The sequence below is a fragment of the Trachemys scripta genome, chromosome 2 (assembly GCF_013100865.1).
Source record: "Trachemys scripta elegans isolate TJP31775 chromosome 2, CAS_Tse_1.0, whole genome shotgun sequence".
Lineage (NCBI taxonomy): Eukaryota > Metazoa > Chordata > Testudines > Emydidae > Trachemys > Trachemys scripta.
Genome location: NC_048299.1, coordinates 17955196 through 18099374, shown reverse-complemented (window position 1 = coordinate 18099374; position 144179 = coordinate 17955196). Strand labels below are relative to the sequence as shown.

At 43.5% G+C, this 144179-nt stretch overlaps 1 protein-coding gene across 4 annotated transcripts; it reads left to right on the top strand.

The window, feature by feature from the left end:
* Positions 1–48851: 48851 nt before the first annotated feature.
* On the top strand, positions 48852–116572 carry CNPY1 (canopy FGF signaling regulator 1). 4 transcript variants are annotated; one of them, XM_034759355.1, is made up of 6 exons: positions 48852–48914; positions 51960–52065; positions 68663–68778; positions 109205–109408; positions 111129–111225; positions 116192–116572. In XM_034759355.1, the coding sequence occupies exons 2-6, from the start codon at positions 51969–51971 to the stop codon at positions 116227–116229; spliced, it is 552 nt and encodes a 183-aa protein (XP_034615246.1). In that variant the 5' UTR covers positions 48852–48914; positions 51960–51968; the 3' UTR covers positions 116230–116572. The 4 variants fall into 4 exon arrangements, with proteins under 4 accessions (XP_034615246.1, XP_034615249.1, XP_034615248.1 ...); XM_034759358.1 differs by lacking the exons at positions 48852–48914; positions 51960–52065; positions 68663–68778 and adding an exon at positions 108377–108550; XM_034759357.1 differs by lacking the exons at positions 48852–48914; positions 51960–52065; positions 68663–68778 and adding an exon at positions 108377–108681.
* The last annotated feature ends 27607 nt before the right edge of the window (positions 116573–144179 follow it).

Below are 144179 nucleotides of genomic sequence, written 5' to 3'. Positions count from 1 at the left end.
CTCTGTGCTTCAGTTTCCCATTTTGTAAAACGGAGGTAATCATACTGACTTCTTTTTGTAAAGCAATTTAGACCTACTGATGAAGAGTGCTATATAAGATCTAGGGAGGTATTAAAGTCACTACCCCAACAATAACCTGTATTGTTTTTCTGGTGTCATAGTTTTGGGGTTAAGGGTTTTACCACAGCTTCCCTCCTCAGAAACTTGTATTCAAGTACCCATCTAGTCTGCCAGAACAAATACATATGGCTTTGGTCTCTTATCTCTCCCGGCTGAGGTAGATGGATGCCCCATCCTTAGACCCAGCCTGTCAGCCCTTAAATCGTGAGCCTGGACACGTCATTTCCTTTCAAAATGGTGTCTGAGCTCTTGGCAACCTTCTTCTAAGCAAGGTTAGTTCCAGCCCCAGCCTGCCTCTTCCAGTGCAGAAAGTAAACCACAAGATGCATTCTGTATGTGCATCCTTGGCTGTCATGACAGTGCCATGTGGCCAAGTAAACATTCTGTTGCACCTGCTGCAGTTAAGCCCACAATCATCACACTGTACCAACATGTACCCGGTGAGAAATGCTGGATTCAATACACACCTGACAAGGTGTGCAAGGTTGTTCTTTTTATAGGTGTCTATTGGTCTGATCCAATGCCAACTGAAATCAATCAGGCCTTGTATACTGGTAGTGGGGGAGACTGGACTTGTTAAAAATCTTCTTTCGCTATCCCTCAATGCAAGGATGATGTCTGCTAAGGGGGTTCATTGATGGGTTTTTAAGTAGCAAGGAAGCCCATTTTGTGCCTTGCAGATTTTCTCACAGAAGCGACAGGTGTAATCTTGGAGGAGACATAGTTGTTGGCTGGACTGTTGTGCCTTTTCTTTCCTCTTTTGTTGCTTCTCTGTCTCATGAGCACATCTGCTCGCCTCAAAATGAGCTGTGGCTTGGTGTATGGTGTGACACTGCTGTGTTCTGTTCTGCACTGAGTCCTCCCAGTTTGTTGGGTTGACGCCTTCCTTTTTAAGGTGTACTTTCAGTATGTCTTTGAAGCACTTCCGCTACCCTCTGCGAGCCCTTCTTCCCAGACTTAATTGAGAGAAGAGTACTTGCTTCGGGAGGCGAGTGTTAGGCATACTTACACAGTGGCCAGCCCAGCGGAGTTGGTGTTTCATGACATGCACTTCTATAATGCTGATGTTAGTGTGTCTGTCTTCCCAGCTGATCCTGAGAATCCTCCTGAGGTAGCACTGTTATCAGTTAAGCCAATTCTCGTGATCTTAGATTTTTTGTCGGCAATTGAGGAGTTGACCATCCATACCCTGATTCCATCAGGAAGGCAGTCATGGATGAGAAGCAGGATCATGGTGAGGTAAATAGAGAAGAGTGTTGGAGCAATGACACAGCCCTGCTTGACACCAATGCAAATGATGAATGGTTCAGTCTCTGAGCCGTTGCACAGAATGGTGGCAGCCATCCCATGGAGTAGTCTGATGATGGAAATGAATTTCTGTGGACAGCCAAACCTACACAGCACCTTCCATAGGGCATCATGATTGATAGAATCAGAGGCCTTGGTTAAATGGATGAATGCCATGAGCAGTTCCTGGTGTTGCTCTCTGCACTTCTCCTGAATGTGTCGTGCCATGAAGATCATGTCAGTTGTGCCTTGGGATGACCTGAAGTTGCACTGTGATTCAGGGAGGAGTCCCTTGGCAAGGGGGAGAAGGCAGTTTAGTAGGATCTGGCCAAGGATCTTCCCTCTGATGGAGAGGAGGGCAATACCTCTGTAGTTCCTGCACAAAGATTTGTCCCCTTTGATGAATATTGTAACAATGTTGGCGTTCTTAGGTGGAATTTCTTCGCAGGTCCAAATTTTGTCGAGGAGTTGGCAAAGTTTGTGCTGGAGCATTGTTCCACCAGCTTTAAAAACCTCAGCTGGGATGCCATCTGGGCCTGGTGCCTTGTGATTTTTTGTCTCGGTGATGACATGCTGGACTTCCTCAGAAGATGGGGGATCAGCAAGGTGTTTCATTGCTGAGCGTTGTGGAATAGGCTCGATGGTGTCTTCAGAGACCATGGATTCACGGTTTAGTAGGCTCTCAAAGTGCTCCTTCCAGCATTGTTTAGTGGCCGCATTGTCCTTGAACAGGGTGGAACCATCCTGTGAACGTAAGGGGGTTGGGCCTTTGGAGCTTGATCCATATATAGCTTTTGTTGCTTGAAAGAAGCTTCTCATGTCATCCTGGTCTACGAAACCCTGTATCTCAGAGGCCTTCTTTTGCCGCCACTTATTTTTGATGTCACATAGCCTCCTTTGGACTTCGGCTTTGAGTAGGTGATAAGCCTCATGTTTTAATTGGTTAGAGGAATCATTTTGCCAGTTACAGAATGCATTTCTTTTCTGTTGAATTAATTCTAGGATTTCTTTGTTGTTTTTCTTAAACCAGTCTTGGTGCCGATCAGTGGAATATCCTATAGTTTCAGCACATGCACTGTGAATGGTATTTTTAAGTTGATCCCAGTGCTCTTGAATGTCAGTGATTTTATCAGGCAATTTAGAGAGTTTCTCAGACAAGTGTTGCTGGAATGTCTCGCTGCTGGCTTCGTCTTGAAGTGCTTTGACATTGTACCGCTTTCGCTTAGTCTTTGGGTGTTTGCGGTGTGGTGGAGTGACCTGCAGGTACATGATTGATCTTACTAATGAATGGTCTGTCCAACAGTGATCTGTATCTCTCATGGCTCGTGTTATACTGGTATTGGCATAATCTCAGGCTCTGACAATAACATAGTCAAGGAAGTGCCAGTGTTTGGACCGAGGATGTTCCAGGTGGTCTTAAATTTGTTACTCTGCCTAAAGATGGTATTTGTGATGAGCAGGTCATGCTCCACACATTTGCTGAGGAGGAGAATACCATTGGAGTTTACATTTCCCACCCCTTCTTTGCCTATTGTGCCACTCCAGGGTTGGGAGTCCCATCCGACTCTGGCATTGAAATCTCCCAGGAGGATGAGTTTGTCGGCCTTAGGTGTGGCTGTGAGAACTGCATCAAGAGCGCTATAAAACTTCTCCTTGTTGTCTTCCTCATCATCAAATGTTGGGGCGTGTGCACTGATGACCATGGCATATTGGTTGTTGCTGACCTTGAGCCGAAGAGTTAAAAGAGAGATACACATATAAGACAGCCATTATCTTTAATTACATTTCCCAGAGTGACAAGTGCAGAAAAGGGAACAGAAAGAAGATTAAAGGAAATAGGCAGAGGATTTAACATAAATATGAAAAACAAAACAATTCTGCAATGAAATCTGAAATAACCATGTTGTGCAGTAGCTAAACTGTATGTCTGCTTGTTTTATCACTGTAGTCTTCATCCTGTTTGCCACCCCATTATTGTTGGTTGTTAACCCACTTGTTGCATCTCATTTCAGTGTTAAGCTCTTCAGGGCAACAACTTTCTAATGTGACCCAGATCCACCAACTCATACGGGTGAGCGGAGCCCTGCTCCCACATGGAGCCCCACTGAATTCAATGGAGTTTTGCACAGGCATAGAGAGATCTTCCCCCACATATAAGCTTGTGGTTCAGCACCTGGTACAAAGGGGCTGCAGTCCCAATGGGGCCCGTAAACACTACTGCAATGCAAATAATAAATAGCAATTATTAATTTTGCTTTAATTTATGCTGTGTATTCCTTAAATGTCAATAAAATAAATACTAGGCCAAATGCTTCCCTAATGGAACTCTATTGGCTTCACTAGAATTACATCAGGGAGTAATTTGGCCCATTGTGGTTTTTTGGCATAAATTACCAACTGTTGATGTTCTGCCCTTTAAAATTTGGAAGGCATATAGAGAAAAGCTTGCCAAATATGCAGGAGTTGGGGATGCACAGGTCCTACAGGGACCAGAGAATGCATACATAGCAGTGTAATTTACTAGGAAGATCTAGCATTGAAATCCAAGGGCTAGACCTTTGGCCCTAGGTTAGCCCCCTTTGCACCACACTAGCAACACAAAGTATACTTATAACTATCCTAAATTGAGTGCTGGGGTTTCCCAGGCTTTATGCTACTCACTCCCCTGTTCTGTGCAGGGGTCATGTGAGGGTGGGCCTGAAGTGTGGTGTGGAAATGATGATGGCCCTATCATCTGAGCTCCAGAGAATTCAGGCCTACAGAATGTTCCCTAGGGGGACCGTTCTAGCTGACACAAGTTGGAGCCGCCATGTGACTGCTCTAACTACACTATTGGCCAATTTTGGTCCTTGGGCAGATGGAAAGGTGGCTTACAGCTTGACACTGTTGAGAATGTAGCTCCAACATCTAACTGCTATGTGATAATCTGTCTATTGTGGGCCCTGATCCTTCTTCCATTGACGTTAGTTGTGGTCAGGGATTGTCTTAATCTGCTTTTAATGTACCATTCTAACCCCATTGTCAGCACTAATCACATACATTTTAAAGCTCCCATCGCCTTCTGTGGGAATGAGATCCAAAACACAGTGCTTATACTACACTGATCATCCTGGTAACAAGCACTAAGTATGTTGATGTCCTACTTCTAGCAGACAGAGGTCTGTGTTACAGAACCACTCCAGCAGGTAGTCTCAGGGACTCTCTAACAGTCTACATTTTCACACTGCGGGGTGAAACTGCAGGCATTACAGGGCCTCTACTTTGTATTTTGCTTCACCCACTGCTAGAACAGAATCTAGATTTATTGGCCTAAAGAGCACACAGCAGGATCTGTCCATTTGGTCAGGCTTCTGCCTGCTGGGATGGATTGGGAGGACATGAGTTCAGAATTAGTATGGGGTAGGGTTTGATCCTGATCTTGTATCCTGCTTGAATTTAGTGACTGAATGGATGTAAGGAGCTGTGGGACTAGAACCTGGGATGCCTAATATTCCCACATTGCCACTGGAAGGCTAGGCAGAGCTACTGCCAGGGAACACTGTGGAGACTGGGTGCCACAGGCAGTACCATCCAAAAGGTCCAGAGTGACAATATGTGGCACTGGTAAGCTAAGTGCCAGCTCTCGCCAAGGCCATAGGCATAAGCTAAGAACTGACAAGCATAGCAGGAAACCAAACCAGCTCACGTGTATGTTAGTTTTGTGAAAAACAGATATTAGTCTGATAAGAATGTATTTAGTGTTTAGACTCTATGGAATGCTTGTAAGTTGCTACATGCATTAATCTCACTTGTAATGTCAGTATTCCAGGCTATAAGGAAATACGTAAGTTTTGCTCTACAACTCTGAAAATGTTTGCTCTGAACTTGTGAACCCAGGCATGGCCATTAAGAAATGTCACAATACAAAGGATTGGTGAATGGCCTTATCTCACTTTGGAAATGCTATGTGCAAGGGAGCTCGTCTCATGGACTGGGAGGCCAAAAGTAAAAGATAAAACAGGGTCACAGGAAAATTGATCCTCTCGTTGCTGTTTGAACTGTCACAGGGCCAGAGACATTAAACAAAGGCAGAGCTCACCACAGGAGCCCCCTGGGTCCACCCTGAAAGATATTTTGAAAGGACAGTTTACCACATCTCTGTCATCTTTAGGAATCATAGATGGTAACTCATTTGTGTGTGTATATGTTTGCTTGCTTTAACCTGTAAATAATTCTTTTATTTCTTTTTCCTAGTTAATGAACCTTTAGATAGTTTATTACAGGACTGGTTACAGCTATTGTCTTTGTAAGATTTAAAGTACCAGTTGATTTGGGGTAAGTGACTGGACTCTTGGGACTGGAAGCAACCTGAATGTTTTGTGATTTTTGGTGTGACTGACCATTTATCACTAAGTCCAGCTTGCCAGGGTGGCAAGATAGACTGGAGAGTCTAAGGGGACTGACTGTCTATGACTCTATGGTATGACTGGTATAGTGATCCAGAGTTGGCATTTTTCAGAGTAGCAGTGTGTTAGTCTGTATCCGCAAAAAGAACAGGAGTACTTGTGGTGCCTTAGAGACTAACAAATTTATTTGAGCATAAGCTTTTGTGGGCTACAGCCCACTTAATCGGATGCATAGAATGGAACATATAGTGAGGAGATATATATATATACATACAGAGAACATGAAAAGGTGGGAGTTGCCCAACCAACTCTAAGAGGCCAATTAATTAAGATGAACTATTGTCAACAGGAGATATTTGTAACTGGCTTGGTGAAATCTAATTATAGAACATGCCATCAGTTTGGGGTGTCTGCTCTGTTTTTGACAGTCTGCCCTGAAGTGGGCACTCACAGTTGCATGCTGCTCCAGACAGTGTGACGCAGAACCCAGCAGCCCTCTGATTGGTCAAGCGCACTATTTAACCCTGGGCAATCCACATAGACTTCAGGCCTGCTGCAACTCCCAACCACATCCAGTTTTCCAATCTCTGGTCTCTGACTCCAGCTTTACTCTGACCCTGACTCTTGCCTTCTGATTTCAGCCTGGTACTACCTCTGATCTCTGGTCTCCAATTTCAGCCTGAGTGTGACCCTGACTCTTATTTACTGAACCTGACTCTAGCCATTCCTATGAACACTGCTCATGGACTACTTTTTTATGGCTGTCCTTGATGTGTGGACACCAGCCAGCTGTGACCACTAGGCCAAACCACCTATGCGCCGTCCCACTTTTGTTCAGGTACACAGTAGTCTTGACTGTTATAGACCAACTGACCAAAATGGCACACTTCATCCCCTGTGACTGCCTGCCCTTTGCTGAAACAATGGCTCGACTCCTAGTGGTGCATGTGATCCATCTTCATGGGCTTCGGGACAATATCAATTCAAACTGGGGCCCACAGTTTGTCTCATGCTTTTGGCATGAAATGTTCTGGTTAATGGACCTTCAGCCTTTTACCTCTTCTGCATCACACCCCCCAGCCAGATGGGCAGACAGAGGGGGTGAATCAAGTATTAGCACAATGCCGACGGTGCTTTGTCAACTACCATCAAGATAACTGGTTCTCCCTCCATCCTTATGCCGAGTTCTCATACAACACTACCAACCACTTCTCCATGGGGCAGATCCCCTTTTTTTTCAAATTACAGGTTCCATCCTCACTTCCACCCAGCCTTTCCAGCAGTCTTCCCAAATCCAGCAGCTGCCAGCTGGATCCAATGAATTCATCAAATCCAGGAGGAGCTCAAGGACCACCTCAAAGATGCGAAAAGGGACTACCAGCATTATACAGACCATCAACACCAGGAAGGCCCAGCTCTCACTGTGAGTCAGAAGGTCTGGCTTGCAGCAAAATATCTCTGTACAAACAGGACATCCCCTAGACCTTGGACTGTTCCAGATTTGTCAGCAAATCAATCCAGTCACCTTCAAATTGCAGGTCCCTCGATCCTTAAAATACACCCTATTTTCCATGTATCCCTCCTGAAGCCTTACATATAGGACCTCCCTCCTGACTGGTCCCAACAGCCACCCCCACCAGTCCAGGTCCAAAGGAATGAGAGAGGCTGGCCTCAACTCTAAACTGCAGAGGGGGAGACTGTACTACTTAGTTGATTGGGAGGGCTAAGGTCCTGAAGATCACTCCTGGAAACCTGGTGTCCATGTCCATCCTCTGACCTGGTCAAAAGTTTTCATCAAGATCACCTGGACAAACCAGGCCCAACAGTGGGGCACCCCTGAAGAAAGGTAATGTAAGGATCTGTGGGACTAGAACCAGGTCTGTAGAGTCTGCGACAGCTAGCTGACATTCCTACTAGGACAGCAGGCAGAGCCAGATCCAGGCAACACTGTAGAAGTTGAGTGCTGCAGGAAGTACCGCCCAAAGGGTCCAGAATGACAGTAGCCTATGTAGTTAGTCATTGGTTGCATGTGTGTTCTCTTTGTGTGCTGCACTGGTTCTGGCCAGAGAGCCCATACAGCAGGCTCCCATTGAACTGCCCAATAAGACCACAAGACGTGGTTTAGTAGCGAAGGCACCCAGCCAGGTTTACTGTCGACGAAGCACGTTAATAGCACCCGACAGACGCTACAGGGATACTAAGAGATGTATGCCCGTGACTATGGACTCAGCTCAGTGAATGGCAGGACTTTCCATTCCGCCCTTAGCTGGCCAAAGACACTCCCTCTGAGCCTCTCCTTTATACATTGATACAAACAAGTTACATATTGCCTCCTAACATAACTAGTTACAACCCTTTACCTTATACAGGTTGGTTCGATCAAAACATCTCTATTCATCACCCTGTCAACCTAACCTTATCTTTACGAGGGGGTCAGTGTGTCCTTGTATCATCTTCGAGGAGTGCGTTTACACCATAACCCTGTAGTGGGGTGTTCTGGTACCACTCTTCCGCATGGGCGGCCTGGGTTAGCGGAGGCTTGGTCTCCCTTGGCCTATTATACCGCCCATTCCCTTCTTTAATGTGTTTGCATGAGTGTCCTGTGCCTAGCACTTCTTAGGAATGTGTGTGTTCTTGCAATACCAGGCCTGTTCTTGCTAGTTTCTGTGAACTTGCAAGTAGGCACATTTTATAGCAGGGCCTGACTTCTACTCTCAGCCTGATTTTTGCTAACTTTGCTTTATATTAGCAGGGCTTGACTACTACTTTAGTTCAGGCCTCAGGCTCATACCGGGCCTCTTATACCAGGCCTCGTGTCTCAGGGTTTTTCTTTCTACTACAGCCTGTGGCCCTCTGATTGGTCAAGTACATTATTCAACCCTGGAGGGTGCCCCAGGAAGTTGTCTTGGCAACCACACTGCTTTCTGGCCTGTTGTGACTCCTGACCACATCTTGTCTTCTGACCTCCGACTCTGACCCTTGCCTTCTGATTCCAACCTCGTACTACTTCTGGTTTCTGACCCAGGCCTGACTCTAACCCTGACTCTTGCTTATTGAACCTGGCTCTAGTGATTCTTCCAACCCCTGCTCATGGACTACTGTCTTATGGCAAAAACAACAAGGAGTCTGGTGGCACCTTAAAGACTAACAGATTTATTTGGGCATAAGCTTTCATGGGTAAAAACCTCACTTCTTCGGATGCATAGCTGATACTTGTCTTATGGCAGTCGTCAGCATTTGGACACCAGCACATCTGTGATCACTGGGCCAGACTGTCTAGGCCTTGGTCCCTTACAATGGATGTTATTTGATGTTGTGCATGTGCATTTGATACTATGAAAGATCTTGCCAGTGCTTTATTTTAATAATGGGTTTATTTGTAAAGAATTGCAAGTATTAAACAGTTTTCTAAAAATACACTTGGAACTAGCAAACAAGATAACTTTGGGTTGGCTTTGATGTTCATGGAAGACTGATTTTAAAAAAGGAATCTTGATACTAGGGCAGTGGTTTTCAACCTTTTTTTGTTTGCTGACCCCTAGAAAATTTCAAATGGAGATGCAGACCCCTCTGGAATACTTAGACATAGTCCGTGGACCACCAGGCATCCACAGACCACAGGTTGAAAACCACTGTACTATGGTATTTGTTGCTGTGTAAACACTACTGATATGTTATTGGGTTAATTCTCCTCTCACACTGGTGTACGTAGACATCAATGTTACACTGATGTGAACTATAGTTCTATTACTTACTATTAGGACTCACCCCTGGGTGTTTGTTCCCATTCACTGTGTTTGTTTAATTGATTTCACAATGTTTTAAAAATGATTTAGGGATATATTCACTTTTACATTGTGCTGCTGAGCTGCCTTTTGGCTGGGCCAGATCCTATAAATGTTCTATATGCAGAACCTCCATTGATGTCCATCCACACATGAAGGGCTGGCAGGATCAGGCCCTTAATATGTCAAATCAGTTTCTTCCTGGGCTCTTTCATTTATCTGGTCAGTCCAGCAGATTTATTTATCTCAGGCTATCCACGTTAAGCTTTGTTTATAATCAGTTCCTTCCTGCCCAGGAACAGGTTACAAAACATGACCCATTACAGCATCCACAATACAGAGAGCCAATAGAGATGCTTTGTCCAATACAGACACAATTTGAAGTGCTCTCTTGTATAACAAATTATTGACTTCATTGTTCATAGTATTACGATTTAATTAAGCGATAAGGCCCATCATGATAGTGGTCCTTTATCTGTCAGATAAGGATTTGCCAAGCTTAGCCCAAGAGGTCTTTATCTGAGAGATAAGACAAAGATGCGTTGGTGCCTTCTTGCTGTTTTAAACCTTTAATTAAAAGGACCTTTATATTTTTAAGTTCTAGGTTGTTGCCTTTTCTTCCAACACCTGATGGTTTAGTGTTCAGTAAAGATTGTGATGGGTTTTTATAGGAAGATTATAATGAGAAGGAATGTTGCCATTGTCCTTCATTAGGTGAAAGTGATGGGGCCTGTAGATTTTATTTCCAATGTATCAAGACATCCATTCAGATGGAGATTGAGGGCCTGGTCTGATGTTTGAGTTCAAAAAGATTCTTACCATTGTCTTAAAGGGGCTAAGCCAGGGGTGGGCAAACTTTTTGGCCCGAGGGCCACATCTGGGTATAAAAATTGTACGGTGGGCCATGAATGCTCACGAAATTGGGGGTTGGGATGTGGGAGGACATGAGGGCTCCATGCTGGGGGTGCGGGATCTGGGGTGGGGCCAGAAATGAACTGTTCAGGGTGTGGGAGGGAACTCCGGGATGGGGTGGGGGGGGATTAGGGTTCTGGCTGGGGGTGCAAATTCTGGGGTGGGGCTGGGGATGAGGGGTTTGAGGTGCAGGAGGGGGTACTCTGGGCTGAGACTGAGGGGTTCAGAGAGCGGGAGGGGGATCGGGGCTGGGACGGTGTTGGGTGGGACGGGGCTTGGGTGCAGGCTCCGGGTGGCGCTTACCTCAAGCAGCTCCCGGAAGCAGCAGCATGTCCCCCCTCTGGTTCCTATGCAGAGGCGCAGCCAGGTAGCTATGTGCGCTGCCCTGTCCGCAGGCACCACCCCTGCAGCTCCCAGAAGCAGTGGAATACCCCCCAATGGCTCCTACGTGGAGGCGTGGTACCAGCTATGCAGCTCTGCGCGTTGCCCCGTCTGCAGGTGCCGCCCCTGCAGCTCCCATTGGCTGCAGTTCCCAGCCAATGGGAGCTGCTTGGGGCGGGGGCAGCATGCGGAGAGCCCCCCTGCTGCTTCTGGGAGCCACGCAGCAAGCCCTCGACCCGCTCTCCGGCTGGAATGCCAGAGCGGGACAAGCCCTTGATCCCGGTCCCCGGCAGGAGCTTGATGGATAGATTAAAAGGCCTGATGGGCCGGATGCAGCCCATGGGCCGTAGTTTGCCCACCCCTGGGCTAGGCCCTTAAGTGAGCCAAATTCATTGCTGATCTTGGGGTGTAGTGGTTACTCCTGGAATGAATTTGTCCCACTGTGTCAGGAAGCTCAGAAGAAGTAGTGTTAAATGGTTCTAACAGAGCCTTTTACTTTGAAGGCAACAGTTTAAAATTATTGGGTATGATCCTCAGTTTGTGAGCTGAATCTCATTGAAGTCAATGAAGCTAAGACAATTTATACTAGCTGAAGATCTGGCCCATTAATTTTAGTATTACACAACAGTTGTGTAATATCCTGAATTTACCCTTCACTTCACAAATGCAAAGACATCCCTGCCCTGACAAGCTTACAGTCTAAATAAGAAAAACACAAGATCACACTTCAGATGGAGGTTGAAGGCATTATTAATGCTGAGGGAGGAGTGAGGTTTGGGGAGGAATCTGAAGGAGAGGACACTTGGTAAATGAGGATCCAGACAGCATTGCAGGCAGCATAGGGGGCAGCATGACAAATGGCACAAAGCCATAAGCAAAGAAAAGAGACTAAGGGCTAGTTTGTGGTTGAAGTCACAGGCTGTGGAAGGGTCACACTGCAATGGAAGCCGCTGGAGGAATTGTTCCTGACACCTTCTCACCATGAGGTGTGCACCTCCAGGTAACACTAGCGGTAAATTGACTGGTAAGCTTGCACATGCTGTTTGGCGTCTGTTCAGTAACCAAAGGATTTCATTTCCAGTGTTGACAATCCGACACCTTTTATGGGCAATTGATTCATTTTTTTAAAAATATGCACGCATAAGTGGCTGGAAAGGTGTGAATTAAAATGAATACAAAGCTAACAACGATTACTCACATATTTACTTAGACTAGGAGCTGCAGCAGCCGAGCTTGGATTATTCTCTCTTGGTCCAGCTACTCTTCAGCAACTGCCTTGTGAGCAATTTTTATTAATTTTTTTTTTCAACTTTGAAAAATGATTCTGTGACTTGAGTTTGTTGCCTCAGAGGAAGTTCTAATCACAAACTCGCCTTTTCTTATAATTAATGGAGATATCCCATCTCCTAGAACTGGAAGGGACCTTGAAATGTCATTGAGTCCAGCCCCCTGCCTTCACTAGCAGGACCAAGTACTGATTTTGCCCCAGATCCCCAAGTGGCCCCCTCAAGGAGTGAACTCATAACCCTGGGTTTAGCAGGCCAATGCTCAAACCACTGAGGCTAGGTCTACACTACCCGCCTGAATCGGCGGGTAGAAATCGACCTCTCGGGGATCGATTTATCGCGTCCCGTTGGGATGCGACAATCGATCCCCTAATCGACGCTCTTACTCCACCAGCGGAGGTGGGAGTAAGCGCCGTCGACAGGAAGCCGCGGAGGTCGATTTTGCCACGGTCCTCACAGCGAGGTAAGTCGGCTGCGATATGTCGAATTCAGCTACGCTATTCACGTAGCTGAATTTGCGTATCTTAAATCGACTCCCCCCCGTAGTGTAGATGTAGCCTGAGCTATCCCTCCCCCCATCCCATTCTGTAACTCCTGCTGATGAGGAGACAATGGGACAGATCTCTGCTGGTGAAAACTGGCACAGTTCCACTAAAGTCAATCAAGCTATGTCGATTTACTCTAGATGACGATCTGACCCAACAGGTTTCTGGAATTCCAATTTTTATTCCAGAAAAAAAATATTGTCTGACTGCTTCTGTAGGCATTCTGCTGATCTGTTCATTCTTAACAACCTGTAAACAAGATCAGAACCCTTTAATTAGATTAGTTTCAACACAGAGTTACTTGGTACATGAATTTGATATAAAAAGAGGGCTTTCTTTGGTCAAACCACTCTGTGACGGGACCTTCCCAAATCAAAAATGTTCCCTCTCACACTACACAGTTGCTCAATTCAAGAAAGTAGTGGTGGAAGCTCCATCTGTGTGTCCACTGTCATTCTGTATTATAATTCAATGGCAAACTAATGATATGCAAGCTTGATCCTTCTGTAATACTTTTCCTTGGAAGTACGGCTCTGCCTTTTCTGCTGTCAACCTTCATTTAGAGTGCAGAGAATGCTGCATGACTTGAAAGCAGCAGTAGGCAATTCCCAGTCTAAGCTTCAGACATTTACATATTTATGCTTGCATCCGTGGAGTAAATATACTATGAATAAATCCTATTATGTCTGAGACTGTACTTACAGTATAATAGAAATATACAGTATGGTTATGCAATCTCAGGTATGCCTTCAGCATCAATATGGACATAAATTTACTAAAGTATGTATTGTTAACATGGTATTCCGTTTCCAGGCCCTGTTAGAATACTTTGTATAATATGAGACAATAATGAGGAATAAGTCGTTTAGTCTTAAAGCAAAAATTCAAGGAAGACAGCTGCTGCAAGTGTAATAATTTTGCAGGAAATAACAATCCTATTACGTTCTATTACACTATGGTTAAATTTTGTTACTGCAGTTTTAAAAGTTTTGTGCATCCAAATGTGCAATGTAGTACAGCCATTCATCGAAGGCAACAGATTTTGAAAGGACACTGTCAGGTATTAATACAGTCCCATAAATATGCATATTTTATTGCCAATTTTTAGCGCAGTTTTCTGAGAAGAAGAATGTTTTACAAAACTGAATATTAATGCAAAGGGTGTTTTAGGAATTTAATAAATGCAAACTAATGAAAACTGCCTATTGTTTGGATTTAAACATCTCCCTGCAATCAGAGCACAGCAGCATTATTAACAGAGTGCAAGAGAAGGGAGAGTGGTTAGAAGAGAGGCAGTGTGTTCACTGGGCACTGGCTTGGAAGACAGGAAATGCGGGTTGTAGTTCTGGTTCTGCCACTGACCTGTTCTGAGATCTTAGGCAAGACACCTTCTGGTGCCTCTGTTTCTCTTCCCACCTTTGTCTATCTAGACTGTAAACTCTTCAGAGCAGGGACCATCTTGTACTCTGCCTCTGGCCAGTGTCTAGTGCAATGAGGTCCAGATCTCTGTTGGGACCTCTAGGTGCCATCATACTATAAATAATAATAGAAGCAGAAGTGGAACTGACTAGTCTGTTGTCATTCCACTAACTGGATACACAGCGTTAGGGATTATAACATTTTTTTTGTTTGTTTAATTCTTTCCATTTTAACAAGCTCTGGGGCCTGCTCCTGCAAATACGTATTGCCAGACAGCATATTACTAAACATAGTCCCATGGAAGCCAGTGGGACTATTCACAATAGTACGCTCTATGCCTATTGGTATTTGTAGGACTATGACTGGGTGGACTAGGCCCAGAGGCCCATTGCTGGAGGCCTCAGTGTCCTGCAACACCTGTCCCAGGAAAGGAGCAGTAGAGGAGTCCATCAAGCAGCCTAGAGTGGCTGCAGGGGAAGCAGCCAATCAGGGCCCAGGAGGGCTGTATAAAAGTCGCTGCAGAGCTAGAGATAGTCAGTTCCTTCCTGTAGCTAGAGGAGTGTAAATGGTGCTCCTGGTTGGCTAAAGGGAACTGTAGCCCCATGGATAGCTCAGTGCTGGCAGGGACTGGGGCAGTGAGGAAGAGCTTTGGCTGGCTGTGGGCCTGAGCTTAGATGGTCTCTGAGGTAAGGGTGAAGCTTTGGCAAAGGCTGGGGCTGCGGGGAAGTGGCCCAGGGAACTGAAAGCAGTGTAGTTAAAAGGACATAGGGGCATGTGGTTGCTATTCTTAGGGTCCCTGGGCTGGGACCAGGAGTAATGGGTGGGCCTGTTATTGTCCAATTGTAGGGAAATGGCCTACAACTGGACAATAATAAACCCTCAGAAGGGGATCTGAACTACTCAGCTGGGGCTAGAATAGACCAAAAGGGTGAAACCATTGCACCCAAGCAGGACTGCAATGATTTAAAGACCACAGGCCCACCTGATCAGAAGGAATGCTCGTGAGAGGTAGGTGCCAAGTCATTGCTAGGACTGAGCCCTAGGATAGTAAGGACTTTTGTTCTCATCTAGAGCTCAATTCTGTATCCACTGGTGCCAAAGGGAATGTTGCCATTGGTTCAGTGGGTGCAGGATCAGGGTCCTAATGATCCTCGTTAGGAGAGGTTAACTGTCAGGGTAACAAAGAACAAGCCTTGCTCATTGCTTTGTTTTAGACGGTGTGATCTTTAAATAACACACACATGCAGCGACTCATACTCACTGTAATTAGACAACTTGTCTGTGGACTTCCCTATACCATCCTCTCAAAGTGAGGCCTTGATTTTCTTGGGCTCAATCCAGCTCCCCCCCACCACCTATAATAAGGCCCTCTCTTCTCCCCCTATCTCCATCCCTGCCTGCTTGCTACATACCTCAGGCTCTGGCAACCTCCTCAATCATGTGTGAGGCTCAGTCTTCCACTGGTGTCCTGCTACATGGATCAGAAATGAAACTGAAAAGCAACCCTCAGAGCAGAGGAGAGTGGTTAGGGATTCGAGCCTCTGGTGCCAGAGTCTGGCAGGACTGTGGCTGGATGGCAGGTCAGGGGAGTGAGAGCATGTATGTGGCAAGGAATGAGGCTCTGCAGTTCATATGCAGCTAAGGCTGCAACTGGGTAGGCTACAGCTGTCCCTTCCCCCCCCCCCCCGCCCCTTCTCATCCCAGCATCAAGTTCTGAAAACCATGCACCTTTCCATTCTGGCCAGTAATGGTATCTCAGAGGGTTGTCCAAGCTTCCCTTTCTACTTTATGAAATACATTAGTGCTCTGCTCCCAACTAAGTTTTGAGAGAAGTAATTTTCTTTCCAGTATGAGGGAGTATCTAAAGGACACTGTCAATCCCACTCTATTTGGGATGTCTCTCGGAGGGTGAAACAGCAGCTCTCAGACTTCTTGAAGACACAAACCATGGAAGTTCTGAGACACCCCTTTTCTGCCTCTGGTGGTGTGAGGTACCTTCCACCTGTGAGTCACCAAAACAGCCATAAAAAAAAATCGACCAGGGACCCTTTACGTCTAAGGCACTGGTTAAATTCTGGCCCAAGCTGCTAGTGGCAGTTTGATGGCCTGTAGGAAATCAGTGGAAAGTCTCAGACACATTTCTTGTAGGCAGGTGTCCACATCACAACTTAAAGACTAACAGATTTATTTGGGCATAAGCTTTCGTGCTATGCATCCGAAGAAGTGAGGTTTTTACCCACGAAAGCTTATGCCCAAATAAATCTGTTAGTCTTTAAGGTGCCACCAGACTCCTTGTTTTTGTAGATACGGACTAACACGGCTACCCCCTGATACTTGACACATCACAACTGATGCCCTTCTTCACAGTTTCACCAGAGAGACCAAGGATGGACAGTTGCCTGGTGTAGGGACTGAACTATCCTGAACTATCCTCTGGCAGTTAGAACTAAAAGCTGACTCTTGAGCCACGTTAGTGGCACAGTGCAGGAAAGGCTGTGCTATAAGTTACCAGTACTTTCTCTAGATAGAGCAAATTGTACTCTCCAGTGTTGTTGGACTGGCACTATATTTATGCTGGGGGGAGAGAGGGAAATTAGTTGATCAAATGTTAAGTTACAGTAACTCCTTGCTTAATGTTGTAGTTATGTTCCTGAAAAATGCAATTTTAAGCGAAACAATGTTAAGCGAATCCAATTTCCCCATAAGAATTAATGTAAATGGGGGGTTAGGTTCCAGGGACTTCTTTTTTTCACCAGACAAAATACTATATATTGTATAGATATACACACAGTATACATTTTAAACAAACAATTTAATACTGTTCACAGCTATGATGATTGTGAAGCTTGGTTGAGGTGGTGAAGTTAGAGGGTGGAAGAGGGAGGGATATGTCCCAGGGAATGCCTAGCTGCTAAGTGATGAACTAGCACTCAGCTGAGCCCTCAAGGCTTAACACATTGTTGTTAATGTATCCTCTCACACAAGGCAGCACGAACATGAGGGAAGGGAGACAGCATAGCAGACAGAGTCAGACACACACCTTGTGTGTGGGAGAGAGAGAGAGAGATGCACACTGCCCCTTTAAATAAGCTGACCTACTCTTAAGTGCATTGTCTTTTTAAGTGGATCAGGAAGTTGAGACAGCAGCTGCTGCCCCAGGCTCTCTCTGTCTCTCTCTGTCCGTGTCCCCTCCCTGCTCTATATGGAGAAGAGGTAAGTGGGGTGAGGAGCAGGGGGGAAGGGGACACCCTGACATTAGGCTCCCCTTTCCCTGCTGCACAGCAAGCAGGAGTCTCTGGAAGCAGCTGCAAGACAGAGGGCAGGAGCAGCACATGGCAGTGGGGGGAGAGACAGCTGACCTGCCCAGTAATTGATAGCCTGCTGGACAGCTGCAGCACAGGGAACTTAGGGGGGCTGCCAGTCCACCCTGTTTACAAGCCCCCACCCCCAACTAGCTGCAATGGGCTGCTCTTCCTGCAAGCAGTGGACAAAGCAGGCGGCCGCCAAACGACGTTGGAAGGGAGCATTACACAACTTTAAATGAGCATGTTCTCTAATTGATCAGCAACGTAACAACAAAACAACGTTAACCACGACGACTTTAAGTGAGGAGTTACTGTATTTTACTTGATGTTTGGAAGGAAAAAAAATTCCCAACGGCAAAGCATGGCTTATCCGTGTAGGCAATGAATTCTGAATCAGTTCACTTCTCCCTCCTCACTTTTCATTTACATCCCTATAAAAAAGGCACAACTCCCAAAGTTATGACATTACAAAGGGACAGGGTGATGACATTACAAAGGGACAGGGCTCCCTCTGACGTGTACAAATGGTTAGGACCCAATTGTACCATGTCCTGGGCAGGTGTGTGAGAGAGTGAGGAGGAGTGGCAGCAGGCGGCATTCCCCACAGAGTACAATCCTGTTGGGGAGTGAAGGTCCCACTCTTTGATAGTTCTCTGGAGAACCCACTTACAGGTACTGGAACCGGAACAGGAAGGAATAAAGTAAAGGTGAGACCACGGCCTCTTTTCTCTACTCCGTGGCCAACAGCGCTGCCTGGGTGCGGAGAGGCACACATGTAAGGGTGGAAGAGATGCTATTTTTGTCATGTGCTCCTTGGAAGCCTTTCTGAGGCCTGGTCTACACTACGAATTTAGATCGACTTTAGCAGTGTTAAACCGAATTAAGCCTGGACACGTCCACACGACGAAGCCCTTTTTTTCGACTTAAAGGGCCCTTTAAACCGGTTTCTTTACTCCACCTCCGATGAGGGGATTAGCGCTAAAATCGGCCTTTGCGGGTCAGATTTGGGGTAGTGTGGATGGAATTCGATGTTATTGCCCTCCGGGAGCTATCCCACAGTGCTTCATTGTGACCGCTCTGGACAGCGCTCTCAACTCAGATGCACTGACCAGGTAGACAGGAAAAGCCTCGCAAACTTTTGAATTTCATTTCCTGTTTGCCCAGCATGGAGAGCACAGGTGACCATGATGGAGTCCTAGGATCGCAAAAGAGCTCCAGCATGGACCGAACGGGAGGTACGGGATCTGCTCGCCATATGGGGAGACGAATCAGTGCTAGCTGAACTCCGTAGCAGTAAACAAAATGGCAAAATATTAGAAAAAGTCTCAAAGGCCATGAAGGACAGAGGCCATAACAGGGACGCACAGCAGTACCATGTGAAAATTAAGGAGCTAAGGCAAGCCTAACACAAAGCCAGAGAGGCAAACGGAAGGTCTGGGGCAGAGCCGCAAACATGCAGCTTCTACACGGAGCTGCATGCCATTCTAGGGGGTGCAGCCACCACCACCAACCATGTGCTTTGACTCCATCAATGGAGAATCCCGCAACAGGGAAGCGGGTTCGGGGTACGCGGAAGATGATGATGAAGACAATGAAGATAGCTCACGGCAAGGAAGCGGAGAAACTGGTTTCCCCAACAGCCAGGATATGTTTATCATCCTGGACCTGGAACCAGTAACCCCCGAACTCACCCAAGGCGTGCTCCCAGACCCAGAGGGCACACAAGGGACCTCTGGTGAGTGTACCTTTGTAAATATTACACATGGTTTAAAAGCAAGCATGTTTAATGATTAATTTGCCCTGGCAATCGCGGCCAGTACAGCTGCTGGAAAAGTCTGTTAACATGTGTGGGGATGGAGCGGAAATCCTCCAGGGACATCTCCAGAAAGTTCTCCTTCATGTACTCCCAAAGCCTTTGCAAAAGGTTTCTGGGGAGGGCTGCCTTATCCCGTCTGCCATGGTAGGACCCTTTACCACGCAAGGCCAGTAGCACATAGTCTGGAATCATTGCATAACAAAGCATGGCAGTGTATGATCCCGGTGTTTGCTGGCATGCAGACAACATCCATTCCTTCTCTCTCTTCGTTATCCTCAGGAGAGTGATATCATTCACGGTCACCTGGTTGAAATGGGGTGATTTTATTAAGGGGACATTCAGAGGTGCCCATTCCTGCTCCGCTGAACAAAATGTTCCCTGCTGTTAGCCACGCAGTGGGGGGGGAGGGGTGAAGTGATCATCCCAGAGAATTGAGTGTGTGTGTGGGGGGGGTAGTTGGGTTTGTGCTGCATGTTAACCCGGAAACCGCAGCCCCTCCTTTTACATTGCAAACCCATTTTAAATGGCCAACCCAACGGGTCCTTGGTATGGGAAATGAGGGCGCTGCTGTTTGAAACCATTCCCACATGTTATGAAGGTTAAAAAAGCCAAAAGACTGTGGCTTACCATGGCTGCCTGCAAGCCGAATTCTGTTGCCTGGCACTGCGTGAGTGATCTCTCACACCAAACTGGCAGGCCCTCAATATAAGAGGAAAAATGCGACCTTGTAACGAAAGCACATGTGCTGTGTAATGTGAACAGCAAAATTTAACGTGAAAGAGGGTACCCATTGTTCTCTAAAATGTGTCTTTTTTAACCACCTCTCCCTTCTCCTGCACCAGCTGCAAATGTTTCTCCTTCGCAGAGGCTAGTGAAGATTAGAAGGAGAAAACGGCGGACTCAGGATGATATGTTCTCGGAGCTCCAGATGTCCCCCCACGCTGACAGAGCACAGCAGAATGCGTGGAGGCAGTCAATGTCAGAGTGCAAAAAAGCATAATGTGAATGAGAGGAGAGGTGGCGGGCTGAAGAGAGCAAGTGGCAGGCTGAAGAGGATAGGTGGCGTCAGCTTGCTGACAGAAGGCAAGAGTCGATGCTCCGGCTGCTGGAGCATCAAACTGAAATGCTCCAGCGTATGGTTGAGCTGCAGGAAAGGCAGCAGGAGCAGAGACCGTCGCTACAGCCACTGTGTAACCAACAGCCCTCCTCCCCAAGTTCCATAGCCTCCTCACTCAGACGCCCAAGAACATGGTGGGGGGGGGGCCTCTGGCCACCCAGCCACTCCACCCCAGATGATTGCCCAAGCATCAGAAGGCTGTCCTTCAATAAGAGTTAGTTTTAAAGTTTTAAACTGCAGTGTGTCCTTCTCCTTCCCTTCTCCCCCACCCCACCCGGCGCTTCCCTCCTCCCCCACCCCTCCCGGGCTACCTTGGCAGTTATCCCCCTAGTCATGTGATGAATTAATAAAGAATGCATGAATGTGAAGTAACAATGACTTTATTGCCTCTGCAAGCGGTGCTGGAAGCGGGGAGGGGAGGGTGGTTAGCTTACAGGGAAGTAGAGTGAACTGGGCGCGGGGGGGGGGAGGTTCATCAAGGAGAAACAAACAGAAGTTTCACACCGTAGCCTGGCCAGTCACAAAACTGATTTTCAGAGCTTCTCTGATGCACACCGTGCCCTGCTGTACTCTTCTAACCGCCCTGGTGTCTGGCTAAGAGTAATCAGCGGCCAGGCGATTTGCCTCAACCTCCCACCCCACCATAAATGTCTCCCCCTTACTCTCACAGATATTGTGGAGTGCACAGCAAGCAGCAATAACAATTGGAATATTGGCTTCACTGAGGTCTATCCGAGTCAGTAAACTGCGCCAGCGTGCTTTTAAATGTTCAAATGCACATTCCATCCCCATTCGGCACTTGCTCAGCCTATAGTTGAACAGGTCCTGACTCCTGTCCAGGCTGCCTGTGTACGGCTTCATGAGCCATGGCATTAAGGGGTAGGCTGGGTCCCCAAGGATAACAATAGGCATTTCAACATCCCCAATGGTTATTTTCTGGTCTGGGAAGAAAGTCCCTTCCTCCAGCTTTTGAAACAGACCAGAGTTCCTGAAGACGTGAGCATCATGTACCTTTCCCGGCCATCCCACGTTGATGTTAGTGAAACGTCCCTTGTGATCCACCAGGGCTTGCAGCAGCATTGAAAAGTACCCCTTGCGGTTTATGTACTCGGTGGCTTAGTGCTCCAATGACAGGGATATGGGTTCCGTCTATCGCCCCACCACAGTTTGGGAATCCCATTGCAGCAAAGCCATCCACTATGACCTGCACATTTCCCAGAGTCACTACCCTTGATATCAGCAGGCCTTTGCGTTGGCTATTTGTATCACAGCAGTCCCCACAGTAGATTTGCCCATTCCAAATTGATTCCCGACTGATCGGTAGCTGTCTGGCGTTGCAAGCTTCCACAGGGCTATCGCCACTCGCTTCTCAACTGTGAGGGCTGCTCTCATCCTGGTATTCTGGTGCTTCAGGGCAGGGGAAAGCAAGTCACAAAGTTCCATGAAAGTGCCCTTATGCATGCGAAAGTTTCGCAGCCACTGGGAATCATCCCACACCTGCAACACGATGTGGTCCCACCAGTCTGTGCTTGTTTCCCGGGCCCAGAATCGGCGTTCCACGCCATGAACCTCCCCCAGTAACACCATGATTTGCACATTGCTGGGGCCTCTGTTTTGTCAGAGGTCTATGTCCATGTCAATTTCCTCATCACTCTCGTCGCTGCGATGCAATCACTGCAATCGCCTCCTCACCTGGTTTTGCTTTGGAATGTTCTGGCTCTGCATATACTCCAGGACAATGCGCGTGGTGTTCATAGTGCTCATAATTGCCGTGGTGATCTGAGCGGGCTTCATGATCCCAGTGCTATAGCGTCTGGGCTGAAAAAAGGCGCAAAACTATTGTCTGACAGAGGGAGGGAGGGGCGAGTGACGACATGGCTTACAGGTACAGGGAATTAAAATCAACAAAGGTGGCTGTGCATCAGGGAGAAACACAAACAACTGTCACACAGAATGCCCCCCCCCCCTCAAAGATTGAACTCAAAACCCTGGGTTTAGCAGGCCGTTGATTTCACTGAAGGAGGGGGAAGCAAATTCATACAGAACAAATCTGGTCCATCTGTTTTTTACATCTTAAGCTGGCAGCAGAAGGTGCAGCATGACCGATAGCTATCGGCATCTTCTGGGTGCTTGGCAGAAAATGATGTACTACGACTGCTAGCCATCATCGTCAAGACGGTTCAATAGGCCAGGAGACAAAACATGTCTGCCCAGGTGCCTCTGAACTCACTGAGGAATACGACGATGACGGATACCAGTCGTAATACACCATCCACTGCCAAAAGGCAAGAAGCTGCTGCTGTGTAGCAATGCAGTACCACGTCTGCCGGCACCCAGATGACATATGGTGACGCTGAGCTGAGCTGAGCGGGCTCCATGCTTGCCGTGGTATGTTGTCTGCACAGGTAACGCAGGTAAAAAGGCGAGAATCGATTGTCTGCCGTTGCTCTGACAGAGGGGGAGGGGCCTGACGACATGTACCCAGAACCCCCCCGCGACACTGTTTTTGCATCATCAGGCATTGGGAGCTCAACCCAGAATTCCAATGGGTGTCGGAGATTGCGGGAACTGTGGGATAGCTACCCACAGTGGAACACTCTGGAAGTCGACGCTAGCCTCGGTACTGTGGATGCGGTCCGCCGACTTAATGCACTTAGAGCATTTTATGTGGGGACACCACAATCGACTGTATAAAACCGATTTCTATAAAACCGGCTTCTATAAATTCGACCTAATTTCATAGTGTAGACGTACCCTGAGTCTGACAGTTTCTCCTGGGGCTTTCATCCTTCAGCATGGCTGCTCTGCACCCTCTCCAGGCCATGGTTTAAAAGCCACAATCTGGCCACTAGTGCTTGTGAAGTGCAGTTGGTGAGTTAATGATACAATGGACTGACGGGCTGCAGGGCAACTATTGGCCTCCCCCTTCAAAGATTTCAAATATGCAAGCACCTGTTACTGTTTAATACATTTTGGTCCAGCTCCTCTCCATGTTGTTGTTCTACCTTACACCTCTAGTGGTGACACCAGTTGGTAGTATTTGGCATGCCACCTCTCTCAGGGGCTCCTGTGGCACCTGACCAGAAGTTAAAGCTGCTCCCTTAGGGGAGGGGAACATAGGAACTGCTACCTGGCCTCCCCAGAATACATCCCACCTCAGGTAAAGCTGTCCCTTTGGGAAGATGGAGGTGTAATTCACACCGCCCTCCGTAAATCCAACCTCTTGAGGTTAACATACACAGTATCTTGTGATAATGCCTAAATGGCTAGGCTCCTTTTTACAAAAGAGAGGGGCTTGGTCTTTAATGAAGCTGGGGTGCTGTGACTACTACTTATTACACTTATGCTAACTGACTCACTGTAACCTTATGCTCCCAGTGACTATTGGATCTATCTGTTGTGTTTCAGATCGTAAGCAATTTGAGGGCAAGGACTGTCTTTTTTGCAGAACATTGTACAGTGCCTAGCACCAGGGGTTCCAATCTTCGATTAAGGCCACTAGGTGCTGCTGCAATACGATTACTAAACAACAACAATTGCTACATGCTTCACCTACTGGGACCAGAACTAGATGAAGAATATGAATCAGCTTGAAATGTAGTTCTGCTCTGAGCTGTGACTCAGTAAACTGGTACTGGGGAGGGAAGGGTTTCATAGCTGTTGTCTCTTTGCAGTCTGGAATAAATTTGCTTCGGTCATAAATAAAGACTCAGCTTGTTTCAGTGCATTGCAATGTAGAAATAGAAAAACCTGTCTATTGAGTAATTTATACTGTGTTCATCAACATGGTAGGTGATTGCACTGGTTATAGTTCAGTTAGCTGGTAAGTAAAGTATAGTTCCATTGCTCTGCCTTTCCAATATACCATGGCAAAAATTGAAGGATAGCCTCCTACCAAGGGAAGTGCCACCAGGAGAGCAGGGAGTTCTGCTCATCTCTGTTTACTGTCCAAGTGGAAGTTAAAGCTACCAAGGGACTCTTCCAAATGAGTAGGAAAGCAACCTCAGCATCCTAACCAACGTGCCCCCTGATACCAGACACCTCTGTGTTTTTGGGGAACCAGGATGTAGTATTCAGCCTGACTCATGAAAGACACCCTCTCCCCGGCCTCTGCTTAAACCAAAACCTATCAGAGGGGAAAAAAACTTGCAGAGAGCAGTGAAGGGTGTTGGGAGACACACCTAAACAAGGGTGACAAAATTAAGACATCTCCATTAGCATATAGAATGGAGAGCAAAGACAACTCCCCTAGCCTCATATGCATGAAAGATGGGACAGGGAGACATCTTAATTTCCATACAGAATGGAGAACATAGAACTGCACTGAATTCTGGGACCAGAAAAAGCAGGGAAGCACTGCATCCTGGGAATCTCTGCTCCAGATGCTAATGAACCTATCCCTGCACACACCCAGCTCAGCAGTTATCAGACCAATTCTAGTAATGAATCCTTAATTGATATCCAAATACTGAAGCAGCCTAGTTGCATTGTGAGCTCCCTGGAAGAAAACACCACCCATAGCCAAGAGTGATCAGCTCCTATTGTCTAGCCTAAAGAAAACCCTTGAGTCATCAGCTTACCTATAAACAAATCTAGTGTTCTCCCTTGAACAATTGTATTTTCTCTACAAAAATCCCTACTCACCCTCTAGTCAGGGTTCTGATGCTTAGATCCAAACTATGCATCAGTTCCACTGGAAATCCATCTTCTCCTGACTGATCGTGCTGGGGGCTCTGCCTGTCTCCCAGCACTCAGGACCCTCCGCTACCACCATCACCTGGGAACCCCAACCAGTTCAAGCCTCATGGAGTAGGTGAGATCCCCCCTCTTTCTCTCTGTTTTCCTTTCTACCTTAGGTATTAACCTTTAATAATGAATGTTATGTTGGTTTAGCCCTCCTTGTGTAGTTATCACTATTATTCAATAAATAACTTTTATGGTTAACTTGGTTGCTTCTCTCTCTCTTGCTGAACTTTATTCTTTTGTGTTTTTAGGTTCCCCCATTCACTCTACAGCAACGCTTCTTTTACCTAAGCTAAAGATTCCTGCAGCTCCCAAAATACTGTGGGGTTTGCTCATCAAGTAGGTTACTGCAAGTACAATTGTGATGTGAGAGTGGGTATAGGGACGTGCTGAATCTGGGACGCATAAAGGTAACAGCTTGAAAGTGCTGCTTGACCCAGTCCATGAAGCCCAAGGACATATAAGGAGAGGCAGCTTGAATGTGCTGCTTCATCCAGCCCAGTGAGTCCAGAGACATATAAGGGGTCAGCTTGACAGTGCTGATTGACCTGGTCCGCTCAGACTTGCTCTGTTAATATATGTGTGGGTGTGGGTGTGTTCATCCGGTTCTGGGGATGGAGTAACCCAGCCCTAGGGAACCTAGGTCCTGCAGGATAGCTCCACTGGGAGGGGACTTGCAGGGAGCAGAGCTCCATATGAAAACACAAGTGACACAAGCAGTACATTGAGAGGATTACAGAATCCCCTTCCCCAGAAGAGTAACCCTAATAAATGAGCAACAGAGGGTCATAGAATCATAGAATATCAGGGTTGGAAGGGACCTCAAGAGGTCATCTAGTCCAACCCCCTGCTCAAGTCCTGCATCTGAAGAAGTGAGGTTCTTACCCACGAAAGCTTATGCTCCCAATACTTCTGTTAGTCTTAAAGGTGCCACAGGACCCTCTGTTGCTTTTTACAGATTCAGACTAACATGGCTACCCCTCTGATACCAAATAAATGAGCATACCCCAAAGTAATGGGCAAATCTGGTAATACCCCTCTCTTAAAAGCAAAACAAAGCCAGGCTTTCACTGAGCTCTTGCTCCTCAATTATAACTGAGTATTCATCCCTCTGTTTCAACCAAGGTGATATGCTAGGAGAGCACAGGGCTGATGGCTTATAGCACTGGGGTGGTTTTGTTTGCTTTTCAAACTTTGATATTATTAAAGAGATCTTTCATAATTGTGTTCTCAAAATATCACCATTAAGGCTAGCAACACCACTTCATGCCAACCTCAGGTTTTTGTGTAATTTAAATGATGAAACCTCACTGCCACTTAAGTTATGTGAAATTAGTATTCTGCACTGTGCATTTGAGGGCACCTTTCTGCTAAGGAAGGTGCCTCCTTTTAAGGAGGTGGGGGCACTCTACAGGAAGTGCTAGCTCCAAAGCAGAAGTCAGAGGTTTTCCCCGTTAATTAGTGAGTACTTTTGAAAAAGTAAAAATGTGCCTAAATGTACAGATCCTGAGCAGCTTCAAGGGGAGCCTGGCAAACCCAACCTTCCCCCATCACCTCGCTCTTAAGTGCCATTTATGCCATCACCCATGGTCCCATCTCATACCATTTACATAGGGTCACTGTTCATGTTCATAGGTGCAGTCCGTGCACAAGGTTTACCTTGTACTTTAATAATAAATAATCAAAATAATATTGTGCATGTGTGGGGGCAGATTGTAGCCCCAGGATTCCCGCACTGAGCTCTTTCCTTACCTGCACACAAGATGGGTGGGTAGCAGCCACTTCTCTACCTTCCCTCAGCCTATCGTCTCCCCACCATCCAATGCCCCCTGCCTGCTATTGTAGAGAGGGCACTGCTCTGCACTATGCTAGGGCCACAGAGATGCCCTGTATGGCTTTTCCCCAGCTTGTCCCCTGCCATGCAGTGGTTTTACTTCTTCTCTGAGGGCCCTTCCAGCCTGCTAGAGGCAGGATTTTGCTACCAAGATCTATACGCATTATGTAGTAACAGCACACTTGCTAAGTGCTGACAGAACCTACATTGCACTCCTTTTTTATGGACCACAGGCATCAACCTTTAAAGTGGTTGCCTAAGGGAATCTCTGTTGGCCTTCCAGCATGCTCAGTGTTCAAATTTCCCCCTCTCTCTGGTGCAGTTTTACAGAGGGCAGAGTGAGAGCTGGTTTTAGTGGCTTAGGGCTTGTCTGCACGAGAAAGTTTTGCTCCTTTAACCATACCGGTATAGTTGAAGTGTGTTTGTCGGGGGGAAACTAGTGTGGCAGTTATACCAATATATAGGTGGTCATACCAGTGTAGCTCATTCTGGCTTGGGAAGTAGAATAAACTCTTTTCATCCAAAGATCTCAAAGCACTTTACAAGGGCAGGTGTTATTCCTTATCTACAGAGAGTGAAATTGAGTCACATGGGAGATAGAGGGCCAGTTAGTCAGAAGTAGCTTCTAATTTTACATGCCTCAATTTTTGGGTGCCTTCAATGAGTGCTTAACACCCACAGTGTCATTGTAAATGAGGCCCTAGCCTTCTAATGTGAGCATGAAAGAGACCATTTGTGGGGTCTAATCTCTCTACAGTACTATGGCCCCATGACCATAGTTTCTGAGCACCTCACATTCTTTACTGTATTTATCCTCACAACATCCCAGGAGTGCTATTATCCCCATTTTGCAGATGGGAGACCGAGGCCCAGAGGAAGGCTGTATGGAACTGAACACAGATGTCTCAAATCCAAGACTAGCATCCTAACCACTTGCCCATCTTTCCTTGTGCTATATAGCAGGGCCACAATTAAACAGCAAGTCTGTAACACAGCCTGGACTAGAACATGGGTCTACTTTTCCTGAAGTCACTGGAACTTGGTATTGTAGGTAAGTGTATGCAGACCAGCCCCCCTGAACCCTGCATAAATTATGCAGCTACACATTGAAAGAGCACAATAAATTACACTTAGCCTCGGAGAAAACACACTTTGGGCCTGATGCTGCTCACACTGTAGTCATTGTGGATTTTGCAATTGATTTCAATAGGTGTAGTACTTTAAAATACGAAGAAAGGTATGACATGAGCCAAGTAGAGTAAAAAGAATTGCTATAAATATTAAGCAACTTTAATTTTAGAAAGAGGAGAATTGGTATTCATGGAAAACTTCCATGTAAACTACAATAATTTGAAAGTCTCCTGTTGAGGATAGAAAGCACCATAGCAAACCAATATGTCTTAATTAGTACTCTTGCCTGCTCAATATGATTGCAGAAATGTTAATCACTTAATGAGAAACTATACTGGAGTCTTGGCTGGAAACAAATGGATTTATTTTTAGAATTCCATGTGATTTATTCTTTCAGAATCAAATTATTTCAGTGTTTTGAAGACAAATAAAAATTGTCAATGAATATGTATATGTTTCCTGAAGCAGAATATGCCTGTGAATATTTTAGAATAGTTTTGTAGTCTACAATTTACATGTTTTCTTTGAAGATCTCACTGATATGAAATACAATAATTATCCTTGGGTCACACACCAGTTTATTTATTTGGTTAGACAAAGGAACAAAGCATAGACAAAATTTACCCAGACAAGCATACTTTTCAGCCTCAAAGAGTAAAGCATCTTGAAAGTCCTACTAAATAGCTTTGAGACAGGTAAAACATTCATTGACATAAGTAAATCAAGCTAGTTTCATTATTTATTTTTAAACACACCTATGGGAGAAAAAGTGAGCTTTCTCTTGTACGTTTAAGCGAGGAACAATTAACCTGTTTCTTAAGAGAAAATGGGGGGTTATAAATTTCATATCTCAGCATAAGAGCAGAAATGAGTGGGGAAAATGACTAAGATGCAAAAATTAAAAGGGGTGGGAGCATTGCTGCTCTCGTGCACTGCGTTTGGTAATGGTCCCTATAATTAGGCTAAGTGTAAAAATAAAAGCAATTGTCACTTTAAACAGTGATACACCTGCAACTTCAAATATGCCTAATAAGGCTGTAATCCCATCAAGAGATTTTGGCATCTCATTGTCCATGAAAACAAACCCTCCATAGTGCTGACTTTATGGTTTTCCATACACAGAGAGCAACCATGCTTCCAGCTGGTGGATCTGCAAGGCTAAACCCTTGCACCTGTGTGGAGACCTACTGACTTCAGTGGGACTCTATACAGGTGTGGGGGCCTGCCCTCATGGATCTGATTGCAGGATCAAGGCCCTACTGACACGGGATTACTTGACTTCAATTCAGTGGGATACTCATAGTTGGAAAGCTTTAAGCACTGGAATTGGCTACCACAGTCTGCTCTACTCCGTGCTGTTAAGACCTCAGCGGGAGTATTGTGTCCAGTTCTGGAGGGCCACATTTCAGGAAAGATGTGGCCAAATTGGAGAAAGTCCAGAGAAGAGCAACAAAAATGATTAAATGTCTAGAAAATGTGACCTATGAGAAGATTTAAAAATTTTGATTTTCTTTTTTTGGTCTGAAGAAGAGAAGACTGAGAGGGGACATAACAGTTTTCAAGTACATAAAAGGTTGTTACAAGGAAGAGGCTGAAAAATTGTTCTCTTTAACCTCTGAGAATAGGACAAGAAGCAATGGATTTAAATTGCAGCAAGGGAGGTTTAGTTGGACATTAGGAAAAACGTCCTGTCTTTATTTTAAATTCTTTTTGCTTTGATTTACAGTTTGTTGGTTTTCAGTTAATAAGCCATGGAGAGGGTTAATAGTTACAAACCCAAGTGTAGTAAGGGTAACACGCCCACATGTTTGTTAAATCTCCTTGAACATGAGAGGAAATAATTGCCAGTTTTCACCTGACAATATACAATAGTGGCACAAACAAGTTTCAGACATCTGAGCCCCACCATGGGAATTGTGTTCAAAAGAGGATTATGAGGTGAGGGTGGCAGCAGGAACTTAGCAAATACTCTCATACAAGGTCCCCACTGCTATGTGTCAGTCCTGAAAAACATTGCAAAATAAACATATCCACATATAAACATGATCATGGACTTAACATTGTTCCTTGGATTCATGTTAACAGTCATCAGGCACATTGCATGGCCAGCACTTGCCCAGGAAGCCAATCCTCTGTAAGCCAAAAGAAGAAAAAAAATCAGACCATACTAACCCTACATTTTGTGTACTGTATGGGGATGAGGAAAATCCCACATACAATGAAACAGCCACAAGCATTTGGGAAAAGTCAGAATGGAACATACTGGTAATTTAAATACTCGGCTTATACTTAGGTGGACTACATTTAAAAGTTTTATACTGACAATCCTGATAGTATAGATGCAGCTTATACCAGCAAAAAAGTGAGCTAAATAAACTAGACTGGCAAAAATACTTTTATGCCAATATAACTGCATTTACACCAGGGCTTTTCTCAGCATAGCAATGTTGGGGGGTGGGGCAGGGGAAGAGAATCAAATCACACATCTAACCAACAATATTTGCTGGCAAAAGATTTTAATGTAGACTTGGCCGTAGGCATTATAAAGTCTGTAGCCAACAGTATCAGAAGCAGAAATACCTTAATTTAGCTCTCTTAGAACCTAGAACAAACAAGTTGAACTATTCAGATCCCTTCAGGAGAATCTTCAGTCATCAATATAGTCTCCCTAATCATCTCTGCTTCAGGAAACAACTGGCACCCTGAAAAAGAAAACAAAAATGTAGATCGGGCTTTATACCTGATCCTAAGCACCACTGGAAAAAACAGGACATAGCCCCATCCCATATCTGAGTTGTTGTTTAGTCTCCATAAATGTATATGACTTCCTCTTCTTTAGTCAATTTGGAGTAAAAAATTAGCTTTGACTCCTATGCATGGCTCTTAGATACCATTGTGATTGGTGCTGTAGAAACACTTAGGCCTAGTACATTAGACAGATGAAAGCTCTCCAGTTTCCCTTGCAGCTCTCAAAATTGTTTTGAGCATCCACTGTACAGGGAAAAGCAAATGATTTAAACTGTATTGCTGATTTGTGCCTCGCTTTTCTTGACAGGGAGCAATTGCACTGTATCAGACTCTAAAGGAGAGCGTTGGTGCCATGCGTGTTGCTGAGTAAGATTGGCTGGAAAACAAGAATTCTGTTTTGTGAAAAATTTCAAGATTTCAGAATTTGTTTTCTTTCTGTATTGGAATGAAGCCAAGACTTGTTTCTGATTTTAGTGAAAAATGAAACTCCACCCTAGAATAACCAGTAGCCTCATGGTTAGAACCCCCACCTGGAATGTCAGTGCTCTAGATTTAAATCTGTACTTTGCCTGATTCAAGAGGGACTTGCACATCTATCCTCTATATTCTAGATGAGTGCCCTAACCACTGGGCTATAAAGCCAATCTTTCCTCTAGGAGCTGTTCTGCTTTATATAACTAATTAAAATTAATTGGGCCATAGATAGAAGCAGAGATTGAGTCTACAGCCTGTGATGAGGTCAGTCACCTTGGCTGTGGGAAACTCAGCTTCAAATTACATGTTGCCTCATTTGGAGGAGGGATTTGAAGCTGGTTCTCCAGCCCTGCAGGCCAGATGAGTACCCTAAACAGTCGGTTGTCCTGGGGTCTCACTTGCTCACTTTGATCAGAGGTTCCATTCTGGACTTGAGAAACTTTCCCAAAACTTCCTCAGCAGACACATTTTCATGAAAAAAATTGGTTTTAATTAATTGGTGTTTTCCAAGAAAAACATTTTCAATGAAAAATTCCTGACCAGCTCTAGAAACCAAACCACCCATTTAAATCACTAGCAGATTTTAGGTCTGGTCCTGCTCCTGTTGAAATCAGTGGGTGTTTTACCATTGAGCTGAATAGGAGCAGGAGTGGGTGTTGAATGACATGTGCTTTCAAAAATGTATTAGCTGGCAACAAAACTTGCCTTCAAATTCTGTCCCCAAGCTAAAATACTCCTCTTTGTTTGGATACTAATCCAGTGTACAATTCACATAAGTCCGTTTTGATGATCTTCAAATTTGCAAACTAAAAAAGGATGTGGGGTGTGTGTGTCTGACTATTTAGGGATATAGTGAATTCCTCACCAGTGGAAATCTTTACATCAAGATTGAGTGTCTTTCTAAAAAGATCTCTTAACTCACACAGAAATTATGGGCTTGAGGCAAGAATTACTTGGGGAAAAAAATCTGTGGGGGTGTGTGTGTGTGTGATGAAATGGGAGTTTTTTGTAATATTTTTATGACCCCTACCCGTGCCTCAGTTTCCCCTATATGCTGCATTGTTACCCAGTGTGGGGGAAAAGGGATTAAGTTTTCTATCAGGGCAGACTAAGATACCTAGGTGAGTGTCACCTCCCTGTCTGGAAGGGACTAGTTGAAACCAACCCAAATCAACAAGGGGGCCAGAGAAACAATGAAAGCTCCAATGATTGATGAATTTCTCCACCTCTCAGCAGGTAAACTGAGCAAAGACTCCAGCTCGAGAACAAAAGATGGAAAGGTCTGAGGTTAAGTGTTGGCTTCTGGAGGAAGCTGGGTGCTCGCTCACCTGGAAACTGAATAAAGAGGTCAGACAGAGACAGAGCCTGAAAATGGAGTTCACAACAGCTTGGCTGGACTCTGGGTTGACCAGAATGGGTTATGCTTTAACCTTCATTTCTCTATGCTAACCTAAGGACTTGCTATGCTGTGATCCAGTTGACTAATAAATTCTACCCTTTTGAAAATGCTACCTGCCTATCACTGTAAATGCTTGGGGAGGTGCATTAATTCCTGAAGAGCGTACCACTCTCTACCAGGAGTCCGTCTCAGTTGGACTTGCTGAGTAGAGCTCATGATGTGAAGCCGGAGCGCTGGAGCCCAAAGGTTCAGTCTCAGGAAGTGGTGAGGCTGCCTGGCCTATTCTGAAGGAAGAGTGAGACCCTTTGGGGGCTGGCACATTGAAGGGGTTCCTCCAGGCAGAGACTACTGGGGGCACAGTACCAATCCTGTGGATCAATGAGACTGTTATCCACAAGGTCAGACTAGATGATCATAATGGTCCCTTTTGACTCTAAAAATCTACGAATCCATGAAGAGTAGAGTTGGGGCAAAGCTAAAGTAAGATGTGTGCTATCCTGGGAACCAAGATATATTATTATAGAGAACTTAGAGCCAATGAATGCTCCAAGGTGTAGCACCGAGTATTTCAGAAAAACATGACATTTTGGTAGAAACAGGTTTCATGAATGTGTAAGCATCCAGAGTCCATCTGCAAACACAGGGAACAGATGTTTCCTCTCTGACTGCACATTTCCATACACCACAACTTTCCTACAGATTCTGTGGTAGGGTGGTGCTTCTCTAATGAATGGTCATGTCTTCTGGAGGAGCATGACACATTACATGAGACCAGGATATGAAGCAGCCAAGTTCAATGTGGAGACGTAGCTGGGCCTCAAGATCATATCTTAAAGCAGCATGGAGGACACTGGAAGTCAGACCATGGGTAGGTGGTCAGGAATGAAGTGAGGAAAGGTCATGAACAGGACACCATTCAATCACAAGTATTTTAAATGCAACCTCTGTCCCCTTAGCGATGTTCTGTCCCCTCCCCTATGTAATAAGAGTTTCAACCCAACCCCCATCTGTATTATAGCAGTGCCTAAAGGCCCCAACTGAGATCTGGCCCTTTGTGCCACACACTATACAAACACATAGTGAGAGACAGTCCCTACTTACCCCGAAGAGCTTACAATCTAATACAAACGATGGGAGGCAGGACCACACTTAGGAGTGGGTGACATGGGCAATTGACCAGGGCAATGTGGTAAGGGCGGCACCATCCCAGTGCTGCAAGCTGACAGCCCAGGGCTTCTGGAGTGGGGTTGAGTACAGGCGAGCCCAGGGCTGGAGCCCCTGTCCAGCCAGGCAGGGGTTGGGTAATGCCATCTGGAGCTGCCAGCCTGGTGGGGAAGCGCGGGCAGCAGGGCTCGCCCCGAAGAATGAGCAGGCCAGTCCCTGAGCCATGCCTTCCTGCAGGCCCAGTGATAAGGGGGTGTATGGCCAGGGGAGCCCTGAGGCTCAGAAACTCCTCCCTGTGCAGCCTGGCCTGGGCAGCTGCTGGCTGGGCATTCAGCTCTGACAGTAGCGCCATTGCCAGCAGCAGCACGGAAGTAAGAGTGGCAATACCATACCATGCCACCCCTACTTCTATGCTGCTGCTGGCAGTGGTGCTGCCTTCAGAGCTGGGCACCCGGCAAGCAGCTGCTGCTCTCCAGCTGCCATGATCAAGAGGCAAGGAGGGGGGCAGGCCTGGGGTGCGAGGCCACTGAAGGGAGATCAGGGCAATGGGGGGGAGGGAAGAGGCAGTGGGGCCCTGAGGTGATGGGGGAGGTGGGGAGCCCAGGGAGGCTGCGGGGATGAGGGGAGGATGAATGGAGAGACAGCAGGGATCAGGGGTGTCAAAATACAGGTTTGCCCAGGGTGCAATTTTCCCTGAGGCCAGCATGCTGATGGGAGGGTAGCAACAGGGTGAAGGGGTTTGTCTAAAGTCACACAGCAGGTAAATAGCAGCAAGAATAGTACCCAGGTAACCTGAATCCTTGTCAGTACTCTAACCACACAGCCACTCCAGGTCTTTAGTTCAATCTTGCTATTCTGGTGAGATTTCAGATGCCACCCCCAATCTATATTTCAGTTCTTGTACCCTAACTCCCAACCATTGTGTTTGGTAACAGCAGCATTATGGTATTCCCACCGAGCCTCAGACACTCAGATTCTGAAGTCCCCAGATGAAGTTTAACAGGATGGCAGATCCTTCCTGCATTTTTGATTTGTTAGAGGTTCCCCCCCAACCTTCCCTCCAACACCATTTAATCAGATCTGCCAAGTAGAAACCATTTGAGTCACCTTGTAAGATAGGTTTAAGCCTAACATCCATCTCGGTATTGGGATGAAGGACCCTTCAGTGCATGTGATTGTACTTAGCACCGGTTAAAACCAACATGCAAGCAATGGTTTGAGCCAGCACTGGTGCAGTGCCAGGTGCCCACAGAGTACTGCCAACAACCTTCAGCCCTGAGCGGCCCCCGCCCTGGATCTCGCTGGAGCAGGGACTCCTGGTTTTGTCCAGGTAATGGTTTTGTGATGCAACCAGACTCATAGACTTTAAGGTCAGAAGGGACCATTATGATCATCTGGTCTGACCCCCTGCATGCTGCAGGCCGCAAGACCCTTCCCTGGACTCTGCCGTTGAAGTCCCCAATCCTGTGTTTTAGTGACTTCAATCGGCTGAGACCCTCCTGCTAGTGATCCCTGCCCCATGCTGCGGAGGAAGGCGAAAAACCTCCAGAGGCTCAGCCAATCTACCCTGGAGGAAAATTCCTTCCCGACCCCAAATATGGCGATCAGCAATACCCCGAGCATATAGGCAAGAGTCTCTAGCCTGACCCTTGTTGGCCATTATGCTATTCATGTACCATTGCTTGGTTTTCCTTGGCTACTATGTTTTACCATTAAACCATTCCCTCCATAAACTTATCCAACTTAATCTTAAAACCAGGCAGGTCCGTCGCCCCCACCGTTTCCCTCGGAAGGCCGTTCCAGTATTTCACCCCTCTGACAGTCAGAAACCTTCGTCTAATTTCAAGCCTGATCTTCCCCCCGGCCAGTTTGTATCCATTCGTTCTCGTGTCCACATTAGTACTAAGCTGGAATAATTCCTCTCCCTCCCTTGTATTAACCCCTCTGATATATTTGAAGATAGCAATCATATCCCCCCTCAGCCTTCGCTTTGTCAGACTAAACAACCCAAGCTCCTCTAATCTCTTTTCATACGACAGGTTTTTCATTCCTCTGATCATCTTAGTCGCCCTTCTCTGCACCCGTTCCAGTTTGAGTTCATCTTTTTTAAACATTGGAGACCAGAACTGCACACAGTACTCCAAATGAGGTCTCACCAGCGCCTTATACAACGGAAGCAGGACCTCCCTATCCCTACTAGATATACCTCGCCTAATACATCCCAAGACCGCATTGGCTTTTTTCACCGCCACGTCACATTGTCGACTCATAGTCATCCTGCGGTCCACAAGGACCCCTAGGTCCTTCTCCTCTTCCGTTACTTCTAACCGATGCGTCCCCATCTTGTAACTAAAATTTTTATTAGTCATCCCCAAGTGCATCACCTTACACTTTTCACTATTAAATTTCATCCTATTTCTGATACTCCAATTCACAAGCTCATTCAAGTCTCCCTGCAGAATATCCCTATCCTCCTCTGAGTTTGCAACTCCTCCCACCTTCGTATCATCGGCAAACTTTATCAGCCCACTCTTGCAATCGGTCCCGAGGTCAGTTATAAATAGATTAAATAAAATGGGTCCCAAAACCGAACCTTGAGGCACTCCACTAGTAACCTCCCTCCAACCCGACAAGTCACCCTTTAATACGACCCGCTGCATTCTCCCCATTAACCAGTTCCTTATCCACCTCTGGATTTTCATATCGATCCCCATGTTTTTCATTTTAACCAATAATTCCTCATGGGGTACTGTATCAAACGCTTTACTGAAATCCAGGTATATTAGGTCCACTGCATTTCCTTTATCTAACAAGTCAGTTACTTTCTCAAAGAAGGAGATCAGATTTGTTTGGCACGATCTGCCCTTCGTAAAACCATGCTGTAATTTATCGCATTTGCCATTAACCTCAAGGTCCTCAACTAGTTTCTCTTTCAGAATCTTCTCCAGCACCTTGCACACTACTGATGTTAAACTAACAGGCCTATAGTTTCCCGGGTCACTTTTTTTCCCTGTCTTGAAAATAGGAACCACATTGGCTATTCTCCAGTCTAACGGGACCCCCCCGAGTTTACAGATTCATTAAATATAGTCGCTAATGGGCCTATTTCCCGCGCCAATTCCTTCAATATTCTCGGATGAAGATCGTCCGGTCCACCCGACTTAGTCCCATTAAGGCGTACTAGTTTTGTTTCTACCTCGGATGCGGTAATCCCCCATCCTGTATGCCCCTCTGTAATGGTGCTAGTATTCCTAATACCTTCATTGGCCTCATTAAACACCGATGCAAAATATTCATTAAGATATTGCGCCATGCCTAGATTATCTTTAATCTCCTCTCCGGCTATAGTCTTCAGCGGTCCCACTTCTTCTTTCTTTGCTTTCTTCCTATTTATATGGCTGTAAAACTTCTTACTATTGCTTTTAATTCCCCTCGCTAAGTCCAACTCTTCCCGGCCTTTGGCCTTTCTCACTCTATCTCTACATTCTCTGACTTCACTAAGGTAAGTTTCCTTACTGATCCCTCCCCTCTTCCACTCTTTGTACGCTTTCTGTTTTTTCCTAATCGCCCCTTTGAGTCGGTCGCTCATCCAGCTCGGTCTAAATCTCTTGCTTAGTAATCTTTTTCCCTTTTTGGGGATACAGGCCTCCGACAGCTCCTGCATCTTCAACTTAAAGTAATCCCAGGCACTTAAAGTCCCAGACGGGGACTAGTGAAACGCCATTTCCACTTGTGACTTCAATCCAGATTCTCAGGCGAAACAGGCACTGGGGGGAGGGGAGGGCGTGCAGAGAGCTGCTCTCAGCAACTAGACACTGCAGCCCCGTCGGACAATTTGCATTAAGATGAGCCTCGCTGGGTTCTCCAGAAACCCAAGAAGAAGCAAATGTCCCAGGAGGGCGTTTCCTGTGGTTATTCCCCATGGTGCCTTGGAATCCAGGCCAGAATCTCGCTTCTGGCCCCTCGCTGGAGCTTTCTCACGGGCAAGACAAGAAGATCTACCTGCCTGTTGCTGCTGGTTGTTTGACTTTCTCTTTCTCCACCTGTGGCTCCCTCATTGGTTAAAATCCCTGACAATCAGCTGACTGGCTGCTTCACCTGCTGACTGTAACAGTGCTGGGAGAGCCCATCCAAACAGGCAGTGACACTTGCTGCCCAGCTGTTTCTGCCTAGCATTGCAGCCAGACTGACTAGAGCAGGAGGAAGAAGGATCCAGCACTAAGGAGAGCCCCCTCTCTATTCGTCACTATCAGTTTTTGACTCAGTCCAACCTGAAAGACCACCGAGCCATACATAACACAATTTTGGTTGCCTGCTCAGTCTGAGACGTTACACATTAGGTAAGGTTTAAAATCCCAGCTGATGAAGCTGGCAGGCGTTGAGTTCTCTCTATGGGGAAAAAAAATGACAGGGAGTGGGGATGTTACTGGCCTTCTCTTAATCTGGGGGAGAGCAATAACTGAAAGTTGTCTGCACTGGAGATTTGTGTTGAAATCTCTTCTTTGGTTGATGTTTTTTGTCTGTTTGGGTTTTCTAATCACAGCCATCCTTCTGGGTTAATACTGAGCCACTGTTCCACCGTGATGTTAGAAGGCACTGTTATGGTGGATGTCTTGTTGTTTGGTAAGGTGCAAAATTGATGTTCTGGCCACAGGTGGCCATTAAAGATCACTTGGTCTTTCCATAACAGTCACCATTGACAAACGCAAAGTCACATACATTGGAAGACAATCTGAACTACTCATATATATTGCTGGATTCTAAATCACCTGCAACCACTCAGGAAAAAGATCCAGGCATCCCTGTGGACAGCTTAATCAAAATCTCTGCTTAATGTGCAGTGTGTAGAGATATGTTTGTGAAAGATTACAATTTAGAGAGGCTCCCTCATATATTCATAATACTGTCCCATAAGAAGTTTGAAACATTTCCTGGAAGCAGTGGGGGTATGTGTGTGTAGAACAAAGGGCATAGCATGTGTAGAACAAAGGGCATAGCAGTTTATCTTGGATGCTTTCTAGGTTTGTTGTTTTGAATAAAAACGTATTCCTTCCTCATTCACTGGTTTGTTATTTAATAAACCCCAAAGTCATTACATGGTGTCAGAGGTGCCGAATGAGAAAGAGGCTGCAGTAATTGTGAGAGTAATTCCTGTGTTTGAAACTGAAACCAGAGGAAAAGGGAGCAAGTGAAATCAATCTATTTGCCTGTTACTGGGGAGGAAGCCTGGATATTTATAACAACTTTAAGTTTGAAGAAGGTGAAAACATGAAGTTAAGTAAAATACTGACCAAATCAGAGGAACATTGCATGCCAAAAAGAAATGAGACCTGTGAGAGAATTTTTTTACATGCATTCAAAAAGCTGATGATACCATAGGGCACTATGTCACAGAATTAAGGGGACTCAGTAGGATTTGTGACTGTGGTTAGTTAACAGTCTCTGGTCAGAGATAGAATCATTTGCATTAAAGACGATGTGTTACGAGACAGACTGCTCCATGACGGAGATTTAACTTTGGAAAAAGCTATCAAAGCACAAATCAAAGAGCTGAGTTCACCAGAAGGGGTTATCCACGTACTAAGTACAAAAGACTATAGCCAAAAAAGATCAAATCAAAAAGTGGAACCGCTTGCTATGAAAGCAACTGCTAATGGGAAGACTGGGTACAGATGGTTATGTGAACGTGTAGATTGCAGCATTGCCCCCAACAGTGGTTTGCCTTTGGGTAACATAAAGATAGAAAAAAATAATCTTTTTGCAAGATGCTGCAGATCCCAAATGCAGAAAAGTCAAGTGCATTCAGTTGATGACAACCCGGTTGAGGATTTTAGGTAAATGAGCTGGAATCAAGCAAAAAAAACTGAAGAGAGGGCCTGGATGCTGCCAATGAAAGTGAAGAAAACAATTATTCTGTTCAAACTAGATATAGGAGTTCAGGTCAATATTCTCTCTGAACAAGATTATGAGAGACTGAAACGAAGACCAAAACTGGGACCAACAAAAATAAAAGTCACTGGTTATTCTGGAACAAATATACCATTGAAAGGAGGTGCATTGCTAGCATCAAATATAAAAACGCCGTGTGCAGACTCCAGTTTGTTATAGCACCAAAGCAGGTGGCACCAGTTTTAGGCCTGGCCATCCATGAAAAACCCCAGTCTGGTAAAATGGGTGCTCTCACTCCCAGATCATGCTGAACCTGGCTCTGAGGCATTTCTTTGGGAATAAAATGACCTGTTTCAAGGGTTGGGTTGCTGTCGGGATGACCATACAATCCAGATAAACAAGCAGGTCTGTCCAGTTACCATCCATGTAGAAAGGTGCCATTTTCACTCTGTGATGACCTCACGGCTGAGGTTGCAAGGATGGAAACAGTGCAACTAATATGAAAAATTGAGGCGCCAACAGAATGGGCAAGCTCCCTAGTATTGTGGAGAAAAATAATGGCTAAGCTACACATGCTTAGATCCAAGAGACCTCCACAAAGCTATAAACAGAGAACATTTTAAACTGCCAACCAGAGAAGAGATTATGGCTCAATTTGGGAATGCACAATATTTAAGAAAATTGGATGCCTCCTTAGGTTTTTGGTAGCTAAAATTAACTGAAGAAAGCTCAAAACTATGCACATTTAACACCCAATTTGGAAGATACAGATTCTTATGCCTACCGTTTAGCATAGCTTCCGGACCAGATGTGTACCACAAAACCATACATATGATCTATGAACATATTAATGGTTTTGACACCTCAATGAATGACATCATCATCTGGGGCTCAACTAAAGAGGAGCATGATTGTAGAATTCAAGCAGTGAGAGCTGCAAATCTGAAATTAAATAGGGAGAAATGTGGTTCAGGTGTTACCGAACTGACTTTTGAATGTGTCAAACCTGATAAGAGGAAGGTTTCAGCCATTGAAATGATGCCACGGACATCTTTCTTTGACTGGGTACAAAGATTCCTGGGTATGGTTAATTATCTTGGAAAATTCATACCTCTGAGGAAAAGCCTAGAAAATAAAAAAGGAAAAGTACTAGGGTGCAGAACAGGAGGGATCATGGGTTTGAAACAACAAATGCAAGAGCCAGTGTTGAAGTTTTACACACCGGCCAGGCCTATTGAAATTTCAGCAGATGCTTCACAGTCTGTGTTAGGTGCAACGATTTTACAGAAACAAAATGATTATTGGCAACCAGTGGTGGATGCATCCAAATCACTGACTGTTGAGGAAACCAGATTCACACAGATTGAGAAGTAGCTTTTAGGAATATTGCTTGCCTGTGAACAATTCAATCAATAATATTTACAGCCAGATAGTAGATATTGAAACAGACCACAAACATTTTGTAGCATTGTCTGGCCAACCACGGAATGGCTGTATCTTAAGCATTCAAAGAATGATGATGAAACTCAAAAAATATTATTTGATTGTGATCTACATGCCCAGTAAATTCACGTTTACTGCGGGTGCACATTCCAGAGTGGTGAGTCCCACTATGAAACCAGAGAAGACCTCAGAGATAGAGATGCAAGCCTATGTAGCTTTGATTGTAAAGTCAATTCCCGTGGCGAACAAAAAACTGCAACAAATAAGAGGGGACAGAGAAAAAGACAAATCATTGGGGATCCTTAAAAAATTGTCATGAAGAAATAAGCAGTAGCTATCCAAGTATAAGAGACTATTGTAACTTGCTGTGATAGATGGGGTGATTTTCAGGGGCAGAAAGGTAATTCCAAGCAGCCTTTAGAAAGAAATGCTGTGGAAGATCCACAATGGTCATTTAGGAATTGAGAAGTGCAAACAATGAGCATGAGAGGTGATGTATTAGCCGTGGATCACTCACAACATTAATAATGCTGTAGGAAACTACTTTTCATGATTGAAATACAAGCCATGTCAACAGGCAGAGTTGCCGAGACCTCATCCAGTTCCTCAAAGGCCTTATGAGGCGGTAGGTACTGAGTTATTTACCTGGCAATCAAAGGATTATTTAATAGACACAGATGAGTATTCTCTGTATTCAGAAATTTGTACATTGCACAGTGCTAGTAGTGAGTCAGTGATAGCCATCATGAAGGGAATATTTTCCAGACATGGAAATCCAAATGAAGTCTTTAGTGATCTACCAATGTGATATATGCCATCATGTGCCAGCAATGCACCTCTGCCATGTACATTGGCCAAACCACAGTCTCTATGCAAAAGAATAAATGGACTCAAATCAGACATCAAGAATTGTAACATTCAAAAACCAGAAGGAGAACACTTCAGTCTCCCTGGACACTCAATAACAGACTTAAAAGTGGCAATTCTTCAACAACAAAAAACCTTCAAAAAACAGACTTCAACGAGAAACTGCAGAACTGGAATTAATTTACGAACTGGACACCATCAAATTAGGCCCGAATAAAGACTGGGAGTGGATGGGTCACTACAAAAAGTAGTTTGTCCTCTGCTGATACTCACACCTTCTTGTCAACTGTTGGGAATGGGCAAGGTCCACCTTAATTACATTGGCCTCGTTAGCACTGACCCCCCCCACACACTTGGTAAAGCAACTCCCATCTTTTCATGTGCTGTAAAATATAGACACACACACACACACACACACACACTGCTTACTGTATTTTTCACTTACTGCATCTGATGAAGTGGATTTTAGCTCACAAAAGCTTATGCCCAAATAAATTTGTTAGTCTCTAAGGTGCCACAAGGATTCCTCATTGTTTTTTCTTTAGTGATAGTGAGCCACAATTTTCCAGCACAGATTTTAGGCAATTAAAATTGGGATTTTTGTTATAAAACATCAGATCCAAATTACCCCCTTGAATAGACTTGTGGACAGGTCTATACAGACAGTAAAGAACCTTATGAAAAAGACTTTTGATAGTGGGAGTGATTTCCATAAATTTTTATTAGTTTACTGCAGTTTACCTTTGGAGAATAGTGTTACAGCTCAGCTGTTAATGGGAAGAAGGATCAGATCTAATTTATCAATCACTGATAACTTGCCAAAAATCTCAGGACAATTAAACCATATGGAAGATGAAAGAAAAATCAGAAGTGGAAGCAGAAATTATTTTGACAAAAGGGCCCATGACCTTCCTTCTCTTAATCAGGTGATAGAGGGTGCCTGAGGAATCACACACCGCTAATGCTTGGGAACAAAGGGGACCATTAAAGAACTGCTGCATTCAAAGTCTTATGTAGTCCAGACAGGACGAGGGGACACATTTCAGTGTAACTGAAGGAATCAAAGAATAATTCCAGAAAGTTCCAAAACGCTGACACAGTAGATGTGAACTCTGGCATTTACCAACAAATGGATCGTTTATCATCAACAGACAAAGGAGAAACTGGCAAGTAACAAAGACTCTAATGAAAAGCTGACACAGTACTGTGAAAAATCAAAGAGGGAGATCAAATGTCCTGAAAGACTCAGGCTATGTCTACACTAGCACTTTTGTCAGTATAACTTATGTCTCTCAGGTGTGTGTGTGTGTGTGGGGGGGGAACAAACCAACCCGAGTGACATAAGTTACTCCGAGAGAAGCGCCAGTGTGGACAGCACTATGTCAGTGAGAAATGCTCTCCCACCGACATAGCTACCACTGCTCATTGGAGGTGGTTTAATGATGTCAATGAGAGAGTTCTTTCCCATCGGCATGGAGCAGCTACACGAGCGATCTTTCACTGCCACAGCTGCATCAGTACAGCTGTGCCGCTGTAAGCGCACTAGTGTAGACATGGCTCAGATGTCTGAAACTGCCTGGAGAAGGGAGTGGTAAAGGCTCACTCCGGAGTGGTGTGGTGGTAACTTCTCACATCTAGGTAATTGACACATTGGGTATATGGATGGTTTATGGAACTGTGCTAGTTGGGTTGTTATTAGATAGTTGTTTATATAAGAGCTGACTTTTTTCAAGGAGGGAAAACGTAGATCTAGATTTGCTAGATAATTTAGAGAGCTTCTCTCATAAGGGACAATATTTGAGTATAGGAATTTTGAGACATGCCCTGGAAGCAGGAGGCTGAAAACAAAGTGTAGTTGTGTACAGCACTTTACCATGGACATTCTCTAGGGGGGTTTTTTGTTTTGTTTTTAAATAAAAGTTTTTTCCTTTCTCATTCGCTGGTTTGTTGTTTAATGAACCCCAGATCATTACACAGCGGTGGTTGGAAAAGCAGCCAAGACGCATGGCTGTAAAGTGGGTCAGAAATACAGCCAGTGAATGGGACAGAAATAAAGGCTGTCAAAAGAGAAAAGCGTACGTCTCAAAAGAATTAGAAATAAATGAAAACAATTTCATTTTGTTCAAAAAGGTGCACAAAATTCTTTTTTTTTTTTAATTAAAGAGAATAGTTTTGATGGGTAAAAACCCACCTTATTCACATTTTTTACTCCTCCCCTTTTTGCTGATAGAATTTGAAATATTTTAGTTTTGATTATTATCATTTAATGTGAAAATGTTTATCAAAAGTGAAAATAATTTGCACTTTTCTCTGAACCATCTGGTACTGGCCACTATCAGAGCAGGGGTTTTGTACTAGAGGGACCATGAGTCCGATCCAATCTAGAAATTCCATCGTTCCTGTGTTTTTTGTAAAAGTAAAATGGTTAGTTCTGGTGTCCTGATCTAAAGAACTTTCATATGATACCTTCATTCATTTTTTTCATCCTGCACCACTGCTGTATTCTTGAAACAGCTTTAATGTTCCATCCCATAGACGGTTGCACTTCACTGGCTGGAAGAATGATCGGGATATATCCCTTACTTACCTCACAAGGTTGCTATGCGGCTTAGGACTGGTCAACACTTGAAATGCTACACTTAACACTTCAGTGTAGACACTACCTACGCCAATGGGAGAGGTTCTTCCATCGACATAGGCAATCCACCTGCCTGAGAGGGGGTAGCTAGCGCTGTCTATACCAGGAGTTAGGTTGGCTTAACTCCATTGCTCAGGGGTGTGAATTTTTCACACTCCTGAGCAACGTAACTATGCCGATGTAAGTTCCCATTGTAGACCACCCTCAGTTAGCTATTGTTCATAAAGTACTGTTATCTTCTGAGGAAATGTGTTACAGGTGCAAAAATATCATTGAGCTGATCAATGTAGAAAATTATTCCGTCTGTGATGGGGGCTCCAAGTGCCAAGCTGGGCCACCCCATTGGCCCAGTTCAGGGTTGGAACACCCCATCACCCAATCATCAGGATTTCTTGCTAGTTCAGGGAGTTGCAACAAGGTAGGCTCCAATTCCCTGGCAGGGCTGCGTAAACAAACAGTCCATAACCCCTCAGCCTCCGGGCTGGGACCAACAACCACAACTGGAGTTCTGGCCCCCTGGACAGGGCAGAACATCTATCCGTCTGTAGCCCATGGGCAGAGCAAAACAAACAAGCAATCCATGGCCCATAAGCCTCTGGGCTGGGACATAGAGCAGACAGCAGCCACGCCTGGGGGCCTATGGTAGGGGAACCCAGCCCCATCCTCTCCACCAGGTTCCAACCCAGGGCCCCATGAAGCCAGGGACCTGCCCATTAGGGGTTCAGGCATCAGCCTCTACCACCTTCCCTGAGTCACTTCCTGCTACAAGTTGCATCCTGAATACCTCCTCAGCTGGCAGCAGCTTAATTTCTCTGTCAGTCTCTGCAGTCAGCAAGTCATCTGCGGCGTAGTCCAAGTCCACATGCTCTGCTACCTGGAGCATCACAAGTACCTCTACAGGAGTCTGCAGTCCACATCCTTCCTCCTCTACAGCCAGCCCTATCTGAGTTGGGCTGCCCCCTTTTATCTGGCTCTTCCATCTATAGCATGTGCTCTAGGGGAAAGGGGGTGTGACCAATATATACTATCACTGCCCCCTGCTCATGATGAGAGAATTCTGCAATCATATCCACGTTTTTATCTTTTGAAGGCTTTTCATTGTCATTGAACAAGGCATCGTACTGATGAGGTACGTTTTGCATGGTCTTTGAGGTATGAGGAGGAACTGCGTCTTTGAACTTGTGAAGAATTGTATTTAATTCTGCATCAAGTTTATGTAAGCCTTAGGTACACCCCACCATATCATATATTAACATACCCAGAATGTCCTTTGAATAACGCACCTGCAAACTGTACTGTGTAATGATTATTATTTGCATGCTGCCATAGATTTACATGTATTTGGAAAAAACAGGCAATATCACATCATGGATTTTCATCTGTTCCCTCATATGCATCTCTTTATTTCATTACAAATTTGCATTGGTTCTGCCTGAAAGATTTAAAGTAAACTAAACTACTTGCTGGTGGCCCTGTGTAGTCGTGCAGGTGGCACACTCCAGCTGGGGGTGGGGCAGAAGCAGCCAGGGAGACGGTGGAAACCTGCAGCTAATTAAGGTGAGGCTTGTTAGGAAGCAGTGGCTGGGGCAGCCCAGATATAAGGAGCTGCCCAGGAGAGCAGAGGGGAATCTCTCCCTGACAAGCAAGGGAGGAGGACTGGCTCCCAGGGATAGCACTGGTGATAGAGCAGTGCTGGGCAGGCTCAGGGGAGCAGAGGGTGAGCTCTGGCCTGTTACTTGCTAGGCTGCAGGCCCCTGTCAGAAAGGGCCAAGAAGGTGTAAGGGGAAGTGGCCCAGGGACAATAGGCAGACAAGGGGAGAGAAGGAGGGCAGAAAGGCTGCCACTAGAGGGTCCCTGGGTTGGGACCCAGAGTAGCGGGTAGGCCTGGGTCCCCCCTTGCACTGCACCTGGCTGCAGAGGAGCATAGCCAATACAGACTGTAACTTGCTCCTGAAGTGAGGGGCTAGACTTCGGGTTGTAGTTGGCCCCTGCAGTGGGTGCAAGCCAAAGGACTGCTATGACCCCTGGAAGGGGGGGGTGAGAAAGAAGTAGTGGGCAGTGCTGAGCGGGGGAGCAACGTGGGTGCAAAACTGCAGAGTAGAGCAGACAATGGGCAAGACACCACCCGCAGAGGAGCCTCTGGAGCTGGACTGAGCTAATTCCCGGAGCAACCATCAGGTGATGCTGTGACGGTGAGTGCTGTGCCATTACACCCTGGAATTGTCCTGAGGTGGTTCTTCTTATTTCTGCACTGATCAGTTGTAAAGGCAATATCACAAATTTTATTTTTCAGGTCAAGGAAATGTCAGGGAAAGATCTGTACTTTTGGAGCCTAAGGCGTGTTCTAGCCATAGGTAGTTTGTTTTTGTTTTAAATCTCTATTTACACTGTAGTTTGTTGCTGACTTTTAGGTTTGGAAAATTGCCTATTTGGTTTCTGAGGCAGCAGCCTGAGTTGTTTTGAAACTTGGCTGTGAATAGAATGCAAAGGGAATCTCCCACCGCCACCCCCCATCAAGTTTATGCATCACTGACCACGCTAAGCATGTTATTCTATACTGTATACTAGGGATGGATAAACTGGTTCGGATAAAGTAAGGACTGATGGTGCTAGTATCTTCATGTAATTTTAACCAAGCCTTTTTGAATTTAGCATGGAACAAAAAACGCTGATGCTGCAAATGCTTGTGCATATGAGCAACTCCACTGAGTTCAGTTTGCAGGATTAGGGCCGTAGTGATCAAGAGGCCTTAGAGCATTGTCTCTCGATTGTACATTTTCATTATAGTATCCAGCTTATGGCTTTGGTTCCATGCGATGCTTTCTAAACTTTAGTCCTACACTGTAAGGCATCTGTTAGCAGCAGTGTTTAACTGTGCGGTGATCTGATTCACACCCGCTGTCCTGGGGTGAATTCAGGGAGAGTGCTGCTTCCTGAGGGCTGCTGTCCAGAAGTTGCCTTATTGCTGCTCATTAGCCTGGTAAAGAGCAGGTTGCAAATTTGCAGCCAGAACTTTGGTCTCCCTTGAATTTTTGGTTTTGTTTTTTTGTTAATCCAAATGCATGTGGGAAATGTTCATTTCCCCCCCAAACTTTCCTTAAATTTTCCTTACTTGGACTGAACATTCCCCCCCCGCCCCCCAGTCATTACTTGCCCCTCCTCTTCTCCCTCCCCTGCCTCCTTTTTCAAAATGGAAAAATAAAGGGAAAGGCAAGAAAATGATGGAGATGGAAAAAGAGAGGGGCGTTAGTGTCAAAGGGAGGCCCTGACTGGAGCCTCCTCCTGTGGCAGGCCACATTGCAAGTGGACCTGCCTCAGTTTGCCTCCTTCAGAGTCCCCAGAAATAGTTCAAATAGTCTTTCTGAGTACTATGGTCCTGGGGGTTGAGGGGGGGGGGTTAATTTACTACAACACTCCCATGCACCTAAACCGTAAGAGAACAAGTCCAAACGCCAAGTCCTATAACTGTAATGCCAGCAGACCCCTGGTGTAGGCAGGCGGGATCAAACCTGGGACTTCTGGAGCTAACTGCATGACCATCTACTGCATGAGCTAAAAGCCACATGTGCTTTAGCTAAGGCTGTGGCAGTCAGGGCTGGCTCCAGTCACCAGCTTACCAAGCAGGTGCTTGGGGCAGCCACTTAGGAGAGGGGCAGCACGTCCAGCTGTTCAGCGGCAATTTGGCGGACGGTCCCTCACTCCTGCTTGGAGCAAAGGACCTCCCGCTGAATTGCTGCCGCAGATCGCAATTGCGATTGCGGCTTTTTTTGTTTGTTTGTTTGGCTGCTTGGGGCGGCCAAAACCCTGGAGCCGGCCCTGGTGGCAGACTCATTAATCTCTAAGTGGCCTTGGTGCCACTAGAGGGGACAAGACACCACACCCAGGAGATGTGTGGGTTACACAACCATAGCCCCAACAGTACATCAAGAGGACCCCAGCATCTCTCACCGTGCCCCATTTCTCCAGCTTTCAGCTCTTTCTTGCCCTTTGCCTTCATTTCTCTGGCTTTGAGAGCCGGCAGGCATCACCTTCTGCTGCTTTCAACATTTGGCCCTCTCCAGCCTTGGTTCTCTGGTTACACACGTGACCTGAAGAAGAGCTCTATGTAAGCTCAAAAGCTTGTCTCTTTCATCAACAGAAGTTGGCTCACTATAAGTTTACCTCACCCATCTTCTCTCTAATATCCTGGGGCTGACACTGTTACGACAACACTGCATCTAACACAGGTAAGCTTTTATCTATACAGTGGGCTAGATTCTCTGCAGTGGCTACAAATGGCACATCTACTGTGCCCATAAAAGCAGCTGTGACACAGGGAGGATTCAACCTAGAAAAGGTCAAGCAGAAATGCAGCTGCTTCTGTCTCCCAGGGATTCTGTTAAGGCGAGGCAGCCTTAAAAGCAAGCCAGATAGCCCTGCCGTAGGCTGCCTAGCAGATGTGCTCAATCAAAACATCTGTAACAAACCTGTGGGCTTATTACTAGGCACTGTGTTAGCCCCAGCTCAACATCCAGCCAGCAGAGAGCTCTGACCTTCAGGGTACAGGAAAGGGAAGTACATGAAGTCAGAGGTGATTAGGCTCTGGAGATACCCAGAGACTGCATTAGTGGTTTAGTGCAGGAGCCACAGGCCAAAGACAGCAGCCTAGGGGCTGGAGATGGTGGACAGAGAAACATCCTGTGCTGGCAGGGGGCCAGCAGTAGCTGCAGCAGGAGAATATAGGTCTGAGGTTTGCTGGCCAGAGAACAGTCCAAAGGCATTACAATAATGTGGTTATCTGTAGACCCCTGTACTGAACTGCCCTTAGAGGCTGGGTCTAGCTAGTGGGTATATCTCCAGTACATAGTCAACCTGGGTTTAGGGGACCTGCACCTGCAAACCCATTCTTTCTAAGCTCATGCTTGAGCATCCACACCACATTGCTATATGAGCTTCATACCCATGCCCATCCACAATGCACTACGCAGACATGAGTTTGACTTTGCTGGTTCTGGAGGCACATGTTAACTGTAGCTACTTTAGGTCTTGTTCATGATGTATTGTGGGAGCATTTGTTTGTCCAGCCCACAGCACTTGACTGGAAGTGCTCTTAGCCCACCAATACAACTGGCCAAGCCATTTTTGGGTTTTCATGCTCCCTGCAACTAGAGTCAGTCACATGGATTCAGCACTGGTGGAAAAACTTCTCCTGCTCATGCTTTCCCTCCTGTTCTGGGAATCAGACAATGCAACTGTGAGATGCATGTTGTGGTGGCAGTTTTTGTCCTATTGAAGATACCTCTTGGACGGGATACAGACACAGCAGCCATGACCCAGCTGATGCTGCTCATGCCTGTTTCCATAACTGCAGATTCCCCATTGTGTAGATGGCTGCTTCTGGAGCAGGGCCACAAGCACAGACTGGTGGGATCACATTGTCATATGGACCTTTGATGACCAACCATGGGTCCAAAACTTCTGCATGAAGAAGCAGACAGCTGATCACACAGTTCCAGGAATTTCTCCAGCATCAGGGCACATGCATAATAGAGGCCATGCTGGTCCAGATACAAATTACTATTGCCTTTTGGAAGCTGGCTACCCCAGACTGCTACAGGTCCTTGGTTAACCAGTTTGGTGCTGGCAAGTCAACTGCAGGGGTTCTGGTAGTGGACTTTGTGCGGTGATAAGGACTATGATTTACCCAAAGGTGGCAGGCAAAAAGAACATTCCTGAAATAACTGCCAGCTTTGAGAGATTGGGCTCTCCCACCTGCGCTGCGGCTAGTGCTCACGTGCCTATAGGTTGTTCTCCACAAGGAGCATGAGTACATAAACTGAAAAGGGTCCTACTCCATCATTATTCAGGCCCTAGTCTACTACAGAGGCAGGTTCATGGACACAAACATGGGATCTACTGGCCAGGTGCATGATGCGAGAGTTTTCCTAAGATCAGGCCTCTACCTTCATGGTCAAGCTGGGATATTATTACCACCAACTGGCATTATGGATGAAATCACTGTCCCCACTGTTATTTTAGGGGGCCCCACATACACCCTTTTTGGCATGGCCTGTGAAACCAAGCCCTGATTTCAGAGGGCTTGGCAAAAGACGGTTCAACTACATGCTCAGTAGCTGTAGGGTGATGGCAGGATGTGCATTTGGCAGATTAAAATCCCATTGGTGCTGCTTTTACAACTGTCTGGATGCCAAAGTTGTCAATGATGTCCCCACCACCCTGGGACAGTCCCCCCAGCGCCAAGCCGAGCACCACACTAGGCTGCTCCCAGCGCTGGGCCGAGCCGCCGGGCTGAGTCAAGTCGTTTCCCCCCACAACCCCACCCCAGAGCGCTGCACTTCTCTTGCCCAAGCACCAGTCTGAGCTGCCCTCCCCCAGCACTGGGCCAGGCCAGCCCCAGCACTGGGTTGAGTCGAGTTACCCCCCCCACACACACACCCGGCCAGAGCGCTGGGCTGAGCCGAGCTGCTTCCTCCTGCTCGAGCGCCGAGCCCGTGGCCCTAGTGCCCGGCTGAGCCGCCTCACTTCCCATCAGACTCCCCCACGCGCTGCTTGCTAGCAGCATCCGTCCTCCCTCCCCCGCCCCCAAAGAGAAGCAACATGTTGAGCAGCAGGGACCTGGGGGAGGTGGAGTGCAGGTAGGCAGGCAGCAATAGCAGCAGGCGGTGGGTGGGGAGGCCTCAGGGAAGGGGCGTGGCCACTGCGGTCCAGGTGTCCCTCAGTGCCGGCTGCCAGGGAAGGCAAAGGCCTATTATACCCCCTGCCCATGCTTCAGTCCAATTTTAGTTTTAAAAAAGGAAGTATTGCTCTATATAAGGCCTCCCACTCCTGTGTCCCCTAAGCTGCATTAGCTATAGAGTTTTAAGTTTTAGAGACATAACAATGTACAAATATCATTAAATAGCTGTATTTTTAAAATGTTACTTCTGTTTACATACCTGTATATATTTAAATTTTGGCAGAAATAGTGATGATTTCTGTAACTTGGGGCTTCTTTTTATAAACTGTTATAATGAAGAATGTGACTCCCCCCCCCCCCAGTTAGGCTCCAATCCAGCAATGTGGAAGGACCCCTGCACACTTCCCCCCCCCCCATCCTACTGAAGTGTCTGTTTGCAGGCATCTCATTGCACACCTGGGACCTTGCTCAATATTTGTACCATGTGTAAAGATATAGGGATCTGATTTTGTGAGGGGCTGATCACCTTCAGAATTGGGCCTAATAAAAAGCTGCCTATAGAAGTGCTGAGGATGATTATTGCTTGTTTCCTTAGGTAGAGACTATGGGAATGGTTCTGCTTCGTCTGGCGTTGCTGCTGCTACTAACCTTCTCCAGTAACAATGTGGAGGGAGAGCGAGATCAAGAGGTGTTTTGTGGAGGTTAGTGGTTGGTTGATTTGGGTTGGGATTTTTTGCGTTCTTATACTTTGACATTTCACAGATTAAAAACTCTGCCCAAGTTTTCAAACGTAGGTGCCATACATAGGCCCTCTAAACATCAGTTCTCTATAAAAGCAGCCTGATTTCCAGAGGTGCTGAGTGCTAGAGATGGTCAGGAAATGGAGCTGGGATGGGGGCAATTTTGCTAACTTTTTTTAGAAATGTTTGTTTCTGGTTTTTGTGCATTTTTCTGACCAACTTTCCTGAGCACTCATCACTCTCAAAATCTTGTCTCTGCTGTGTGGAGGGAGGTCCAGCAACTTTGCTGGTAGCTGCTTACTTTCTTCTTCCTGGAGGATACCAGGACTCTTTTAAAGGGCCAGTCCACCTGGGAAATTCCATGAAGGGCTACAGTCCCCATGGTGCTCCAGGGCAGGAAGAGGATGGCCATTATTTTTTACATTAAAAAATAATGTTCTATGGTGGCTAAACCTCCCTGTCTAAGATATGGTGAAAGAAAGGGAGACCATTCAGACCAAACTGCACTTTTCTATACAACATCCTTCCTTAGGAACTCCACACCGGGGTGTGGTGGATGCACCCAGCCGCACTGGGGAGATGTTAGCTGGTTGTTTATGGTGTGAGAATCAGCCATGTAAAGGTAACATTATCGACACTTAGCACTAATAGCCCTTTAAAGTGACTGGGGGATTTTAGTACCTCTCTTAGTGCTGTATTCATCTTTCTGCAGATACCATTTTCTTTGCAGGATTAGAGTCTTAATTTTTAACCAAGTGCTAGCTTAGATCCTGTTGAAGGCAGCAGAATCTCTACAGGGAGACTCTGAATTGTTAGAATTTCATATTTTTCTGTACCTGCATAGACCCCTTGTCCTTGCACGCAAGCCACCAAACAGTATCATCTGGCATTGATACTTCAGTCACTACCAGCCTAGAAGAGATTCAAACCAGCAGATAAGAGAGGCTCCACAGCCTCTTGTCACTTTCTTCAGCCATCCGATCCCCTCCCTAGCCCTTTAAATCATACAACCTTGCCTATGTTCCTGCATCCTGCAGCTCTATCGTCTATTACAGCTCTAAATTGGCACTTCTGAAAACAGTGTCTCCGGAGCAGCTCCTCCCGAAATTGCAGTTTGGTGCTGAGCAGGAAGGGAGGTTTGGCATGCTTGAGAGGTAGCATGGAGGCATTTAAAACGCCACTGAACTAGGCAGAGAGAGCCTGGCTTTGTTCAGGAGTATTGCCTGTATACAGGTCTACCCATATTGCACCTTTCATCCAAAGCTCTCTCGTCTCGTTGGTGATTCCACCTGGCTCCAAATAACAAGGCTTTGGCATATATTGACAGTAGTGCACACAAGGGGAAAAACTCTCCATCTGTGGTCTCATAGCAGAGAGACAAGTGGCTGAATTTCTTAACAGATGGCTTAACAAACTACAAGAAACACGTGTCCCCCTGAGACAAATAACCTGACATCAGATCGTTTCAACAACATATTGAAATAAATCCTCCCTCATGAATGCTGGGGCTTCAGATGCAGCCATATCTCAGTCCCAGGATCCCTTGACAAAGCTTTGGGTGGTGCAAGCACAACAGTTTTGAGAGATACCACCCTGCATTCTCTGCAAGCAGCAGAACGAACCAGGGTGGCAGGCTGAGCAGTGACTGAAACGGCCTACAGATGCACAGTGATTAGAGAAATTGGGAGCTGAGGCATTAGTACCTGTCCACCAATATTAGGTCTATTTAAGCCCAATAACCTCTTTGTTCTGAGAACTGTTTGTTTTGAACTTTGATAGTTGTATCATTTTAACTGGGTGGGAATATATTTGGGCTGCCTATTACATACAGAGCTGGCACTGTCACCTGTAATGTTTCCCGACATCTCCCACTAATCCTGTTTTCAGTTCCTTATAACTTTGCCAAACTTTCACTGTTTGGGCTGAAATTTTCCATGCCAGATGCCTGCCTCAGGCTGAAATTTTGGGGAAAATTTCAGCAAAAATGGTTCTCTTTCTAAGAATGAGATTAGGCAAAACCCTTTTTTCCCCTCATGTTACATTTTTTTACAGCCTTTTCATTGAGAAGCTTTAATGTCCCCATGCTTTGCAGTGGGAACTTGACACTTGGCTCTGAGCCTCTGAGGTTTACCCTGGTTTCAGGGATATGCCTTTTGCTGCTCCTGGTTTTAAAAAAAATAAAGACCAAATTGTACATCTTTGAAAAATTGCCGTTCACATGCGCTCAGTTAAGACTTGTTAGTTTGGCAACTAAATTCTGCAGCAATTGCACTGAGCATGCTCCAATTGAGGGCTGCAGGGGCTGAACAGGACTTTCCCTACAATTGCTGACCTAACTGCTATGAATCACTGTAATGCTGGGCACTGGAACTGAGAGCAGGGAGACTGTCTCAGCTATGCTCTCAGTGATCCCACCTCTGCCACTCAGATATTGAGAAAGAGAAAGCTGTCTGAAATGCAGTTGGGACAAGAGACAGACCAGGAATGGAAGCAGTGGTGCTGGAACAAGGGGATCCCAGGGGCCAAGGCCCTTACTTTTTTTGCCAGGGCAGACCCCATCTCCTTCCCCCCTGAGGCCTCATTGCCCAGCCAGGCCAGCAGCTGGTGGAGCCCAACCAGGGAGCCCAGCCAGTTGTGGGAGCTGTGTGGACCCCAAAAGCAGCCCCCTGCCCATGTCCCCACTCCCCACCAGGGCAGGTGGAAGTGGAGGGTCTGTGACTCCATGCCAGCTCCCCACAGCTGCCCGTGCGGCTTTGTCTCTGACCTGGCTCAGGGCAAGAGGTGGGGGTTTGGAGCCACAGCCCAGCCATGGTAAGAGCCACGCAGGCAGCTGTGAGGAGCCAGGGACCTCCATCTGCCCTGGGTGGAGGGCCTGGGAGGTGGGGACATGGGCCAGGGGCTGCTCTCCTCAGGCCCCCCCCCGCCCCCATGGGCAGTGGAGGGTCCACCGCAGCTCCCCACAGCTGCCTGGCCCTGTGCGGGTCTTGTCTTATGGCCGGACTGTGTCTCTGAGGCCCCACCCACTGGCCAGAGCCAGATTGGAGACAGAGCCACGCAGACAGCTGTGGGGATTGGGCCCCTCCACCTGCCCTGGGTGGGGGGGTCCAGGCAGTGGGAACATGGGCAGGGGGCTGCTTTTAGACCACTTTTGGGAAGGCTCAAACACCCTTGAGTGGAAGTGAGATGAGGGGGTGGTATTATCCCCATTTTACACATGGGGAACTGACGCATGGAGAGATTAAGGTCAAAAGTGTCCACTAATTTTGAGTGCCCAATTTAGATGTCTAGGAGCTCATTTTTCAGAGTACTTATTATATAGCTCTTTGTGTTCCAAGCACAGCTCCCATTGACCTCATTTGCAGCTGGGAGAGATCAGTACTTCTGAAAATCAAACCCCAGGGTCTCACGTTGAGCATGCAGAAAATGAGGAGCACACAGTGGCCACCCAAGAAAAGATAGGTTTAAGTGACTTGCCCGGCATCACGCAAGAACTCTCTGGCAGAAGCAGGGGTAGAATCCGCTTCTCCAGGGCAGCATTCAGCTGCTTAACCATGAGACCATTCTTTCTTTTCCTATAATCACCTGCCTCATTCACTAAACACCTTCCAACTTCTGCAACAAAGCGCTTGGGGTTCTACAGACAACAGCCTCTTTCATGGGTCTCTTCATTCTGGCATTTCCTTACTTATGAGTGTTAAACTTTGCAACCTCAAAGGTGTTGTTTTTTTTTTTTTGTTTGGTTTGTTTGTTTGTTTTAAATGTAGTTTGTCTATGATTACTTATTTATGAGAGCAAGGTAGGCGAGGCAATTTCTTTTATAGATAATATTGGAAATATCTTCTATTTTTATTTATGATATACAAAGCTGTGCTGGGTGTTTTACAGCCCAGTAGAGAAAGACATGATCCCCACCTCAAGCAGCCATCCAGTATAAAATATATAATTCCTGAGTCAGAGATGCTGGAACTAGTGGTGCTGCCACACCCCCTGGTTTGAAGTGGTTTCAGTCATATACAGGGTTTACGGTTTGGTTCAATGGCTCTCAGCACCCCCACTATGCAGATTGTTCCAGCACCCCTGTCCTGAGCAGTTTATATCGTAATTTTCTTCTCAAAACATCTAATAGTGGCCTAGAAACCAATCTAGATTTAAAAGAAGTACCTTCAAACAATGCTGATGTGCAGCCACCTCTGAGGTGGAATATGGCAGTTTTTTAACACTGGCATATTGCACAATTGTCCAGGACAGAAAGTGAAGGAGAGAACATCTTACCACTCTCTTTAATCATATGCAAAAAACTCAGTACAGTTACTTAACCAACAATATAGCCTTTTTAAAAAACAAACTTGTAATTAAATAAAGATTCTGTCTCTTAATGTACTGCAAGCTTCATTTCTGATGTTACAGTTAAATAAAGAAATACGTATCTGATTAACTGGAATCCTTTCATGCTTATTGCTTGAGTCAGAGGTCTTGTAAAAAAGTATTTGAGATTTTAAACTGGGATCTGAGGACAGCCTGTACCTGGTCTCTAAGGCTACATCTACACTACGGGGGGGGGGGGGGTCGATTTAAGATACACAAATTCAGCTACGCTATTCGCGTAGCTGAATTTGCGTATCGCAGCCGACTTACCCCGCTGTAGGGATGGTGGCAAAATCGACCTCTGCGGCTTCCCGTCGATGGCGCTTACTCCCACCTCCGCTGGTGGAGTAAGAGCGTCGATTCGGGGATCGATTGTCACGTCCCCGAGAGGTCGATTTCTACCCGCCGATTCAGGCGGGTAGTGTAGACCCAGCCTTAGTAGTCTGACTGTGTTGCAATATTCTGTTCTGTGGCTGATAAATTTATTTGTTGGGATAAAACAAATGGTGCTCAGATCTGAAACTTAAAGTAAACGTCTTTTGCTGGCTACTTGTACTATATTATTTGTACTGTTACAAATTCTCAGCCTTGGTTCCTGAACTTCCACACTTCCGGACACATAATTTGTGATTGAACTAGAATATATACTATATTTTAGTAAGAGATCCTGTCTTGATTTAAAGATTCCAAATGATGGAGGGAGAAAAAAACCCAAATTTTTTCCTTAGAATAAACAAGATCATCCCCCTTCCCTCCCCCCTCATCCCTTCTCTGGTTTTTCATTCCCAGAAGACTGCATACTGTCCTCTTTTCATCCTTAATCTTCCGTTCTGAATTTGAGATGGTTTCTATTGTCTAAGTTGCTTTTCAGTTTGGTTAAATTGGAACAGTCCCACCATATTCTGAAACTAAGAATGTCTTCTGCTGAAGACTTATGGTATGTTCTCATTATAGAATCTGTTCAGTAGAGTATAAGTAGGTAATCTTCCAGACATAAAAATCCCCTAAACTCACCATTTGTTAAAGAATAATAAAGTATCTAAGATGCTTCAGACAGAATAAGTCTAAAGCTTGATGTCTAAAGGAGTTAGTGTGCCACATATGACCCTGTTTGCTAGACATTATGGTAATTTCATAGTCAGTAAGTGATATTGGCCTTTGTCCCAGAAGTTGTCTACACTAGGGTTTTGGCAAAAAGTGCCCACCCTTGCTACTACGAGTGTAGTTCCACTGATGGTAACAATAGAGGGAGCTCTAGTATAGACTGGCTACTTGGCTTTTTAGCACTGGTGTCTAACCCTGCTTGGAGCAGATCTAAAGGACAAGGTATTAAATACACTGCTGACTGCAGGACCCTTATCTACACTAATGCTTCCACTGTTGAAATTTTTGCTAAAAATTCCTGCTGTAGACAAACCCTAATGTAGACACCTTTGACTTAGTATGTGGGGAAAGGGATGACTTGTCTCAGAATGTGCTTAACTCCTCGTCAGACTCTTGGTCCCTGCTGGGAGGTGTAACCTGTGGCAGTGCGGTCTTGGTGAGATCATGGTCTGAGAAAGGAGAGGAAAGCAGAGACACCGGAGATGGCTGGATCTCAACACAGAACCCAGATTCACACTCCTTCAGCCTCCCTGGACTGTCTTCTTCAGCTCTGGCAGCATGGCTCATAAAGTTGATATCCTACCATTGGTTTCACCTCCCCTTCACCTACTGTGCATACACACTCCCCACCTTCACCTTGCATTAAAAAAACAAACACACAGAGGGGAAATTAGGATAAATGTTACATGGAGTCATTGTTCTCTGACACACTTTTCCCTCTAACTAGCCATTCATTCTAGCCTTGTGGAGCCAAGTTTGTAAAATTCCATAGTTTTTAACAGTGATTAAACCTATAGGATTCTATTGAAATGACTCAAAACTCTGTAGTAATAGAGAATGAGATCCTTTTTGAACCATCCCATAGGAGTCCACAAGAGGATAGAAGCCATATTTACAGCCCACAAGTGAGACATTAAAATATGTATTGCATAAGAGCCCTAGGCCTTTAAATAATTTTGACATTTGTAGTGTGATGGTATTTACAAGGGACCTACCAAAATAAAGTCTGCTTTTGTATGAGGAAATCAGTCTAGTTTTGTTTCTTGATCCTGACAGCTACTACACTTGCACACAGAGATTCTCTTTTTCTTTGGTGAGAACTTTCCTTTTCCAGGGACTTAAGGAAAGATCTTGCTTCCACTGAAATCAATGACAAAACTCCCATTGATTTAAATGGGAGTAGGAGCAAACCCTTCAAGCTTAGCTGCATTTTGTTATGAAATCGCTATATGTGCTTTATGAGCTAGGTGGTTAAATAATCAGAAAGCTTTTCTAGCTGATGCTAGAACACAGCTGTGATAGAGGAGAATTCCACTGTACCCCTAAGGAATGGTCTGGTTCCAAAGCCCATATAACTAGTAGATCCTAGTAGAAGATACAGTAACATTTCAGTGAGCTGCTTATTTTATTGGTAAGTTTTAGATACTGTAGAGTTAACAGATTTTTATCTTGCCTGAAATATGCTTAGTCGAGGGCATACTTCAGTATGCCCCCATTGTTAGCAGACCTTCAGCAGCTTGTGTCAAATATCAGTATAATGGACTTACACAGGCTATTGATTTAATGACAACTATTGCTGCTAGGAATTGTTCTAATGTTTTCATTAGACTTAAAAAAATGTTTTAACAACAAGTTCATTCAGAACTGGATAATTGCAAAGCCCTACACTGCTAAGAATCGCATTCCCTATAGAAGTGTAGTTTAGATGATCTTTTTGGAAGATAAGCAGACTAATAATAAAGGCAAGGTTGAGGGGAATTGGGAATAGTCTAAATCTCTTAACAAAAATAAATAAAGTGTTATTACAAATTGTATTATCAATTAAGCTGGCTGAAATTTTTTGAAGTTTTGACCAAAATATTTTCATGGACTTTTCTTTTATTATTTATTACCATCTCTAATCATCAAAATGTGGCCAGTAGCCACTTTTCTTATCCCTTTTTGACTATTTATTATTTTTATTTCTCCCATACTGGTTGTCAGCAGGGATTGAACCTGTGACCTTCAATACAAAAAGCATAAGCCTCTTTTGCTTCAGCTAAAGGAAAAACTCTATTAGCTTTTAGCAGTAATTGGCTCTTTTCCTTTGTGAGCCACTCAGTCAAGGGCATTTTGGGGAGTTTCTCTGCTCTTGCATGCATTTGTGGTGCTCACCAAGAGCACGTGCTTTTCTAGAATGGCGGGCTACCATTGACTGAAGTTGGATCTGCTTATACTTCCGGATTAACTAGCTCAGTGACTTCCAACCTTTTTCCATTTGTGGACACCTAAAAAATTTTTGAATGGAGGTGTGGGCCCCTTTGGAAATCTTAGACATAGTCTGACTGCCAGGGGTCCGCAGACGACAGGTTGGTCCACAGTGGTTCTAGAACTAGGGGTTTTGGGAGTGCTGCCACACTCTCTGGCTTGAAGTAGTAATAACAAATACCAAATACATGGTTTCCATCATCAGCATTGCCACTATAAAAATTGTTTGAGCACCCCTGCAGGTCTATGGTAATGACAACCTTTCGTGGACCCCTTAGACATAGTCTGAGGATCCCTAGGGGTCCATGTACCACATGTTGAAAACCACTGAACTAGCTCAATGCTAGAACAGCCCATAAACACGTGCGGAGAAGGAAGTTCCCATGTGCATCTGTTAGGAAGGTTCATAACCCAGCCTCCCCTCCATCTTTCAGTGATGGTGTTTTTCTTCTGAGATGATCTTAAGCTTCTGCTGTGTCTGGTTCAACTGGCTTACCCTTTTCCAATTCATTTGTATGGGCTCCATTTTTGTTTACTTCATACATTACTGCCATGTTGTGCTGGTCACTGTGCCTGATACGTTGTGTGAGTATGTGCATATTCCCTTCTGCTGCAGGTTTCTTGACTTTCCTTCTAAAGGATTGCAGCTTTCAGGCTCCTTGAGAGCATGTAGTCCTGAGTCTGGTTTTCAGAACTTCTGGGCTCTAGTTGACTTCATTTCGAGTCTGGGGTGCTCAGATTTGCTACTCAGAGTACCTAAAAGTAGCAGCTACGATGGGTTCCCACCCTGAGTGCCACCTAGAATTGGGGTACCACTGATTTCTTGTGACCCAGCCTGGGTTCCCTTTTACACTGTACCATAACTGTAACAGATAGCTAGTACATACATAGTTGGATTCTTAACTCTGTTTCCATTGAAGTCAATGTGAGTTTTCCACCGAATTCAGTGGGAGCAGGAGCAGTTACAAAGTTATCTATTTCAGACACATTTTTCATTTTATTCTCTAAGAATGTTAAATAGCTTAATGTTAATACCTGATATATTAATACAGAAGGGGTGTGGGATTCTAATTATGTCAATATTAAAAAATCAGTATCGTGTACAATATAGCATTTCCTGGGTGTAAAGAAAAATAAGAGTTTTCAAAAAATGCTATTCCTGTCTTAAATAATTGATTTCCCGTTTGTCATCTATTGGGTGTAAATAAATAAATTAATGGAAATATCCTTCTGGTTTTGCAATCTCCAAGACTGAGGGTACCTAATAACAAATATAACTTTGGAGAAAGGAATTTACTGTCTAGTAAGTCTGACTGTGGTCTCACTTACACAGCTTTTAAATCAGCAGAGTTACTCCTGATTTTCCATGGTACGAGATCAAACTCAGAGGTGTGTAAAACTCTGGGCCAGGTCCTGAGCTTGTGTAAATTAGCAGCTCCCTGGAAGTCAAGAGAGCTATTTGGATTTGCATGAGTTGAGGCAATGGTTCTGTAGTGCTGCAACCTCCTACTCTTCTTCCTACGTCTTGTGCTATAATTTTCTTTCTTTTTAACTAAAGAAAATAAGGTCAGTTTGGGAGAAAGAGGAGCTGACTGAAAGAAGGTATTGTATGCTGTACGAACCCCTTGAGGCACATGTTTTGACTGCCTCATCAGAGCATGTTACTTAGCTCACAGTTGTGCATGTGAGGGCAGGAGACCCGAGAGTAAGTAATTTCCCCGTTTCTCTCTAGAATTGTGTTTAGTAATACTTACAGGGACACCCTGTTCGTTTTGCCTGCAGAAATCATTTTGCATTCCTTCAGCAACTTTAGCTTCTGCTTGATTTCTCTATCTACCTGGAGCTTGGAGTTGGATAGATGGGTAGATAGGTTTGAAGTTATCCTCTTGTGCATGAATGTCTGCTTGTTTCAGATAAAACGTTCTGACATCTCAAACTTATATCTTGAGCATATATTAGACACAGTTGCTTCATATATAGGCCTTGTTCACAGTGTGATAGTTCAGTGGAAGGTTTCCATTAAAAAACACATTTTGTGCCTGGTTTGGAGGAGGAGGAAGATTTATAACTCAGCTTCACAAATTCACTCTGAGCTGGAAATTGGCTCAGCTTGAGGGGAATTCTCAAGTGCTGTATGTCTATATTTAGAAACAGAGAGGAAGGAGGGTCCTGTGATTAAGGCAGTGGATTGGGACTTGGGAGATAGAAGTTCAGTACCTGACTCTGCCACCCATTCACAGTGTGACCTTAGGCAAGTCACTTAATCTGTTTGTGCCTTAGTTTCCCACTTTTAAAATAGGGATGATAATATTCCTACCTTCCCATCCTCCATTCTTGCCTAGTTAGAATGGAAGATGTTTGGGGGACATGAATTACTATGTGTTTGGACAGTGCTTAGCACAATGGGATGTAGGTACTACTGTTATACCCAGGGCCAGCTCCTGTGTTTTTGCTGCCCCAAGTGGTGGAAAAAAAAGAAAAAGCCACGATTGGATTTTGATTCTTCGGCGGCAATTCGGCAGGTCCTTCCCTCCGATAGGGACCGAGGGACTTGCCGCTGAAGAGCCAGACCTGCCGCCCCTTTCTGTTGGCCGCCCAAAGCACCTGAACTTAATTTAAGTAGCTGTGAACCAGTCAGAGAGCTGAGTTAGAGTATAGTCCTATTTTACTCCGATCTTTTAAATATATAATTTGTATAACCAGGGCCGGCTCCAGGCACCAGCCCAGCAAGCAGGTGTTTGGGGCGGCCAACGGAAAGGGGCGGCAGGTTCGGCTCTTCAGCGGCAATTCGGCGGCAGCGAGTTGGTGAATATAAACTCTGACCAACATAAGTTTCACTGACAAAAGCACGGTGTGGACAGCGCTATGTCAGCGGGAGATGCTCTCCCGCCAACATAGCTACCGCTGTTCATTGGGGATGGTTTAATTATGCCTTAGTTAAGATGAATAGTTCTGAGCTCCGGGAATATAAGGCATGTTTTCTAATCATTCTCATGGCTCTTCTCTGAACCCTCTCCAATTTATCAACATCCTCCTTGAATTGTGGGCACCAGAACTGGACACAGTATTCCAGGATCAGTCACCCCAGTGCCAATTACAGAGGTAAAACAACCTCTCTACTCCTGCTCAGGCTTCTCCTGTTTATGCATCCAAGGATCTCATTAGCCCTTTTGACCATAACGTCCCACTGGGAGTTCATAGTCAGATGATTATTCACCATGACCCCCAAATCTTTTTCAATGTCACTGCTTTTGAGGATCAAGTCCCCCTTCTTGTAAGTATGGCTTACGTTTTGTTCCGAGGTGTATACATTTACATTTGACTACACTGAAATGCATATTGTTTGCATGCACCCAGCTTTCCAAGCAACCCAGATTGCTCTGTATCAGTAACCTGTCCTCTTCATTAGTCACCACACCCCCAATTTTTGTGTCATTGCAGACTTTGTCAGTGACTAATTTTATGTTTTCTTCCAAGTCATTCATAAAAATGTTAAATATCATGGGGCCAAGAACCCTGCGGGACCTGACTAGAAACACACCCATTTGCTGATGATTCCCTGTTTATAATTACATTTTGAAACCTCTGAATTAGCCAGCTTTTAATCATTGAATGCGCACCATATTACAAATATCTGACCCAGAGTATTTTTGTTACAGTTTGGAGAACTCAGCTTTGAAAGAAGAGTGTTCAGCAGGCAATAAAAACCACCAGCTGGCGAGCCTTTTATTTGTAGTCAGTGTGTGTAAACATTCGGGGCTAAGGGAGGCTGCAGGAATTGGGAACAGGAAGATTCTAAAACCAGACTGTGAGCATGTTTCTCTTCTCACTAGCACTGGATAAATCAGGAGTAACTGTAGCTCAGTAATTGTGTTACACTTCTGTAAAACTAATAGAAGCGAGGGGAAGAATCAGGCCCTGTGCTTTTACAAGGAACTGAGGAAATTCTTAAGTAGCTGGGAAATTGGAACTGCATGGACTGTGTCGTATTCTGGCTTGAGTTCAGGAAATCAAGAGTTGAGTCTTCCCTTGAACTCACAATGGAGTTGTAACTATATATGCATCAGCCAGGGGAGTTTGAATTATGTATGCACAAGAGACTGATGAATTCCAAGATAAAATGTCTTGATCTGGAACTCAGTTACATAACTTTTTAAAAATGTGTTTTCAACCCATTACCAACAACTGAAGTTGAAGATCAAGATGCATAATTTCTTCTGGACATTTGCTTTTATTTCTGGTGTGCTTTCCTGGAAAATCATAAACCTGTGGAGATATAGCTGACAACAAGTTACAGAACTACATATTTAGCTTTAGCAGTAAGTCAGTCAGACATCTAGGCAATTACTTTCCGTTCAAGATGACAACTTAGAGACATGTTTATTATGTCTCCAGGAATCCCTGTTATTTTAAGATCCTTTCCAGACTGCAACCAGTGCTAACTCGCCAGTATTTGGAGATTCTTGTCTCTGCTTTGGTTTCCTATCTGGCCTGGAGTACTCAATTATTGACTTGCTGGCCTCCTTTCAACCTTTCCAATTCATTTCCTGCTTCTATGCAATTTCTTGGGGGGGCTGTGAGGCAGTCTAAACGTAGGGTCTCAAATCTTCATCAGTCCTGGTGGGTCTATGCTGGGTTAACTAATTTTTGAAGTGTTATTAATCTGCACACAGCTTTTTATGGAACCTAGTTATCTTGGCAGGGTGGTGAATCCTTAAATACAGGGCTGATCTCTATGCTTAGCCTCAGTTTGACTCTTGAAAATAGCTTGAAGTCCAGTCTTGCAATGTTCAGAGCTCCCCTTGAGAGGTGACGAGTGCCTTCAGTTCCACCGGAGGAGGCACCGAGTACCCTGCAGAACGGGGCCCGATCCTCTCTTACGCAGAAGTAATGGATTCTGCTCCCTTGGATTCCCTGTGACGTTCCTTGCCTCTGTCCTGCTACTAGGCCCCCTTCCTAGTTCCTTCTGACTTTCCTGTAGGGGCCTTGTTTCCAGTTGCCCCCACAGTAGCTGCTTCCTGAGCCCCGCTAAAAGAGGTTTGACAATGAGGGAAGGCAGGTTAACAGAGCTACTCCCCTTGCAACTTTGGGAAGGAGAGACTGTGGAGAGCCATCTCTAGGTCTGCAGAGCCCCCCGGGAGGGATTCCCATTGTTCATGGATGGGAGTATGGGGTCTTAAGACTTTTGTAGTTCTATATTCCTTTGTGCTTCTTTTAATAGGTAATACAATCATTGGCTCCATTCAATAGATAAAAGTCCATGGTGGGCTGGGTAAGAATGTAGCATTTTTGGAGAAACTGGACCATATTCTGCTCTAATTCACACCAGTCTAAATCCAGAGTAACGTTATTGACTTCACTGGCGTCACTGTGGCTTTACACCAGTACGTCTGAGAGCAAGATCTGACCCACTAGATCTACAGTGTAAGGAGCACCGTTCAGCCCACAGGAGTTGTAACTCCTGCCCAACTTGATTAGCTAGCAAAATAGTTACTGTTCCATGAGTACATCCAGTGCCATATAAACCAGAGGCTTCCCTCAGGCAGTGAACATATGAGCTTAGTTGGAACAGATTTTGTTCTCTTTTGACACTTGATTGGGAAATCAGTTATGTCTGTGAGGGAGAAAAGGTGCTTGTATTGGAACAGATGGTATTCACCTGCTGAAAGATGCAGAGTCTGACTAGCTAGGAAACTCGGACAAGGACAGGGCTCCTGGAAGCCATTCTTTTGTCACCACCCAGTGGGATGATTCAGTTCAGTCTATTTGGGACTGAATGCAACAACCACACACACAAAAAAAACAAAAATTAAGGGGGTGGAGCGAGATGTGGTGATGGGGGGAAATCTGGGGCAGCCCTCCTCACAAGCATGAGAGGCCAACATGATTGTATCACCTGTGCTTTGTGAGCTGTGCTGGCTCCCAGTTGGTTTCAGAAAAGAATTCAAAGGCCTGGCCTTAACCTGCAAAGACCCTAATGGATTGGGACGGACTGTCTCAGACGACCTTCTCGTCCATTACCCTCTAGGCCAACTCTGCATCACTAGAACGTTACAGCTGGGGAGAGCCAGGGCTACGCTGTCAGGCAGTGAGGCAGAGCGTTCTCAGTGGCAGGATCCTGGCTGTGGAAGTTGCTGCCAGAGAAGATCAGACTGAATCCAAACCCAGCGCCCCTGTTCTGAATCCAGATCTGAGCAAACTTTGAGGCTTGTGCCAATTTCTCTGTAACTGTAATTGGGAAAGATTTGAAGAGTAAACAATAGAATGATATCTGGTCAAATGGATTCCTAATACTGTCATCTGGTTTGGTTTATTTAATGGCTCATCAGTGTTTCTCTCTCATCAGCATTTCTCATTCATCAGCATTTCTCATTCTCCTCCGCCCCCAAAATGGGCAGAAGTCATACTCCTAGTGATGGTAATAAAACCTGGCCACTTGGTATAGGGCAAGTTGGCTCAGACCCACCAAAAGTTTTCCCCATAATTTCTTGGCCTCCTAGCCACATACAGAATACTTGCACCTCCCCAGCCAGCCAGCACTCTGTGCAGTGCATGACAACCATGCAGCCCTCAGCTGCTACATCCTCCCCTTCTCTGGGGTTACATTGTGTTGTGATCTGAAACACTGAGTGGGTCTCGTTCATTCCTCCCTGAGTCCTATGCCAGCAGCAGTCTGTCTGCTGGCAGCAAGCACGTGGGTGCTGTCACCTGCTGCACACAGACATACTGATTCATGTCAATGTTCTCCAGTCATGGGACCCCAATTATAAGGTTAAGCCCAGTCTTTTCCCCATTGAAATCAGCAAGAGATTTGACACTGAATTCCATTTCAGCAAGACAGGCCTGTGATCTTTGCCTCTCAGTGATATGGATAGCCATATCAGCTTGATTCACTCCCAGGTTTACAGAGCAAGTTCTCTACCTACAGTCTACTTAGACTGTAAAGTCTTTGGGGAAGAGATGTCTTTTTGTTCCGTGTTTGTACAGCGCCTAGCACAATGGGACCCTGGTCCATGACTGGGGCTCCTAGGTGCTGCAGTAACACTAATAATACTAATAAAGCATTGGCTACCTCTTTCATGTAAAAATATATTAAAGGAACAAGGATGCTTTAAGATCACATTTGATAAGTGTACACCTTTCTTGACTCGTGTTACTTACCATCAGTTACTTATTGAAACTGACAGATTTAAAAAAAAAAATTCTCAGTTTTGATGCTTTTTGTTTACTTTCTGCATTTGTCAGCTTGGACAGTGAAAATCAGTGAAGTCGTTTTCACTCTCATGTCCTCAGTACTGCAATGTTTGGGTTGCAAACACTGTAGGTGAACACTAATTGCTTAAAGAAGAACAGGAGTACTTGTGGCACCTTAGAGACTAACAAATTTATTAGAGCATAAGCTTTCGTGGACTACAGCCCACTTCTTCGGATGCATATAGAATGGAACATATATTGAGGAGATATATATACACACATACAGAGAGCATAAACAGGTGGGAGTTGTCTTACCAACTCTGAGAGGCCAATTAATTAAGAGAGTATGTGTGTATATATATCTCCTCAATATATGTTCCATTCTATATGCATCCGAAGAAGTGGGCTGTAGTCCACGAAAGCTTATGCTCTAATAAATTTGTTAGTCTCTAAGGTGCCACAAGTACTCCTGTTCTTCTTTTTGCGGATACAGACTAACACGGCTGTAACTCTGAAACTAATTGCTTAAAAACAGCTGTTTCCATTGGGATAGTTTTAAAATGGCTTTTTATAAAGTTTGTTTTTACGAAGTCCAAATTTTGAACAAACATATGTAGTGTTTCTTCTAAGATCAAGTTATGTGCGCAATGTCATGGGAAATCAACAGATGGTGCTATTATAAATAGTGTTATAAATTTTGGCTATTTGATTATATAGCAGTTAGGGCTTGAATAAAATGCTTACTGCCAGCTGTGGTGCAGTTCATGCTGAAAGATGCACATACCACCAATAAAGTCTGTTCTGCCTTTGTTTCTTTCTAAGAATCCTTGTAAGGGTCTATCTCCTGCCTGCAAGTTGTACCCAGGCAAGCAAACAAAATATTTCATGGTGCCAAAATGTTAGTGTGTGTTTATACTTTTGAATACAGTTTATAAACAGTTCTGCTAATATTTCATCTATTTTTCTTCTTTAATTCGTTATTACTGGTGAATAAACAGAATGGGAAAAGATGTATTTGGTGCACTTAAGCATAAGATGAGGTGTGGGTGAGGAGTTGCCCCAAGTCTGAGGGAGTAGTTGCCCCATTTCTGTGGTTTGCTGAACTGTTAGCTCTGTCGCTAAACTGAAGGGATTGTTGGGGAGACTTCCTCCTTTTGGGGATTGATTCCCTTCTCCCATCACTGCTAACTCACCCCTGCCAGAGATGACAGCCCTGTGTCTCATAAAAAGATCACCTTTCTGTATCCTCACCCCCCATTTCAACTGACACAAGCTGACCACGGTACTGTAGTAGCTTGAGGGGTACTTCTTGGAAACAAAGCCGAAGCATTTCTAGGAAAGTGCAGTTTAATATGAGTTTGTTTGCCAGATGGTGGTGCCTTCCCTCCTTGGCTATGGCTGTGAGAAAGCATTTTGTTTAAATGATAAACAAATGAATGGATCCACGTAGCACCACCTCTCTCCAAACGCCATCCCTGGGACACAAGGCTTATTTCAGGCTGGGTAAGGGTGTGTGTGTGTGTACGCACACACTTGCACCTCATTAATATATTGTCAGCATCTAACTGCCCCTTGCAAATGAAAACCCCCATCAGAGAGGCTGATAGGGTTTCTCTTGTAACAATGAGTTTTCTTTCTTCCTATTTAGCTTGCAAGGCACTGGTCGATGAGCTACTGTATGACATTAGGAAGGTGAATCCGAAGAGGACCATTGACGTGGGGTCATTCCGAATAAGCCTTGATGGGACACAAGAGAGGAGTAAGGTAACAGGAAAATGATCTGACAGTACATAATTGCTGATATGTGCAATTACCAACCACTTATCCAAACAGCAGTTGGTCTTAATCTTCAAACCTTTTTCTTGCTAAGGGTATCAGACACTAAATTGCTTCTGTTTCCTTTGGGACCCAAAGTAATCTTTAGGCTTCAAATTGAGGTATTTTCTTCTTTTCAATACCTACATTTTTGGCTTTTTAATGTTTCGAGCAGTATTATTCCACTGTTAATCTTGACAGAAATAAATCAGTGCTACACATGCTATTAAAAGAGAGAGAGAATATATATATATCCTGTCTAGAGACTGACATCTATCTAATCAGCTTTTGTATTCTGTATCTGAAGTGTATCTCTTACCTTCCTTCGAGCCTGTTTGAAGGTACTGAGTGACTTCAACTCCCGTTGACTGCAGTGGAAGTTGAGGATTCTGAATGCTTTGCCAGACCCTTAAAATCCATATCCCTAAGCAGCGTTGTTAAGCCCCTGTCTCTCTGTAGATTCCCTGCCCCAAAGAGCTTACAAGCTAAACAGACAAGACATAGTCACAACAGGAATGGAAACAGCAGTGAAGAGTTTTGTCCAAGGTCACAAGCAGAATTAAGACTAGAACCTGGACTTCCTGGGTCCTAGTCTACCACCCTATCCACCAGACCGTGCTGCCTCTTAAATTTCAATTCAGATTTATGCTGGTGTACCCAGTATCAGAATCGCCCACTAATACTAGCCCTGCTGCGTCTTTAGAGTAACTTCTTGTGTCTTCTCACTTTGAGCGAGAAGGATCTGCTTATATGACACTTCAAAGAATAAGAGATGTCCTTAGTTGCATGTCTTTTTATATAACATAAAATAGATGACTGTTCTAGGAACACAGATCTATGGATGAGCTAAGCAGATCTGACTGCAGCTTACATTGCTGTGTTTACTCATTAGTAGCAATCTTAAAGTGGGTGAGTGATTTTTTTCCCCCCCTCCCTTAATATTAAAAGTCCACATATCTTTAATAAAATCCATGTTCTCAATCCCTACTCTCTAATGTAACAGACAGGTTCATTAACCAATCTTTCATCATTTGTTTAAACATTATTTTATGACATTGATTTCTTCAGAAGTAAACAAACATTCGCTTGCTGTGCCTGTCAACTGATCTCAAAACTGAATGTTTAAATTGCTGTAGTTTGCTCTTCATAAACAATATTTCCCCTAACCCCAGCCTGTAGACAGCTTGCCATTGTTTCAATACAAACCTTCTGGAGGAAAACAGATGAGTGTAGCCTATAGCATCATAACTTTTGGATACCAGAGGAGGAAATGCTTTTCAAGGACAGATATATTACATGGTGTGGTAGCAGAATTAGTTTTTGATACAGGCTGGGATCTTTGAAGAGGGCATAAGGGAGTGAGGAGCTCAAATTCAATTGACTTTTCATGAGAGTTGGGTGCCAGCCCTTTTAGCCCCTTTTGAGGACCCCAGCCATAAGCTTTACAGAAGTATATCAATTTTAGTGTAATTTGTGTAATGCGTATGACAATTAGTCAATGGCAAATGGATCCATAATATTTATACTTGAGTATGAATTGACCCTAGGTAACATTTTCAAGAGGGACTGAGGACCCAAAGGGCTTTGTCTAAACAGCAGGTTAGTGCGTGGCCAGCTAGGGTGTGAATCTACAATGCATTAGCTCACCATGTGGACCCTTCCTCCATGCACTGTAAGTTCTGTTGTATGTTTTGATGTACTCCCATTTAAAAGCGCACTATGTCAGAGCACACTATGGCATTTACAGTGCACAGTAGCAAGTCTGGGTCACCAGTTAGACATGGCCTACACTAAAAAGTTAGGTTGACCCAGCTACATCCCTGAGCGACATAGTTAAGTGTACCTGACCCCCTGTGTAGACATTCTAGGTCGATGGAAGAATTCTTCCGTCAATCTAGGCACTGCCTCTTGGGGAGGTGGATTACCTACACCAATGGGAGAAGCTGTCCCATCAGCATAGGTAGTGTCTACAGTGAAGTGCTAGTGCTACAGCTGTGCCGCTGTAGTGTTTCAAGTGTAGACAAGCCCTTAATGTGTGGCAAGCTAGTGCACTGTAGGTTCACTCCCTGGCTTGTCTCACTAACTCGCCATGTAGACAAACTGTAGGTTTCATTGAAAGTCAGTAGGGTTAAGGAGCCTAAGTGATTGTCATGTCTGACCACAGCTGATCAAAAAAGGACCTTTTCACAAACATTTTTATCTAAAAAATGTAATAGCTTGACAAAAACATTGACATTTTGAATTTAGAAAAATTTGAACCAGCTCAATGCAGAACTGGATTTTAAAAATAAAATACAGACTAGGGCTGATAGGGTCTTTCTTCACGCGTGACAGAGTAGTCTTAGGCCTGGTGTGTGTGCACACAGAAAACACACCAATTTAACCAGATCGGTTTCTAAATTAATTTAGCTTTAAAATGATACAACTCCCTCGTGTGGACCCTCTTAAATTGGTTTAAGAGTGTCTAGCCTAGGGAGTTGAATCACATTTCACTTAAATTGGTTTAAGAGTGGCTGAAATCAATTTAGCTTAATTCAGTTGCTGATTTTGAAACTGATTTAATTAAAATGGTGTAATTTCTTTATATAAATGATCCCTTACTTGGGTGAATAAAAGAACCTGCCAAATCTGTCAGTCAGTCTTTGGAAATTCTTCCTCCTCCCCCTCCTTTTGCTTAGTTCTGAATTCTGGAGCAGTGTCACTTCACTAAACCTCACAAAGATAGAATTGTGATTTTGTTTGTTTGTTCTGGTTAACATGCAATTAACTGTCTTTGTCCTTGGTTTGTTCTATGTTGTATGGGGATTTTGCTGTTGATATCAAGTGTGTAGTTACTTCTAGTAATTTAGACATAAGAAATTCCAGTCTTTACATAGTCATTCATATTTATGTTTGATTTACATTGATTTATAACTTAATTTGGGTTGACTTCAGATCTAAATTGTGAAGAAAGGCTGGGAAATTAGGAGTGGCAGTATAAGAGCAGACCATTTACTCTGGTAATCCTACCTTTTGGCAGTGGTTTATATATCTGATGCTTGAGATGAAAAGAAAAGTAATGCATTCTGCCAAATATGCATTGTCCTGTATATGTGTCAGGTAAGTAGGTGGAGCATTCCTTCTCCGTGCCAGCAGGAAATCACAGCTTGTACATTAAAAATGAGCAGTGATATCTCTTGTAGGTATTTACATTTCAGTAGCAATATTGCTAGTTTAAAATACTAAATACATGATAGAAATTGTAGCACCAAATTGCACATGGTGAATGCAGATCCAGATGGTGCCAAAGAGATTAGACTGATAAATCAGACTGCATGCATGCATCATAAAGATTCCCTTTCTACAGAACATACTTATTCATTCATGAGACAGAAAGCAGTCTCCATACTACATCTCCACATGTTGAAGAATTAGTCTACTCTGTAGTATATTAAAGTTGACATTCACGGAAGATCATCATGCCTGATATCCTGGTTTACTGTTCCTAGCTTCTGCTGCAGGTTGCCATGCCTTGCCACCACCTTCTTTTCCTCCCCCAGCTGCCAGCTGTGGAGTGATAAGAGAGACAGCAGCACAGATGTGGAAGAACCTCTTGGCCCGCTACTTTTTTTTCTAGCCCTTCCCCCTCCCCCACCCCCCATGCCTCCATTTTATAAGGCCAGAAGGTTCCATCTTGGATCTTCAGATCACTCCATCTCACAAAGGAGGTCTGCTATTGCAAGAACCACTCCATGCCGCACCAGCCGGGTTCAAAGTGGAGTTGGGTCAGGTGTAATCATTCTCATGGACCCTAAATGACAACAAATAGATTATTCCACTGGCTGGTGCAAAATCCATAATTTAACTACCCCATTAAACAAGTGAAATGTAACCTTGAGTTCCTCTAGAAGGGCCTGTGTGGTGTAGGGTGACCAGACAGGAAGTGTGAAAAACTGGGACAGGGTGTGGGGGGTGATAGGTGACTATATAAGACACAGCCCCAAATATCAGGACTGTCCCTATAAAATCGGGTCATCTGGTCACCCTAGTGTGGGGTTACATATGAGTGTTCAAGCAAAAAGGTCACGTCTCTGTGGTATAACATGGAGGTGGAACTTCTTTCTCAATACTGCCATCACGTGACTTCAGCAGCTCTATAAATCTGTCCATGGGAGACCTCTCTCTCTCTTTCTTCCCCTCGCCCTCCCGTTCTTTTTTCTTTTTTAAGTGTCACTTCCAGATGTTTTCACAATCTACATAATGCTGCACCAGTGCCCTTTTTTTGTGAGATCTAGGACGTTCTGCTTCTCAGACTTGGGCACGATTTCTAGGAATGCTGGGGAGTCTTACTACCTAGTCCATAAATAGATGACTGTTCTTTGTTACCTGTCCCCAAAGTTTTCTGTCACAGTCACTCAGATTTTCTGCCTTGTGTTTCTTCTTTGTCTAACCTCAGGGCATTGAAATTTGCACCCCTTTGATATTCTGTGAGGGTCGGAAGGGTTTCCCAATCAAATGCATGTCAAATAGTTGCTTTTCTGTTTTCTGTGCATTCTTCTGGTCTGGAGTTATGTCCGACATCCCTCATATGCCTCATCTCCTTCTTAGATGGCAAGCTCTTCAAGACAGACTGTGCCTTTCTCTGTTTTTGGCACATATCTGCTACAATGGGATGCCAGTCCTGATTGAGAGCCCTGGATGCAATAATAATGTAAATATGTAATTTCCCTCGGAGTGTATGAGAGAAGATTTACTTGCTATTCAGAACACTTATTGACAAGTCCTGATGCAACATGAAGCTGCTAAAAGTGATGAATCAATTTTAGTCATGTTGATTCTTCATCACAGTTAAAACTTTTTGGAGGAATTTCAGGAAATATTAGCTTCATGGCCTTGGGGAAAAAACCTTCTGTCCCTTTGTAGACTTTGGCTCAAAGTTTGGGGGGAGGGATAGCTCAGTGGTTTGAGCATTGGTCTGCTAAACCGAGGGTTGTAAGTTCAATCCTTGAGGGGGCCATTTAGGGATCTGGGGCAAAAATCTGTCTGTGGATTGGTCCTGCTTTGAGCAGGGGGTTGGACTAGATGACCTCCTGAGGTCCCTTCCAACCCTGATATTCTAAGGATCCTCTCCTGTGATAAAATCTCGAGTGAGGGAGTATGTGGAGGATCTCTGTAAAGATTCTTGCATGGAGCTCCCCCACAGTATCATCCCATGCCCCTCACAGAGAAGGCTACAGGTCCCATTCCCAAAACCAAGCAGACCTTCCAGGTGTCTATGGGGTGCCAGGGCCATATGCATGGAGGCCCTGTGCCTCCACCCCAGCTCTGGCTCTAGGCAGCCCCTAGGAGCCATTCTACAACAGAATCCCCATGGCTGTGGTTAACCCTGGGACTCCAGAAGGGTGTGGGGCTCTGTGGAAAAGATTGTTCAGCCTAGGGCTAGGTTACCTTTTGCAGGGCTTCTCTTTAGGGGTGGGAGGTGGCTTGTGTGATTTCTCCAGTCTACCCATTCTTGCTGCCTCTTCTCATTCACTACATTCAGATCTTGAACCCATAGAGAGGTTTCATCCAGCCCTTAATGTTTGGGAGGAGAGATGCCACCTGACCCCATCTCCTCCTCTCTCCCATTGGGATGGGAGCAGAATGTGGTAGAAGTAGTTTCCCTCTTTGTGAAAATCTCAGGGGACAATCCGGGCCTTTGTTTTAATTATTCTTCCTCCTCCTGCTCCTGAAACTCCAAGACGGCTTGTTTCTCTCTCATGGTGCCTGTGGAAATGGCTCTCTTGCATTTTGTGTCTGGGGGATCTGCAGTTCTGTTTTTAGGCCTGCAGTCTTGCTGTTCTGCAGATCCTCCTCTTAGTGGTGTGTGTTTGTTTTTCTCTGCATTGCTTATTTCAATCTTAGCCTCTTCTTGCAGCTGAGGCTTTTCCCTGTCCCTATGGCTCCTGTATGAGCCTGATCTGTTCTCTCCTCCTGCAGCCTGAGGTGGGGGCAAGGCAAATAACCCCTCCCCTCAGTGCAGAGGAGCCTCCCTTGCTTATTCTTGCTTTCCCTTATCTCCGGCTGTAGGAGGCTATTGCTGACACCATATCAGCTGGTGGAGCTGTCTGCACAGTGTAGCCTGATCTGTAGATTATGTTTAAGAATCCCCAGTTATCACTGTGAGGGTAGAGAGGTTCTTGTACCAAGATCAGGCCCCATATTATTAAAATTACTATATAGTTGGGAACCCTGATGTGCACAGTTGCAACACTCGCACTATAGGAACTCCTCTCTATTTACAAATAATGCATGAATACATTTAGCACAGTCACAAACAGTCTAACTCAGCAAGGTAGATAGAGAGATTACAGAATGTACATCTGAACATCCATACTTACACCATCCCTTGCAGAACAGCCTGAAATCTTCCTCATCACTGTCACCTTCCTCATCTTCACCAGTGGCCATCTTTCTGGCACCTCCCAAGGGCTACAGTTCTCTCTCGCCTACTGCCCACAGCTTGGGATGTCGCTTTTATAATATGTTATGCCTGTGCTACCATGTCTAATGCACATTCAGCAGAGGTTTCTCCACTCTTCTTCATTTGTATTTCCTCCCCTTGCTAATGTTGAAGTGTCCTTCTATAGGTTAGACTATTGATACATGAACTACCATTTCAGCTCATGATCGTATCTGATACTCCTTGCTTACATGGATTTGTGGTGGTGGTTTCCATGTTCCTTGCAGTAGCACTTACAGCCTCCTATCCTTGAGATAGCTCTTCTTAGTTCCTAAAATCTAAAGGTAACTGTTGATCTATGCCAAAGGTTACAGCTGACTTAACCACCCTTATGCAAACTCACGCTTCAGCTAATGTCTCACAGGATACTGTAGGTTTCTTGCGTTACAGCGTAATATAACGAAAGCAGCTAAATAAAGGCAAGGCAGTGAATACATAATAAAGGCAAGCCTATGGGGTACAACAGTGAGGCAAGCGTGGTAGGTAAGTGGTTAGTAATAACCTGGAAGTGATACTGAAGAGTCAGCACTAGAGTGTCGTATATTTGCCAGCTCTGTCATGCAGTCCCACATCTCAACCGGATTGTCATGCATCCAGCTGGGCTGTGGGAAGAAAGCAAACGGTTGCCTACAGTTCTGCCTGTTGGCCCCTAGATGCTGCTGTGGCATCTACAGAGCTGGCTTCCTTTCGCCTCCTCTCTCGCTGCTCCTCCTGCTGGACATGGGTTTGGAACGAGCAGCTGATCTGGGAGGTGGTGGCTGTGGGGGTAGCTGCACACAAGGCTTTGATATCCTGGGCTCCACCCCCTGCCCTCATCTGATGCTCCCAGCACATAGTGCCACCACCATTAGCAGCCCCAGCACCCACCTCTCTCCTCAGGAGCAATATTAACAGCCCCAACAGCTTCCCACTCAGACTACCCCAGCCACCCCGCCTGTCATCATCAAGCACCCATCCACCTACCTACTATAGGCGAAGCTATGTTCTATAACCTACTCTCCAACCACAGCTTGGGGCAGGGTGTGTTTGAACTTGAGTTGCAAATTAACCATAAACTTATTTGAATAGAACTCATTAAACATTTTGCATAAAATGAAGAGCAAAACAAAACTTGACAGTAATGGTATAATGAGACCTATCGCATTTCTCAAATGCTGCCTCGGTGGCCTCATGCGGCCACCAGGGGCTTTTTGTGTAGCCACAGCCTCTGGGGCAGTGACTGGGATTTGGGGTGGGAGGGGCAAAGCAGTGTTAACAAAGATAAAAATATCACTTTTCACAGAAACAGCCTTACTAGCTAGCGAGTCTTAAAAAAAAAAAGGGGGCAAAAGAAATAACAACAAAGACCAGAACATGCAAGGCACATTATTTGTTTCCATTCTGTTTAGGTCCAGTAAAGAATAGGCAACTGTACATGATTTTTATTGAGTCTGCAATAAAAACCTATATCAATAAATTACAATGATTTGGACGTGTATATGTGCATATTTATTTGTTTTCCTAAAGTTAATTAAGAATTTTAGGAAAAATTGTAAGAGTGGCCACAAGCAAGAGTTGGTGGTGACCCTCTGAGGCCACCAAAATTTTTCTTGTGAGACTCCCTATGTGCACATGTGCCGTCTGCCCCTCATGTTGTTGCCCCTCCATGTTCTGCTTTGTTGGTGGCCTTCTGCGGCTGTGTGAATTTCTCCCAATTGTTGTTGCAGCCTGTGACTTTGGGATTCTCAGAGATGTGCCTTACCTCCTCTCATATCTTTTCCTGGCGGCATTGTTGAGCAACATAGATTAATGAAGATAAGTGTTAACTTCTCACCTGGATGTTTAGATCCAGACATTTCAGAGTATTAAACCGCTTCCCATTTCTTATGAGAGTCTCTCGGGCGTTTCATTTCCTGTGTTTATTATTGTAAACCATGGCATGCAATTTGTAGCGTCATCTCTTTGGCATGAAGTTATTACCCACTCGCTGCATCTGCCTGATTTGATTGTTTTAGTCTTTAGGCGGCAAAATATCCAGTGGGGCAGATCTAGCTCCTAGACATCAAATAAACAGTAAGGAATTACTTTATTGCAAAAGGCTAGAAGGACTACTTGTGTCATAGTCAAAGAGCCTTATAATGGCACCAGGAAAGGCCTATGTTGTACGTTGATAATGTGATGGGGGACGATATATAACAGTGGGCAAAATAGAAGCATGTTGTGGTAGACTCGATGAAAACCTTTCAGAGTCCCTGTGCTGGCATGTTAATCCTGGAATTACCCTGGACTGCAGGCTTAGAGGGTCTTAAAAATGGCAAGAATCTTGTCTGTTTTTCATGGATAGTGAAATAAGTGGGAATGTGATTTGGAGACACTTCAGTAGATCTCACAAGTTCATTCAGCGGGAGGGAAAATTCCTTTTTAATCTATACTAATAATTAATTTGAGGAATGTGCTTTTATTTTCAGATATTATCTGAGACGATGGAGTTGCACAATGGACAGTACAAACGGCACTTTTTAAAAAAGAAAATAATATATTTGAAAATATTCTGTGTAGGAGATTGAAGTCGTAAGCAGACAGGCTTGGAATAGGAAGGAAACTGACAGCGCCTCTCTTCTACAACCTATCAAAAGATTACTAATAGTGGTCATAAAAATCTCTGCTAGGATAACAGCCAGTTTACAGTCAGATAAAGAGTTGGGTTTACATGATTTACCATCTACCAAATCCATATTAATGCAGATAAATTAAGTGATAGTATACAGTAGGTCTGTAGAAATACAAGTTAAAATATGCTTCTATTGCTCACCACTGACCTCTCCCAAATCCCTTTCATCTTAATATGATGTCAGCTTCAGGGCTGTATTCCAGGCTATATGGTGTATTCTAGTTTTTGAAAAGGACTTTCCTCTAGGAATTGCCTTACTGGGTCAGACCTCTGTGCCATCTAATCCATTATCCTGTCTCCAAAAAGGCCAACATCAGATGCTGGAAGAAGAAGGTGGGGGCAAACCCACCTGACAGTAATCAGATATGGGATAATCTGCCCCCCAGAAGGTCTTGCCATTTCAAATGTTTTTATTAGCATTAACTAGTATAACTCTGGATGTTGTTATTTCTATCTCATTTTTAATCTTGCCGAGTTCTTGGTCTCAGCAATATCCTGTAGCAACGATTTCCATAGTCTGTGGAAAAACTACTTCCTACTATCATTTAGAATTTGCCATCTTTAAATTTCCTTGAAGACCCATGTTTTGGTGGGCACTCACCTCAGAGCACCCCCTTGTGTCAAGGCTGGGGTCAATGCCATGGCATGGAACGGTAGGCGTATCCCTGCCTCAGGTTCCCCTAATGGGCTTTCAGTGAGGTGTGGTGTTTTTTTTGTTTTTTTTGTTTTATATAGTGAACAGTGTCTCTCAGGGGTCTAATTTATTTAACCAAAGGCTGAACAGACACCCAAGCAAGCCTTCACCCCAGCTGGAGGGCTGAGTTAATCTTAGTCTGTCTGGCCCACCTGAGTTCATCCATCTCCTCCGTCCAGCAAGGCCCTCTCAATGCTGGCACCCTTCTGGGGTTGGGTCTCTTGCCATCACCAGTGATCTTTGCATTCCAGCCCCACTCTCAGAGATCAAACCACTGCAGCTCTTTTCTGGAGTTGTGTGTTATTCCTTTGCAATTGGACAGCCAGCCTCTGTCTGATAAGGTCCTTTTGCTGGGGCTAAGGCTCCCCAGGGGTTCAGGTACTCATAGCTTTTCCCTTGCAGAACCTCTTCCCTCTAGAAGTATCTCTGTGTTCCCTTTCCTGGTGAACTCCCTAAGCAGCTCTCCTCAGAAGTCTCTCTCCTCAGGAACTTTCTGTCTCCTACCAGCCTCCTGGCTGAGCCCTTGTGACCCTTTATTAGGCCCAAGTGTTCCTTAGCTAATCAACTGGTGTCCAATCACCTAGGCCATTAACTGTTCACAACTAGATCTGGACTCATTCTTCTTAATGAAGCTTGTCACAAGTAGGCTGTGTGTTTGACCCCCTCAGAGGGCCAGCTGTGGACTTGAGTGAGAGGAGCAAGATGACTGAGTTTAGGCCTCTGGCTGCTCTGCAGCTCCAGAGTAGAGGAGACCTAGGGGATCTGCAGGGAAGGTCTAATTCCCCTCCTACAAGGCTCTCTTTCAAGGGAAGAAGAGAAGAAGAAGAAGGGAGGAGGACAGAAGGAGGCAATGGGAGGGGTTGCAGTATTGGAAGGACACACAGAAGAAGTATTGGAAAGCAGTTTGGGGCAGGGGAGTAGGCGCCTGTTTCCCAGGTCTGAGGGTGTGGAGAAAGGCTTCTCTGGGGAACTTGTCCCACTAACGGGAGTTCTTGCAACCAGGGGGCTCCTGAGAGCAATGAGCAGGTCAGGAGTCAGGTGAGGATGTTGGGGTTCAGGAAGGCTAGTAGTTTAGAGAGGTTTCGAAAGGAGACTTTGGAGAAGCTCATGGGCTGTACAGCAGTAACAACCACAGGACTTGGGTGGGAGGACAGGCATCATTGAACATGGTGGCTGCAGTGAATTCCATAGTGGAGTAGGAAGAGCAACAACAACCGAGTGAGGCATGGCCAGGGGTGTGGAAGGAGGATAGGGGTGTGAGTCCGGTCACCCTTTCTCTCTTCCCTGGTGGCAGAAATTGAGTCACAAGATCTGGCAGGATTCATTGATACAGACAATGGAGGAAGCAGTGGGTGTGGTGATGGCAGGGGAATGATGGAAGCCTGGGGTGTGGGAAGAAGCAGTCCAGGTGCCTGGTGAGTCCCAGTGACCAGGGGGAGCTGATATGGGGCCGGTGGCAAAAGCAGTAGTGACTCCTACGGCTCTTGGTTGGAGGGCTGCGCTGAGCAGAAAGGCAGATGTGGACATGGAGCAGAGGAAAGTGAGTGGGTTAGGATGAACCAGAGTGGACATAAAAGCAGAGGAGGAGGAAGGAGTTGTGATGGAGAAAGAACAAGCAGGATAATCTCTTTGATTAGGGAACAAGTCTCCCAAGCATAAGGGGAGGATTACTGATAAACTGAGGACCCAGGAAGGCAGGAATGAGATGGAGAATTCTACTGCTCAGACTCTCCAGGACAGCTGCAGAGGTTGCCGTGGCATGGACTCAGTGGCAGCAGCAGAGCAGGGAGCTGCCTGGATCATTTTAGGAGCTGAGGCCCCTAGCACAGAAAAGGACACTAACAATGAAGGGGTTGGAATGAGATACTGCATTTGCCACGACTAGGTGAGGTGCTGTGGGTCAGTGGCAACTTATGCAGAGGTCTTGAAGCAACAGGGAGGAAGGGATGGCAGCCAACATGCAGGGCAGGAGGCTGATTCTGGGAGTGGGGATGGCATAGAAACAGGAATGGGGGAAAGGGAAGCAGAGGTACAGGGACAACTAATTGGAGATGGGCAAGGAGGTATGTGGTCCATTTGCGAACATTTCTCTAACAATGCCAGAAAGAGATCTCTGACTAGAGAATCTTATTTTGAAAGGCCTGGAGTTTGTGCATCTGGAATTCAGTGGCAATTCAGCTGCTGGGGTCGAGGAACGTTCACTCTGCTTTTGGAATAACTCTCTGACGGCGAGTTTTTGGAAGCCGTGTGGGAAGGTTTGGGATAAAGGGGATTGGCAATACGTGGTGGCTGTTTCGTTAACTGCCCCAGACATAAAGAACATCACAGTTCTCTTTAGAAACAATTCAGTTCCTCATGAATTGACTGAAGACTGGTTAATGTGGGCAATTGGCAGAGGGAGAAAAGAGTTACGGCTGGTTGGGATTTGGACAGGGGAATGTGTTTCTGAGGAGGAGTATGGAAGATAATAGATTCGTACATTTGCCCAGTTCTGTGGAGCTGGCAGTGGACAGGAGCTATGTTAGGTCTCCTCTAGGTGTGGGTCTGAAGAACATTTTTTTAGGTTGTTCTGAGGTGCAGTCTTCAGATGTTGGGAATTTGGCCATAGGGTGGCTCTGTGCTCCAGAAGGAACAAATGCTCACAATGTGGTGGTGGGGGGGGCACAGAGTAAAAGGGTGTACTTGGGGAGCCCATCCAAGCTGGGGCCCTGATTCAGAGCCAGGGTTATCTGGGGCCCTGTCTTTGGTATTGGATCTTTCAGTGGTGGCTGGGGAAGGCTCTGAAGAGGAGACCACCAGTCTATTGGGAGAAGGACCGGGAGGGGCTGCATAGGCAAAGGACAAGGGGAAGGCTGTGGAGAGGAGAAATTTTTTTTGTGCATATTGGGGGAGTGTGGAGGTCAGCAGAAGGCATCAAGGATTGAGCAGGGATAAAGAGTGTCCTGTAGGACCAGGGAGGAGGCAGTTGAGAAGGGAGGTCTAGGTTGGATATTAGGAAAAACTATTTCACTTGGGGGGTGGTGAAGCACTGGAATGGGTTACCTAGGGAGGTGGTGGAATCTCCATCCTTACAGGTTTTTAAGGCCTGGCTTGACAAAGCCCTGGCTGGGATGATTTAGTTGGGGTTGGTCCTGCTTTGAGCAGGGGGTTGGACTAGATGACCTTGTAAGGTCTCTTCCAACCATAATCTTCTATGATTCTATGAGGTAGAAGAGCAAAACTCAGAGGCAGAGGGGGAGAAAGGAGAAATGGAGGTTCCTAGAGGGAGAGATGAGGAGCTGGCGAAGAAGGATTCACTGCTGAACAGCAGTAAGTTGGGTGGAGGTGGTGATCCCCAGGGAGAGAGGTCTCTGGGTAGAACCCCAGTAATGGCTCCAGATGCCAAGTTGGGCTGGTGGGGAGGAAGGGGCTACCTCTCCTCTCTTGACCTCTGGACTGCTCTCTTCAGGACGGTCTCTGTTGGTTATTCCCCTGATGATGTTTTTCCCTCCATCCCAGGGGCAGGCAATTCCACCATCTGCTCTTAATGAGGGGCATCACCCAGAGGCCCCTATCATACAAAGGATCTTGATTGGATGGTGGGATATCAGGGGGTGAAGTGGATTCTCTGAGGGTAGGGGCCCTGGATTGTTTTACATCTCTTCTTCCAAGACCTGTTACCTTAACAACAGAGTTGGGCAATAAATTCCCTTCTCTGGACAATTGGGCAGAAGAACTAGAGGCTCAGGAATTGGCTGGGGGTGCAGGTGCATATAGCATCCTTATCGTGACAAGAGGGGCTCTGGAGTTGGTGGTGGATATTGGGGAAAGGGCTGGAAAGGTGGCAGTGTTAGGTCAGCAGAAGAGGGACAGAAAGGAGGATAAGAAGTCTGGGGATGGTTGGAGGCAGGGCCGGCTCCAGGCACCAGCCCACCAAGCTTGTGCTTGGGGTGGCACCTGGAGGGGGGCGGCGCAGTGCTCCGGCTCCGGCCGCCGGGGAGAGCGGAGCCCCGGCCGGGCTCAGCACCCTCCCCTGCCGCACTGGGGGGAGGGGGGAGGCTTTTTTGCCTGGGGCGGCAAAAAAGCCAGAGCCGGCCCTGGTTGGAGGAAGAGCCTCGGGGAGTTGGCGGTGACATCTGTCTTGGTCCTTGGAAATTGGTTGTGCTCAGTAGTGGAATCACACGCACTGACTCTCATTCACCAGTCACAGGGGAGTTTTGTGCCACTGGCACATTGTCTTCCCTGTGCCTTTGTTGTTCAAAAGCCTTGGAGATGGAAACCCCAATAAGAAAGCTCAGAGCAAGAAGTGGGGAGGGATTAGAGAGATCTAAATGGGGAAGGAAGGAAGGAGATTTGAGATACTGAGAATGGGGGATGGAAAAGTGCATGATTTTAGAGGGAGGCCTGTTAAATTTCTTTTGAGCGCTCCTGATGGTGACTGTATGGGAGGATCCCACAACCCACACAGGCAGACTGGGGAGCCAGGCCCTCTGATGGTGAGGACTTTGCATGTTAATAGTATTGGAGCACCAAGGACACAGGTGTGGAAGATGGCAGTGTTACAAGACCTGCAGCACTTGGATGTGTTATTGATTCAGGATACTCGATTACACTCTGAAATGGATTGTGAAAAGGCCCTATCCAGTTGGCGGAGAGAGTGGTCATGTGGTCTGGGGGTGAAAGTGTAACTGATGGCCTAAGTATATTATTCTACATCTTCACGAGGTCATTAATGTTTACAGGCACTTTCACTCAGGGAGAAAGCGCGCGCTATTGTTGGAGGCTGTGACTCCTTTTCTTTTTACTTCTCAGATTGTTATTTTTGGAGGTGACTAACTCTCCTGTTCAGGCACAGGTAGTGATAAAAGTGAGGTGTATGGAAAGGGACATCAACAGACCAGGGAAGCAGATGTGCTTCTGCTATGTACATTAGTGCTAAAAGCTGAAGTGAAAGATGTTTTTTGGAAGAGGATTTAGAGACCACGCCTCAGAAGCAGGGAGGTATGAAGGGGGGCGGATATACACTTTTTTTAGAGGGGCGAGGAAAACTAGAGTTGATCAGCTGTACATACAGAAGGGACTGAAGTATGTAGGGTTCTGGACAGTCGCACTGGAGGTATCGGATCATTTGTTGGCGCAGGTTACTGCGTTGGAGTCTGGTCGTTTGGTTTGGGAAGAGGATTCGGAATCTGAACTCAAGGTTGTTGGAAGTAATGAGTGGTAGTGACAGGTGGAGCAGGGGAAAGAGGCCTGGATTTTTCACTTCCTCGCCAAGTTTAAGGATTCAGAGTCAAAAACTGAGGTATCTCCTTCTTTGCTGAGCTGATAGGTGAATAGGAGGGAGAGGGTGAAGCTTGGTAGGGCAGTATGATCTTGGCAAAGGTTGCTCCTGAAGTGACTTGGTGGGGTGGCTCCAGAGCCGAGCCATCCAGTCCAGGCCAGTAGGCTGCTAGCGGACTTGCTGTGTGATCTTCGAGGGGTGTTTGAGGCAAGGGCAGCAGGAGCCTGGAGTGTCTCTGTACATTCCTTGGATCAAAACAAGGCCTTTGATTCAGTGCAGCACGAGTATCTGTGGGATGTGCTACTGCATTATGGGATTCTGTGCCCCTTCATTGCCTGGCTGTGGTCCTTGTACAAGGGGGCTGTCAGTTACCCTTTGGCTAATGGCTGGCTAGGACAGAGGGATGTTCCTCTGAGGTGGGGAGGGAGGCAGCACTATCCTTTGAGCCCTTTTCTCTGTGTTCTCATGGATTCTCCTGTTAGGCTCTTGGCAGCGGGTGATGGAGTGTGTGTACGGGGGACAGAGTTGTGTTATTTCCACTGGGGTTGTAGCTTTCATAGATGACCTATCAGTTGTGGTATCAACCCATGAGGAGAGTGACAAGCTGTGGACTTGCCTCTGGTGGTATGAGCAAGCATGGTGGGCTAGGTTAAATTTGATGAAGAGTGAGGCATTATGGTTGGGTGACATGGGAGACAACGGTGGTGACAGTCCAGGATTCCTGCTTTGGCTGCAGAGTAGACAGCAGAAAGGTGTACTGAAGAACTTGGGGGTAGAGTTCTGCTTGGAAGGTGTGTCCAGGGAGAGGGCCCTGGAGTAGGGGAGTGGACGGTAGAGCGATGGAGGAGCTGAAATACACTTTCCATCTTCTACAGAGTATGAATGATTCATCAGTACCTGCTTCTGCTCTTCCTTCACTTAGCCAGAATGTACACGCTGACCTTGGTGCAACTGAAGGGCAGAGTGATGGGGGCTGTTTCTTCTCTTCCTCTGGGGTTGGAGGACATTTCCCTTTATTAAGAGGTCTGTGTCTGTCAAGTGATGGAACACGGCGGTTTGGGGGTTAGACACCCAGAGGAACATTTTAGGACCCTGAGTTTGCATTTTTATCTGCAAAGAATGCAGCAGATCTTGAGCAATCAACCAGGTCGCCTGCAGAATATGGTTCCAGTTTGGGTTCAGTGCCATCAACACTGTGCCATCAGTTGGTGGGCACCATTGGAGGAATGGTGGGAAGGGAAGTATATGAAGCCATGGCAAGGATGGAGAAGTATGACAGTAGGGGGAGGAGCCTGAAGCATCATCATCAACAGGTACAGGCTAGACAGAACCAATTCCCTGAATACCTGATTGCAGTATTCCAGCACTTACAGAAATAGGAGATATGTTGGGAGCAAGTGAGGGAAGGACAGACTAGGCTGGGATGTATCCGTAGTTATGCGCTTCTGTAGCTGGCTGGTTGCCTGGGTGATTTGGACATTTTGGGGCTCTTTGAGGCTTCAACAGTCCCAGAGGGGCCCATTTAAATATAAAGAAATGGCCTGGAGGCTGTGCTATGGTAAAGTGGCTGAGAGGGAACTCCTAGAAATCTTGCAAAAACAAGATGGGTGTGCCCCAGGCAAGAGCAATGTCTGGGGGGGGGGGCAGGCGGGGTCATGGAGACTATGGAGCATCTATTGGTGGAATGCCCATAGGCTCAGAAGGTCCAGGCAGGGTTAGTGAGTATTTAAGGTGCCACCAGACTCCTCATTGTTTTTGTTAAGGTGGGAGATGGTGTCTCAGAAGAACCCCCGACATAGGCTTCCTTGGAAGAGTTGATGCAGACCACCCAGAAGGAGCTGGAGCAGGGTGGTGGGGGCGGGAATTGAGGCATGCAGAGAGGAAGCACTTTCTGGAAAAGAAGAGAAAGTGGTGGAGGGACATCCAAGTTTAGTATGGTTGGGTTTGCATCCAGCCTCTTTCCTTTTAAGGTGGGGGAGAAGCCTGGTCTATGGGCTCAGAAATCTTTGGGAATTTGTTTGGGGAAAATGAGTGAAGGAGTAAGAGGATGTTGGAGAGTGTTTTAGCTCATGACATGGTAGAAATTGGAAAGAGATTGTTGTGTTGGGTGCGGGAAATTATGCTGGACCAAGAATATGGTTCATTGTAGTTACTCTAGCTGTCACAGAGACCAGTATTAGGAGCCCAGGGTATCGGTATTGTGGAGTGACTGTGAGGATACTGCTATTGCTGTTGGCTATGATTGCCTTTTGTTTGCCATGGAGGGACCTATTTCTGTGTATCGAGAAGCCAGACTTGTGACCGGCTACTGGGAGGACCCAGAAAATGGAATCTTGAGCACCATGCAATGAATTCTCTCTGAAGGGATGGAGCACTTGTTATGGGGATGAACAAGGACTACTAGTTGTGGATGACTTCTGGTTTAATTGGACTTTTGACGTCAAAAGGACTGTATTGGAGGATGTGGCAAGTCATCAGTGCTGGTGTTCTCCTTTCAAGGGAGTGGAGGAAAGGGAGAGGTAGGTTGTACTCTCTGGCATCAGTTCGATCTGTTTTGACCTTCCTGTGCTGTGTATTTTGATATTTCTGTTCTGTTGTCGGGAATGTGTTTGTTTTTATGTTGGGTGGTGTGTTTCATAAAAGATCTCAGAGGGCAGCTGCCTAGTGAAAGTACCCTTGTTCTTGTGTTGAGAGACAGAGCACAGAAGCTTCCAAGTTACCTTCTCTATTCCAGTCATTATTTTATATACTTTGATCATGTCCCTGTTATTCCTTTCTATGGAAAATAGATTGGAATATGAAGAGGCCGCAGGAAAATGAAAACATCCTATTTACTTCCATGTAAGTTACCTTTCTGCCAGAATTTCAAGGCAGCTTTTGGTGAATGTGTGTGGGAGTCCCAAAGTGTTGGGGGATGCGGGGGCAAGATAAGTGACAGCTTATATGTTAATCGTTTTGGAGACTGGTCTGCAGCAGACTCTGTGGTTTCCTTGTTGCCCAACCTTTCATCTTCCCACATAGCTGGGAAGAGACGAACTTTCCGAAGTGGCCTGTGGCTGTGTGATCAGCTTGTGTGAGAGTCACACACACAATTATTGTGGCTAATGCCACATTAGGTTTTCAAGGTTAAACCTTTGAAACATAGTTCTGCATGAACTGAAGAGAGGTGTATTTAACAGCTATTGCGGTAATGCTGCACCGATTGCTGCAGAAGGTCCAAGTTCTTTTTTCACTTAAATCTTTGCTCTTTGATGGAGTCCAGTGACTGTGGATTAAATTGCGACTGTTCAAGGGAGTGAGAATGCCAGAATCCCTTACGCCCCTGCATGGGCTACCCAGACATGGAATCCAGGTACATTGGAGTAAGCAGGCATACCCACCATGGAGCAGGTGGGCAGAGAATGGGAGGATAGTTAGCGCCAAACCACCCACCCCTCTAGCCCTTCTGCCCAGTGCAGCAGAGCTGATGTGAAAGAAGAGGATGCATGGAGCATGTGGTAGTTTCCTGCTGCTTTAGGCCAGCAAGGAGGAAGCAGGAGAGAATTGTGACTTCAAAGTGGTGTCTCCCAATCAGAATCCCTCTGCAGTGGTGCAGTGTATACACCACCATTTGGTTGTACCTGAAGTCACAGTCTAGCCCTGTGGATATAAGGCTCTGAACTGCACTAATACAATGCATTTGCATAAGCCATCTACGGAAACGTATTTTAGACTTTAAGGACCCGTTCCCTTAAAACAATTCCCCTTCTGAAGAAGACAATTTTTGCCGCCCCAAAAAACCTTCAATTTGGACTGGGTTAACTGCAAGTGGAAGTGTGGAACTGAGGCATTTAAAAATTTAACTTCTGTTTTTAAAAAAAAAAAAAAAAAAAAAAAAAAAGGATCAGTTCTCCAATATATTTCCTTAAATTAGATAAAATAGGCGCTTTGGGCCTTCTATGCCACTTATCCTGCACTTTTAAACCTCCTCCCAAAAAAATCAACCTGTTAAATCTAAAGCTGCTCTCACAAACACCATCAAAATGGTCTGAACCTTTCAGGTCTGAACATTCACTGTCCCACCCTCGCACAAGCTAGACTGAAATGGATGTTTGATTTCTCAGCTTGCCTGCATAGGATTGTCCTGCAAATCAGAACAGTTGAACAGCAAGATCTCAGATCCACCAGGACACACCCATTTCCACAGTTTTCATCGTAGGTATACATGGTCATACAGGAACGCTCATGACCACACTAAAAAGTGTCTCGGATGTTGCTATTTCTCGGTCTTATGATTATGCTAAAATCATCAAGAGAAAAGGGTTAGGTAGACCTTTTCACTTCTTGAGTCCTGGATCTATGTGACATCCTGTAGGCCACAATTCTAATGCATTCATTACTCTTAGTCTAGGCACTAGTGGACAGTTGTCCTCACAGTGCCATGAATATATGCTACAAATAATAATAGCCAATAGTTATTGGGTCCACTGACCTGTCTTCTGTGCTAAAGGTGCCTCCTTCTCAGTATCAGGAAAAATGGAGTTCTTTCTTTTGAAATATTCTTTTCCATTGTGTTTTACATGCTTGATAGAAATATGGTATGGAGGGAAGTTATTTACAAAATATTGCCTGGAAATAATAAAATGGAAGACTTGGCCAGCGTTCTAATAGTGCAACATGCTGTTGCACAAGAGATTCATATGTGCTTGCTCCCCTGCTGGTAATGGTGAGGATCACTGTCTGGACAGTGACCTCGGTGGATTTTTGCAGGTGAGTCTAGAGCCTCCCTTATCAAGCTGAGAAAAAGCAATGACAAGATCTGAAGGCAGCCGTAGTCACCCATGTTCATCTGGAAAGCTGGGTTGCCCAACTGAGGGGGTTTTGTACCATGTAGACACGACAATGTGAGTTGCAGATGGAGAGCCTGCAGTTGTTTTCTTGCTTTGGTGCCCTAAGGTCATAACCCATATGTGATTTTAAATAGCACTTTTAAAATTAATTTATATATCAGCATCCAGTGTGCAGCTGTATCTTTAATGCTTTGCATAGAGTAATGAAAGTGGAGGCTCTGTTTCTCTTTAGAGACACAATTTACAGCAAGCCCAAGGGTAGCCTCAAAGGCATGGCTGTCTCTCTGAAACTCACCACTGAGATCTCTCCTAGCACACTGCAGAAAGCACTGCTCTGTACAGCTGAGAGGTTAAAATTGACTACGGGGAAGAAATAATGTTGACTCCGGTTAGAAGGAAGCAGCTCATTTTCCCCCACCAGGGGATAACTGGATATGTTGAAAAGCAAAAAAATGAAGAAAATAATAGGGCTGGGAAAACTTTTAAGGGAAAACTACTATGGTTGCTATTTAAGATACAGAATTTACTAAGTGTTCCCCTCTGTCTGTTATACCCGTCTCTTATAACTTGTTGTTTGGGCAAGGAGTGTGTGTGTGTGTGTGTGTGTATGTGGTGTTTAGCACAGTTATTGAGTGATCCCTTGTTGAGGCCTTTATATATTATGACATACAGTGTGTGTGTGTGTGTGTGTGTGTGTGTATTTTTAAACCTCTTCATAGAAATTCTTGTCACTTTCTGTATTTCCCAAAGTGTGAATGGCTCTAGTTTCCCTCATTGGGAGGTACCATTTTACTAATACTTTTCAGCAAGAAGTAGGGTGGGTCTAAAGATATAGTCTGAGATCATGATACAGTTTAACATACAGGAATATGTATGTGTGTTATTATACGTGTTGCTATTCCCAACTACCTCCTCCTTCTCCTAGACACTAAATAGTAAGGACATGCTTTATTTTTAGAAGCACTTAATACAAAATCTATCTGACTGTTTTCCTACATCTCCCAATCACCAGGAAATCAATTTAAAAGTAGACGAAAACAGCTCTGGCATGACCTTCTACACAGGGGCATAGATACTACATTGATTGTGGAAATATTGAGTCTAATACTCAAATAGCCATTCATGGACATTTTTATGGGAAAACAGAGGCAAGAGATTAAGCTACTTGCTCAAATTCACCCAGCAGGTCTGTGACAGAGCCTAGATCTCCTGAGTCCCAGTCTCTTTCTATGTGAGTACTTGTGTCCCTCCCTCAGGAAACTTCCAGAACTCCAGGCATTTCACAGACTCTTGTGCTTAAGGCATGGACACTTAGAAAGGAAGCCATATACCAACTGTCAGGGAGACCTGGACCTTTCGATTAGCTGCAAATCACTGCGATTTCTTCTTGAGAATTCTGTTTTTCTGCAGTATTTGTAACATCCCTCCTGAAATGGCTACTAAGGATGTCCAATCAGGATAGTATTTGCTGTTTGCATTGCGGCAGTGCCGAGGGTCCCAATTGTAGACCAGGATCCACCTGTGCTTGGTGCTGTACAAACATAACAAAAAGACAGTGTCTGACCGAGGGTGCCTACGATCTCAGGCATATTTAAGGAGTGCATCCAAATGATTTGTCTGGATGTGTGTATGTGTAAAATAGTTTAGACGGGAGTTTATCGTGGGAATTTAAAAACTAGAAGATTAAAAGAAAAAACACATTCATATGATACTCTATCTGACATTAGACATGATCTAAATTTCACAGCAGTGTCTCATGATTCTTTGGTCATTTTTTCTTCATCACAGGAAATCTTTGAGGACTCCAAATTTCCCATAGGTATTTTAGTTTCTACCCACTGGAGAATAGGGCAGTTTTCACAAAGGAATTTTATAAAATTATAAATTAATCTTTGAAGGCTGAATTTCCAGCAACACCATGGTGATTCAAGTAGTTTATCAGATGGGTGATTCACATTTTTATTACTAACCAATTAGCACATAAATCTGGAATTTTCAAAGGGGCCTGTGGGATTTAGGCACCCAATCCCTTTGAAAATCTCAGCCTAAAGTTTTAAGTGCGAAGTACTTCCCTGCATGCGAAGACCACCAAAATTTGAGGGTGGCAGAAGTGGGTGGCTCTTGGTGGAGCATTGAATTGATGTGGGGCTGTAGGGGTCAGAATGAGGGAGAGACCCTGTGCTCTGAGATGCAGGGATCTTTAGCAGTTGGCACACCTGTGGAGTAGAATTTCCCTTCTGTACAATGAACTGGAGAAAGACATAAAGAGATCCAACGAGAGGGGCTGGTTCATATTGGACCCTGGAGTAAGGCTGCATCTGGGCAATGAGGAATGATGGGGGGGGGGGACCAAGTGTGGGGTTGGGGAAAAGGGTGGGGAAGGAGAAGGGAGCTGGTAAAACTATCATAGCTGATCCAGGAATAACATTGCACATCTGGCAGAGAAAGCTTGAATTGACACTCAAGCATTCACTGTAGAACATGCCCAGCTTTTCAAAGACCATAGCATGACCCCGGCATTGGATTAAAACAGAGTTAGAAAAACTCTAAGAAAATTAAAAAAAAAAAAAAACCTTAATTATGTGACAGTTAAAGTTGTTAGGTGCAATTAAAGAGTAAGATGCACTATTAAGCATGTCTCTTTAAAAATACATAAACCCCACAAACATTAAAAACTATGCAAATAACAAGCTAAAATTAATAAAAGATACTGAGCTCTCAACTCATAAAGGAGATAATTGAGAAACATTCTCAATGAGTAACACCCATCCAACCTTATCTTTGCATCTGTAATAACACTGGCAATAACTACAATGTCTAAATGAACCTTATTTGTTCTTCACATAGTTTCTCTGGGAATGGTATATAAAAAAATGTAATACCTTACTTTTATTTATACCAGTTAGTAAAAACATTGGTCTTTCATAAACCCATATACAATCTGCAAAGTCATGGACATTTTAACAATTCCAAGCTATCTGAATATCATCTGTTTCTCTTCTAGTAGCCCTTGCAATAGTATATAAGCACATCCAAATAACAATCTTTTTCTACTGAGCAACATAATTCCAAATTCTCTAATTAGACTAAAATTAGAGACAAAGCTACTGTAAGCAGGAGCGCCACCAGCTTTTCTGCCACCCTAGGCGGCGGAAGGTCCTGCCCTGAAATGCCGCCCCCACAGAGGTGGCGGAAGGTCCCACTGCCAAAATATCACCGCGGTCACCGCCCCCCAAATTGTAGCGCCCTAGGCAACCATCTAGGTCGCCTAATGGGTTGTGCCGGCCCTGACTGTAAGAACATAGACTAAATATTACTCCTATACCAGTTCACAAAGATACTTTCATTACATTATGAAAGTGCTGGTTGTGACTCCATAGTTAAGGTTGGGTTCCATTTTGCATTTAAAGCAGGTATTCAACCTCGTTGGTTGGTTGGTTTTTGGTATGAAAAATACAGTGTATCCTCCCCAAACCTGTAGCACTTACTCTTTTTGGTTACAGAATGAATTTTCCAAGAATTTACAAGTAAATCTAACTGGTTTATAAATTAAAATGAATTAAAAACTGAGTCCTTCAATACTTTTTTACCACTGTCTGTCTTTTCTTTGTCCTGAACAATCTTAACAATGGAATAACACAGATTCCTCAAAATTTCTATATAGTTAAAATAAGCTAAAATTTTGCATATAGGCAATACATCAAGAAATTAAAATGATCTAGTGGTCCCTTCTGGCCATAAACTCTATGCCTAATTAAGATAGACACAACAATTGTAAATAACTTAATTATATAGACTGCAGACAGGCTTGGGTCAACAGCTTACATAAGGGCAGCTCAACTAAGAAAAGGAAAACTCTGCTTTCCACCCACCGATTTATGGGTTAAATGAAGCCTGGTGTTGGACAGTGGTGACACCAGTACCTCCTGTTGGCCGTCCACCAGCACTACAGCAATAAGGTGGGAAGAGAATGGGTATGTACTTAGTCTAACTGGGGAAAAACAGATACTCTCACTATGGTGCATGTCAGGGATGCCAGCTGAGACATTATAATTCTTATGGGTGCAAGGTAACTATGTCAGTGCAAGCAGTTTTCTTCTTTATATGGCAAGTTATCAAAGGACAGTAGTAGATACTGGTTATGAGGAATGGTGACACTAGCCATATGTTTTTCTGCCCAAGGACTACTGCTAATGGTGGGATGGTGTTTTAGTCTTATTCCAGAGGTTCACCTGCCTCCAGCCTGTCATGAGGAAGGGAAAGCATTGCTAGACATGTGTATTGCCAGCTAATGAATGATAGTCAATACATGGTTCCAAAAAAGAGGAAGTTATTTGGTTATGGACCTCAGTAGTGGAAACAAAAGCTGGATTGATAGGTTATATATCACCAATATCATATCATTTAAATCAACCTGAGACAGATGACTGGCAGGTAGCCAATGTGACACCAATTTTTAAAAAACGCTCCAGAGGCGATCCTGGAAATTACTACCAGTAAGCCTAGCTTCAGTATTGGGCAAATTGATTGAAACTATAGTAAAGAACAGAATTATCAGACACATAGATGAACTCGATTTGTTGGGGGAAGAGTCAACATGTTTTTCTGTGAAGGGAAATCATGCCTCACAAATCTTCTGGAATTCTTTGAGGGAGTCAACAAGCATGTGGACAAGGATGGTCCAGTGGATATAGTGTTCTTATATTTTCAGAAAACTTTTGACAAGATCCCTCAGCAAAGGCTCTTAAGCAAAGTAAATTGCCATGAAATAAGAGGGACGGTCCTTTCCTGGATCAATAACTGGTTAAAAGATAGGGGGGGAAGGGTAGGAATAAATGGTCAATTTTCAGAATGGAGAGAGGTAAATAGTGGTATTCCTCAGAGTTCCGTATTGAGGCCAGTCCTATTTAACGTATTCATAAATGATCTGAAAAAAAGGAGTAAACAGTGACATGGCAAAATTTGCAGATGATACAAAACAACTCAAGATAGTTAAATCCAAAGCAGACTATGAAGATTTACAAAGGGACCTCACAAAACTGAGTGACTGGACAACAAAAGGGAAGATTAAATTCAATTGTTAATAAATGCAAAGTAATGCACATTGGAAAACATAATCCAACTATACATATAAAATGATGGGATCTAAATTAGCTGAAAAAGATCTTGGAGTCATTGTGGATAGTTCTCTGAAAACATCCATTCAATGTGCAGCAGCAGTCAAAAAAGCGAACAGAATGTTGCAGGGGCACCGAAATAGGAGGGGCCTGGGGGCCATTGCTCTCCTACTTTTTGGCATGGGCCCCACCCACCCCTCCTCTTCCTCATGAGGCCCTGCCCCCTCAGCCAGGCTGGCGTCTGGAGCCCAGCTGGAGAGTCCAGATAGTTGTGGAGCCCTACGCTGTGGACTCTCCACCTGCCCAGGGTGGGCTGGTTTAGAGCAGCTCTCAGCCCATGTCCCCATCCTGCGGGCCCCCCCCCCCACCCATGGCAGGAAGGTCTGTGGCTCCCCACAGTTGCCTGCACACCATGCGTGGCTCTTACCTGGACCCGGCTCTGGCTGGGGGGCCACAGTCCAGCCATGGTAAGAGCCGCGTGGGCAGCTGTTGGGAGCTGTGCAGTGGACCCTCCACCTGGCCTGGGTGGGGGGCCAGCAGGGACATGGGCTGGGGGCTGCTCTCGACCCCCCCAATCTGGGCAGGTAGAGGGTCTATGGCATGGCTCCAAGCAGCTGCCCATGTGGTTCCTACCATGGCTGGGCTGCGGTCCCACAGCCAGATCCAGGTAAGAGCCGCGAGCAGCTGTAAGGAGTTGCAGACCCTTCTGCCTGGCCCGTGGGGTGGGGATATAGGCCAGGGGCTGCTCTTGACCTCTCCATCCCAGGCAGGTGGAGGGTCTGTGGCTCCAGTCCCACTCCGGCTTCTGGCTTGTCTGGGGGTAGGGCCTTGGGTGGAAGAAGAGGGGCGGGGGTCAGAGGCTCTGGCCCCACCACTTTTGGGCAAGCTCTGCCTCCCTTGGACTGTTCAGAATCATTAGAAAAGGGATAGATAATAAGAAAAATACCATATTGCCTCTATATATATCCCTGGTAGGCGCACATCTTGAATTCTGCGTGCAGGTCTGGTCGCCTCATCTCAAAAAAGATATTTTTGAATTGGAAAAGGTACACACAAGGGCAACAAATGATTTAGAGGTATGGAACAAGTTCCATATGAGGAGAAATTAAAAAGACTGGGACTTTTCAGCTTGGAAAAGCGACGACTAAGGGGGGGAATATGATAGAGGTCTATAAAATCATGACGGGTGTGGAGAAAGTAAACAAGGAAGTGTTATTTACTCCTTCTCATAACACAAGAACTTGTGGGTCACCAAATGAAATTAATAGGCATCAGGTTTAAAACAAACAAAAGGAAGTATTTTTTTCACACAACGCACAGTCAACCTGTGGAACTCCTTGCCAGAGGATGTTGTGAAGGCCAGGACTATAACAGGATCCAAAAAAGAACTAGATAAGTTCATGGAGGATAGGTCCATCAATGGTTATTAGCCAGGATGGGCAGGGATGGTGTCCCTAGCCTCTGTTTGCCAGAAACTGAGAATTGGTGACAGGGGATGGATCACTTGATGTTCGGTACATTCCCTCTGAAGCAACTAGAAATGGCCACTGTCGGAAGACAGGATACTGGGCTAGACTTTAGTCTGACCCAGTATGGCTGTTCTTATGTTCTTAGGAAATCTCAGTGGAGTTATGGACTGCAAAGTGAAACTTAGTGAGATGGTAGTGCTGTAATGCAAACCTCTCGTGGCAAAGACTGTGGTAGAGTGTTGGACAAGGAGGGAGCTAAGCTCAAAAGAAAGAAGATTAAAGTACAGAAAATTAAGAGGAAGCATGGCAGAGAAGTTTGTGCAAGCAGTACAGGATAAGTGTCCAGAAACAGATTTGGCATTGGCTGAAGAGGGATGGAACCACCTCAAAAGAACATGGATTGCAGCAGTGGAAGAGTCTTGTGGATGATGCAGATGGAGAAAGAGGCCTGGTGGTGGACTGAAGAAGCGCAAGTAACAATCTGAAATAAGAAAATGGTCCATAGAGAAAAAGCAATGAAGCCATTGAGTGTAAATGAAAACAAATACAAAGAAGCAAAGTGAGCTTCCAAGTAGGCAGCGAAGAAGGCCAAAAACAATGCCCTAGACCAGTGGTTCTCAAACTAGGGCCACCGCTTGTTCAGGGAAAGCCCCTGGCGGGCCGGGCCGGTTTGTTTACCTGCCACGTCCGCAGGTTCGGCCGATCGCGGCTCCCACTGGCCGCGGTTCACCACTCCAGGCCAATGGGGGCTGTGGGAAGCGGCGTGGGCCAAGGGACGTGCTGGCCGCCCTTCCTGCAGCCCCCATTGGCCTGGAGTGGCGAACTGCGGCCAGTGGGAGCCGCGATCGGCTGAACCTGCAGACGCGGCAGGTAAACAAACCGGCCCGGCCCACCAGGGGCTTTCCCTGAACAAGCGGCGGCCCTAGTTTGAGAACCACTGCTCTAGACAATTTGTATCCTGAGCTTGAAAATCATCCTCAGCAGGCTGGCAAAAAGCTATAGCATTACAAAAATGAGCTGCAATGGAAGGAGGATGGGATTGTAGTGCCATTTGTAAATGATGTTTGGAGAGACTTCTAGTAACACCCAAACAAGTGAAAGAAATTTGGAAACAAAACTTTGAGACTATATTAAATGAGGTGAACCATTTTAGGACAGAATTGCCAACTTGTGATCCTAATGTGATTCCTGAAAAAGTATTCCAGGAAATTAAGAACAGTTAGGTAGTGGGACCTGCTGAAGTGACTGCAAACCTGGGGAAAGTCTTGGGCAAGAGAGGCATAAAATGGAGGAGCAGAATGGTTAAAGTGAATATGGAAATTATTGAATGATAAAGCTACTGTTGCATGGAATGAAGATACTGGAATGTATCCTGGATACTAGGATTAGGAGAATTGAGGAAGGGTTCCACCAACAAAAACAGTTCAGCTTTAGGAAAAGATGAGGAACCACAGATGCCATGTTTGTAATTTGGCAAGGGATAGAGAAGTAGCTAGAGAACCAACAGCCCAATAGTATAGAACAGTATTGTGCCCATAGCGCTGTATGGTGCAGAACCACGGACAATAAAGAGACAGCATATTCAATGCCTACAGGTGTTGGAAACAAGATGTTTTTACACCACAATAGGAGTTACACAAAGAAACAAATTTTGAAATGGAAGTATTAGGATGGAAGTCAAAGAGGCTGATGTGGCTGACTAAATCTGAAAAGCGGGTTTGGACACATGCAGAGGATGAACGAAGAGGACCTGGTGAAAATAGCATTGTAGGAAGGAGATGCTGAGGAAGCAATGGATGGATTGCATCAAAGAAGATGGTAAGCAGGCCTTGGACGAAAGAAGATGGTGGATGCTTGCACGATGACATAACCCCAGGTGATGGGATAAGGGGAAGAGGAAGAATTCAAAATATCTCATGATAGCATTCTCTTTGGCTCTCTTGTTTATCATTTGTTTATGACTTTTAAAATATTTTTTACAATTAAGGAAATTTCCAGAGAAAAAATATATTAAAATGGATTTAAAATTGAGAATATGTATCCGTAACTTAAGAAAACATTACAGGGATATTGTAATTATCTCAAAGCCAAGCATTGCAAATCCAGGAACTTCAGAGTTAAGGTCAGACTTAAAAGAAATTCAAACATAGTAAATTAAAAGGCATATAGGACCCCAGACCAACTCCAAATTAGATTCCTAAATTTATATTTAGGCACTTAAATAAGTGATGGTTTTCAAATGTGCTGAGCACTCAGCAGCTCCCATTGAAGTTGGGGCATTTGAAAGTCATGCTATTGATTTAGGAGGCAAACTTTAGGCACCATTTTAAAAAAAAAAATCTTGGCCATACTGCAAATTAGGTAACACAGTGTTTATATGTGTTACTAAAATTTCCCTTGAGTGTTGCCAGCTAAGGAGGCTTGGGAAGTTTTCTGAAAATATAACACTGAAGGAAGTAAAGATTGAAATGACTCTCAGCCAGCTGGTGCCAAAACATTTCAAGATTCCTCATTGGTCACTGCTGCCTGTCAATCCTGTTTGGAAAGGAAATACCCATCAATTCCAGACTAGTGGAGTTGGGATGCAAAAGATAACTTACAAGTAAAATTATTTTGTTTACTTCAAAAAGTTCTGTAATGCCTTCTATTTAAATCTACAATAATTACCAGAATATCTTCTGATTAATCTATGATTTTCTCAGGCTTGCGATTTTGATATCAGGCCCATGAAGTGTAATCTTTTTTGTCAATTGGAAATGAAATGTGTAACATTTTTAATCTACAGTAGAAGCTCAGAGTTACGAACACCTCGGGAATGGAGGTCGGGTGTAACTCTGAAATGTTCGTAACTCTGAACAAAACTTTTTTCAAAAGTTTACAACTGAACATTGACCTAATACAGCTTTGAAACTTTACTATGCAGAAGAAAAATGCTGCTTTTAACCATCTTAATTTAAATGGAACAAGCACAGAAACAGTTTCCTCACCTTGTCAAATCTTTTTTGAAACTTTCCCTTATTTGTAGTAGTTTATGTTTAACTCAGCACTGTACTATGTTTGCTTTTTGTGTGTGTGTGTCTCGGCTGATGCCTGATTGAGTCCTTTGGGTTTCAAATGAGGTGTGTGGTTGACCAGTCAGTTCATAACTCTGGTGTTTGTAACTCTGAGGGTCTACTTATGTTACAAACCAGTGGTATTCAGCTCACGGGTCTTTATAGCTCTGAATGGGGGTCTCTTCTGATGCCTGTGTGAACTGTTGGGCAATGTATCTGACGTTAATGTGGCAGTTACTTTGGGGAGGAGAAATGGCAATTTGGAGAAAAAAAACATCAGAGACACACTCAGGCAGAGGGACTAAACCCATATTTGCACAGGTATATCTGCTTTGATGTTGAAGCTTTCAGAAAATTACTCGAGGGGAAATATTCTATACATGCTACTTCATAATAAGCTTGTCATATTCATTGTGTATTTGAAAGGTTTAATTTGTGATTGTTCAATATCAAAGTCTCTTTAGCTGTTATGGGTTGAGTGTCACTGTTACAACCATCTCGTTGGGCGTTGGATGTATTCTGTTACCGTATGTTTGTGCATCTATAGTTGGCCAGATTTTCAAAGTTAGACATGCACAGTTTCCGACGTAGATTTCCACATTCTTAACTCGCGCATGCACAAGTACTTGATGGACATGCAATTGTGTGTGCTTCACTTTGAAAATGTGGACTTACCTGTATGCTGTTATTTTATATGTCCTGTTTAAACTTGCCATTTTGCCTTGAATAAATAAAATTATTTTTAGTATTTGTAGAATTACCTATAGGTTATTGTAGAAAATACTCAGGAGTACCCCAAATAGTGTAGTAAAGTTATTTAGCTATATCTAAGGCATTATCAAAGGCGGTTGGCAAACTCTTAAGGTAGATCACTCAGAAAATATGCATGTGCTTTCAATGTTTGGAATAACTGTCTTTAGAAACACCCTATAAGACACAGCCCATCAACCACTTTTGTAATTATATTTATTAGCTTCATGCACTTCACAAAAAGCAGTTGATTTTTGTGGCTTTTGTCATATTAACCAAATTTAAGAAATATCTTAGTCGTACCTTTCCTCTTCAGTTAAACAATGTCAAACTATCGATCAGTTACTACTGTTGATTCTTTTACCTGATGTTGTTGGTCTCTATCTATTTGTTATTCATAAAGTACATTTCAGTGGTTAGCTAAAATCAACTCTGAGTTTCTGCTTTCTTCAGAATGTGGGTTAAGTCTTTTGGAGAAATTTGGGTAGTCCCAAAAGACTGTCATAAGAACATGACCTTTGGTACCTGTCAGTGTAGTAAAGAGGCAGTCTTTCCTGACAGCTGTGGTGATAATCCTCTTTGTCTCTGTTAAGTGATAGCTGATAAGTCTGTATAGAATTAGTTTGTAATGTTTATTTATCAACAGATCCCATTTCTCCACATGGCTAAATTAGTTGGTGGAAACTCATGGGGAAGGCAAGTTTAACTCAGAATGTTTATATTTAAATGAAAGTTTGTAGTTGCTCTAATTTGATTTGCCTTATATATGTAGGTAGCTATATTGTAGGCTAGGAAACAGGCCTAAAACTTGATAGTAGTGCTATTTTTTTTTTTTTTTTAGAAAAGGGCAAAATCCATACTGAAACATAAGAATTTCTAAAATATCTTTTGCAAAAAGAAAAGATGGAAGGACTGTCAGCTTCAACATGTGCTTGTGTTCAACTGAGTGAAGTAAGGAAGTGCAGTACGTTCATTTCTTGCAACCATGTTTTTTGGACAGCGAGGTCCCAGTCTTGAGCTGTGCTGATGCTCACTCAGCGTGACTGAGCAGCAGAGTATAAAGGTGCCTTTAAGCCCACTTCTGCACTTTCTTCCCATCTCTTGGACAGTTGGCTGCTCTGTAATTTAGAGCTACCCTGAACCTTCTCTAAACTAGGCTGTCTTGTCACAGTCCCCTAGAAACTGTTACATTGGCCAGAGATCATTAGGGGAAGCCTCAGCCACACATTTAGGGCAGTTTTCAGGCCCTATAGTGCTGCCTGAGTGGTTCAAAGGAGCCTTAGTATGAACCAGGAACTGGGCCTATAATTCTTTGATTTCCATAGAATTCTGTTATGGGGGACATGTACTTATATCTGTCAGTGCCCACATCTGAAATGTGGCTCATGCAGATGATTGGAGGTCTGGTCAGAATGTTGCCATGTGCACACGGAGAAGGGCTCATAGCAGCTAACAGATAAGTGTGCATTACTCACAGTTCTGCTCAGAAAGGTGACTGTGTAAAAATGACACCTTCGTACTCAGCTGAGCTTGCATGTATTGAGAGAGCTGATTCTCAGCAGCACACCTAGCTGGGTTTGAAGGGTGCCCATCTCATCTCAGTGCTTGGTCTTAAAGCATCTTCTGGGATCCACATTGCTGAAGAATACAATTCAAGACTGTGTATTACTATAGAAAATCCTTCAAAAAATAGGCCTAATTACTGGTGTGATTACCTCTCGCTTTTCCTAGCAGTAAAATTCAGCGGGGCCATGTCGGCTGTTGATCCATCATTCACAAAGGCCCAAGACTTTCTTTAGCAAGGGTCCTTAGTTGCCCTTTACTGAGGCATTCTCCCAGCAGTTCCAAGCTGAGAAGCTAAAGTAACACTGTGCCAAACTGAAGAAGATAGACAGCAAGGCCCCAATTCAGCAAAACACTTCAGTACCTGCTTAAATCCCACTGAAGTCAATGGGTCCACTCACATACTGCAGTTTGAGCACATGCTGTGCTGTTCTGCTGAATCATAGTCTAAATTGTCATCAGTCAGGAGAGGCATAACAAGAGAATTAGAGCTGTTTAATGTCTCCTCCTCTTCTGGCTGCAGATCTTATGTGTTTTTATATGGCTACAGTCATTTTGAAATCCTGCTGCCTTTCCTTTACCCATGAAGGGTGCATACAGAAATCTTGGTCTGGACTTTGTGTGCAATCGTTCTAGTTGTACGAGTAGTGCTGCTGACGATGCTCTTTGCTCCAGAGATTCATAGTAGACTTACTGTGGCAAGCTCTGGCTCTCGTGTTGTTTAGGTAGGGTGTCTTTCTTCAGTAAGGAAAGTGTATTGCTGGGGAAATAGAATCCATTAGATTGCAACCCTGTGCAGCTTGGAATAGAGAAGAGAGCCCCTTGCCAGGTGACTTGGGGAGTGTGTCCGTTCTCCCGGCTTCCACCCCAGCCTGTTCTGTCCAGTCACCTGAAGCAAGTTTTCAACCATCCAAAAGTACATTCAGTGGCAGAGTGCCCCACGGTGTGCCGCCTTCTACCTCTCCTGAGCTGAGCGAGCCTAGCTGGATAGATGAATGGGGTCATGAGCCAAGTCTCCTGCAGTTAACCATTATTTCCTGTGAATAAAGAATGGTTAAGGTTGAGTAGAATGTCAGCAAACCTTTCATCCCCGCTCCTTTCAGCTGTCTGTGTTCTTACCCACAAGCCATACAAAGTGTTCTGGCGTGTTTGTCAGATATGTGGCCAGCTGGCTCCTTTGCATAATGAGTGTGCTGTGGGAGGACCTGGTGTATTTGGCTCCACATCTGTGGAGACAATTCCTGATGTGGTATAGTTGACCATTCATTTCCACGTTTTTCACAAGGAGTCGCAAGTGGCACTTATGTACATTCCACACTCCCAGCATCTCCCATGTGGGAGAAGGCTGCTCTTATGGAAGGGGTGTTGCAGAGATGAGTATACTCGTAATGCTCACTTACTTCCTGAACACAAACCTGGCAGATGTCCAGGGTAATTCCAACAACCAGTGTCTTTAACTTAAAAATGTCTGGTTCTAGGGAGAGATTTTAGGAGGTTAATGTTCAGTCCCTGGTCATATTCCTAAAAATCACAACATTATTTTAGGCCATTCCAGTGACCTTCTGAAATGATTCTGGGACAAGGAAATTGAAAGGTGGCAATATCTTGAAAGAATCCAGGAAAGGACGAACATTTGCATGGTGCTGGGGATCTGATTCACCTAGGCCTTGTCTGTATTCAGAGTTACATCACTTTTAGTAAGGGTGTGATTTTTAAACCATTTTGGTTAAATCAGTGCAAAACACAATGTGGACACTCTTAATCTGGTTTCAAACCTACGGTATCGATTTATTTTAATTTGGTAAGGAATCGATACACTGAATTGATATACATCTGGTTAAAATTTAATTGCATGTCCTCACTGTGTTTTACATCAGTTTTAACTAAACCAGTTTAAAAACCAATTTAAAGGAGGCAACTTTGAATATAGACAATGCCTAATTTTCAATGTTATGCCAGTGTAACTCCATTGACTTCAATGGAATTACTCCTGAGTTATATGGGAGGAGAATCAAGGGCCTGTATTTCTGGAGAGAGAATATGGGGGAGAGATAGATGCTGTGTCTTGAGCTTCTAGAAAGGAAATCTAGGAAGCATATAAACTTTCAGCTGATTAGAAAACTTTATTCACTGTCATGTATAAACCTAGTTGAAATTTCCTTAGGGATTTCCCTTTATTTACATAGTTTCCTGTGCTGGAGTCATGAATCCATTGTCTGTACAGATGCTGTTGCTTTAAAATCATTCCATTAATAGAACATCAAAAACAGACGCTTCCCCACTTTTGACGACTTGCTCTTTTATTCAGAAGGTTGGGCACCATCATCCCTCTGCACCCAAATGTGCATGGAAGTGGAAAAGTTATTTGGAAAATCCGTTACACAATTTACAAAGTACTAACTCCTGGGAGAGAAAAATCTTAGTGGCTACTCAGAGAGGGGAGCACATTTGGACTAAGGAGAGTTGGGGGGGATACACAGGAAATCCTGGTACTAATTCCATGGATCTCAGGGTATCCCTGTAAAAGGTTGGCCCTCTGTGTTCTTTGGCTCCCTCCTATTGCTAGCAGCACAGCTCAATCAGAATAATTAGTGACCTGATTGGGACTGTATAGTTACATCATCTGCATGGATAGAAGCCATATACAGAATCCAAATTAGTGCAGTTATATCTTCCCCAGTTTGCCAAGGAAATGAACAGTACTCAATCTCTGCCTTCAGACAGATACACCCAAAATCATTTGCAGTCTCAACCATGTGGTGTTCATCAGAGGGGCTTTTATTGTCTCAGGAGAGGTGAGAGAGGAGAATGAATGGCCACATGGGCTCCTCTTCACCTGCTTCCTAGGTGTATTTGGGTGGGTTAGATTCCCTCTGTGCCGTGCAGTGGAAGGGATACCCTTTGCTGGTACTTGCTGAACACCTTCCATTCAGCTAACAGAATGATTTCATTTATACTAAGCAGACGCATCCTGGGCTTGTTCTGGAAGGGGCTTGTCAGCGACTAGTAGAAATATTGCCTAGGTAACATCCCCCTCTGACACTTAAGGAACACTAATGCTCAGGAGCATGTACCTGATTTCTGAAGGCAGCTCAACATTCTTTTAAAGAAGGTGTTCAATTTTAAGGAGAAAATGAAAGTGGGAGTGTAAATAAAGTTTGTGTTTTGATAGGATGGTTTGTTTGGATTGCCTGGTTGTTACTTCAGGCGCATTGGGCGGTGTTTGGATGCCCATTAGAGATGGTAAGCAACCGGGTTAATGGTTTAGAGCAAAACTCAGGAAAATGGGTATTGGAGCAAACTGTATTTCAGCTGAAGAAGAGGTGTGTTTGAGGTGATCCTTTTTCTATAGTGATGAGGGCTTCATATTATTCAGAATAACAAACACTTGCCCTGCAGGTTTTTAAGTGACTAGATTAAAGAAGCGTTAATTAACTGCAATTATAGGCTTATGTTTATATCAGCTATATAAGTGGGTATGATGGGTTTATCATGCCATCTGCACAATGTTGCCTTTTTTAAAAAAAGTTACCCCCCTTTTTTTTTTCTTTCTTTTTTTGGTATTTCAGACCTTTTTCCCTTTAGGAACATAGGCTTTCCAACACAGACCACTAAAACTAAGCCTATTCCAGAAGAAACAGAGTCCAGATGATGAATGAGTAGTTTAATCATATTTTGAAGTCCTCTTTCACTTCTATCCGTGAATTGAAGTGGCAGTGAACTCATTGGGATAATATTTCTTTTTGTATGGGTGGAGCTTCAGCTGCCATTATGCTTCTGTTTTTTCTTAGTGGGTTGCTAGTGACCATTTTTAAATGTTTAAAAAGAACCCAAACCCATACTACTCTTTGGATACCATAGGAGAGTGAAGTATATTACTATTATTATGATGTTCAGTTATGGTTAGGAGTTGAGCAATAATTTTTTCTGGCACTAGGTAAAGTTTGAATAGCCTGCATTAGACCAGAGATTACACATATTTTGAATTCTGGCATTAACTAAACCAGTTTAATATTTGGAGCTGGCCTTAAATGAAAAGGAATGCAACTGTTGAGTTTGTGACTTGCTGTGGAATACCATAGTGTGAATTTCTTCCTTTGTCAGAAAGTTCTTAATTCCAGATATTAAAATGCTGGAGAATCTTACTGAAAGTGAAGTTACGCTGATTAGTTACACTACAAAAGCTAATGTATGTACATCTGCTTGGATCACGTCTTTAATAGTAATAATAATGGCTAACTTTGCTCATGGAACACTTCACTTAAAGTGTATCTATACAAACACAATTAACATCACAGCGGAGAGCTGCTTTTTATTTTTAAGTAAACAATATTCCAGTTGTCTGATTAACAGAGTGACTTCCTCCCATATTACAAGAATTTCACCTCTTTCCTTAATAACATGAACTCTCCTGCTTTTAAAGTTGAATTTCTTATGAATGGATACTGGAAAGGTAAATTCTTAAAAGTTTCTTTTAAATGTTCTGTTACACAATACAGTTTCTTTTATTGATTAAGCCCAGATGGTCTGCTCATGTAGCAAACAGATATTTTTACAAAGCTTTATCATGCCTCATTAGAATTCACTCCTTTAGATGATTTCTAATTGTATTGTCTAATAAAACTAAACCTTATAAGCTATTTGCATATTATATGAAGAAATCTCATACAACAAACTCACAGTGGATTCAATTAACATAATAGCTAATTATATATCCCATCAGCCTTTAGAGTAGCTCAGCATTCATGTTTCTCCTGTTTTCGCCTAGAGCAAAGGAGGTTTGAATTTTCACTTCTAAATATTGACTTTTAACTAATATCAAAAATGATTTGAACACTTTGTGGATGAAAAGATAGTGATTAAACTACGTGAAACATTTTAAAATACGTGTTTAAAAATTATTTGAAACAATTTCCAATAAAATATAAAGCTTTGCATATGATCAGTTCTGGCTCTCTCTCTATTTTTTTAAAATATAACCAAATATGTACCGTTTTCTTGAAAAAACACTTGATTGTTTTTGAAAATACATATATACTGCAGTTACATTTTTATATCTCTTATCACACATCATAATGCAATTGTATTCTTGTTGTGGCTGATTGTGGTATCTATCAAGCAAAGAAATTTACGATGAGATTAACAGACATAGTAATGAACATCCTGTAACTGACTGTTATTAAGGTATTGCCATAGTAGTCTGTAATTAATTCTCTAGCTGTCTTTTGAAATTGGCTGAAGTATTCTGGGAAACAAAAATAAACAGCAAAAATTTCAGTGAACTTTTTAAAAAAATTAAAGGGTATCTTTTTTTTTCTTTTTAAACACGTCAAATAATATGAAGAATCAACAGATTATTAAATGTTTAACAAAAATAATCAAACATTTAGAATGATCGGAGGCTGTGATTTATCTGAAAAATTAAAATAATTCATGCATTCTGTCATCAATATGCACATCAAATGTAATGACTAATTTGCTGGGTATCATATTTATATTTTTACAAAAAATAGCAGATAAAGTTTGGTGCAGGGTAAAATGGCTTTGTCCCATTACAATGATGGCTGTCTTTTCATTCATATTTTAATGAGGTTAGTATCTCTGAGACAGCTTTTTCGGGGAGGAGGCCCATGTCTCCGGTACAATTACAATAGGAGTTGCTTTATTGACAAGTACTATTCAAAATCTTCACAGTATAGAAAGAAAGGCTTTAGTTTTCTGCCACTTGTCCAAATACTTATTGCTCTTATTATTAAAACACTTTTTAAAAGAACACTCAACTTTTGGGGGTCAGGTATAACTCTGAGTATATTTCAACAAAATCTTTTTTATTCTTTTAAATTCAAGTTATACTTGGTTTTAATAAAAGCTCATTATCCAACAGCTAATAAGTAGACACCAGAAATGAACAGATACATACATCTATCATGTGTAAGGGTTTACCATATATATGCATACCCCATTCACTATAATTTACAGGGACTGAGAGTCTGATTCCAGACAAACTAATAGTTATGTGAAAAAATAAAGTTATTCAGAGGTCACATGTTAAGTATAATTTTTTATTAACTTGACAAGAAAAAATCGAATGTAACCATTTTAAAGCAAAGTTCTTGTAATTATGATTTTATTAATCTACTTCACGACTATGCTACTCCTAAAATGATTTTCCTAACTATAATAAGACAACATACTGAAATACAAAGAGAAGTTAAGAAAATGCAGTTCATATGTTGGCTTCTGAGAACATTATGGGAAATATAATAGGTGGTGGAAATGAGAGCAAAAAATGGCATATAAATATAAGAATAAACAGGTTGCAAAATTCCTTCAATAAGTGTTAACCCCTGTACACAAAGTATCTAGGGAATTTGATCTGTAGCTGCTGTTACATGCATTGTGAAGTTTGATTTTCGTTCAGTATGTTTTAGAAGCATTTTTTAATGCATAGGTGGTTTGTTTTCAGCATACAGTAATAGTCTCATTCTCTATGTTCTTATACAGTACTTGCCACTCGTGATGTATACTCTTGCTAAACCCTGTTAGCTTTTGTGATTGGATCGGGAGTTACTGACAGGAAGGGGATGGGGAAGAGTGTAAGTATGTGAGTGAATCCTTGAACAACAGTTGGACTATAAATAGATCTCTTTTTCAAAACTTAAAATACAGTCTTGCTTGTATTAGGACAACACGGCAGATCTCTTTTTATCTGCAAATAAATATAGTTAGTATATCCATTAAAAATCCCCCCTGCTAGTGAGCTGGTTTGATAGCTTATTGCTACTGAAAGCACATTGGGTCAGATACATCTTTGGTATAACCTCATTGACCTTAGTGGAAGTTACACCGGAAGAGCATTTGGTCTATTATGTCAAATCTTTTGTCTTTTGCAAGAGGATTTGTAAAAGTTCTATTTTATTTGCAAATTCAGTTTTTCTTTTTTGCATATTAAGTATTTGGAAGAGGCAGTCAGACATATCCATGTGCCATGTTGTCTTGTTAGCCTCAACTTCTAATAGGTGGGAAAAAACCACTTGAGATTGGAATCCATAATTCAAATAGTCTTTCAGGAACCATGTTGTGCTGCCATTAGCTTTCCTTGCTTTATGATACACATTTGCTTTTTAAATGTTAATATTGAAATTAATAAAATAGTTTTCATAGCAAAATGCAACTAAACCCAACCTTACTGTAAAATAGGATACACGTCTCTCTAAATGTAGATTATTTTAAACTAAAAACTGACTTTTAAAAAAAAATACAGTGTTTGCCTCATGCCCTTTTTGCTTTTCATAAAAAAGTAGATTCCACATCCAGAATGAGGTTGGGGGAGGAGGATTTCATAATAGGACCTAGTTTAAGAAGAAGAAAAACCTTTAGGCTTTAATTTTAATTCTCCTGCCTCTATTTATCTGATCTGTGGCCAGATGGTGGTGAAGCAGGGAAACCCTTTGTGTAAATGAAGCACACATGTGAAAGTGCTTCTGTAATGTAATCATTGAGACCGGAAGGGTTCATACTGTGTCTGAAAAGAGACAATAGAGACTGGATATATCAACATTGCAGAAATCGAGTTCATTTGTGATTCAGCCCCTTTGACTATGGTTGTCATGAAAACTTCCTACTTTGATCAGCAGAGGGTGGAGAGAAAAATCTTCTAAAGGTCCAAGGATGCAGCACTGTTGTTTACTGTGCACTTGGCTTCAGTTCACGCCCCCTTCCGGAAGAAGCAACAGAGATAGGAGCATCTTGCACCTTGACCTGTCTAGACGGGAGAGAAGTTTTTTGTCCCCGTTACCAAGGGCGAGGGGTGCTCTTTGACCCTGGGAGCACTAGCTGTTGAGACTCTCACTAAGTATGTAGGTAGTGTCTAAATGTTTCTGCTGAATTCTTGCTTAATTCTGAAGGAAAGGGAATGGACAAAGACATGGACCAGCTGTTCGAAAATAAAGCTGAAATAGTAGAACCTGGGAGAAGTTAAATTTTGTAAGCTATTATTTTCTTCACAAAACCCCTGGGAGGTATTAAACAGCTGCATCTGAGTTGACGAACAGCAACTAAGACAGACCAAGTGAAAGCAAAAGACTTTCTAGAACTCTACTTCAACTAAAGAAACAAAGTGACTTAAGAAATCTTTCATGGTTATGTCGATAAAATATCAACTGTAGTCTATGGTCTCTATTTATTTGCTGCATGGTATATGTCTTTTTGAATGACAATATGTTTACAAATTAAAATCTGATAACTGCATTCTAGAATTGGTTCAGTATAAAGGGGATGTTTTATGCAAGAGTAAATGTTTTATTTTTCAGTGTCACCTTAGATTTAGCTGACATTTTTAATTATGTATGTAATATAATATGGGTCAACAATTATGCAGATTAAGAGATATGCACTGATTCCTTTTCTCTGTCTATGACACATCGGTCTATAGAGGTACAATCTCTTAAAGTTATTTTTGGTAATATGTATAATAAGAAAAGAAAATTCCATTTTCCTCCCCCACTAGGTTCCTTTAGCAAAGTCAGAGACCTACTTAACGGAAGTATTGGAAAATATATGTGATAGAATGAATGATTACCAACTGCAAGTGGATCCTCAAACCCAAAAAAGGACATTCAAGAGATTTGCTCCTAGGAAAGATGAGAAAATCTATGCAGATTTTAAAAAATTCTATTTTTATTCTGATGCTTACAAACCTTTGAAATTTGCGGTAAGCTAACATAACAAACTGGTAACATTGTATGCTAAAGTATTGCTAGTGTATACTCTTTACTGTATGATAAATATAGCTTCAAGTACTAAATTCGTGCATATAGTAAATTGTTTTAATAATAACATATTCTAATATGCTCTGTATTTGCTTGTCACAGTATCGCGTTAAGTGTTTGAAAATAATAATGTGGTTTATAATGTTATTTAGAAACAGATGGCATTTTAGTTGCAAGAATTACCCATGGATTATACTGTGTGTTCTCAGTTTACATGTTACAAATTTCCCAAACTGGAACAATTCAAATTATGTTTTAGTTGAGGAATTTTTGTAAGTGATTAAATACAAATCAGTGTTACTACGGAAGTATATTTGTTAATTTCTGTGCAGGAAATAGGGAGTTATGGTGTTGGGTAAAAATCCAAATTAATACTACTGTAATTTTAATATTTATAGTTGGATTAAAGAAGGAGGAGGGGTGTCATCTTTTCTTTAGGCCTTGTTGAATGGAGACCAATTTCTGTGAGCTAATTCAAGAATGCTGGTTTAAGTGCCAGTTTCATCATATAATTTTGTTTTGTTTATGCATTAAGTATCTTTCTAGTGTCAGAAACACACAATGTAGAAAAGAGTGTCTAGGGCAGTGATTTGCTGCATATGATTCCACATGTATTCAGTTCACCACAAACGCAATGTTGTGAGACTATTAAATCCATGAAATTAAGCCAGCGTGCACATTTAGTGACTTGCATTTTCACTGAGAAGTAAAGGTAATGGCTGAGTTTCAAAGATGTTGAGTGCTGTGAAATGTTGACTTAAAACAGCTAAAAAATCTTATTCTTGCAATGGCACATTCTAGAGCTAATTTTTCGAGAAATACAAGAGATTTTTTTTGTAGTAGAGTTATGACTTCTTTATTTAAATCAGAGTTTTCCTTAGTGTATATTTTTTTAATTGCAATCCATTTCATGGGGCTTCTACCCTTGTTTAATGATTAAACCATAGTCTGGGCTTTTGGGAAAGTACTTTCTGTCCTTCGTAATATGTGCTCAGGATTGCCAAAAGATAACTGTAGATAATACAGCTCTTCAGAACAAAATGTCTCTTTAGACACACTCCACCAAGACTCTGCCTCAGCAGTAGTGCTGAACCCTGTTCAAAACATCAGAAATCCATTTTCTATAAGTGAAGTCAAATTACTGATAGTCTTTAAAATGTTTAAAACATTGAAAAGAGACCATTTGGTAGATTACTGTCAATTTTGTTATCTGTAGTGAAACCAAAGATGCGTTAGTTTGATCAGAGAGCTCTATTTATCTGCACTTTGTGAATACTAGTGTAATAACATGAAATGGATTAGTATTTAATTTAACTTTTGAGTGACTATTCCATGAATATAGTGACTGACATTGAAAGGTGTTCTTTCAAAAGCAAGTAAAATGTGACCTGTAAATGATTTCTTATCCTAGTTAGTGTATTTTTAAAAAGACAACCAGACAGAGCATATAGTTAAATCTTAAGGAATATTTTGAACATTAACAGGCAATCATTTGTTTGTACAAAACAGGAAGTGCAAACCAAAATAAGGTTCCCCTTTCCACTGTATTACTTTACAGTTCTGGTTTAGCAATCTTGTTTATTTCTTTGCTGGAGTGGTACTGTTTCTGTGTGTAGGTGTATGTGTATATATAATATATATGTTCCTATTTTATTCTTACAGTGTGAAAGTATTATAGAAGAGTATGAAGATGAAATTTTCTCACTTATCGCCCAGGAGGCAGACTATCTAGCTGACAAGCTGTGCAGTGAAAAATCAGGTACTGTGTCTGATGTAACATGTGCTCTCTCTACAGCATTTTTTTCTCCCTCCCCCCACCCCGAAACCTAGTGTACTGCTTTGGGTGCAACAAACCACTTTGGAGGAGAAGTGTTAGCTGAATAAGCAACAGCTCTACATAACTATTTTTAAAATGGTTCTTTTAAAAGAAAGATTTTAACATCTGTTTTTAATTCTTTTGCACAGTTGAATGTAGCATAATTTCAGCATTCCACATCTAATGAAGTGTGTTTTTCTCCTAGTGTTACACGGTCAGCACATTTTTACTCTGTGTATTTGTTTTGCCATCCCAAAGCAAGGAATGAAAATAACCTCTTGCAATAAAACAGAGGGGTGTGTGTGGGGGAGGGTTGGGGGGAACAACCTTTTTATTAAGTTTAGTTGTTTATTGCTCATAGTTCATGTTACAAGCTAGAATTAACATGTAGCCATCAATTTGTGAACAGAACTCTTCATTGACATCAGCTTCAAACTTTAAAACCGCTGGCATGCTATAGACGTTTGTTAGAAAAAATGCATTTAAATACATTGGCATTCCTATGCCAAATATATTCCTCTCAAAAATGTAATGCCTCTTAGAACTTTGAAACTAGGAAAAAATGCCTTGATAAATGACATTTAGTTTATTTATTACGAAAATTCATACATTATGCTATTTGTTGGTCATGTTTTCAATGTGATTTTATTTTATGTAATCATTTTTAAAACCAAGAAGCACATCATTGAATGCACTTAGTATCGTAAAATTATGAATGTGGCGGGACCATCCTTTTTGGATGTGCTTTTTATAGTGAAAAGTGATAGAATATGCATTGAAATATTGATCTTAGAATCAATGTTTGTAATATTAGTATGTGTTTTAAGATTCAAAGTCTTTAATATGTAGCACATACAATAAAAGTACTAAAGTTGATTTGATAGAGGTTAATAGAAATAAGTATATAGAATTTGTTCATGTTAGTGTGTATTTTAACATATGCTGAAAAAGTTCGATCTAGAGGGCTGGAAAAATCCATTATTATAAATTTTAAAGTTCTTTTTATCAGCTATGCAGACAAATCATTTAAAAAATAGAACTTTCCAATAATGTTTCAATTAAAAAAATAATTTATGCTGTAGTTATAGAGCTATATTTGGTCTTAATAATCAGTAGATGAAGAGATTAGCACAAATAATTCTCGAAACACCTCAGCTCCTTCAAAATGCACAGTATTGTTTTTGCTGTTGTGCTTGTTAAAGAGAGAGGCAATTTAGCGGTAAAAATAAAGACCTCGAAAGGACAGTGTAGAAAAACAATAATGAATATGCTTTTTGTAAACAAATAAGTTGGGTAGCTTTCTTCACCTTGCTGGCTATTGTCACAATTGCCTGTAAACCTGGTGTAAAATAACTGTTTTGTACCCCTCTAGATAATAGGCCAAGTTGCACAGAAAATATTTATGCTTAAAACCAACCTATTGTGAAATATCTTTCTTCATTAACAAGATGCCCTAATTTTTTGTACAATCATTTTGTTGGGCTGTTAAACTCGACTGTATGACCATATTTTCTGCATATATTCATTCAACATTATAACTTTGATAAAACAATTCCCTAATTTACAGTGGAAAAGATTCTCATTGTTACATGTTAGTCTTACTCACATGAGCATCCCCATTGAAGTAGGTGACTGTTTACATGAGTAGGGAGAGCAGGGCTTGGAACTTGCGTGACTGAGGAAATATCAAAAATTCTTTGCAGAAGGGGAAAAAGTTTAGTACTCTTTCCTCTTACCAGCAATTAGCACAGACAAATAAGATGCCATTTAATAAGCAAAACAATGCAAATAGTTGCATTGCAAATTCAAGAAGCTGCAAAAACCATAGTCACGCTAAAAAGAAAACCTCTCTAACACTGTGAAGAAATGCAGAGGGAAATAAATTAATCTGCCATTCTTTGTATGATCTGATTTTACAAGGAAAAAAAGTCATTATGTTAAAGGAAAAAGAAAATCGAAAACTCATAAGAAGACTTTTTTTTTAAAAAAGCCACTATGCACAGTTTTTTAAAATTAATTAATATAATAAGCCATGAAAAGGGCTAAAAAGACATTTATTAAACACCAGTGAAATTCAGTGAAAGCAAAATGCCACAAATAATCTTGCCGCTAGCAGCTGGTTGAGGAAAAGTGTGATACCTGAGTGGTAGGAAAATGTCTGTCTGAATTTTCCGTAGAATTTGGCATCAAACTCCTGAGAAAATGAAAATTGCAATTCTCTGAAAATCATTGTGTAAAAATGTGTGCCAAGTATAAAACACTTATATGCAACTTACAAAGGAGTACAGCTGATAAGAATTAAATGTGACTTTTGTAATATTTTGTCTATATTACAATGGTATACTTCATTCATATGTTAAATGAAAGCAATATTATAGACTTATGTTCTTACTGTCAACTTTTGGCGCTTTGCATCCATAGTTGTATGTGTGAATTCAAGATACCATTTTAAACGTTGTGGGTGCAAAAATTATCGTACCAGAGTGACCATCATGGACAAACTTTATATAAAGTTTTGCTATGGGCAAATAATTGATTTTACTGCTATGCATTTCATCTTAAAGGAAAATCAAAATAGTTGGTTTAACCTCCATAATGTTAATTTGTTAAAAGCAAAGGATGTGAATGTGACTTATGCTGGTAACCTATAACAAATGTCCTATTATCAGTATAATCAAATATATCCCTTCTAAACCATGCTAAGGTAAAATATTAAAGGGCACAATATCCTCTCAATGCATAAACATGATGCTGATAGGAGTCATGTGCACACTGAGAAGAAACTACTCACAAGACATGTTTAGTACTTCTTTTTTTAGTCACATCTCTATTCTAGATGTTATATACATGTTCATAATACACTGGTGTTTCTTGTTTGATTTAAAGAATGGAAAAACTTCAGTGCAGTGTTTTAGAAAGATCAAACTGTTTGATATTTGTAACCATAGATCAGTTTTCTGTCACACATATTCTTTGATCACACAAAAAAATCTCTATGCTACCCTTTCCATAGACAAGCAATCAAAAGTGCTTAGACATGCCTTTAGATATTCTACAATTTTTCACATGCCTAAGAGTCTAGGAGTTAGTTCTCAAACATATTACCTTTTTTTTTCCAAGCTACAAACAGGAAGATCAAATTTCTAATTTGACCAATCAAATGATAATGTGTTTGATAAATAAAGTTAGACTGATGTATCCTGAATTAACAAGTGTTGTCCAAAATTTTTCATTCCCTCCCCGCCCCCAACAATGATAATTGTGGAACACTGACATATCAATGGTTTCTAATTCAGATTTTGTACTGAATTATGATAAAGTGCATTTAAACCAATGAGAAATAGGAAACCAGCCAACGGTGGATTATATTAATGTATAGTCTAGTGTCAATTGTTTTATCAGCAGAAAACAATACAAGCACTAGCAGTGAAAGCTATAATTAAAGTAACAGTGAGACTTCTATTAATGCTGCAAAATTATTCTTTTTGGCTGAAATTTTCCATTCTTGGTCTCATCCCAAAGGTGATTTTTAATTATTCATTTACTAATTATGAAATTTTGAGCAGATTCTATTCACCCATTTTTGAGTTATGCAAGGGTGGTGGTGGGGAAACCCTTTTTTCCTTTAAAAAGACTTTTTCTGCAATTGTATTACTCAAACAGTTGTGTTTTGCAAGTTGATACTTTCTAGGTTGCTAGTTCTCACTGAGAACTAAACTCCAGGACAGTTTGCCAAAGCTAAAAAATATTACAGTGATAAGCAATGAAAATACCTGTTTTGTGTATGTGTGGCACGTTAAATTTCCACTAGGTTAAGTGTTATGATACTGTTTACTGGGTTATGAAATAAAGCACATACATTGGTTATATAGATGTGGTATTGTGGTGATATTTCACTGTGGAATTCCATAGTTGCACTGTTTTTTTGTTTGTTTTTGACCATGCAGCAATGGAAATTCACAGTCAATACAGAGACTTGTGTTTTAGGCTCCTTTCCTGCAATGGAATCTGTTAGCACAGACTTCAGTAAGACTTTACAGAGATTGAAGGGTACATGTTGGCAGATCTCATTACAGAATTGGGGCCATAATCTCCTTTTACTTTAAAAAAAATGAATTCAAACCATATTTTAATGTAACCTTAAGGTTACAATTAAACACTCAGAAGTCAGGCAATACACAAATTAAATTTCATATTAACCCGAACACTTCACATTGCATAATAGTGAAATTTTCTACCACGACTAATGTTGCTAAATGTAACTTTGGGACATAATATGCCCAGTTCTACCCTCAGAGATCCACACGTAACTTCAGTCAACTTCAGCGAGTACGTGGAAATAGCTGAAGAACGGATTGAAACCCGTGTATGCAATGTGCTTACACTAAGGTCACTGTGGAAACCTTGGGCATTTCCTGAGTTTGAAGTGTTTAAATATGTATTTCAGTAAAATATGCATCTATGTTTTTGTGATGTGATAATTAAGGAATCTGTATTGCATAGCTCATAAGGGGATAACAGTTGACTTAAAATGAACACACAGATTATTTCATAGCATTTAAAACATTTTGCAAAGATGCCACCCCACATGCGTTTGCATGGATCTTCTTCATACCATGTAACAGACGTGTTGGCCCCTAAAATACTTAAACTTAACATATCTGGAAACCAGGGGGGCAAAGACTGGTAGTTTTACAGTACTTTTTAAAAGGTCTGGTTGCTCTGTGTTAAAGAGGGATGGGTCATCGGTATCCAGGAAAAATACAGGCTTGGTATCAAAGCCTCAGTATTATACTTCAGACACCCACTTGTCACTGGTTTATTGTTATTTATTCAGAAGCTCTGTGCTTTTAACAAAATGTAACTGTTTAAAACATTAGTAATGATATGTAACGCTTTTCCCCCTCAGGTCTTTGTGAAGAATCTGCTACGCACACTGAGCTCTAGCATCGATAAACTATGAATTTTACAGAGCGAAGTAAGATGACAACCACAAAAAAATCTTCCTGTGTAATCAAATAGTGATTCTCTGCCTTTTTTGCCCCTGTAATATCTTTTATTTTTTTACATTGATATTTTTAGATGTGCGTAAGTTCCTGTTTGTTTAATTTTTTTACGTTTTCATATTAAAATATTTAAACTGAAATTTGCATGGTTTTGGCAAGGATCTTAGGTTTAACATGTAATTAATTATTGATCATTTCTATAGGTAAAACAATTGACATCTCAAGATATTCATGCCAGGTGTGTTCATTTTGACAAAACCAATGTCTGATTGTCAAAAAAAAAATGTACTATTTGAGTGTGAAAATTATGGCTCTTGTTTAACTGAAACAAATACCTAATACAATTTCAGTAAACCTGTTATTGTTCTTGTGCATTTGTCCTTTGTTATAACAAATGGTTGATTCCAATGTACTTCCAAGTATACATGAACAAATTTTACTACAAAATAGTTTTGAGTACTTTTTAGCTTCATATTGTCTCTATGGATGAAAGTGAGAATCTTTCCAAATATTTATCCTTTCCCTTATAAATTATATAAGCTAATGAAACACATGATTTCTTTAAAACAAGCCATTCACTTAAAATTTCCAACCTTAAGTTTCAGAACTTTATGTACAATGAAAAGTTGAACAAACATTGAAATATTTAATCTGGTGGCAAAGCACTACTGATGCATGCTGTAAGTGTTCAGAAAGTCTGCAATCAAAAGATATTAAAAAGTGATCTTATTTAACATTAATAATTACTGTAATGGCATTCAGATTTTAAACCAGCTTTTCAAATGGAGAAAGATGAAAGTACTCTTAATATACTCCACACAGGTAAAATGCATCTAGTCATTTGTTTTTAGTGCAAGGTATTTACTAACTAACACAAAGTATTTATTTATATTTCCCAATATTTTATAATAAAATTGTCTAGTCCAGTAGCTATGGGATATATTAATAATCTAGCTATCAAAATCTTTGTTCACTGTCTGAAAAATTCTGCTTAAAGTTATTTGTCTTTGATTATTAAAAATACATGAGCGCATTGTGCAGTCGTTCCACATACAGAACACCAATGGTTGTAAATTGGAGTTTAGTGTGTGGAATATTCCCAATAGGACTCTGTATGTGAATATTTGGTTAGGTCTCAAATATCCTGTGAAAATATTATATTGAAAGACTGAACAACTTAGTTGTGTTTTAAGATTACCAGGATAGCTCATCCAAAACATTATGAAGGTTCAGTAGAATGTTCAGAGCAAAAAGAGATTGGTTTAACCTAAAAAGAGTTCTTAAAAATTTATGTCACCATAGTTGCAATTTGACTACCATCTAAGGTATATAAACTGACATACAGTATTATGCAAACAAATCATGCATACTGACTAAAAGAAAGTATTAGTATGTTGTATGATTTAATGTTCTTTAAAAGTGTTATACTTTTTTTTTAAATGTGAAATATTTTCTGCCATCTCCTGTTGACAGTCCAGTGAAATAGAACAGATTAGCACGAGTTACAGTTTGAATACAGCAAAGCAATAATACTATGTAAAAGGGAAACATTTTCCATAGTTAAAGAACATTTCTCATTTTTCAATAATATAGTTGAACTATAAGCTTGCATGTATATATAAACATTCCATCGAGAGCAAAAAAGTTACATTAAACTTTAAACTACATTTCTATTACATTATTTAACAAAAGTGCAAAATTGGTCAACTTTTACCAAGTGGAGGACATGATAAACTGATTTGCTTAGCAAACACTCTGAATATGAACCATAAACAGTTAGGTTTCCAGTTAGTTTCATTTAGACTCATACAGTAGGAAAAGGCCATCTAGCCATATTTAAGTATAAAATTAAATTGAAAGGGTCGAATTCCTCCCATGTTTACACTCCATGCAATCCTATTGATTTTTTTGAGAGGATGGTAAGGGCAGAATTTGGTTCCAAGTGTATTATTAAAAAGAAATGTATTAATATGTTATAATAAAGAGACACGCAGTCCATGTGGAATCTCATCTATTTAAAAAAAATAGTCAGAAGTGGTTTCAAATAGTACCTCTTAGCTGCCCTGCCAGTTTGGGGGATTTGACAATCACAGTTTCCTCTCTCTTAAATAAATAAATTAAGAATTTATTTTTCTCTCCATTACTGTGTGAAAGACCCATACAAAAAACAAAGGAAACTGATTATACAGGAGAACCAAACCAACTGATTAGGTATTTGACAGCACTTTTTTTTTAAAATAAAGTAAACAAATTGGGGGATGGAATAGAGGAAATATTTTCCTCAAATCTTTCTCAGTTACATTAATCGTAGGTGTTGCTTGTAATAAATATTTTCAGACTTTTTTTCCATGCCCCTTTAAAACAGTGATGCTGTGTTATACTTTCTTGCCTAAGCGCTGAGAATCTTTTGTGATAGTGCCGTGTACTTACAGGATATGAATGAAATTCTGACTATCCGTCTGGGGTGGTTTACTATTCATCGACGGCCATATGCCGTCTTCAATCCTTGCATACAACCACTGAGGTCAGTGTGATTTCTGCTGCATCTAGAAGGTAGTACCAGTATATGGCCCTTCAGTAAAGAATCTTTCTGCACATTTGCACCTGTTTTTATATTTCACAGTGAAAACAATATTGGGAGCCTTTCATATCGATACTTTAGTATGTTGGTTATAAAATGTAGGCCAGAGTCACCACCACATCACTCCAGTTTTACGCCAGCATAACTCCATTGAAATCAGTCCAGTTGCTCTACTATAAAAATGGAGTAACACAGTAGTGGATCACACCCAATATCTTCTGTGACCAGCTTGGAAAAGACTTGTGTGTGAATTTTCATCTCATGTTAGTACTGTTTTGTTACTGCAATTACTATGTACTGAGAAATGTACTTAATCTTTGAGGCTCTCTCTAAAGCATCTTAATTATTGTTCAGTGAGAAGTGTTGTGCCTAATAAAATACTGCATGCATTTTACCTTTTATAAATTAACAGATTCTGTAAAAGACATCCTGGGTGTACTTGGGATTCCAACTATCTAGGTATTTATATCACACTGCTCACCATGATATCTGAGTGCCAAGTGAAATATTGCTGCTTAGTTAATAGTTAGCTAATAAAAAGTAATCCACTGTTATAAATAGAAATTTTGGTATACAGCTCTGATAGGTTCTTACTTTTCCAATACATGAATATTCACTCAAAACTCAGGGGAAATGGAATCAGGATACATTTCTTTTTTAAACCCTATTCCATCCTTATTTATGCCATCCTACAGTCATGAAGTCAGTGGGTTTTACCAGTATAACTGCATGAAGAATCTGGCCCCTTATTAGTTCAACAAAAACATAGAGATTGTTTGGAAGAATCCAGGGCCAGTTTCTCAGCTAGTGTAATTGAGGGTAGTTCTACTGACTTCAAATGGCTCTATGTCCATTTGACCCAACTGGGGTTCTGGGCCCCAAGTTTTTGTTAAAGTGATGGTGACACCATTAAAATTATGCATTTACTTTTGAATGGTTTATTTCATTCTCCATGCCAAGTCTACCAGGCAAAGAACCAATTTGCAGTGACAGATTTTAGTTTTAATGTGGATTACTGTTTGCTAGGAATGAGCTGAAACCACTACATTCATTTCACTTAGGAATGGAAAGTGGAATTGAACCAAGGTGCCAAATGGGAAAGATCAATACGTTATTTACTAAGATAAGCCCTAAAAACAAGGCTGTTCAATAACTAGTCATATTTTCTATTCATATTTTTCTCTGTGGTCTGACATTTGTTTACACATATGATAGCTTCATCAAAATACACTTTTAGAAAATGCTTATTAGTCTGCAGTATTTTGGTATTTTATTGACATAAGGTGTAATTATGTCAAAATATTCTGAGCAAAATATTAACTTGTGTGGTATTCCTAACGCACATTAAGTTTATCACAAATTAGGGCATCCAAATCTAAATTTAATTAAATGCTATTAATGGCTCTTACATAGTGAGCTGTATGAAATGCTCTGCAATTATATTATACACATTCCTATGCAGCATATTTTGTTATGGTAGCTAAGTAGATAATTAGTATTAAGATTATTCAGTTGCTAGATAGCTTAAACTATGTTAGTCTCTAATAACTGCTCCTACATTTATATGCTGCTGTTGAAGGTAAATCCAGATATACATCAAGTAAGATTACTTGAATTACACCACTGAGCCAGGTAAGGTGCGCACTGTTCAGAATTGTAGCTTTCACCTGGGGGAGGAGGGGAGGGAATAGCAGACAATCTTTTCCCAAGAGGTTAGAAAAGGGCATGAGAGGAAAAATGATCAAATTATCTTGGTATGTTCTTCTATTGTGAGCAAAGTGTAAATTTAAAAAAATAATATATACCCCGAAGTGTCTAATCCAGGACATCGTGGGATCATACAAAAGATGCAGGGGGGCTTTCAGTAAGGAGAGAGCAAGTGGGTTAGACAATAAATACAAGATGGAGTTGCTACACTTAATGGCTTTCATGGACCTAAATGCCTGAGCAGTGTTGTAGGATCACATATTGCTGTAAAAATGTTGATTAACAGCAGAATTGTGCATAATACAACCTAGGTTAATACAATGACTTTCTTGAGGAGCATCTCAAGAAGGCTTTGTGTTTAAAATAACAATTCACAAAGCTCATTTAAACTGATTGAAAAGCTTTTGAAAACAAGGATGTCTTCATGCCTTTAAACATATTTACAGAATTGTCTGGTCTAATGGCACTCAGCAATGAATTCCATAGCCTTCAGGAGCAATTGATAAAGAGTCTGGTAACTGCCTGCTCCAATCTACTTCGGGGAATGTTAATAAACGGGTACCTAAGGAATCTTAGGTGTGTGCTGTGGAATACAGGGAGCTAAATGTCAGCTAATTAAGCAGAGCTGAGACCATGAAGGATCCTGTGAGTTAAAAGTTAAATATTAATATCAGTTTCAAACTTTATGAGAAGCTGGCTTAGTGGCAGAGGAGCAGATGGGATGTATATCCAGCATGTTCATGACATTTTATATTGCTAGCTAACCTTGCAGCAGCATTCTAAACCAGCTGAAGTTTTCTTAGCCCACATTCTGGAAGAGCAGCCAATAAAGAATTATAACAACCCTTGAGGTGACATGGGCATTAATGAAGAAAGAAAGAAAAAATTTCAAGATGGCTGTTTCTCAAGTGGTAAAAATTCTTCACTCTCATTTTAAATGCGATGTGAAGGAAAGGTGAGAGTTCAGAATGACTTAGTACCTAGCAGGGACTGAATACTAGTGTCTATATTTGGCTTTTTTCTTCTTTTTTTGTGTGAGAGAGGGAGTTGATCAATTGCATTTTCTGCTAATGAGAACCTCTGGTCTATTGGAATTGAACTCCAGCCAGTTTTGATGTCACATAAGCATTGAAGCAGCACAGAGATGCCACTGCTCAGATCTGTGGTGAGGGCCAAATAAACCTAAAACACTGTCAACTGTTTAGGAATAAACACCCAATTACAGCAACTTACTATTTAATAGAGCCAAATATAGGCAAATAGTTTTCAGTGTGAATTTGGGACACACAAAAATGGGGGGATAATAGCTGACTTGAGCCATGTAAAATAAAGGAGAAGCACTGTGTAAAGTTTCTCACGCAATAACCAAAATATCTCATGTCTAATGTGCATAATATATGCTCTTGTCATCATTATTAATTGTATTACAGTAGCGACTATAGGTTCTATCCAGAATCAGGACCTCCTTGTGCTTGGGTAAGAGATGAGCCCAGTCCCAAAAAGTTTACAATCTCAATAGACAATGAAAAGGTGGGAATACTAGTATTTTCAGAGCTAGGGAACTTAGAGAGATTAAGTGACTTCCCTGAAGTCACAAGCAAAGCTGGGAATTGAACCCAGGACTTGTGGGACTTGTCTGCACTACAGATATTACAGCAGCACAGCTATGGTGCTGCGGCTGTGTCCTATAGCGCTCTAGTGTAGACACTTGCTACAGCAAAGGAGGGGTTTTTCCATTGCTGTATTTAATCCGCTCCCTCCGGAGGTGGTAGCTATGTTGACAGGAAAATTTGTCCGTCGACCTAGTGGTGTCTATGCTGGGGCTTAACTACATCTTTTCACACCCCTAAGTGATGTAGCTAGGTTTAGGTGTAAACCAGGCCGTAGTCTTGAGCCTTAACCACACAACTAGGGTTGCCAGGTGTTTGGTATTCAACCAGAATGCCCGGTCGAAAAGGGACCCTGCAGCTCCGGTCAGCACCGCTGGCTGGGCCGTTAAAGGTCTGGTCGGCAGCATAGCGAGGCTAAGGCAGGTTCTCTCCCTGCCCTGGCTCCTTGCAGCTCCCGGCATGTCCCTGCGGCCCCTATGCACTGGGGCGATCAGGGAAGCTCCATGTGCTGCCCCTGCCCCCAGTGCCAGCTCTGCAGCTCCCATTGGCCAGGAACAGTAGCCAATGGGAGCTGTGGGGGCAGCGCCTGTGGGCGCAGGCAGCACGCATGATGTAGAGTCACCTGGCCATACCTCCGTGTAGTGACCAGACATGCCAGCCACTTCTGGGAGCAGCGCAGAGCCAGGGCAGGCAGGGAGCCTGCCTTAGCACTGCTGTGCCACTGACCAGGAGCCATCTGAGGTAAGCGCTACCCGGCTGGAGCCTGCACCCTGACCCCCCTCCCGCAACCCAACTCCTTGCCCCAGGTCAGAACCCCCTCCCATACTGTAACTCCCTCCCAGGTGCCACACTCCCCATCTGCACCCCAACTCTCTGCCCCAGGTTGGAACCCCCTCCTACACCCAAAATCCCTCCTGGAGCCAGCACCCCAAACCCCCTCCCACACCCCAACCTTCTACCCCAGCCCTGAGCCCCCTCCTCCATCCAAACTCCCTCCTGGAGCCTGCACCCAACACCCCCCTCCTGTACCCCAACCCCCTGCCCCAGCCCTGAGCCCACTCCCGCACTCCAAACCCCTTGGCCCCGGACCGGAGCCCCCTCCTGCACCCCAAACCCCTCAGCCCCAGCCCAGAGCCCTCATCCCCTCCCGCACTCCAACCCTCTGCCCCAGCCCAGTGAAAGTGAGTGAGGGTGTGGGAGAGCAAGCAACTGATGGACGAGGGCTGGAGTGAGTGGGGCCTCAGAGAAGGGGCAGGGCAGAGGCAGGGCCTCGGGGAAGGGGCAGGGCGGGGAGGGCAATGGTGTTTGGTTTTGTGCAATTTGAAAGTTGGCAACCCTACACCCAACCATCCTTCCTTTCCTAAACAGAGGATGTGAATTACATGGCTTTGTCTTTTAGACAAACATTCACTTAAGATCAAGAGCAGCTACCAACTGTAAGTTCACCGCTACCCAGGAAGTCAAGGGCTGGTGTTTTAACTTGCTTTACCACTCTGGGGTATGTCTCAGTGGTCAAACAGTATCCTACATCCTAGCGGGGCTTTTCAAGTGTGTTATAGGAACACATTTGAAACTGTGTTAGCTGGCTGTATTATAGCCTAGGCTCTCCCTATATGAAAAGACAGGACTCCAAACATGTTTACTTGCATTTTAATGGGGTATTTCAATTGTGCTTAAGCTAACATGGTTATCAGTGGGGAGCACACCCCCATCAAGACAGGGTTCTAGGCTCCTCTGGAAGCTAAACAAGAGCCAGTATCATTCACAATCCATGAAATGCATGACTGTTGCTAGTGTGTTTGAAGGTTTTGTCTGACGCATTCAGATAGCTACGAGAACTGATAGGAGAGGTACAGATAAAGCCCCACTCTTGGCAAGCCAAAGGAGGGCTGCTTTCAATGCCCACTTAAAATTGTTTTCTGTGTGCAGGTTTGTCCTTGGCATGTAGGATATGGTTTTTCTCTCAATGTTGTAGTGCCCTTGAGCAGTGCTGTCCTCCATTTGGCTCAGTCAATATGGATCCCTGAGGAACAACACCACAGTTATCCTGTTAGGCTCAGACAAAGCATCGGCTAACAAAGGAAACAGAGTCTGAGCAGATTTTATGTTTAAACTGATGCATGCAAAGAGAGCACCAGAAAGCCCTGTGTGAGCCCCCAGGTGCTTTGTACTTAGATTGCTGAAGGTAGAGGGAGATAAGGTCATGCTTCATATTAGGCTTTGAAAATGAATACACTCAAGTCTCTGAGTCCCCCTCCTAATTCCCCCCTTTCGCCAAATTTTCAGAATATAAAACTGAGCTGTCTCAGGTTGGTAGACCTTGTTGGTCCAAAGATCTTCCTCTGTCCAATCCCATGGCTTTAATTCTAGTCCATCAAATCCCTGCTCCCCACCGTGCCCTGCCCCATTCCTCTACAACCCCCAGAAAACAGCAGCCTGACACTTCTCCCTCGAATTTCTTGGTTTACAGACATCCCGAATCAGTGGGTCTGGCATCTGGCTGCTTACTAAGTATGAACTGTGGTAACTCCCCCCTCGGCAGCTCAACAGTGGAACCAAGATAAAAATGTAAGAGGTGGGAGAACAATAAAGTGTCCATACAGTTCTGGAGATGGGAATTGGCCCTTTTTTTAAGGCCTGGGTTTGTAAGCCCACCCTAGGCCATTGGAGAAATTCAAGAGTTTTGGAGGCTTGTGGCCCCAGGTCATCTTTATATAATCCATAGCATTTATCTTATGCTTTTTCATCTGAGGCTAATAAAGCACTTTACAAAGATGGAGAAACCGAGGCACGCAAAGGCAGAGTCACACCGTGATTCAGTGGAAGAAATGAGAATATAACCCATGTCTCCTGACTCCTAGTCTAGTGCCCTATCTACTGCACCACATTGCTTAAAATGACTTCGCCGGGATGATGCACACATTCATGGCCTCCAGGTTTGATTATTACAATGTTCTGTACCTGGGTTTGATCAGAACACAGCACCCCATCTGCTCAGCAGTACAGGCAGCCAGAAGTACATTAGCCCTGTGAAACTCTTCCTTTACTGGTTCCCTGCACAATGCTACATCAAATTCAAGACTTCAGTCCTCCTCTTTCAAAGTCCTTGATAGGACTGGCCCAAGTTACCTGGAGGCCACTCCATCCATCATTAACTCTGTGACTCTGTGTGACAGTTAATGGCATTGTACAACTACATGGTTTGTCTGATTCCACTCCTAATATTTTATCCAAACTGTTTGGTTCCCATTGTCTTTCCCATAGTTTTGCTTCTGTTGGCCTGTGGCGGGCTCTTAAGTGCTCAGGCTGCAAACTGTGTCTATGCTGCAATGCCTGACACAGATCAGCACGTCTGCTGCCTTTTGTTTTTAGAAGAGGGACATACACTGAAGGCCTGTGTATACTTTGCACCTCAAGCCTGCAAAGTATGAGAAAGCTGCAGCTTTTCCTGACGGAGGAGGTTCTTCAGGCACAGTTGCTGAGTCTGCTCCCACTTTCAGGCAGTTTTCTCAAGAGTTTCTGCACCAATAGCTACCTCAATGAAGCGGCTGTTAAATAGACTCAGAGGAGTTGAAGACGTGACTTAGATCCAGCACAGATCCAAGTGAGAGTGAGGCCTTGTCTACACTACAGGAAAGTTACCCGACAATCAAAAACTGGTATAATTATATTTCATGTTCACACAATGCTCCTTCTGTTGGCAGAGCGAGTCCACAGTTGGTGCTCTAGCATTGACAGTGAGAGCAGTGCACTGTGGGTAGCTATCCCGCTTTGCTACTTGCCACCTTCTGCAGCTAGGAGTGGTAGAAAGGCAGAGTGGATCACAGCGCATCATGGGTGTGGGCTCAATGTCCCGTGATGCAGTTTTCTCCATGCCAGCATTCCATGGGCTTCCGACTGCGTTTTGCATCATTTTTCAATGACCCCTGTTTACTGTGCACCCACCATCTCTGTCCAAAAGGATGGCTCCTGTACTGCTCTCTACTGTTGTGGTCACTGTTATGAACACATCGCGTTCAGTCCTGCAGTATATCATGAGCTCCCAATCTGAACAGGAATCAGAGGTGCCTGCCCTGCTGTGTGCCATGGAATGAAACAACACCAGATTACTTTTGGCATTCACGGAGCAGCTGAACATGATGGACTGTCACTTTTGGACTCGGAAAACAAGCACTGAGTGGTGGGATTGCATCATTATGTAGGTCTGGGATGATGACCACCGGCTGCAGAACTTTCAGATGTGGAAAGCCACCTTCCTGGAACTGTGTGCAGAGCTCACCCCAGCACTGTGGTGCAAGGAGACCAAAATGAGAGCTGCCCTCTCAGTGGAGAAGCGTGTGGCCATTGCTGTGTGGAAGCTGGTGACGCCATACTGCTACCTATCGGTTGCGAATCAGCTTAGAGTCAGGAAGATGACTGTTGGGGCTACAGTGATGCAAGCATGCAGGGCCATTAATTGCATCCTGCTATGAAGGACTGACTCTTGGCAATGTGTATGAAATTATGGATGACTTTGTGGAAATGGGATTCCCTATCTGCAGAGGGGTGATAGATGGCATGCATATTCCAATTTTGGCCCCAGTCCACCTTGTGACGGAGTACCTCAATAGCAAGGGTTACTCCTCTATGGTACTGCAGGTACTTATTCATAGATTCATAGATTCTAGGACTGGAAGGGACTTCGAGAGGTCATCGAGTCCAGTCCCCTGCCCTCATGGCAGGACAAATACTGTCTAGACCATCCCTGATAGACATTTATCTAACCTACTCTTAAATATCTCCAGAGATGGAGATTCCACAACCTCCCTAGGCAATCCATTCCAGTATTTAACCACCCTGACAGTTAGGAACTTTTTCCTAATGTCCAACCTAAACCTCCCTTGCTGCAGTTTAAGCCCATTGCTTCTTGTTCTATCCTTAGAGGCTAAGGTGAACAAGTTTTCTCCCTCCTCCTTATGACACCCTTTTAGATACCTTTAGATACCATGTCCCCTTCTCAGTCTTCTCTTTTCCAAACTAAACAAACCCAATTCTTTCAGCCTTCCTTCATAGGTCATGTTCTCAAGACCTTTAATCATTCTTGTTGCTCTTCTCTGGACCCTCTCCAATTTCTCCACATCTTTCTTGAAATGCGGTACCCAGAACTGAACACAATACTCTAGTTGAGGTCTAACCAGCACAGAGTAGAGCGGAAGAATGACTTCTGGTGTCTTGCTCACAACACACCTGTTAATGCATCCCAGAATCATTTTTGCTTTTTTTGCAACAGCATCACACTGTTGACTCATATTTAGCTTGTGGTCCACTATAACCCATAGATCCCTTTCTGCCATCCTCCTTCCTAGACAGTCTCTTCCCATTCTGTATGTGTGAAACTGATTGTTCCTTCCTAAGTGGAGCACTTTGCATTTGTCTTTGTTAAACTTCATCCTGTTTACCTCAGACCATTTCTCCAATTTGTCCAGATCCTTTTGAATTATGACCCTATCCTCCAAAGCAGTTGCAATCCCTCCCAGTTTGGTATCATCTGCAAACTTAATAAGCCTACTTTCTATGTCAATATCTAAGTTGTTGATGAAGATATTGAACAGAGCTGGTCCCAAAACAGACCCCTGCGGAACCACACTTGTTATACCTTTCCAGCAGGATTGGGAACCATTCATAACTACTCTCTGAGTATGGTTATCCAGCCAGTTATGCACCCACCTTATAGTAGGGTCATCGTGGGTGTTTCACTGACATTAACACTGGGTGGTCCGAGAAGGTGCATGACGCACACCTCTTCAGGAACACTGGCCTGTACAGAAAGCTCCAAGCAGGGATTTTCTTTCAAGACCAGAAGATTCCAGTGGGGGATGTTGAAATGCCCATAGGGATCCTGGGAGACCCAGTGTACCCCTTACTTCCATGGCTCATGAAGCCTTACATGGGAAACCTGGACAGCAGCAAGAAGCGCTTCAACAATAGGCTGAGCAGGTGCAGAATGACCGCTGAATGTACCTTTGGCAGATTAAAAGCACACTGGTACTGCCTTTATGGCAGTTTAGACCTAAATAAGGAAAATATTCCTGTGGTCATAGCAGCCTGCTGCGCACTCCATAGTATTTGTGGGGCTAAGGGTGAAAAGTTGCCCCTGGGGTAGAGTGTGGCGGTGGATCATCTGGCTGCTGAAGTTGAGCAGACATATACCAGGACTCTTAGAGGGGCACAATGGGGGGCTATTCAAATCAGGGAGACTTTAAGGCAACATTTTGACAATGAGCACCAGTAATGTGTCTTTCTATACAGCACTCGGCCATGCTTTGTTAACTTGCCGCCTTGCATGAAAATTGTGATGATTTCAGAATGGGATTTCTAGTCAGCAAATGATCAAATTGCCACTATGTATTACTACCAGCAGCAACCACCATGTGTAGGAGACAAATAAAGATTGGTTATCTTTCAGAGAGTTTATTTTTATTAAATACCAATTAACACCACACGCAAAAGGCTTGGTGGGAAGGGAGATAAGAGGGCAGAGCAATGTAGGCTCTCATAGCTGTGTGTAAGTCCAGCTATCATTTTGGAAGCTGTCTGAAGGGGGGGAGTGAATGGGGTATTGAGACATTCCGGGAAGTAGCAAGGAATGTGTGGGAGGAGTTTGGCGAGGGCATGGAAAGCAGTTCTGTATCAGCTGCAGGGGTGGGAGGCAAGCATGCATGTTTTCTGCCTGGAGCGTGATTAGGGACTTCAACATCTCTGTTTGCTCCTCCATCGCTTTTACCATCCACTCCTGACCATTTACCATGCATTCCTCACTCTCATTTCTGTCCTGCCTTTCTATTTTAAATTTTTCCTTCAGGGTCTCTCTCCACTCCCTGTGTTCTCTTTTTTCGGCCTCTGAGGATTGGCGCATGTCTCGGAACATGACTCTGACCTGGTCACTTCCTTATCTGGCGGAAGCACTCTGCCGATGTGTAGGGGGTTCCCCTGAAGGCCACATCTGCAGAAAGTCAATAAAAAATACACAGAAGCATGCTTGTAAGTGCAGGCACAGCACTGAATCAGTATAGTAAAATACACCTCTTTTTACATATGAATCACTTTTTCACTGTCCCTTGACAAGCACACATCTTGACGAACACCCTAAAAATGGTGAGTTTGGGGTGGGGATGTGGGTGGGCACTCAAGATGGGGCAAAGGGTCTAGGTGTTTTTTTAAGAGGATCACTGCAGGTGACAAGGGACAATATTGTAAAATTTGCCACCATTTTCCACAGGTGGGGATATCTCATTCCTGAGGGTAAGCAAGGATGCCAGGGTGCGTCTTCTGCATGCATGTGGCTTCAGAGCCAGCCCCTATGCTGCTCACCTGTCTGCTGCTTTGACCCCTGCTCAAGTGATTGCTGATTGGTGTGGGAAAGTTTTCTAAAATGGGAGAAGGAACAAATCAAATCTGCCAAGAAACCTTCGGCAGAGGATTGGCGAGTACCTCCAGGAAAGTTTCCTAGAGATCTCTTAACACACTGTTCCGCCACACTGCTTAGATACACAAGGGAACATGGAGCACATGCAAACACAGCTAGTCTTGTACATTTCTGTCCCTTCACCCACTTCTAGAATATACAGAGCAAAGGACACCTATACCTCATATAACTGAGCAGCATCAACTCAAAAAAAGCACTTACCAGGGCTTTCCTCTCCTGCATCATGCGCACCAGAGATGGACTGCTGGGACTGGCTAGACCCCTCTGGAGTGGAAAAGAGATCCTGACTTGCCATGCCACCGGATGACCCTGACATGTGCTTCACATTGTCCTCCAACTTTGACCTCAGGATTGAGTCCACTGTCTACTGCCTCCAGCCCTGCTGAAGTATCCACAGGCTCTTGGTGATGGAGGTGGGGTCGCCACCAAGGATGGCATCCAGCTCCTTATAGAAGCAGCAGGTCTTTGGCACAGCACCAAAGTGACAGTTTGCCTCCCTTGCCTTCTGGTATGCTTGCCTCAGCTCCTTTATCTTCACATGGCACCGATGTGTGTCTCGTTCATAACCCTCATCCAACAAGCCACAAGAAATCTGACTGTAGGTATCAAAGTTCCTACAGCTGGAGTGGAGCTGGAACTGCATGGCCTCCTCTCCCCACAGTGCCAGCAGATCCAACAACTCAGCTGTGCTCCAAACGGGAGAGCATTTGCTGCATGGTGCCACCAGGGATGCGATGGGAGCTCTCCACACCAAGCAAACAGGAAGTGGAATTTCAAAAACTCCCGGGCCTTTAATGGGGGAAGAGCGGATGCCTTTGTACCTGGGTCCAGGGCAACAGAGTTCGAACTGCTGACCAGCGCGGTCAGGATGGGCATTGTGGGACACCTTCTGGAGGCCATTTACAGCGACCTAACCAAGCACGATGTCGACACTAACACTTTGTCAGTATAACTTTGCTGCAAAAAGCTCTATGCCTCTTGTGCAGGTGGTTTTATTTTGTCGGCAAAGCAGGAGAGTTTTGTTAGCAGAAGGAGCATTGCAGTGTGTACATCTCCACTGCTTTGTTGATGAAACCTGAGTTTTGTCAACAAATCTGAGTAGTGTAGACAAGGCCTGAGAAAGAAGTGAGATGGATCCCAGTTAGCTGCTGAACCTGTGCACTCTCAGGAGTCAGAGGCTATGGTGCATGAAGAGAAGTGCCATAGATCAGAGTTCTCATTTAGATTGAAAGAGAAACAATTCTAAAGAGTCCTCAGTGCTGAGACTTTTCTCAGACCTGTAGAGACCAACACATGGGTCATGTCTCAGCTTCAAGTGCCTTGATTCCTCCAAAGCTAGTGACTCCAGTTTCACACCAAGTGGCTGGGTTCCAAGGATGCAATCTGCATGACCCCACTCTACAGTATATGTTTGTGTGAGCTGACCTCCTCCTCCTGCTCCTGCTCCCACTCTGTGCAAGTCAGTAGAGCTTCAAAAATTACCCCTCTGAACACTTTGGGATATTAGTCACCCAGGATGGGGAGGGGAGAACAGGTGCCTGGGGCAGCCGATAGAAAGGGGCGGCATTCCGTCCGTTATTGGGGCGGCATGTTCGAGTCTCCGGCAGCAATTCAGCGGCGAGTCCTTCAGTCCTTTGCTTCCTCTTCGGCGGCACTTCGGCGGCAGCTCAATCCCTCTGCTTCAGTCTTCGGTGGCAATTCAGCGGCGGGTCCTTCACTCCCTCCTTTCCTCTTCGGCGATACTCAATCGGGCTTTTTCTTTTTCTTTTTTTTTTCTTCGCCGCTTGGGGCGGCAAAAAAGCTGGAGCTAGCCCTGTCCCTACCTGGCTCCTTTTGGCTCCCTGGAAGCAGCAATATGTCCCTCCCTCAGCTCCTAGCTCCGTGCACTGCCCCTGAGGCTTCCCAGCTCCCATTGGCCGGGAACTGCAGCCAATGGGAGCTGCGGGGGCAGAGCCTGCGGGCAGAGGCAGCACGCGGAGCTAGGAGCTGAGGGAGGGACATGTCACCGCTTCCAGGGAGCCCCCCAAGGTAAGTACTGCATGTAGCCCTCACCCTCTCCTGTGCGCCAACCCCAGCCTGAGCCTGAGCCACCTCCCATACACACCCAAACTCCTGCTGCTCTGAGGGAGAGGGGTGAAGTGGCCCGAGACTGCTCGAGCAGTGGCCGGTGCAGCTGGCCCAGGGGCTGCCCGAGCTGCTCAGGTGGCCCCCGGGCCAGCCGCTCAGCTGCTGCAGAAGTCTGGAATCCCTGACTTCCGTGATCTCCATGACAAACTCGCAGCCTTATTCATAATGTCTCTTCTAGATATTAGAAACCTGATTCTCCTCTCCCTGACACCAGTTTCATACCAGTGTAACACTATTGACTTCAGTGGATTTACTCTTCATTTATACCACTGTGAGAGAAGAATTGGGCCCAAGATAATAATAAATAAATCAGATCCGCAACTGATTACTAACAAGAGACCAATTTTCTGTATACTCTGTGATAATTGAGCATCCAAATGCTAAACAAGTCTTCCTGAGACTTCTGAATCTCATTGCTTCCTCCGCCTGCATATCATCATTTGCCAGATTCTGAATGAGAACTTTGCAGATCTGCTTCAGGGAAGCACATCAGCCTCAGCAAGACAACAGGCAGTTTCTTTAAACCATACCCTAGGACCGGTGATTTGAGTCTATCTGTTTGGAAGGACTCAGGCCTTCTCTGCCATTGGATGTGAATGTGACATGCTTCAGACAGACACTGGGAGCCCTCTTAAACCATCTCACAATTCAAATATATTGAAAAATGAGTTCACCAGGTGAAGGCAGTTCATCAGGCTTTCAGAGTTTCCCTACCTCAAATTGGTAACAAGTCAGTACAGTTCTTTACAGACTACTCCCAGGTTATGTGCAATATCTTCCAATAGTCTTCAAGAGCAAGCTTGTCTCTGTGCCAGGAAGCTGTCCAGCTTACGGAAAGATGCATCCAGCATCAAATCATATCTCTAGCATTTCCTGACAAGGACAACAACTTGGCTGATAAACTGAGCTAGAACTACAGTGCACAGCATGAGTCATCTCTCTTGGACACTGACCATGTCTTTCTTTCAGAGATGGAGAATAACTTAACTAGATCTCTTTTCCATGAAGGAGTACATAACGTACTTTCAGTTCTGCACTAGAGCATCAGAGATCCTAGTTTCTTGATGGACACCATCCTTCTGGATTGGAAGCAAGAATCCTTATGTCCCTTTTCTCCGGGCTTGTCTACACTTACCGGAGGATTGACGCTGCAGCGATTGATGCATTGGTGGTTGATTTTAGTGGGTCTAGTAAAGACCCACTAAATCACCCGCCGATCACTCTCCTGTTGACTCCTGTACTCCACCTGATCGAGAAGAGTAAGGGGAGTCGAATGGACAGCATCCCCATTGATGTTGCATAGTATGGAGCCCATGGTAAGTAGATCTAAGCTATGTCAAATTGAGTTACACTATTCACATAACTCAAATTGCATAGCTTAGATCGACTTAAATAGCACCAAGAAAAAATTAATTCAAGGCTCCCAGAACTTGTGACATTTGGACATAAGCCCAGAGGAAAATCCAAGGTGGGAAAGAGGGCTGGACAGAGACTTCTGAGAGATTTTATATGTAATCAGACTTTGCATATAATCCTGTTCATAATCTTGCAGGTATCACAGTACCTTAGATCACTTTTACTAAGTCCAAAGCATGTCTGAGGCATGTCTCTCTCGCAGACATGTGTAAGGCTGGAGTTTAACATTACACTCGCCTTAGCAATGGGACCTGGGGCCCACTCTAGGAGAGCAGTTTTGCAATCTGTGTTTCATTGACAATGCTCAGTCCTTTTGAGGTTGTTACTGCTAATTAATCTCGTGGAGATGGGGATCTATATGGACAATAATTAAGTAGATTGTCAGTACGGACCCATGCTTCCTCTCTGCTTTGGAGACTCTACTGAATTCTGATAAGTAAGTGAGGTGGGGTTGGAGCCTTTTAAAACCTAGCATCAAATATTCCATTGTATGAAGGAGATTGTGTGGCCCCTAAGGTCACTGCTTTCCAGAATGTCACGTCTCAGCACAGATGGTGCATTCCTTTTCCAGAGGTGAGGGATCTACTCAAACCAATTTATTGGTAATGCATGCAATGTCGTTATAGCTGTGTCAGTCCCAGGATATTAGAGAGACAAGGTGGGTGAGGTAATATCTTTTATTGGACCAACGTCTGTTGGTGAGAGTCTGAGACACAAGTTTTTGAGCTTCCACAGAGTTAAAGAAACTTGAAAGTTTGTCTCTCTCACCAACAGAAGCTGGTCCAGGAGAAGATATTACCTCACCCACTTTGTCTCTCTAGTTACTCCCCAATTTTCTGATACTGTCGGTGATGCTGCGGTTCTTGCCACCTTCTAGTCTGATGCTGCCACAGGAAAACATGGCTGGAGGAAATTGGACAAGGCTGAGACTTATACACTGCACTGATCCCTGGTTGTGGGTTTTGGGACCCTCCAGCACTTAGCAGCCAACCTAAATTAGAATAGGTCTCAGTAGTACAATTTCCCCTGGGAGACCATCCCTGTATACAGCAGCCCAAGGATGAGGGATTATGCCTCCTTTTTATGTGGGCATGTGCATTCCCTCCCCTCCTAGCCTCCCGTGTGTTCCTCTGTCATAGGCAATGGTCTGGTGCATTATGGTTTAGAATTTGGGAGTAGGTTTTTGAAGCTGGAAGTAGAGCTTTTAGCAGTTTGACTCCCACTAAAGTCACTGGGAGCTTCATAGCCGACATACAAGCAGTGCTTCCAATAATTAAACCCTCCTTTAATACCTATTATTTGTGAGCTACTTTCGTGGAGCTCACACCTTAGTTAACTTTGTGTCAGACTCCAGGCCTGTACTCTAAAATATTCCTCAATAGGACATTTTCTATGTTACCTTTTTTGAAATGTCATCCCTAACTCCCCTAAGGCTAGATCATCACACCCTTTACTCATAAATACAGGGGAGTAACTCCTCCTTTATTTAGCCCATATCACATTAAGACCCCAGCCAAGAAGGGTAAGGGGAACGGCAGTGGTTGCTTCCCACTGCAAGCATTAGGGTTAGAGAAGACCTGGTTTTGCGGCTAATTGGCCCGAGATGCTGTCCAGAGCGCAGTGAGAAACTATGCCACAAAAAGGGTTGAAGCAACATGCTTCCTGCCTAGCGCACAGGGGGAGCAGGAAAGGACTTGAGACTCTCCATCACAATTTGTTCCCTACTTGCTCCAGGAATAGCACAACTACATGTTGCCTCAGGAAAGTCTATAATGATTAAATGTACCTCGTAGGTTGCTGTATAATCCATACAGAACTACCTAAAATTTAATGATAGAACCACTACTGGGACAGAACATTTCCTTCCAGCATTCCAGCTCTTGAATTATGCCCCACCCCATTCTCTAACGTGGTTATAGACTGTCCCTTTGGACAACAGGTCTCCTGTGACACATGTGCATACAGTCACTTGCTATGGTGTGAACATTCACATTTAACTGTAGGCTAAAGAGAGGATGAAAACATCACCTATCAGTGAACACCCAGCACAGCAACTGTCCTGTGTCTTTTGGGTTGATGGCTACAAGGGAACCAACAATCTGCATAGTATCTGCTGTCTGTTGGGTGTGTGCTTTGCAGGTCAAGTAGAGCCATCCATTGTCACCACAGCTCTGAGTATTCACTTTCTTGCTACAGGAAATGCTTTTAATTATTCATTTATATTGCACCTCTCTCTGATATTTAGGTGCATGCTACAAAACTTACTACAAGCAACCATTGCCGTCTATTGTCACCACTCAAACCCAGCTATCTCCAACTCCTACACTCATGGACAAGATAAATAGCCCTATCAGTTGGAACATATTAAGTAAAACTGAGGGCCGGATGCTCAGCTTGTGTAAATTGGTGTAGCGTCATTGAAAGCAACAGAGTAAATCAGTTACATCACCTGGGAATTTGGCCTACAGTGAATTAATTCCGCTTTTGCGCTATCCTAAAAGTTACCCAAATTGGATTCTACATGGCATCAAAGAACGATGGCCAGTGCTGGGCTTCTCCAGTGAGGGTACCAGGCCATCAACCTCAGGAAGCTCACCACTAGAGACAACAGCAAGAGCATTCCAGCTGGCTGTGATTACTGCAATAGGGTAGGAGGAGAGAGTCAGTTTCTGAGATTGCCAAATCTCAGAGAATCCAGGGCTTTCTCAATAAATCACTGGCATTGCGAACTGAAACTCGAAGTGAATTGAGGAGCAGAACACAGCACAGGTGTTGTGCTCATGTTAGCCCATCCTATAAAAGACAGACAGACATATTCTGCACCAGCTGAAGCCTCCTGTTGGAAGTCCAGTATGGAGTTACCAAAAGCACAGATATCTGTGGATCTTGGAGCGATCCATTTCCAAGACAAAAGGCCAGACTCTCTGGGCTAGCCAAAAATACTAACAGGACATGCTGGAGCCAGCTACTGTGCACAGCTGATACTCCTTATCATACCTTAGCCAGCAACCATCTCACCCCATCTGCCATTGAGATCGTTATGCTGGAATTTTGCTTTGCACCTAATGGAATATTCTTCACATAGCCCAGTTGCACAAATAAGATTTGCCGATATCCAGCTATCCAGTTGCTCCACCACCACTTTTCTGAGCAAAGCATCCCATCTTTATTAGTCTTGTGCTCTTCATTATCATTCTGTGGTGCATCAAGAAAATCATCATAGAAGTCCACATTTCCCTCCTTTCTGGTCAATTCCAGCAAGTGGAACTACAGTGGGGTCATCATACCTATATATATTGAACACCCACTTCTTCACTGCCTCACTTTCCAGACTACTGACCACTGCAGATCTGCTTCAGTTTTCTCCAATGGTGAGATATGCCCATACTGTTAGTTGCTGGATTATCGGTACCATTCAGACTACATGCTGCCGCCTCCCTCAGCACAGCAGCTCTAATAGCTTGTATGATCTGGCCACTTCCAGTCCCAGATACTTGAATTAAAACTCCCCGTTGTGGATACTCCCAGCTGTGGGGCAGGATGCACTGACACCTACTTTGCATTTCATGTGTAACCACCTCTAAAAACCCAAGGGGCAGGCTAATGTGGAATTTTCTCTACTTATGCATAGGGAGTCTCACCTAAAGCAAACATTGTCCTTGGGTTTAGCAGTAGGGGTATCACAGTATGGTTATTCTGGAGCTCATGCATGGAGCAGCATCCCATAAATATCAGCAAGGCCACCTCATTGTTCTTCAAATTCCAGCTTAGAACTCTCCTCTTCCATGATGCCTACAAAAACCCCACTGATATACAGTTGGTGTGCTGTGACCACTGCTTATCATGCTGACCAGTTTTGTCCCATTGTTATCTTACACGCCCTCTGTCTGTTGTATGCACATGCCTCTTGTTTTACACTTAAATTTTAAGCTCTTCGGGGCAGGGACCTCTTTGTACAGCACCTAGACTCTTGCTGTCCATTTCCCCCTTGAGTTGAATCCCTTGATGCTACCGTTCCCCTTTTGTCACAAGTACTGGCACTATTGAGCTAGCTCCCCAGGCCATTTGTCCTCAGATATGTCCAACATTTGAAGACAAGCCACCTTTGTGATCTTCTGAATGACAGCCCACAGCATAGACTTTGTCATTCTTCTTTTCTCAGTCATCGGAGCTGGAGCTGTGACTTCTTTAGTAGACAGTCTGTTACTTCTTCCTTCAGCTTCTTCTTCTTGCTGGATTGTGGCTGTTGGTTACTGCACCTTGGGAATCCTTGGCAGGCCCAGCAGCCTTCCCACACCAGTCTCCATGGTTACCACCCTAACCACCCCCACTCACTCAAGTGAAGTGATGCTGAACTTGCTCCCTCAGCGGTGACGTTGGGGCTCTAAACCATCTGCTCCACCCTCAACAACTGCTTTTCTGATCTGCGCTCTGTTCTGACAGAAACCCTGTAAGTGCTGCTTCTGCTATTTTTGTTCTTCCATAAACAGTGTCATTTAGTGTAAGCGACAATTCTGCACTTGCAGTGAGATGGATGATCTAATAGGCCTAGTATTCTTGTCTACCTCTAGCTTCTCCGGTGATAACTTTGATTCTCTGAGAGCAACCTCTAGAAATTTATCCTCACCCTCAGACCCTTTGTAACTCACATTCCAGCCCTTCTGCCTAGGTGGATGTGTGCTTTTTTGGTAGTCTGCTCAGTTGGTGGCATTGAAAACCACCCATGCTAGGACACAGTAAGGCTTGTTCTTCTGCAGATGGAAGCAGGCACTAGAGAAACAGAAAAATAATCATCAAAAACTAGCATTGGTCTGGGACTCAGGAGACATCTAGTCATTTCCCAGCTCTGCCACAGACCTCCTGGGTGACCTCAGGCAAGTCACTTACTTTTCTGTTCCTTAATTTCCCCCTCCGTGAAATGGAGCTAATAGTACTTCCCTACCTATAAGGCTGTTGTGTGGATAAATCCTTTGATTTTTTCAAGGTACTCAAATACTACAGTGATATGAGCCACATAAGGACCTAGCTAGATAGGTAGAAGGTTTCTGTTCATATAGGTGAAAACAGACATTGCAGCTGCATGATTTGAAATTAATTGTCAGAAAAATCTCTCACCTCAGTATATTTTCAGTAAGAAGAAATAGCCTTAGGGCCCGGTCCTGAACCACATATGCACATAAGTATCTTTATCCTGAATACAAAGAGAATATTCATGTGAGGGAAGTTATGTATGTGAGTATGCAACTTGTGTTCCTAAGTCACTTAGGTACTTAGGAGAAGCCAACCCTCAGACAGTTGTGTCATTTACTCACCTGTCACATTTTTTCAATTGAGTGAGGGATTTCAACTTTTTACAAAAACTAAAACTAAACAAACAAAACCAAACGCCAACATATTGGTGTTTTGATTATAGAAAGGCTGATTTTTCCATATTTTTGCTATGATTTTATTATTAGTTCAAATTAAAAACTGCATCTGCTAAATGTCATATAATCATCAGTACCCCCTGTGTGAATCCTTGGCAAACATACTGTCATTTCATTCCTACCTGTCTTGTACCAGAAATAAAAGGCAAAATGGAAACATTAGAAGCATTAGCCGTGGTGTTACTTCAACCTCTCTACTGGTATTTCTTTTAAATGTAAGACTTTTCTCCAGACCAGGGAATGGAGCCCTTCAGTGCCACAGACTACTGCCAGAATCTGAATAGGGCTTTATATTCAGTTGCCATCTAATGCCAACACTGAGTGAAATAAAATAAAAGTCGTGAAGGACTGAAAGTCAATAATGAGGTAGCCCACATGACACTGACTCTCTGTGACAGAACTCCAGACACCAGTGGAGAAATGCAAGAAGAACAAATGGCAGAAAAAATGCTGAAAATGCAGAGGAAGATCTCACCAAAGAATAACTCAAAACAGCGAGTTGTTGGTACGTGTCTCAGCCAATGACTAGCAGCCAAAATGCTGAAAGGCAACTGAGGAATTACAGGCAGCAGAGAGAGAGAGAAAAAAAATCATCCAAGCGTTAAGTGGCAAACAGTCCAAACAATTGTCATGACAAGAGGAAATGAATCTCAGCACTGCTAAAGATTGGCTATCAAGAATGAACAAATAAATGTCCAAAGTCTACTGGCATAAAAGGCAGCTCACAGGAAACTGCAGGGCGAAACTCCCAAGGATAAAGGAGTGAGAGCTGGTATTAAAACAGCTAGGCCAGTAAGATTAAAAAAGTGAAAATGTAGAAAACTGGTATTAAACTCATTAGGCTAGATCATCCACTGGTGTAACTTGGCATAACTTCATTGACTCCAATGGAGCTAATCCAATTTACACCAATTGAGGAACTAGATCATCAATTTAAAATTGACCAAATCAAGTAAAACAAATGATAACAAACTGAAATAAATTTCAAACGAATGTGAAAAAAAACATAACAGGAATGCAAGCAGGCAAAGGACAAGAAAGTGATCAGAGAAATATTCTGAATCTGCCTTTCTAAAATGCCTACCTTAGAAGGGAGTTCCGTACATTATAGTATTTTAGTCCCACCATCAGGCGTGGAGGGTTTTACAGACTCCAGAACAAAAGATCTAAAAAGGGAACAGTAGATATATGTGAATAAAGGATAAAACCTAAGAACAGAAATAATGATTGAAAATGGTTGTAGAGCAGCAGTCACAAAAATGAATGGGGTGCTCTACAATTCAAACACAGGTTGTTGTTACTGCCACTTTTATTTGAACAAATTCTTCTTATTGCAACTGAAACAGATTAATCCGAATAGAATAGAAATTGAGACTTGATTCCATAAATACAAGCCATAAGTTCTAAAAACTCAAGACCTCAACATTTCTAAATGTGTGTGTGTGTGTGTGTGTGTACACCATAAAAATCAAGCCATCAGGAAATTCAACTCTAGAAGTGCCAATATTATCAGCTTTGAGATGAGTATCACACTTCATTAGTAACTTCAAGACAGATCCCGGGCTTGTGCAAATTAGCCTAGCAACATTGAAATCAATAAACCTCACTGATTTACACCAGCTGTGAATCTGGCCTTTGATTTCAAAAGTGGAGTAATATGATTCATTAACGTAAAATGTGTAAGAACTATGGCCACAGCCCTTTGTATCGAGAGCAGTCTTTTTAGCACACTTGTGGGAATATAAAGAATTAATCAGTGTTGAAAATAATCAAAGTATTACTATCTCCTTATCCTTTCTGAACAACAGTCTTTAATCCAGCAATATAATGAAGATGATAAAAGCACCTTTGGTAGCAGAAGCAAAATGTCTGTCCAACGGACAGCAAAAAATCTGTCGACAAGTATATGCCAGCAGAGTAAATTTATATTACCAAAAGGTATTGTCCAAAGTAAGAACAAGCAAGTCTTAAAAAACAAAACCCATATATGGTACACGTTGTATTTTTTTAAAAAAGCAGCAGACTGGAGATGAGGAATACTGTACAAGCCACCGGAGCGAGAAGAAGCAGGGGGAATCTTATAAGAAGCCATAATTAAGCTGCAAAAGCTACAGTTCTTCTGAAAATGAAGAACAGAGAGGACAAGAAACAGCCAACGTGGCTTCATAAGGGACTGTTCAAAGATCTGAGGCTTTTAATTTTTTTTTAATTAAAAAAAGGCTGTACTTGAAATGGTAAGGCAAGAGGGGGTGTGGAAAAGAAATCAAACTAGCATATTCTAGTTTGGTTAAGGATTATAGGAAAATAATAAGGGTGGGGGAAAGAAGTTAAAAGCTAACCAAAGAGGTTAAAAATGGCTTTTAAACCTATATCAAAGGAAAAAGAAATTCTGGAGAGACATTAGGCCATTAATTCATAAGGAGAGGAATTAAGTTAGTGGTGACTCAAAAATGACAGAGCTACTGAACTTCTTTTTAAAATCTGTCTTTAATAAGAAAAAGGAAAGAAGTTTGGATAATTGAAATAGGGTGGAATGAAGACTTAAAATAATTAATATCAAAGAAAAGAAGAACGCTTGGAAACTTTTAAATCTAGTTATTTATTAAACTAATTTTTCCTTTTTGTTTGGTTGGGTTTTTTTTAAGATTATCAGAGATGTTTGCATTTATATGAAATATATTCATTATTAAAAATTTGCCAAGAAAACTCTGAGTTCTTTGTTTGTTGTATACTGTTCATGATCACTTTATTGCAAGTTGTGCTAATTAGTTTTCAGTGAACACCTAGAAATATAAAATTTGACCTATTACCTGACTGAAGAGCATAACTCTTAGAATCAGGCTGCCAATGTGTATTCTTACATTTACACTCAATTTAGCTTTCCTACAATACTCACTCATATATGCTGTTTCATAAATATTCCTACAAGCAAACTTATTCACTGGAATATGTGCAGAAAGTGAACACAGTTGAAGTGGATTAATTTAAAAATTTGAATAGATATTCACAAACAAAAGTGCAGTTTTGGAAAATGTGAACATATAGAAGTTAACAATCTGGATTGCATTTCTCTCCTATGGTGATAATGGAATTAGCTAACAAATCTCCAAAATGTTAACAATTATTGGGAGAACTGAGGATCTCCTGGAAGATTAGAAAAAAGCATTGTGTTACCAACATTGGCAAAAGGAAAAGAACGGTCTTCATAATTGTCATCCTGTAAGCTTAATTTCTATACTGTATCTGTTAAAATAATCATATAATGGAACAAATATTAAAAGAAAAACACCACTAAGGGCATGTTTATAAAAGGAAATTGACCAGAATAGATATTGTGGAGTAAACTATTCTTCAACAGCTATTCCAGAATAGCTACACTTGTAAACACACTATTCCAGAATAAAAGTAATTTTATTCTGGAATGATTAGTGTGCTCTGTGAGTGTAATAATTATTCTGGAATAAAATGATTTTTATTCTGGAATACAGTCCCCACACAGACAGCTATTCCAGAATAACTATTGTGGATTAGTTTATTCCACAATATCTGTTCTGGTCAATTTTACTGTGTTATCAAGCCCTTAGAGCCTGATCCAATGTTAATGAGCGTCGATGGGAGTCTTTTCACCTGCTTCAATGGGTGCAGCATCAGGCACTTACCAGACAATATTATAAATAAACACGATGGATTTATGAAGAACAAATCTTGACAGGCAAACTTGATTTCCTTTTTGTAGAATTAAAAATTAGTGAATTAAAATATCACCATCAAAGTAAATGGGCCTACTTGTATGAATACGTGTTTACCAGCACAACTAAGGACTGCACAATTGGATTTTAGTAGAACATTTACTGCAGCCTCTCAAAAATATTACTCTTAAAATTAATTCAGATTAACTAGGCAATAAACAATGGATGGGAAAATAATTGTAAACAATGAGAAGTGATGAATGGCAATGTACCAGGGTTGCCAACTTTGGTTGGCCACATTCCTGGAGGTTTCATCACATGACATAATCTTTAATTAAAATTAATCTTTAATTCCAGTAGACTCCAGGACAATCCTGGAGGACTGGCAACCCTACACTGTACTGAATTTGGAGAAATGTTGAGTGGCATATTAAAGGATTGATGTTAGGTCGTGATTTAGGCCCAGTCTTGCAATTTACAATGTGCAGGTGAACCCCTGTACTTACACAGAACTCCACTGACTGCAGAGAGGCTCTGTGAAAGCACCTGGTACCTCCTTCATATGGTAAATTGCAGAATTGAGGCCTGAAGCCCTAGTTCAATGCAGCACTTGAACACATGCTTTACTTTAGTCATCCTTATTCAGCAAATCACTTAAGACTTAAGCATATGCTCAAACACTTTGCTGAATCAGGACCTATTTACCATCTGCATTAATGTCCTAAAAGAGGAAGTAAATACCATGTTGATGAAATTTGCAAATAAAACTAAATTAAGAGGACTTCCAAACACCATTGAGAACAGAGAAATAATGAAAAGGGATGCAACGAGACCGGAAATATGAATGGAAAATAAAAATAAGATTCACCTTGGATGAGAGAAGCAACTACATTTGTGGAAAAGCAATCCAAAAGCCAGAGAGTCAATCAGTTATAAAAACCCAAAGAACCGTAATGCTGCAAGAGATTTAGGGATGACAGTAAAGAGTAAATTAGACATGAGTTTGCCTTGAGAAAAAGGTCCATTTGATCTTGGACTGAAGATATCACATCACAGACCATGGAGGTAATAGACCCTCAGTGTATGGCTCTGCTGCAATGGCACCTTTGATATTTAATTATGGCACCACATAAAAAGATAGTGACAGTCTGAAAATTATTAAGAGAAAAACAATAAAAATAATTCAGAGTCTGGCAGGACTGATTAGTGAACAGAGGTAGATTAAGATGCATCCAGACCCCTGGTTAGGAAGGTGCCCATGGACCTACCAAGCCTGGATCTCTGGCTCCATGAAGGGCCTCCACAAATAGATACATGTGCGGCCAGGGAAGTAAGAATTGGATGAGACAGGATGGCAATGTACTTGATCCCTGGACCTGTCTGTCCTTTGTTGTGCCCTCTTGTTTGCACAGAGCACACTATGCCATGCACCATGAGGCCCCATCTGAAATGGTCCATAATGCATAGCATGGTAGCATGTTCACCTGCAACAGGAGAACAGGAAAGGATAGGCAGGAGATATATGCAACAGCTCGAGCACCAAGGTAGCAGGGTCAGACAGAATTACATGCAGTTAGCACTAGTACCCTGACCAGAAAAAAACAAGAGACAACTGAGTGGGAGGGCGAAGCAGGGGAGAAGTCTGAGGCACCCTGTCTGGTGTTTGGGAGATGGAGTGGGGGGTAAAATGAAGCCTGGTTGGGGTTTTGAGAAGGAACAGATTTAGGGTGTGTCTTCACTGAAGAGTTAACTTGGGCAATTGGCACACGGGTCTGAGCACCTAGCCAAGTCCGGATCTGAGCAGTTACACTACAAAACCCAATCGGAGTTACTGTAACCTCACAGGTGCTGCGCTCACCTGTCTGTGTCA

Coding starts and splice junctions, on each gene's coding strand:
- CNPY1 (XM_034759355.1), top strand. CDS start 51,969: ATGGGAATGGTTCTGCTTCGTCTGGCGTTGCTGCTGCTACTAACCTTC. Junction 109,409..111,128: donor ACAAACCTTTGAAATTTGCG/GTAAGCTAACAT, acceptor TTATTCTTACAG/TGTGAAAGTATTATAGAAGA. Junction 111,226..116,191: donor GCTGTGCAGTGAAAAATCAG/GTACTGTGTCTG, acceptor TTTCCCCCTCAG/GTCTTTGTGAAGAATCTGCT.